The 110,805-nt window shown below is 42.1% G+C and overlaps 2 protein-coding genes and 2 pseudogenes across 5 annotated transcripts; 2 read left to right on the forward strand and 2 right to left on the reverse strand.

Moving 5' to 3' along the window:
* The first annotated feature begins 1,594 nt into the window (after nucleotides 1-1,594).
* Nucleotides 1,595-28,972, forward strand: PPM1K (protein phosphatase, Mg2+/Mn2+ dependent 1K). Of its 2 annotated transcripts, none has more exons than XM_081109538.1 (7): nucleotides 1,595-1,675; nucleotides 9,969-10,486; nucleotides 11,945-12,045; nucleotides 19,560-19,725; nucleotides 19,855-19,999; nucleotides 20,974-21,108; nucleotides 24,339-28,972. In XM_081109538.1, the coding sequence occupies exons 2-7, from the start codon at nucleotides 10,047-10,049 to the stop codon at nucleotides 24,468-24,470; spliced, it is 1,119 nt and encodes a 372-aa protein (XP_080965664.1). In that variant the 5' UTR covers nucleotides 1,595-1,675; nucleotides 9,969-10,046; the 3' UTR covers nucleotides 24,471-28,972. The 2 variants fall into 2 exon arrangements, with proteins under 2 accessions (XP_080965664.1, XP_080965663.1); XM_081109537.1 differs by lacking the exon at nucleotides 1,595-1,675 and adding an exon at nucleotides 7,604-8,123.
* A 1,231-nt stretch (nucleotides 28,973-30,203) lies between these two features.
* Nucleotides 30,204-33,736, reverse strand: LOC308532204 (large ribosomal subunit protein uL4-like; annotated as a pseudogene). The gene is made up of 3 exons: nucleotides 31,751-33,736; nucleotides 30,892-31,324; nucleotides 30,204-30,480 (listed from the first exon to the last, which is right to left on the reverse strand). The product of its transcript is annotated as a large ribosomal subunit protein uL4-like (transcript).
* A 4,358-nt stretch (nucleotides 33,737-38,094) lies between these two features.
* Nucleotides 38,095-110,087, forward strand: LOC308532280 (broad substrate specificity ATP-binding cassette transporter ABCG2-like; the record flags this gene model as incomplete). Its single annotated transcript, XM_081109642.1, is given in 18 exon segments — nucleotides 38,095-38,162; nucleotides 43,846-44,017; nucleotides 44,020-44,033; nucleotides 61,609-61,830; nucleotides 72,322-72,381; nucleotides 72,973-73,087; nucleotides 73,675-73,827; nucleotides 78,715-78,872; nucleotides 86,768-86,919; nucleotides 88,619-88,723; nucleotides 89,677-89,927; nucleotides 95,865-95,947; nucleotides 101,270-101,359; nucleotides 102,182-102,306; nucleotides 104,161-104,315; nucleotides 106,137-106,226; nucleotides 107,087-107,169; nucleotides 109,704-110,087. Coding segments are annotated over 18 exon segments (2,244 nt in total). The 3' UTR covers nucleotides 109,852-110,087.
* LOC308532222 (transmembrane protein 185B-like) lies at nucleotides 90,946-91,854 on the reverse strand (annotated as a pseudogene). The gene has a single exon. The product of its transcript is annotated as a transmembrane protein 185B-like (transcript).
* Nucleotides 110,088-110,805: the final 718 nt, after the last annotated feature.

The raw sequence follows: 110,805 nt of genomic DNA on the forward strand, positions 1-110,805 counted from the left end.
AGTAATGGTTACATGGTCTGACTTCTGCCTACCGCCTCCATCTCATGTCATACTGCTCTCCCCTAAGTCTGTACTGGAGACACACTGGCCTTTCTGCTCTTCCAAAATGTCAAGCTGTCCCACCTCAGGACCTTTGCTCTGCTGTTCTCTCTGCCCAGAACCATCATCACGTTCCGGGCGTCAGGACTGATTCTTTCTTATTCGTCCAGTCTCCATTTAAATGTTATCTTATAAAATTATCTTAGAACAACCCTCCCTATCTGATGTCAACCTCCTCTTATTCTCTCTATCCACACCTTGTCCATTTCCTTCCTTGACATTTGTTATTTTATTTGCTTGTTTCCCTGTTTGTTTATAAGGCAGCTATCACGTTTAGTTGAGCCACGATTGTATCTCCAGTGCTTAGCGCAGTCCCTGGCATACAAAAACAAAATCCTAGGTAAACAAATACTTGTCGAATGAATGAGACATTCCCAAGGGATCACATGATGACTTCTCACGGAGAACGCTGCACTGTGAATTTTTCAAATAATAACAATGAACCAGATGCCTTTCAAGCGCCCTTGCTCAGGCAAAGAATTAGCATTCCGTTTTCGGTTTCCTAGTTGTCACAACCACCGCCCCTTTGCCCCTAGCGACACCCTCACTGCTCTTGGTGGTAGACCCTCACTTGGTACTGTACCCCGACCCCACCCACCATCGAGGCGCCTCCTCATTGGCCGGTGCGCCAAGGCCTTGCTGCGTGGGATGTCACCGCGAGCTGCTATTGGCCCCAGTCGACGTCGCTCTACCCTGCGCCGCTTCCCGGGGCAGCCAAGTGAAATTGCAGTGGTGGGGAGGCTCGTTCCCATCGGAATCTGTGATTGGTGCTCCGGGTGTCAGGCGCACCGCCTCTCCAAGCGCGGATTGGCCGGAGCTGCGTCCGTCAATGCGAACAGACTCCCCCGCCTCTCCAGCTGGCCCCCAGCGGGCAACACATTCTCGAGAATTTCCCGCAGAAGAGCCAGTGGCTGTTCTGCTTGTTCCAAAGATCGGAAACATCGGAGAAGGCAATTTATTTACCAACCAAGGAAGCCCCTCCCCCGACCTCGTTAGCTAATTAAACATTTTCCAGGCACATAACCATCACGAGGTAAGAGCTTAGAGAGTGCACTGCATGCATTTGTTAGCCTTGTATATTTTCTATAGGCTGGGTCCCCTCCCACCGCTCCCGGACCGCGGAATGGAGAGTTAACGGGGCAGGGTTCCCCGGGAGGTGAGGAGGAACACAGGCTTCGGTTCCCCATCCCCTCGGTCCGAGCCCCACGGCCAGTGTCTGCGTTTTCTGCGCCGCTTTCTTTCCTTTCGAGGTCGGGAGCCGCAGGGCCCACCCGGCTGCACCGCGGGCAGCGGCCGCTTCCTGTCGAGACCCCGGGCTCTGCCTTGACTTTGACCGCGGTTGGAGGAGCCGGGAGAGCAAGTGCGTGGGCCGAGTCGCAGGGAGGACGGCGCCGCCCAAGGGCCGGTCGGAGGGAGGCTGGGGCAGCGCGCACGCATCTCCCTAGATTAGAACGAGGCCCCGCGTCGCTCCACCCGAAGCCGGGACGCGAGAGGCTGCAGGGACCAGCGCCGCGTTCGTTGTTCTTGCAGCCGCGGCCGCGGAGAGTGAGGCGCGGGCGACACCAGGGCTCTGCAGGTGCGGAGGGTGGTTGGGAGGCGGCGGGAGGTGCAGGGGGAACCCAGCCACCTGCCGCGCGGCGCGGGCGGGAGGGTGTGCTTCCTGCAGAGGATCACACCGGACTCTCCTCTGCCGCGGCCAGCGGGCCGCGCGCCTGACCCTGAGCCGTGCGAGGGCGAGCCTTTCAGGGGCTCGGCATGGAGAAGGGTGCGGAGCCTTTGTTGGTGACGACGTGAAGACGTGGGTTTTGCTTTGCCGGGAGAGCCCTGTAATCTCACGGCCTTGTGGTTGGTGATGCCTGTTTCAGCTGCCGTTCTGTAGATGAGAGATTGCATAGGCGGTGACGGGGGAATTAGCCAGGGAATTCGGAGTGTCTGGGGCTCCACTGGCCTCTCTGTGGACAGCTTTAGGCCGGAAAGATGCAGCACGGCCTTGTAGTCCTATTTACCCCCCGCCAGTGCGGTGGAGTGAGGTTAGCCTGTGGTTCAGAATAAGCGACTACTAAAACGACAGGTCACAATGGTCCGGAAAAACAGCAATGGTTTCGTTGTATTCTGGGAAAAGAACAGATGCACCTCTGTGATAAAGTATTTAAGAATGATTTTTGGGTAGTGAGATCTTACTACTACTACTACTACTAATTATTATTATTATTATTATTATTATTATTATTATTATTATTTTGCAACGTTAAATCACTCATTGTTGACCACGAACACAGGCACTTCCCTTGACGGGGCTCTTAGAGAAGAGGAAAGGAGAGGGGAGAGGTGCTAGTGATGTAGGGTAGGATGTAAAGGAAAAATTCTCCAATGGAGTATAAAGGTACAGGTTTGAAATAGTCTGTGAGTTCTATCCACATTAACTAAAATGTTTTAAGTGATATCTGTGGAATTAGAATAATGAGTACTTTTCACTGCTCCCATGTTCTTTTCTTTATTCTTGCATCTAAACACAGGCTCCCATCGAACCTAAGGGGAATCATATGAGTTTCTGTTGTTTTTTCCCTTGTTTAAACTGGTCAATTTTCTTTTCCTTCCTCCTAGCCGGGGTACTGATGAAGAGGTATTAGACTCCAAATTTTCTGAAATACTTTTTGGAGCGGTCCATACCATTTGAATTTATTGGGATGCATTGTTTGTTTTTTAAAAGTTGATAAAAAAATATTTGACTTAAGAATATTAAAATTACCTGGTGTTTCCATTATGGAAGTTACTGATGTAAATATGCCTGAGTACCACCACTTTCTAATGAGCAGCTATGAATACTTAGACATATTTTTGCTGGAAGGATACATCTAAGCAGGTCTGGGTAGTACTAATTCTTAGATCTCCTGACTAACTTTGGCATGGATTTAAAAGGACAAATAAACTGCCCTTTTGACCTGCTTCCAGCAGTCAAGAGCAGTTTAATGCCGGGGTCCAACCCCAGCGGGTCCAGGGGTCCCCAAAGGTGTGGACGGAGTCGGCGAAGAAGGAGTGACAAGGAGGCAGCGTTCAGTTGATCATCATAGCCGGGTTCTCTTGTCAGGGTCTCCTGCCAAGTTCTGGTCTGGATCTCCAGCGAAGTTCTGGCTCAGATCTCCAGCCAGGTTCTGTGTCCATGTTCTCTTGCTAGGTTCTCCAGCCAGGTTCTGTCCAGGTTCTCCAGCCAGGTTCAGTCACCAGGTTCTAGTCAGGTTCTCTTGCCAATTTCTGTAGTCAGGTTCAGTCCAGGATCTTTTGCCATGTTCTCTCCAGCGAAGTTCTTCTGTCTGTAGGTTCTGTGTAGGTGCTGTCTTCTTTCTGTCTCCTAAGTTCTGTGTCTTGCTGTCTTATTACATCTGTATTTATACCAGTTGATTCAATCCTATCAATCTCTATTACAAAGGTTAGGGTGTTTCTTATCTCCATTCCAGGGAGTAAAGATTCTGTAGCTTAAGCATGATTGTTCATAGTTAAAGTGATTAATTACCCGCCTGGCACTTAGTTGAGGGGTTTTATTCCCTCCCTAACTTCAGGGAAAAATTCCTACCTGGGGAAACAACCTTTCTAGGAGAGGCATCCCCTCCCTGACTTCAGGGAAAAATTCCTACCTGGGGAAACAACCTTTCTCGGAGAGGTGACCTTGGTTAAAACACACAGCGCTAAGGGGAGCAAACATTAAGAACAGTATGCTATATATGCCAGGTCCCTTGAAACAGCAAGGATGGACCGGCTCCCGGCAAATTCCCCCTTTTTTATTTTTTAAAAGCAGGCATTAAAAAGAAAAAAAAAAAAACCCAAATGCTCTCTTGTATCTATTTTAAGAGTAGGATTGGCGCTTTCCGCTATTACCTGAGGCCTGATCTATCACCCCAGGGAGAGTTTGCCAATCCTGCACTTTCCCGGGGTGGAAAGGCTGCAGTGGGGTTAAGGATAAGGCTCCTTGGGCCTACCTTCTCCCATGCCATTACATTTACCTTTCCTTCCTCAGAAAAGCATGGACATATTTCTTGTATAAAACGTTCTGTCTGACTAGGAGTAACCTTAATTCCTCTGCTAGCAAGCATATGTGTTAAAAGATCAATACAGAGTCTTATTTCTTTAGACTCAGTATGGCACATCTTCTTAATGTAAAGATCAATACGGAGTCTTCTTTCTTTGGACTCAGTATGGCACATCTTCTCAATCTAAGTTCTGTACTATCCACCTTCTTACCCTATTTATCCTCTATAGGGGGGTCTGTAGCACCCTGGTGGAGTCCTATCCGTCCCGAGTGTGGGGGTTTTCAAGGGGGGGCTTACCTAGGGGAATCCTGCTCCAGGGGTTCCCAAAGGTGTGGACGGAGTCGGCGAAGACTATCCACCCTCTTCCTACGGTGGAGTCCTATCCATCCTGAGTGCGGGGGGACTTACCTAAGGGAACCCTGTTCGGGCGCCATATGCCGGGGTCCAACCCCAGCGGGTCCAGGGGTCCCCAAAGGTGTGGACGGAGTCGGCGAAGAAGGAGTGACAAGGAGGCAGCGTTCAGTTGATCATCATAGCCGGGTTCTCTTGTCAGGGTCTCCTGCCAAGTTCTGGTCTGGATCTCCAGCGAAGTTCTGGCTCAGATCTCCAGCCAGGTTCTGTGTCCATGTTCTCTTGCTAGGTTCTCCAGCCAGGTTCTGTCCAGGTTCTCCAGCCAGGTTCAGTCACCAGGTTCTAGTCAGGTTCTCTTGCCAATTTCTGTAGTCAGGTTCAGTCCAGGATCTTTTGCCATGTTCTCTCCAGCGAAGTTCTTCTGTCTGTAGGTTCTGTGTAGGTGCTGTCTTCTTTCTGTCTCCTAAGTTCTGTGTCTTGCTGTCTTATTACATCTGTATTTATACCAGTTGATTCAATCCTATCAATCTCTATTACAAAGGTTAGGGTGTTTCTTATCTCCATTCCAGGGAGTAAAGATTCTGTAGCTTAAGCATGATTGTTCATAGTTAAAGTGATTAATTACCCGCCTGGCACTTAGTTGAGGGGTTTTATTCCCTCCCTAACTTCAGGGAAAAATTCCTACCTGGGGAAACAACCTTTCTAGGAGAGGCATCCCCTCCCTGACTTCAGGGAAAAATTCCTACCTGGGGAAACAACCTTTCTCGGAGAGGTGACCTTGGTTAAAACACACAGCGCTAAGGGGAGCAAACATTAAGAACAGTATGCTATATATGCCAGGTCCCTTGAAACAGCAAGGATGGACCGGCTCCCGGCAGTTTAACACAAAGCCCAAGAGCACTCTCCTGCCAGAGAAAGTGCCTTCCTTCTCCAGAAAGGAAGTTCTGAGGAGGTGTTTAAACCACTGAGGGTTTGTAAAATGCAGCGTAAAATTGGCATAGAGATCTGGTAGCAGTATGCGTGGCTTTTCTTCACACGCCCCTTTTGTTTTTCAATCAAGTACAGTATGTACTTCAGAAGTTTGCTACAAGCTAAATGTGTTTTTTGTCCAGCCTGATGCTTTTCACATGAGATTTCCTACTTTCACGATGTGGGCTTTCACCAGCGATTTTAGGTAGAATTTCTATGCCTCTCACCTACTTTCTATGCCTTTGCTGAGAATCCCCTCCATCCACCTCCTCCCAGCCCCCAGTCAGGATTGTTAAACTAGGGGCCAACGTTTTCACTAGTCAGAGTTCTGTGACAGATGATCAGATTAGCTAGTAAAAGCATTGAGGAAGAAGAAGATGGAGTAGGCCTGGTCACACAAGTCACTTTGAAAATGATAAAAAAGGAAAGTACTTTCAGTTTATTTAATGACAGTATGTAGAATATATAGGTGTGTGTGTGTGTGTGTGTGTGTGTGTGAATTTTTAAAAAAATTCATGTGATTAAAGTAAATTTGTGAGCTATACATTTTCCTTTTGATTGGGAAATAAAAGGGAATTTGGAGCCCTAACCGGTTTGGCTCAGTGGATAGAGTGTCGGCCTGTGGACTGAAGGGTCCCAGGTTCTATTCCGGTCAAGGGCATGTACCTTGGTTGTGGGCACATCCCCAGTAGGGGGTGTGCAGGAGGCAGCTGATTGATGTTTCTCTCTCATTGATGTTTCTAACTCTCTATCCCTTTCCTTTCCTCTCTGTAAAAAATCAATAAAATATATATTTTTTTAAAAAAAGGAATTTGGAAAACAGTTTGGTCTAAGTGGAAGATTGATTTTTTCTCCTTTTGGTATATAACGATCAATAAAGTTTGTGTTGCTAATATAAATAACATCTGTTATGTAGCTGGGTCCAATCAAGTTATTTACCTTTATTTTCTTGCCTCGCATAGTTTTTACATTTTACTTTTGCTAGTAGAGTATGATGTGTATAATTATGTTTTCTGGTGCTCTTAGTCCATTTAATGCTATGACATTTTTGTGTCTTCAAATGGCTTTCAAGCAGAATTACTTCTGCCCTTTGACCCTTTTGGATGACTTTTACTTTCAAAGATTGAATATAAATGTTAAAATGGTTTATAGAAATAAGCTAGCCTTGATTTTCAATTGAAAGATTGACATAAATGACTCCTGAATAACTTTTTTAGTTAGCAGAATCATAAATACATGCTGATTTATAATTGCTGAACTGACAAAAAAAATATTTAAGTGTTTGTCAGTTTGCTCTCCACTCTTTTCATTATAAAGAACACTGATTTTTTAAAAAAAAGAAAGAAACACTACTTTTTTTTTTAGGCTCTTTTGTGTTTTTTATATCATATGTTCTACTCTCTTGCCTGATAATTGGTACATATTCATTTCTTTGGGCAGCTGGAGAGCTGTTGGCTGATTCCTCGTGTGAAGCAATGGAGGAAACCTTTTGATGTTCAGTGTTAGTTCAAACTTGTTACTTAGCTTGGGGACACAGGTCCCCTTTGGATTGTTTCCTTGGGAATATGGGGAAGATTAGTATGACTGAGTTATTGCTTATGGGAAAGAGGATGGAACCACTTCCTATACAACGTTTCCTGCTTGCGTAATTGATGCTGACCTAGTTATGTAAACTAGCTATATGTTTGCCTGACATTTCATCTATGCCAATAGTAGGCCTTAAAGAAAATGCTTCTCTATGACTATTCTGCTTACTCTCTGAGATGCTTGTGCAGATAATAAATGAGGAAGGAGGCCAATTTGATGATTGCTTTAAATACATGTGGGCATAAAGAAAAACCAAACTTTTTTTTTTTTTTGGCTAATCCTCACCCAAGTATATTTTTTCCATTGATTTTTAGAGAGAAGGAGAGAGAGAGAGAGATAGGTTGCCTCCCACAGGTGCCTCTGGGGTGAAGATCAAACCTGGTACGTAATCCAGGTACTTTCTCTTGATGGGGAACTGAACCCAAGACCCTTCCTTGCACGGGTTAACACTCTAACCACTGAGCCCCAGCCAAGGCCCAACTTGCATTTTATTTCATTCTTTAAAACATTTAATAATGTTTTCAGTGGATATTTGTTCCCTGCTGAGAATGCAGCTGTTTAAGTTTTTTTATATTTGGAAGATAGAGCAAGGGGTGGGGGGGACAAAAGTGTCCCATAAAAACTGCAGAAGAACTTTATTCAATATTGTTTGTAATTTCAGAATTCTTGTTTAAAGGAGGTGCATAAGACTGCAAAATGGCCTAAGGCTGAAGATAGCATACATGCTTTCAGACTGAAACCAAAAGAGTACTTTGCTAATATTTGGTGCACTCTTCAAAATGAATGAGTTTGCTTATCAACACACTTAAAGGTTTTACTTTTTTCTAGATGTAATAAAGCTGCTTTGTGAATTATCTGCACCAATAAGTAGTACTTAGTTCTCTTACCTGCTAGATTGTGTTATAGTTTGACATTTCTCCACAAGTCATCACCTTTATTTGACAGTTATTGTAGCTGAATAAAATATAACCTTCAATGAGAAGCAAAGGAATAAATAAATGCCTCTTCTTGTGTAGTGGAATGTGTTACTTCTCTTAGATACTTGATAACCGGAGATGCTGTCTTCACCTCCTCAACGTTGTCATAAAAGAAGTGAGTTTCAGTCTTTTATGCATGATATCAGCTAAAAGGCCAAGAGGGAATGGCCTTCTAAGTCTTTTATGATAACACTAGAGGCCCGGTGCATGACATTTGTATACTGGCAGGGAGGGGGGGTTCCCTCAGCCTGACCTGTGTCCTTTAGCAGTCTCGGAGCCCTCGGGGGGACATTCTTATCGCTGCCGGGAGGAAGGAGAGGCTCCTGCCACTGCTGCTGTGCTTGCCAACCATCAGTCTGGCTTGTGGCTGAGCAGTGCTCCCACTGGGGGAGGGTACTGACCACTAGGGGGCAGCTCCTGTGCTGAGTGTCTGCCCCCTGGTGATCAGTGTGTGTCATAGCAACCGGTCATTCAGCAGTTTGGTCCATTTGCATATTACTCTTTTATTATATAGGATTCATTATTGGGGGGGGGGTGTCTTTATTCTAAATACTATGAAGTCAGAGCTCATGCCTTTCATTGCTTAAATATCTAGGGGTGTTCTTTGGAACCGCATTCTTTCCTTTTACTTCTTTACTCAGTGAAAGGAGTAATGGCCCTTCCTATACATAGCTACACTGATTTCCAAAAATTTATTTGAAAATGACTTTTTGAAATCTATAACACATTTTCTTATAGATTCACTCACCTGGGCTTGTTTGTATTGTGTATGTTTGTGCCTTTTAGGGAAATCTATTTTTTCAAACTCATTTTTTATTACGAAATTATTCAAACATACAATTGAGAATAATATAACATCTGCATACCCTCCACTGGCATTATTAAATCTTAACTTCATGCTATGTTTTCAATTAATAAAATTACAGAACAAAGTACTATGGAGATGGATTTCTGCTTAGAACTTGTTTTGTATGGAAAACTGCCAGAAACAGCTTTTCCTGCTAGGGTGTAGGAATTCCCCCCTGACCATACCCGGGGGAAGTTTTAGGATTAGCTTTGGGACAGAGTCCAGAAGTGGGGGTGCAGAATAATCATTTCAAAGAAATGTAGTTCAGTCTCTGGTGCTGTCTCCTGCTGTAGTTGCAGGCATGAGTGTAGGTGGGCTCCTGGGCTGTGTGAGGGGAGAGCCGCAACTGTTAATGTAAATGCACAGATCAGATGCTCATCAATCAGGGTTGCTGGTCACAAATGCATGCGCCTCGATCCCGAGATCACACACCTTCCCCGGGAGTGTCTACCACAAAGGGAAACTTCAGAACTGGCTTATCCTGTGCCTCTAGGAGTGTTTGCATGAACCAATGTACATATGTGAAGTTTAGTAAATGGAGAGATCTTGGAACATAACAAAGCTTAGATCCTAAGTGTGTCTTTGCTGAGACTGGGACACTCTTTGCGTACAGAACTATTATAAACATTCGATTAACCAGTTATTTTTTCTTCTCTTATTTCTCTCTTGTAAGAAACTTTGTTAGTAATATTTATCCCTTTTCTTCAGAGCAATGGAGTTAATAAAGGGAAGAATATTTATTTATACCCATATCCTATATTCCTGCTACTTAAAGTGTCGGCCTGCTGGACCAGGCAGGCATCACCAGGGAGCCGGTTAGAAACGCAGAATCTTGGGCCCCCACGCACACAGACTGAGTCAGTGCATTTTAACTAGATCCCAAGGTGATTGTAGGTTAAAGCTTGATTCTATATGCTATGTGCACGTTGTCAAAATTTTATAGAAGTTAAACTCCGAATGGGGTAAATAGTGGGTCATATTTGGTCCGCTATCCTTAGAAGTTGGCTGTTAGGTGCCACATTCTTTAATGCCTTCATTTTTGGTAATCTCTAATAATATATCAGTTATATCCAGAATTGCTGATGGAGTCTCTCTCTCTTTCTTTTCATTTAGTTGCATCATTTTTCTTGAAGACATTCCATTATTGTTCATTGACCTTTCCCTGACTACTGAGTCCTTTGGAGTTGAGTTATGTCAACAGCTGCCTTAATTACTTTGGTTCGAAGTGGTGGGAACCAGGTGAGAAGGAGAGTGCTGCTAAGCTCCCGCCTGCTGCAGGATGACCGGCGGGTGACACCCACATGCCACAGCTCCACTTCAGAGCCCAGGTGTTCTCGGTTTGACCCAGATGGTAGTGGGCGTCCAGCCACCTGGGATAATTTTGGGATCTGGGATAACCGCATTGATGAGCCAATTCTGCTACCACCCAGCATTAAGTATGGCAAGCCAATACCCAAAATCAGCTTGGAGAAGGTGGGCTGTGCCTCACAGATTGGCAAACGGAAAGAGAATGAAGATAGATTTGACTTTGCTCAGCTGACCGATGAGGTCCTGTATTTTGCGGTTTACGATGGACATGGTGGGCCTGCAGCTGCTGATTTCTGTCAAACCCACATGGAAAAATGCATCATGTAAGTACGGTGATTTTCACTCTTGAACTTGCAGTTTGCCTTTATGTTTAAACTTTAACCTTTTGGCTAAGATGTTCAGGGTTAATATAGTTATTTGAGTGGTTTTATAATTGTTTCATGAACAAGAACTAGCTTAAGCATTCCATTTATGACTGACGACTATTACCATTTCAGAAACATATGTTTTAAAAACTCCCCTGGCAATAGCATTGACCATGTTAAATATCAAAAATTCAACAGAGCAAATTTTAAATATCTAATTGGCTTTATTGAACGATTCCTGAATCTAGCATCCCATCTAGCAAATAGAAAGGGCCTTCCAGGAGCTCAACCAAATGGAAGGCTTTTGTAGGCAGAGGGGAAAAGGGATAAGGAAAGAGCAGATTACTTCTTCCTTTGATTAATGGAAAGAGCCTATGTGGCAGGTTACCTCATTTGTGCTAACCAGAAAATTCCAGACTGACCAGTTGAGATTACTATTCCTGGGAAAGGTTGGAACTGCAATTGATTTAGGTATTATTAAGCCTTGTTTTGGTGATGTGGCTTAGCACATGTGACTCCATTTTGGGCCTATTGTTTCTTTTAACAACCAGAATCCATGGTACTTGTTTGTGATTATTTCAAGTGAATTAACATAAAGTACACGATCTCATGTGTTATAAGAATCTATTGGAAACATTTTACTAGTCCATGGCACCTGGTGCTTCCATAAATAGTAATTATACTCTCAAGTGGCATGAATAGCTTTGAACACTTGTTGAAAATAGCTTTAGATAATTGGCATTAGTATGGGGAAATGCATTTAATGTGGGTATTTTGGAGCCCTTGACATAGTTTATTTAATGCAATTAGTATAATGTATTTTTGAGGATCACACTACTGCTAGCATCAAAAGAGGGGGAAACGTGACAGAGTTGTGGCTATGACTATTTCTTGTCTTCCTGTGTATAGTTGTTCATACTGTTCATTAGTTGATTTAAGCGTATTTTGCCTTGTTCTGCAGAAGAACTCAGTGACTTAATTTAATAAGGAAGAACTTGACCTTTCAGGGTAGTATGAGATGTATGAGGCTGCTGCTGGTGTAACATGGTTACTGTTTTACAGCAAACTTATTTCTGATACATAGAGAGTACACTCTAAAATAATAAGAAGCACAGAATAGTAAATCCATTAACAGTTGTTTATTATCATTATCAAGTATTATGTATTGTACATGCTAGTAATTGTAGGTGCAGTAATGATTAATCTTCTAATATGGGAATTTAGACTTTTATTTTAGTGCCCTTAGAGGCTTTATCACTTAGGAGACACTTAAGGAGCACCTGAGAGGCAAGCCATGGGGGTCCACTGGAGGGAGTGACTGCTAGCTAGAATGGCCTGAAGGAGAGGAGATGAGAGGAAAGGAGACAACTATTGTAAAATGATATTTGGGGGCTCTTTTTTTCCCTCTCCACAAAGGGATTTGCTTCCCAAGGAGAAGAACTTGGAAGCTGTGTTGACCTTGGCTTTTCTAGAAATAGATAAAGCCTTTGCGAGTCATGCCCATCTGTCTGCTGATGGTAAGTAAAAACAATCACATTCCTTAGGGTCCTGGGGAATATCTGGATAAAATGGAAACAATTTAAGCTCTTTAGGGGTGGGAATTTTAATGGAACTTGATTTGTAAAAATGTTTATGTGGAAAATGATTTTATATAAAGAGCCACTGTAAATGCTGTTTGGAATCCAAACTAATGATAGTACCTCCCTTTTAAATGAAATATGTATATTGGAGAACTTTTCAGAAATTGAAGCTTCAAAATGGTTCTGATATTGAAATCAATTTTAAAATATTTTTAAAAACTTTTTAATCTGTTTGAACATTTTATGGACAAGATATCCATACTATGAGAGGGTTTATTATTTTTGTTTAGATGAATCTGATGAACAAATAATTGAAATACACTACACAGTAATCTCATCTAGTCAGGACAGTTTTTGGTCAGGCAAGGAGAAAATTGCTAATTGGTCCTAGACAGGAAAGGACAATGACTAGCACATACTACTTTGTATAATTAGAATGAAAATATTTTTTTTCTCTTTCTTCTTAAAAAAAACTTGATCTTGGACATTCCTGTTGTAACTAGTGATATTTTGTTTTGTGTTAAACACAAGGTGAATTTAAAATTTTGTGTGCTGCTTGTTCTTAAATATTGAAAGTACGTAAGTGTTTCTGATTTTGACTAAACTTATCAAAACCATTTCAGAAAATGTAGTTAATGTTTTCTAGTTAGCCGGCTCCCATAGTTTTTGCTTATAAAGTTAATCTCGAAAACTTCTGCAACAACCATATAAATGTATGCAGATAGAATGAAAATGAATCATGCAATAATATTAATGTATGTTTGGTTCATCCTTTTGTTTAAAGTGCACCACAGAAATGTCATTTTCACAGTTTTCTGTTGGAGTGCCTGCAAATGGCAACCCCCCCCCCCCCCCGCCCTGTTCCAAGATAAGAAACTGAAACTCAGAGAGAGACAAAGGGCAGTTGCTGGGGTTTTCCTGGTACCCACTGTGGTCTCTCTCCTGAGCATATTTAATGATGAGGATTAGAGAAAATATCTCTAGGATGACTCATTAAGAGGATTTCCTGCTTTTTAAAAAATTTATATGAGCCAGGGGGAGAGAGAAACATTGATTTGTTGTTCCACTTATTTATGCATTCCTTGGTTGCTTCTTTGGGGATCAAACCCTCAACCTTGGTGTATCCGGATGGATGATGCTCTAACCAACTGACCTACCTGGCCAGGCCTTCCCCCTCATTATTGAGGAACTTTTCATTGTCATAAGCCTCAGAAAAGCATTAGAGTTCATCTTTGTTCAGGGATTCACTCAGGCTAATTTTCCCTTTTATTCTTTTGGACTTTTCTTCCTTCTAATTGGTCCCTCATCTTATGAAAAATAGGGGTCAAGAGAGGGTAAATTTTAGGCATAAGACTATTCTTAATGGATAAAATATATAAAGGAAAAAGGAGATTTAGACACTTTCTGGTCACTTAATTTTTATAACTGAAAATTGGTATCCATATTGGTATGCTTATTTCTTTCATAACCAGATTGGCTGTATCTCATACCACGATGTTTACCAGCTATGGTGCAGGTGCTGTGCCCTAGTTGTTCTATAAACAGGCAGAACTTACTGGGCAAAGTTTTCAGAAGAGAATGTTCAAGTTCAACATGGGAATGTGGACAGCAATCCAAAGCATAAATCCTTCATGGGTGCAGCCAACCCTTTTGTAAATGATCTAATCAAAAAGATGCTTAAAACAATAATAGATTCAGTGTTAAGTAGAAGATCCCAGTCATTTATTTTTTAAAATATATTTTTATTGATTTCAGAGAGGAAAAGAGAGGGAGAGAGAGAGAAAAATATTAATGATGAGAATCATCGATATGCTGCCTCCTGTTGAGGATTGAGCCTGCAGCTGGAGCATGTGCCCTGACCTGGTATCCAACCCAGACTCCCTGGTTCATAGGTCAGTGCTCAACCATTGAGCCATGCTGGTCAGGCCCCAGTCATTTATGAAATAATAAATTATAACTAAAGGAAATTCAGAATTTAGGGAGAGAATTTACTTAACTTGCTGACCTTAAAAGAAACTTAGTAACGATGCCTTTCTCCTATAAATAGAGGCTGTTCAAAGAAATTAATTATAAAAAATGTAATCCATTTCTAATAATGAAATTAAAATGTAATTATTTAATTTAGTTCCTCTGTCACATGCTTTGAGTTAATGATCAGAACTTTCAGCGCTAGCTGGGTAGTTCAGTTGGTTAGAGCATCTCCTGATATACCAAGGTTGCAGGTTCAATCCCTGGGCAAGACACATATAAGAATCAACTGATGAATGCATAAATAAGTGGAACACCAAATCCATGTTTTTCTCCCTTCATCTCTCTAAAATCAATTTAAAAAAACTTTAATAATATTCTAAAATTTATTTTTCATTTAATGGCCATTTGTTTGCAAGTATAATGGAGCAAGTCAGAACAATGCTTAGTCTATTATTAAAAGAAATAAGGCCTATTATGGCATTGTTGTTTTTAAATCTTATTTTGCATTTTTATAGATCAATTAGTCTGTATTTTTTAATAAGTATTTTGAGAACAACTTTAAAATTCTTAATAAGTTGCCAAGGCTTTAAAAAATGGCAAAAATTGCCAGTAGACATTTGGGGCCTATTTTATCAAATGTATTAAAGCCACTAAAAATATAATGTTTTATATTGTTTAACTTTTCAATTTTTGGATTAAGAAAACCCTTAGGCCATTTCAGATTTCAAAGCTATTATTTAAATTATTTTTTTTTAAGAACTAAAGCAGTGTCAGTATTATAAGAATGGACAATATTATTTTTTTAAATATACATATTTTTGATTTCAGAAAGGAAGGGAGAGGGAGAAAGATGGAAACATCAACAATGAGAGAGAATCATTAACAATGAGAGAGAGTCATTGATCAGCTGCCTCCTGCATACCCCCTACTGGGGATCAAGTCAGCAACCCAGGCATGTGTATTGATGGGAATGGAACCATGCCTTCCTGGTTCATAGGTCAATGCTCAACCACGCTGGCCGGGTGACAGTATTCTTTTCAACATAAACATGGGTAGGACCAATATTAGTTACATAAAATTGTGAAGTAATTGCAGTTTGCCCTCTCCAGTTTCCTTCACCTTTCTTTTAGCATTAGCCCTATTTACTCCTTTAATGCTTCCTGTGAGTAGCTTGCAGGTGGGGAATTTTAAGTAGGGGAAACCTGAAAAAAGATTGGTTTAATCATAGGAATGAATTACTAATATTGGAATTTCAGGTATAAATGAGAGGAGTACCCCTCAATCATACTATATTAGCTTTCTTAAGAGAAAGTGAAAATAAAGTAAAAATAAAACATTCTCATCAAGACTTTAATCCAGCCCTGGCTCAGTTGGTTGGAACATTGTCCTGTGGACCAAAAGGTCTCGGGTTTGATTCCCAGTCAGGCACGTACTTAAGTTGCACATATGGGAGGCAACCAGTTGATTAAAAAAAAAAAAGACTCTAGTCCAAAACTGTCACATCTGCATAAAGTACTTAAAATGATCCCATTAGCACTTAAAATATTTACTATTTCAGTTTAAACTGGGAGTATTTGAGAAAAAAATAAGAATGCCACTTATGACGAAATGGCAAGACTCTAGCCCCTAAGAAATTGTTTGCTATTTTTATTGATTTGTTGACGAATTTTTAATTTACCCTTATTTACAAATAATTAATTTCATCATCATGTTTGAAAATTTTATATTCCACTTACACCAGTCATATATATTTTAATAGTTAACCAGCAAGTAAATTCAAATGATCCCATTAGTCTATTGCTTATGAACAAACTGCCACTTAAACCAGACGGTAGAAAACTTAGGTTGTAATTCTGTATGTCCTATGAACTCCTCGGAGTGTTTCTAGATTGCTTAAGGTTTGAAAGCAACAAAACTTCTCAAGAGACAAATGGATAAAAACAGGAAGACTTGCTCTGACGTTCAGAGTTGGAGATGGTGACAGCATTGTGAGTCTCATCGGAAACTTCCATGCTCTTCCTACTATGTGATCTCTTTATGGACGAATTTAACGACAACCCAACCGGTGTTAGAAAGGCAATGTTTTTGAGTGCCCTTCTTATACTAGGGGAGCCAAAAGAGAAAAAAAAAATAGAGATGGCACTGAAGAGATACTCTTACTGTGCTGTTACTGATCTCAGCCCTGACCTTGATTTTGGTGTTCATGTGTCACACATGTCCGGAACACCCATTTTAAATAAATATTGAAACTGTATTGGTCTATACATAGTGCTCTTTGCACAGTTGCATAATTACCAGGGGGGATGGGGGTTATGCCTTGAACAGTACAGCTTTTACTCTTTCTGTTGCCATTCAAAATCTTGATCATTTTTGTTGTGATATGTTGACCTGCAACACTGGGAGAAAGAGAGAGCTGCAGAAACACCCACTTTATGAATTATATAAAGCTCAAGAGCTCTACTAGCCTTTATTTAAACAATCATTCTACTGAAGAAAAGAAAAGGGCTTCTAGATACTAAATTCCTGCATTGAGCTCCATTAACAAATGTGTTTCTCTTTGTATCTGGTATAGGAGGTGCTTTGATCCCTCCTAGGTTTATATTTCAATCTCAGTAACTTGGTGGTATATTGTGGTTCACATCTTCCTTAACTACGTACTGCTTGTCAGATACAACAAATACTGTACTCAGTGCTAGACTTTGAATTTTCATTCCTGATTTTGAGACAGTTCTGATATTGCTACCAAACGAATATACAGTGCATTTTTTTTTTCAACTCAATAAAGCTACTGCTTTCCTCTTATAGGCAGAGTGAGTGTGTGTTGTGTGAGAGTGTATATAAGTATTCAGATATGTGTCTGCGTCACCACTTGTGTGTTTTGGTACACATGCATTTGTATTGTATATGGCTTTTCCTACCTTGGGAAGCCACCAAACGAAACAGTAAAACTCTGTGATGAGAAAATAGACTTGACTACAAAATACCATCAACATGTGCAAACTGAGTCTTGGAATCTTTGATTTGGCATATCCTGGAATAGTATGTAATTTGCAAGTGAAGTTTTCACCAAAATAAAAACCCTTCCCCTTATTTTGCAGCTCTTTCCCTGCCCTCCCCTGTGTTGCAGGTTTGTAATGTTTGAGCACAATTCCTGGGTGAATTTCCTATTTGCCTCTGTGCGTGTTATTTGTGGCAGAGAACTGTGCCTGGTCAGCAGCTCTAGACCTGGAGCCCGTGGACACTATATGCTGGGCTTCAGTGGAAAGAGAGGCCAGCTTAATTTTGTCCCAGGTGAAGGAGTCCAGCGGTTCCTAGCCTGGACTACTGGAAGGTTCTCACATCCTCTTTGCCCCATTAGTTGAGATGACTTGCAGTAGGAAATGTCCAGTGAGTGTTAAGAACTTATTGAAAGATGTCTTAGTTTTATAGTTTTGTTGTTAGCACAAAAAGTGAGAATTTTTACTTCTATATTAAATGTTAAATAAAGTAAATGTTGATTTGATATTTATATTCTTAGATGCTTCGCAAACCAGAATCAGCAGTTAGTTTTGAAAACTTTCCCTTAAATCCTTGGATTTTGGAACTGTGAAGTTGGGTTGGTGGAAACATAAGCTCTTTGAAATTCCTAGGTGGTAGAGCCATGAATTATAATCCTGAACAGCTAAACTTGAAATTGTCATTTATGAAATTTTAATTCTTTTGATGCAGCCAATTAAAAGGCACTTTTTAAAAAGCTGCTGCTGAGAGTTTAAACAAAGGAGAGGTAGCTAATCTCCCTGGACAGGTAGTATTTGAGTAAATAAAACCCCTCTCTGCTCTTCCAATAATTTGAAAATGTTACAGTGATTAAGCTCTCATGATTCTATTTTATAGTGTTTTGGAAACTCTAGTTAACATTTGTAATACAGACATCACTGATACGCTAAAACTTATATGTTATCCAGTGGCGAATACAATTTAGCATTGCCCAGATATTGTTGATTTGACACAACAGTTCCAAAATCAACAGAAAATGGGAAGATAGAACTATAAATGCTATTTCTCAGTTAACTCAGCATGGATATAAAAGGTTAAAGTAGGCTTTATTCATCTTTTCCCATTTTACTTTTCTGATTAAAGCAGGCATTTTATATATCTTTAATAAAAATAATATATATCTTTCCAAAGTGCATTGCTGGTGAAGTTTTAAAAATTGTCTCTTTTAAAAAAAATTGCCAAGATTGAGCTTCAATTAGTGAAATCAGTAGCACTTCATTTTTCCTAAATCTACCTTTGAAGGAAAAATCATCTTTGGATTACCACCTAAATATTTTATGTAGGTGCTCTAAAGAATTAACCACATTACAAAAGACAATACCTGCTTTAAATGTCTTTATTTTATTTCATTTCTTCCAGTTTGATTTACTTTTTAGCCCATAATGTCACAGTATTCTCTCTTTGGCAAGGCTCAATGCACCTTAAATTTTTTTTAACAAGTGGTAATAAACAGAGGGCAGACACTGTAAGAAAAAGTCAAAGGAAGATGAAAAAAATGCAGTTAGGATGGGATGGGGGAAATAGTGGTGACCTCAAGCTGTGTAATGTTTGATTTCGTTATTGGTCACAGAAAATTAATATTCATGGAATGCTCTGGGCTCAGGGCATAACCACGGGAGGAGCACTTGGCAGTGCCGTCCTGCATTTGGACAAAGACAGATTGTGTTAGATCCTTGTGTAGTGTTAACTACACCAAGCTTATGGGAAACCAGAATGAATTACATCCTTCCCCTCAATTTTCTCCTAATAAAATGATAGCCATAACTTTGTTTCATGGCTGGTACCACAAAGATAAACAGAAAAGGATATAAGTCTCTAACCATTTTAGGATTTTTTTTTTTTTGGTAAACATTTGTAAAATTGAAATAGTTGTAGAAGGTAAGAACATAAAATATAGCTCTTGGAGAGCAAATGATATGCCCTTGGCATATTTTGCTTAGCCTGTTAACTGATATTACTCCCACAGGATAAGAGTAAGAAATGAAAGAGAAAACCTCTGAGTCCATAGATTATAGAAAAGCTGGCTTGCCTGAATGGGCTCAATAGACCTAAGCCATCCTAACTTATTAGCCAATCTAATTAAAATGTAATGCTTTTAGTTCTGACACCTGATGTACACACAGGTGTCATAATAATTATTATCAGTTCGTCTCAGCTCTACTTGTTATAAAGAGAGGCCATTTGGGGACAGTGGTGCATTATTTCCCAATTAGGACAGCAACTTTTTCTGTTTGCATGGAGCCTTGTTACTGAATCAAATACTTCTTTCTCTGCATGCTCTTACTTACATAGTTCATTTGCGTTTCACTGGCATAGCCCTAGTTACATTAAAGTGATACATTTCAGCATTAGTTTAACATGCCTGTGTTTTATTTTGTAATGAAAATTTCATGTCAGATCATTGGACTGTCAATAACTTGCACTCTTTTTCACAATGTTTACAGCAACCGTTATGACCTCTGGGACTACTGCAACAGTAGCCCTGTTGAGAGACGGTATTGAGCTGGTTGTCGCCAGTGTTGGGGATAGCCGGGCTATTTTGTGTAGAAAAGGAAAATCCATCAAGCTGACCATTGACCATACTCCGGAGAGAAAAGATGAAAAAGAAAGGTACCACCTCCAACTGATGAGGATGTTTTTTATGTCTACTTCATGGAAACGCAACCTTGCATTTTAAACTGACCTCATGCTTAAATTTAACCGTGCCTTGTTTTTTGGTCTTAACTTCTTCTTGATCAGGATCAAGAAGTGTGGCGGTTTTGTAGCGTGGAATAGTTTGGGACAGCCTCATGTGAATGGCAGGCTTGCGATGACAAGGAGTCTTGGAGACTTGGATCTTAAAAGCAGCGGTGTGATAGCAGAACCAGAAACGAAGAGGATTAAGGTAAGAAAGGACGTGTAAACACTTGCTACACAGGCAAGGAATGAAAGCAGGTGTCTCCAGCTACAAGCGTTCTTGGAAACCTTAAGCGAAGCCAGTAACTTTTGAAAGGGAGTAATTAAGGGAAGGAGAGAGAAACTTTCCAGCGAACATAAGATACCACCTTCCAGGCCCACTGTATGCGGATGTGTTTGGTTTTGGTGTCACCCACTGTGGGATTCTCGTAGAATGGCGCCCCTGCTCGTCCTCACCGGCACCTGATGGATCATGTAGCATCACCGCCACTTGGAAGCTGACCTGACTTTCCTTTCCATCACACTAAAGCATCGCGTTACCTCGGTTTCTGTGACATCCTTCGCCTGCTACTCACTAATGTCCACATGACCCGACACGTCCCAACATTTCCCTCTCTGCAGCCCCTGTCCCACGCTAGTACCTGGCACAGTGTAGTGGAGGCTTCCACTGATGGTAGCAAACGTTTGTTAATTAACAGAACGATTTCATGCATGATAGATAGCCCACTTATACTTGTTCTCTCTAACAAATACTTATCCAGTGTTTACTATATGCCAGGCTCTGTTCAAAATAACTACAACTGCCCCGTTTTATAGAGAAAACAAATCTAGAGCATATGGAGCCCACCTTACTTCTGTTTGCTCAGCAGAAAAATAGAGGCAGGTTTCTAACTCGGAAGCCTGGCTCCAGAGATGGAGCCTTCCACCATTACAGCTTGCACTCCTGGCACCCCGCCATCTGGCTGCTTCCTTTGTGGTGTTACTAAGTAAATGTTAGGTTTGTCCTTGGTGGTTGATGCTAAATGTTGCTACTTTTGCCCTAAATACAAGCCTTCGATTTTCACTCTGTTTGCCTACAAGCTGTAAACACAGATGACCGCTCAGCAAACAAATCTTCGAATTATGAAGATTATTCCAAGGCCGAGTGTAGTTTATAATCCTATGAATTTGGTTTTATTGCAGCTACATCATGCCCATGACAGCTTCTTGGTCCTCACTACGGATGGAATTAACTTCATGGTGAATAGTCAAGAGATTTGTGACTTCGTCAGTCAGTGCCATGATCCCACTGAAGCGGCCCATGCAGTGACTGAACAGGTGATACAGCTGAGCTTCTGCTAGAAAAGTCCCCCTGGGGGAAGGTGGGGGGAGGCGGGGGGCGAGGACAAACCCAGGTGCAGGTTTTGGTACAGCCTGGAGGGGCCCTCACAGACTTGATTTCTTTGAATCTTGTGTTTCAGCTCCAGTGTACAATGAATTTTACACTTGACTCTGTGATATTTCCAATTTAAAACATTTTTACACCCTAGCCGTTTGGCTCAGTGGTAGTGTTGACCTGTGGACTGAAGTGTCCTGGGTTCGATTCCGGTCAAGGGCTCGTGCCCGGGTTGCAGGCTCAATCCCCAGTAGGAGGTGTGCAAGAGGCAGCTGATCAATGATTCTCTCTCATCATTGATGTTTCTATCTCTCTCTCCCTCTCCCTTCCTCTCTGAAATCAATAAAAATATATTTTAAAAAAACACAAACACAAGAAAACATTTTTTACATTTCTCCCAAATAGTTAATTAAAATTAATATGCCAAGAAAATATGCTATGTTTATTTTTTGGCTTTGTACACATCTTGAAATAATAGTAACAGCACATAGTAAATTATAATGGTAAATACTAATATTGCTTACTATGTGTCAGATACTCTTCTGTTGATATGTACCTAGTATTTGACTCACTATCACAATGACTCTGTAAGGTTGGAACTAGTTTTATCTCTTTCTAATGAATGAGGGAAACTGGGGCACGGAGGTGAAATTGATTTAGTCAAAGTCACAAAACTATTAAGTTGCAGAATATTTGTTGTCTGTTGGGCTTCAAACTATAGATTAAGCAATTTGTATAGACAGCAATTTGGACAGCCAGTTTCCCAAGTCTAATCCCTTGACTATTAAATTAGACTCTCCAAGTCATTACCCAATATAGGAACACTATAGCATATCAACTTCTGGTTTCTGAGGATGGGTGTGAAAAAAACAAATACCAAAAGGTGTGTGGATGTGTTGTATGTCACTCTGTTGGTCAGAGCTAAAATTTGGAAGCTGGATAATATCGGTAGAGAAAACATAAAATTTCCATGTGTTGTGTAATATCTTTTTGGATAGCTTTTTAAGTTAGAGCCATCACCGATTATTAGAGGCACAGTTTAATTCAACAGCTATTTTGGCATTTCCTGATTTTTTTACATTTTCAATCCTGGAGTCAAATTTGGTCCCAATTTTTTTTTTTTTAGAGTTTAAAGTGAAAGCGAGTTTACTAGTGAAGCTATGGGACAGAGACATGGCTACTTCACAGGGAGAGCAGCATGGCTCACATTTTAAGTATTAATATTTGTAGTTGAGGCAATAAGACATTACTTAAAAAGCATTATTTGCTCAAAAATAACTGGGTAAGCATGAATGATTCACTTGGTTACTATGTGTGCTCATGAGATTAAGAAAACAGTCCCAGTTTCATTGATGGTCACTTCCTTCCTATTTTTCAACTTCCTGTCTTGATATAATGTGTTCTAATTCATGAGGACAATGCAATTTACAATGACTGCACAGCATTCGACTATATATTTGAGTACCACAAGTCCTTTAACCGTTCCCCTAATCAGCAAATTTAGTTCATATTCACCTTGCCCTTTTGTAGGGGGAACACTATAATAAACTTCTTATATCTATTTGTGCATATCTATTTTCTTCAGGTATTGTTTTCTTAGGTTAAAGTCTTATAAGTAAAATTGCTAGGTGAAGAATACACAGTATTCTAAAGCTTTTAATCTTTACCAATTGCCCTTCAGAGATATTCCAATTTACACTTTTCTAGTATGTTTTATAGCTTATATTTCTCATCAGTGTACAGCTTGCTTTTTCCATTATCTTATACTGGAGCAGTGGTTCTCAACCTTCTGGCCCTTTAAATACAGTTCCTCATGTTGTGACCCAACCATAAAATTATTTTCGTTGCTACTTCATAACTGTAATGTTGCTACTATTATGAATCGTAATGTAAATATCTGATATGCAGGATGGTCTTAGGTGACCCCTGTGAAAGGGTCATTCGACTGCCAAAGGGGTCGCGACCCACAGGTTCAGAACCACTGTACTAGAGGCTCAATGCACGAAATTTGTGCAAGACTAGGCTTTCCTTCCACCGGCTGCCAGCAGGCACCCGGGACCCGGGCTTCCCTTGCAGCCCCAGCTTCGTCCGGAAAGATGTCCGGTCTAATTAGCATATTATGCTTTTATTATTATAAATGTATGCTTGTCTTTTTCATGATTATTGTAAGAACTTGCTATATACTAATTATAGTAGTACTTTGTCTGATAGTGCAATTTTTTTTCTGTCTTTCAATTTGTTTGTAAAACTTTTTTACTTTCTGAAGCTTTTTCATCAGATATTTTGATCAACCCTTTCCTTCACAGTTCCAGCCTGAGACTATGAGGTCTTTTGAAATACATTTGCTATTAAATATAATCCCAAGTACTTCTTACCATGCTGATTATCTCATTTGCTATTTGAATTAATTCCTGAAATTGATTTATAGTTCTCCTACTGTATGAAATTTAGTTTATGCCACCTTTTCATTTTGTAGGGAGCATAAACTTTCTTGTAGTTATAACTTTATACATGTCCACTTCCTTAGGTTATTATTTCTTTAGGCTAAATTCCTGGAAACAGAATTGCTAGGTAAGGACTAACACCTTGTGAATCTATACCTTGTATTAGTTCCTATGCTAAATACTTGATAGATATTTTCTTCTTCGGGAGCTGCATATCTTATACCTTAGTCCACTGGTGTTTCTGTTGCCAAAATGGCTGCAGTGGAATATAGTCAGTGTGGTTGTTTTGGGTCATCTGTTATTCTACGTGCAATCTAATAAACTGGGCATTGACACCCGGTTACTGATACTGCTATATGTATATATATGTGTGTGTGTATATGTGTGCGTATAGCTTTTTGCTTATTTCTAAGACTCATAAGAAAGGATAGATCTAAAACATTAGAACATTCTATATTTCAACTTGCTATGTAATATTCTATCTATTAAAGAGGGAATATGCAAATTGACCCTCACGCCATCACAAAGATGGTGGCATACACAGCCAATAAGGAGGGAATATGCTAACTGACTGCCCCGCCCTCAAAGATGGTGGTGCCCAAACACTGTGACGTAATTGGGTTAGTAACTGTGTGAAATCAGTTTGACTTGCCAAAGGAAGGATGATATCTCTTTGTACAGACTCTGATTTCCAGTGTTTTTCTCTTCCTTCCTGCCAAACCCTGCAGGCAATGCTGTATGGTGCTGAAGACAACAGTACGGTCATCGTGGTGCCGTTTGGTGCTTGGGGGAAATACAAGAACTCCGAAATCAACTTCTCCTTCAGCCGAAGCTTCGCCTCCAGTGGACGATGGGCCTGAGTGCTGGCTGGGACTTCAAGTTTCTGTGCAACAGTTTTTCACTAAGTATATAAAGAAACTGACTAGATAAAAATGTCAACTGTACCAGAGTAACCCTGTGACTCCCTAGATCAGTACACAAGCTAGTGTAAGCTTAGTGACCATTTCCATAACCATTAACCAAGTCAGAAACAGCCGTCATATTTATGTTCAGCTGTACATACTTGGTATAAATATATGTGTAATTCAGTTACTGCGAGTCTCTAAGCTGAGTGAGCACATGAAAAGTGGTTTGATATACTTGCTGAGTACTAAATTTCTAATTTTAAAAACTCTTAGGCAGCTATGAGTTTCTTTTGGTCACTTTTGTTTATCCATTTGAACAGGTTCTTGTCTTCAAATTCTTTAATAGTAGTCAGTATTTTTCACAATTCCTCAATGTATTGTCAGCAAATGTTTTAATTTTTAATAACTGTACCAAGGGATTAGTGTGAAAACTGAGTTCTCTGTGACTATATTTTGTATTCTGGACCACTTAACTGATCAGTGTAACAATGTGAAAGAAATTAATTCAGATAATATGACATGCTAAATTGTATACACATTTCTAAACAGTGCACTTGTATTTTTCAACTGTGTCACAAGGTCCCCCTTCTTCCCCAATTCATTCCTATTCTGTAGCTAAGAATACTATAGAGATATGACTATTCCTTCATATCAGAACAGAATGCACAGGCTGAGTCCTCTGGTCAAAGCTATTCAAAGTTAAATACCAATGGTTTCAAGTATCTTGTATAAAGTTTCATTTGTTGTCTCTAATTGTTTTTGTATATAGTATGTTTATGTCATTTTTGGATAGACTAAGCAATTTGGATAATTTGTCAGTAATAATACCATACTGACTGATACTACTATATGTATATGTGTGTGTGTGTGTGTGTGTGTGTATAGCTTTTTGCTTATTTCTAAGACTCATAAGAAAGGATAAATCTAAAACATTAAAGCATTCTATATTTCAACTTGCTATGTAATATCCTATCTATTAAAGAGGGAATATGCAAATTGACCCTCACACCATCACAAAGATGATGGCATACACAGCCAATAAGGAGGGAATATGCTAATTGACTGCCTTGCCCTCAAAGATGGCGGTGCCCAGAGCCAATAAGGAGGGAATATGCTAATTGATTGCCACACCCTCAAAGATGGTGGTGCCCAAAGCCACAAGATCGTGGCACCCAGTCCCCTTAGCCCTGCCGGGACGGCAGGCGCATGGCAAGGCTGGGCCCACCCCCAGGCAGGTCCGGCCATTCCACTAGCCTGCCTCCAGAGTCCCCCAGTCCCCTCAGCCCACCAGCCACCCAGGGCCAGCCCAAGGTGCAGTTAAGCCTCAGCTGCCCAGGGCCGGCCCGAGGCACAGGCAAGCCTCAGATGGTGGCTGCCCATCTGCCCAGGACCTCCCAAGGCTCAGGTAACCAGGGCCGGCCAAGGCTTGCACTGCCAGCAGTGGCAGCAGCAGAGGTGTGATGGGGCATTGCTTTCCCCTGATCGCTGGGTCGCCTCCCATCCCTGAGGGCTCCTGGACTGTGAGAGGGGGCAGGCCGGGCTGAGGGACCTGCCTCCTCCAGTGCATGAATTTTCATGCACCAGGCCTCTAGTCTATATATATAAAAGCCTAAGCGACTGTTACAACCAAACGACTGGAACAACTGGAATGACCGGTCAACCAGTTTCTATGATGTGCACTGACCAACAGGGGGCAGACACACAACTCAAGAGCTGCCCCCTGGTGGTGATTGTGCTCCCACAGCCAACCTCCCATGGCCTATTACCCCATCCAGCTGGTCAACCTCTCATGGCCCCTCCCCCCTGCCATCTGGCCCCCTGATAGGCTCTGATCTTGGGGCTGGCTTGCCACCCTCCCAGGTTCCTTCTCCCTGGCCAGCCAGTCCCCTGATAGGCCTCAATTGCTGGCCAGGCTGAGGGACCCCACCCATGCACAAATTTATGCACCAGGCCTCTAGTAGGAGTATAAAACTATACTTCCTTACATTTGCATGTAAGTTTGCTGTTAAAATGTGAATCTCTAAATGTGTGTTGAATTATATCTGCAGTTTATTTCTGCAGACAGTGTAAATTTGTTATATGTGTGAGTGTACATCCATATGTATATTTTGCAGTAACATAAAATTTAAAGGGAACAATCCTGTGTAGCTCTTTCAACAGTTAGCTTTAAATTATTGATGTTTATATCTAGGGACTCTTGACAAACTGAGGGCGGTTTTAATAGTGGAGAATCAATGGTTATTAGCAGGTGAGGTAACATTAAAAATGGCAGTAGGAGATATCTCATAGTGGGTAATTAGGTGGAAAACCCAGGGACAGAACCAGCATGTTGAAGCTATGTTGTTACATGGTAACTTGCCTATAAAATTGGATGTAGGAAAATACTGGGTGTTAAGAATGCATGGTGTTTTGCTGTAGAAACAAAAGAAAAACCAAAAAGATAAATTTGGTATAGTATATATCTTCAATACTCAGTTTTGGGGGTTGACCTTTTTTCTTTAAGTTTTATCTGAAGGCTTAGTAGAAGGAAGAAGGCCCAACATATATTGTTCACATTCTCTCACCTTTTTTGGAATGGGAGAAAATAAATCTTGAGTTTCCCAGCTTATATTAATTAGGAGTTGTTCTTTGGGGGGAAAAAAACAAACAATAAAGAAGTATCTCAATTTTTTTTGCCAAAGGAAGTTTGGTGAACGAAAGAAAAATATCACAGGAAAGGATATAGTCTACTTGTTGTCTGAGAAGTGAGGACTCCAAGGCAGACGAGGAAAGCTGGAAAACTTCCTTGTTCTTTTTGAGTCAGATCTGTGGAACATAAAAATGGGACCTACATTTCCGAGTATGGAGCATTTCCAAACTAACAAGGGAGTAAAAACTCTAAAGCACAAAATGATATTTAGAGATGTCAGTTTCATTTTTGTTTTGAATTCTTCACCATTTTTCTTTTACTTTAAAAACTGAAGGTGGGAGTGATGTTAGCAAGTTCAAAGGTCTGAGTCACCAATGTATTGAGGTGGATTCCAGGTTTGACAAAGAAAAATTTATAGGGTTGGTCAGGCTGTGCTCTGCTTCACCTCAAAAGCTTTTAAAACCCCAAACTGGTTACCTTGGACTAAGGCATGAAATATACTTGTGTTTGTTTTTCAAGCTACTGTGTTGAAGGACAATTTGCAGATTATTATAATTCACAACAGATAAGCATACATGGATTAGTCTACTATTTGGGAATTGTGCAAATGGAAGTAAATAAAAGGACTTCTATAGTTTTTTTTACGTTAAAGCTAAATTTGCCATGTGGCTATTACCACATGGTTTAGGTATGGTGTAAATTATATTAATGTACTTAAGCTTAAGTCATTTGTATTTAAGTTTGCCTTTCATTTATATGTAGTATATAAATCATCTTTCTAAAATGTGTTGCCAAACTTTATTTGCCAACATTTATTTGGCAAAATTATCTTGAAATTGTGATTTTTCACAAGTTAAGTACCTTACACAAATGCTATCCTGCTTTCCATCAGCTGTTTGTTTGCTGCATTTCTTTCTGTATAAGTGCTTCAAAGTCTGATGCATTTTTTTTCTGGAAAAAAATAGAGTTTTGGAGGGATCAGTTTTGAATCTCTGTACTCTATGATCTTGAGTTCCAACCTTTAAAACAATTACTTACTTTGAAAAATCATTAGCACATAATTTAAATAGAAATTATTTTTTCAAAGAGGAATTCGATTTATCTTTTTGTTTTTTAGAAACTCGGCAGGGAATGAGTAGACCTATGCTAAGTCTTAAATATCAGGACATTCAGTTTCCTTTCTAAGAATGGACAAAGATTTTATTTCATGGTCATATGACAGTAAGAAAATGCTTCAAGGCAGGGTGGGGGAAGGGATGGCTAAAGTTTAGCAACAAACAATTCAACATGTATTTTCCTTTGGTACTTCAATTGTTCACATACTCACGTCTGAAAAGTGACATACATTTTTGGTTGGGTTACAGTTTATTGTTAGATTCACTTATCTGGATGATTTAACGGAAATAAAAGGCTGGATTGTGATGACCTGCCTGTTGATTTGGCATCTGGAAGAACAGTTGACTCTCTGCCAGCTCCCATTGGTTATTAGATGGTTGAAACGGTTCATTGATGGTCATATCGAGTGTTCTGGGCTGTGAAGTCATGGAGTTCCTCCACCTCCAAGAATGACTCATCTACCACTAGCTTCCAGTACATCACATAGCAGCTTGGTATGTCCAAAATTAATTTCTGCCGAATTTCTCTGGTACACATTTGTTTCATAATTTACCAAAGTGCTACTTGGGTGTATAGCCTTTCTTATAGTGAGCTTATGTAATTGTTGCTTTGAGCATTGTTTTAAATGTATCTATTGAGTAACTGAACAGACTGAAATGACATATGTCAGTGTACAAGACACCAGTTTAATAAAATACATGCATCAAACACTTTAAAATTCAACTGTGTTTATTTGGCATCCAGACTTACCAACATTTATTATGTGACCCTGTGAACACTAATAGAGTCAATGAATGTTTGCAAATTTCTTTTAGTAGCCAAATTCTGGCTGTTTGCAAAATTAATGTGAAGAATCTTTGAAAAAAAGTATATTATTTATTCAAATCTCTTTTATTTAATCTACAACAAAATTTGTCTCTTTCGTTTTCTTCTTCCAAAATATTTGTTGGTATATCAGAGGAAAATGGTCATGATGATTTCTACCTTATTTTGCCTGTGGTATATTTCACTGCAGCATCTCCATATATTAAAAATTTGAAACATCCCTGGCTGGTGTGGCTCAGTTAGTTGGGCATCATCCCGTGCACCAGGAGGTTGCTGGTTCGATTCTTGGTCAAGGCTTGATCCCTGGTCGGGGTAAGCAGGAGGCAGCTGATGGATCAATGTTGTACTCTCACACCAATCTCTCTCTAAAAATCAATAAACTGTTCTTTTTTTCAAAAAAGGTTAAAAATTGGAAACAGGTGTTTGGCAGTGATACTGCAGAACTTGGCATTATGCTTTTACCATAAGCCATTTTTTAATGTCCTGTCTGACTGAATAAGATATAGTGATTGCAGTGCATCGGTACAGGGTCTCTTCTAGAATGTGTTCCTGGAAGATAACTGGGCAAATTTCATGGCAGCAGCGGCTGTCCTGTTTTGTTCAGACTCTGAACTTATTACTTTATCTGTTTAGCAATGAGGAGAAAATGCTTGTTGAGTCATTAATCATTAATGCTTGTTGAATGAGCAGGTTAATGCATTGAGTTACACTTTCATTAATTTTCTTAGTGGAGAAATGGATATTAGATCTTAAATATGAAGCTAAGTGTAGTGTTTAATGGTGAAGGTATGATCTCACCTCTTCTTGTGCCTCCTTAGACAATCACAGCTTTGCAAAGTGTAAGTTTATATAAATGCGGTTCAGAATCTCTTTCTGAACAAAACCTAAGAGAGCAGGGCTGCACGAGTGACTTGAATCTTGCTTCTTTAGAAGATGTGGAAGGGAAAATGAGTTTCAAGGGTCTCAGGCTATGCTCTTTTGCATATATTAGCTCACGCTTCACAACAGGGAAGGTTTTTGTTTGCTTGTTTTGTGTTCCTCACTGCCTTTGATCAGATTTTTATTCAGAATTAGCTGTCCTAAGTGATTTGACCTGTATGGAATAAGCACATTTAAGTTTATGCCACAGGCTTCTTTTCTCTGGTGGGTTTCTGTTCTGTGGGCTTCTCAGCTCCTGGTTTCTTGGTAGCTGCAGCCTCTTTTCCCACCAAAGGCTTCTGCTTTGTAAGGCCAACAGCCTTCTTTCCTTCGTCCCTACCACAGGCTTCTTGCCTGGAACCCCCTTCTCATCTGCTTTGGCTTCTAGCGCTGCTGCTGCTTTATCCAGCCTGAGCTGTGGTTCTTGGCCTGGAGAAGAATGGGGTCCCAGTGCATGGTCATTGCATAGAGGTTTAGCTTCAACATGATTTGTGGGGAAGCATGGGACTTGGTTGGAAAACCTGTAAGGAGGAATCTCCAAAAGGTCAGAGGCCTCTAGGGGATTCTTGCCAAAGGCAGCAGACCCTGCCTTGACTTTTCCAAACAAGTCTGAGCTCTTGGGTGTTTTATGGGAATCTTTATGTTTAGACTTCAAAATGTCCTTGTTTTAAAGACACTACAGATACATGTGTTTCTCAAGGATACTTATCCTTCTGGTAGTATCTAGAGGTTAATTCTGGTTCATGCTGTTGCTACAATAAAAGCCTAAGGAGGCAGGCGAACAGGGTTGTCTGGTTCCTTTAGCCAGGCAGTCCCTTAGCCCTCTCTTTCACAGAAACGTGTGTCAGAGTAATCCATTCATTCGTCGCCCAGGGTCTGCTGGTCAGCCCCAGCAATGATTCCTGGGTTATCCAGTGGATTCTTCTTCAGGACTCTGTGATGAACCTACTTGTGTGGTGTTTGGTGGGCTCTTTGGGTCTCTGGACTTTTCAATATTCTGCTCATGTCTGTATTGGGCATCTTGTGCATGGGAAGGTGGTAGTTACTCTTGAGGGAGGCAGTTTTACTCCAGGTGTCATAAGGAAAGCACCTTCAATCCAAATGCAGACTCAGCCCACATATCCACCAGGAGCAAGTTTCAAAATGTTCAGTTTGCTTACATTAAGCAGAGTAATTCCAGGGATGTTTCTGAAAGCTTTGATGATACCATTGTCCTCATAGATGATGCAAAGTCCCTGCACTGGATACAATGGTTTCTCATTTTGCCCTTGCCAGCTCTCATTCACTGAGGGGTAGAGACCTTCTTTATATAATTCCAGGCCATAAGCTTCTTTTTAAAAAAAAATATATTTTATTGATTTTTTACAGAGAGGAAGGGAGAGAGATAGAGAGTTAGAAACATCGATGAGAGAGAAACATCAATCAGCTGCCTCCCACACACCTCCCACTGGGGATGTGCCCGCAACCAAGGTACATGCCCTTGACCAGAACCGAACCTGGGACCCCTCAGTCTGCAGACCGACGCTCCATCCACCGAGCCAAACCGGTTATGGCAGGCCTTAAACTTTTTTTAAAAAAAATTTACATATTGATTTGAGAAAGAGAGAGAAAGAGAGAGAGAGAAAAATAAAGATCAATTTGTTGTTTATACATTCATTGATTGATTCTTATATGTGCCCTGACCAAAGTTCAAACCCACAACCTTGGTGTATCTAGGATGATACTCTAACCAACTGAGCTCTCAGGCCTTAAGTTTCTTAAGAAGCAAAACTACATCCTTCGTTTTCTTGTAGCCTTCAACTTTATCTTCAATCACCAAAGGAATTTCAGCAATTTCCTCAATATGATGACCTTTAGACATGACCAGCGCTAGGAAGGCTGAGGCAGCCAGAGTAGAGCAGATGGCATATTGCTTCTGTGTTGTGTTCACTCTGCGGTGCCAATGGTGCCAGGTTTTGGCTGGTGCAAATGTGTGGCCCCCACAACACGTATTTCCAAAGCACCTTGGCCAGAATGATGAGTCCCACCACCTTGAACTCTGGGAATTCGAGCCACAGCTCTGCCAGTACCCCAAGACTGAGTACTGGTTTGATGACCTGCCAATTCACTGCCAGACTAGAGTTGTCTACTGCTTTTGTGCAAGTTGGTGTGAACAAAGTTCCCAATATCTGGTTGAATGGGAGCCTTAAACACAGCAGGCAAAGTGACATTTTTGCCAGATGATTCCCCCTTTTTGGAGTACACTGATGTCAGTGGATGAGCACATGCCATCGTGTGGAGAGAAGGACACAGTCCTCTCAGCCCGGTGGCTTCCACAGGAAAAGCCAGGGAAACCTTTTTATCATTTTTATCCTTGAGGAAATGGGGTCTTGGAGCAGCTAATAAATAGCAAGAGCCAATCCAGACCCCTTTGACTTCAGTCTGTGTTCCTTCTATTCTACCATACCTCCTTTATATATTAGCAAAAGCAAAACCAACTCACTACTGTCAACATCTACAGCATCCATCTGCAAAAGGATCTCTGGAGGACATGAAAAAGTTATACAGTCATGATTCAGAAACTCTACCTTGCTGGATCGATGAACATTAGAGGTAGCAACTGAGTGTACATCACCTAAATAAACTAGGATAGAGAACTAAATTATGTCCAAGCCAAATGAATACAACTCGGGAGCAAGTGTGAATGAATGGATGCAGAATGACTGCTTTAAACAACACAGAACTTAGATGGTCACTTATGGAAGCCCAGTAAGTCAGTCTATCAATGATAAGCATTTATTAAGAACCTACTCTATATGTCTGTGATGACACTGGGGTGAGTCTTGCAGGGCTTGGGAAAGGGAGTGGTAGATTATCTCCCTAGAAGAACTTTGTCCAGGGGCAGGAAAGTGAGTTACACCAGAAGGTAGCAATGTTCACCTGGATAGGTGAAGCAAAGATGTTTGCAGGCAACCAATGTAACCAGTGAAGTCACACCCTTTGGTCACATGTCAAGCATAGGTTCTTTCAGGGACCAGGAGACTTAAGTCATGTCTTAGGAGGCAGGTGGCCAAAGGCAGGACTAGTCGCATATTTTTATGCAAAACAAAAAAGCCAAACTCTTATTCAAAAATGATGGGGACCTATCAGGTGGCAAGGCTGAGATTTTGGCAAGGGCCCCAGGCAGCTTAGAAGTGCAATAGAGCTCCCGAAGCTTACCACCTAACTGGAACTTGGGGGGAATCTCCCCACTGTGTATATTCAGATGTGAATTTCAACTGCAGGAAGATGTCTCCTTCACCAAGGCTCTCCTCCAGTTTCATACTAAACAAGAAAATAGCACATTCCCTGCATGTCTGTGGTATTGCTCCATGTGACCTTTCTATGAGGTGAGACCTTGGGCTGAAGGCTTCCCCACGTTCACTCCACTCACAAGGTTATTATCCAGTGTGAACTCTCTGATGTTTAATGGGGCCTGAGCTTTCCACATTCACTACAGCCATAGACTTTTCTCTAGTATGAACACTGTACAATAGGCTGGAGCTTTGGCCAAAGAATTGCCCATGTTTGTCCGGATAGCGTGGGTCAATGGTTGAGCATCAACCTATGAACCAGGAGGTCACGGTTCCATTCCCAGTCAGGGCACACGCTCCGGTTGCAGGCTCAATCCCCAGTGTGGGTCATGGAGGAGGTGGCCGATCAATGATTCTCTCTCATCATTGATGTTTCTATCTCTCCCTCTCCCTTCCTCTCTGAAATCAATAATGAAAATAAAATGAAATGAAATAAAAAGCAGCAACCTGAGGATACTGGCTATGGATTCAAACACAGGCCTCTTTCATCCTAAAGTCAGTTATTTTCCACTTCAGAAGTCAGATAAAGTTAGTAGGTTCTTATATATTAACTAGTGGCTGGGTGAATGAATTCATGCATATTGAAAGGAAATTAACTAGAAGAAATATTTTAATATCTCCATTGGCCCTTTTTTATAACAGAAGTGTCAACCAAATTCACGATCAACAATGACAGATCAAAACACATGCATGCGATTGGCGCCAGTGAGAGCTTTATATATATCACACACTTAGCCTTTTATATATATAGAATAAACTTGCTTAATTAGACCTGCTTTCTGATTTAGCTAAACTTTTTCCAGCCCAGAGAAGCACTCCAACTTCTCTTTCAGGTAATTGTCAGCAACACAGCAGTAAATATCAACACAGACAGTTCGTATGCCATGTATCAATATGGACCATAAACTTGTAGGTTTTTGTGATTATGGTAACACATACTGCAGTTTATGTCACAGTCCTCTCTTGTGGGGCACATTAATGGTTTCTAATATTTTACAATTTTTAAATCTCACCTCCTTCATGCCACTCTCTCTTGCCTTCTCTGCCACAGAAGATATATACACATACACAAATGCATGACTATCTACATATATAAAATTTGCCATTTGTTGTCTATATCTTCAAAAGAAAAACCAGGCAGTGCGCTCGTCTGAGAGTCTCACTTCTCTTTGGAGCAAACTAATTTAGGCACCAGTCATAAACTTTATGATACCTAGACTTCTCAGACTCTAAACATGAATAAACATTAATAACTAGCCACACAAACCTGCTGGGCAATAAAGAGAGCTGAGGTTAGTCTGCCCAATAGAAATGCTTGCTTTGACTTGAGCTTCCCTCTCCCAGAGCTTCTGTGTCACCAGTTCAGTACATAACAAGTATGAAGAGTTAACAAGGAAAATTTGTCATAGTGACTCATTTTCTGTTGTGGTGCTTGGCTTTTAAAATTCAGAAGCAGCCACTGAAGCAGATTTGGCACTTCAAAGTTCTGCCATAAAGTGCATAAGCTCAGTTTATATGATAATTTGGTTTATAATGATGATTACATAATTACTATGTGAACAGCACCATACTCTTGGACTACAAAAGCCTAACATGTGACCCTTAGCTCTGAGAAATGTATAATATATTGGCAAAAGGAGAAACCCAAACAAGGCCCGAGGAGCTTATAAATAATCATTGTGAATCTTTTTTTTTACAAAATATATATTTTATTGATTTTTTACAGAGAAGAGGGGAGAGGGATAGAGAGTTAGAAACATGGATGAGAGAGAAACATCGATCAGCTGCCTCTTGCACGCCCCCTACTGTGGATGTGCCCGCAACCGAGGTACCTGTGGGTGTCAATAAATGCCAGTTCCTCTCCTCTATTCAAAATGAAATAATTACCCTTATGAATTTAACCTGTTTAAAAGGTAGAACACATTTAAAAGACCATATACAGGCTGGGGCAAAAGTAGGTTTACAGTTGTTCAGATGGGAAATAATACAATAATTAATCTATATATATAAAAAGCCAGGTGTCAAGACCAGAACGACGGATCAACCAGTCACTATGATGTGCTTTGACCACATCTCAGTCCCTCCCCACAGCCTGCAGGCTCCCATTGCTGGATGGCCACTGGGGAACCATGGGGAACCGGGCTGGGTGGTGGTGGAGAGGGACTGGGGACTGGTGAGTGGGCAGAAGGCAGACCTTTTGGTCCCTCCCCCTGGTTGGCAGGCTCTGATCGATCTTTAGTTTCTTCCGAAAGGAACGTGGCACGTCCACTGCGCAGCCTCCTGGGATGCGGACTCACCTCTGTGAGAGGCTCTGGAACAGAGACTTCAACAAGGACTTCAGCACCTGCAGCGACCCTCAGCCTTCGCTGCTGGGAGGTGGATGGAGAACAACAGCTTTAAAGACAAACACCCTCCTCAGGAAGAACCCACCACCTCCCTACTCCACAGCTCCTTCCATGTTTGCAAGAAACTGCACATGCTCCTCCCAGCGGGATGGGCAGGGCCAGAGCCTGAGCTGAGTGGTTCTGCCATGGGGGAGGGACCGAGCCAGGCGGCTGGGCCAGTGCAGGGACAGAGGGAGGGAGGATGGGGCAGGAGCAAGGGGGCAGTCCTGGTTCCCTGCACCTCCTCCCACAGGCATAGCCCTTCTTGGTTGAGTTTCTCACGTCATTGTTAGGGTTTTGGCTGGTGATGCCAGCTGTGAAAGGATTCACAAGGGAGAGGAGAGACCGGTGTAGAGAGAGGGCATTTATTTTACTTCCTTAAAGGGAGCAAAGGGCCAGGTGCCCTTTGATGGCACAAGGCACCTAAGGCAGAGTGGGCTGTTCTTTGATGGCGAACAAGGAACTGGGGTGGGTGGCAGCGGCGGGGCTGGACTGGGGACTGGCAAGCGGGTGGAAGATGGCCCTGATTGCAGGCTAGGCCTAGGGACCCTACCTCCGCATGATTTTGTGCGCTGGGCCTCTAGTAAATAATAATACAAGAGTAAATTGTCTCATGTACTCACAGCTGTAATCCTACTTTTGCCCCACTCTGTATATTCTCAGAGATGGCAGCAGTTTTATTCCAAGGTTTGTGCTAATCTTGTTTCTAGCTGGAAAAAAGAATAATCTCACACATATTTCAAAGATTTGTTGTGTTCCGTGATTAAAATGCAAATTTAGTTTAAGAAGTTATCTGTTATTTTCTCTTCTTAGTACTTAAAGTGCAATTACTACCCTGAGAGAGGAGGGAATCCCCTAAATTAAAAAGTAATCCTCACATTAAAACAAAACACAACAACCTCAGAGGAGTTATTTCTTAATGATTACAGAGTTTCTGTTTGAAGTGATGAAAAAGCTTTGGAAATAGATAGTGATGATGGTTACATAACATTGTGAATGTAATGAATGCCACTGAGTCAGACACTTAAAATGGTGAAATGGCCAATTTGCTGTTACAGTTTGCTCCAATTAAAAGTGAATAAAAATAAATAGATGGAATTTCTTAGCCATGTCAAGATTTTTAAACTTTCACTTCATTTCAAGAAATACGTATTGAATGCCTCATTGGTGCTTCCGCATGCACAGCAGAGGGATGATTCGAGGCAGTGACTTAAACATAAAGAGAACTTCCAGCGTGGCCCATCCAGTAGTCAGTATTTCACGGCCCTCATATTGCCAGGTCAACGTTACAAGGCCGGCACTGCTGCCATTGCCATTTTACATTTATCTTATAGTTGAGAAGGCTCGGATGAAAAAACTTGTCAAGGCTGGTGAAGGCGGGAGCAAACCACCGTCATGCTTTCAGAGTATGAAATGCCTGTGTACTTCACCCTTAGCCTCCTAGTTCAGAAAAGGAGAACATTGAGAAGGATAGCATGTTCTAAATATAACTTCTCTCCCCTCTTCAAACCTGCCGGGGACCTCTGCACTGAAACCTAACGCTGGCTTGGCTTTGCTTTCTTTCACTTCCTTTCCAAGTCTGTGTTGTCTTCTCGCCTGTACGTTTTTGCTAGAAGGCAGGGCCTATGGAAGGAGACCCCCCCCCCCACCCCGTTACGTCAGAGCTAGCCTAAGACAGGAAGTTTACACAGAGTGAAACTATTTGCTAGAATTGGTTTTGACCCCTCTTCAAGTAGTTAGCATTGGAGATGTTGTCGTCAGGATTCCATTGCACAAAGAGAAAGATATAAAAATATCTCCCTGACACGTGGATTTCCTTCTGTTTCCCATCCCCCTGCCAAGGACGCTGGAAAAGGATCCCAGGCAGACTTTTGGTCAATGTGAATCCCAGAGGTTGAGAAGGAAATGCGGACAATAAGCAGCTAATGGAGAGAAAGGGGACTCAGGGAGATCTGAGAGAGGTCCTTTTCGCCCTGGCATTTCCTCAAGGCCAGGGCAGCTGTGGACCGCCCCAGCCGTCTAGTTGTGGGACCTGCCCTGGGCGGACAGGTTTCCCCTCTGACTTTCTCTTGCCTCTGAGAGCCGGCAAAGGGCAGTCCTGGACTTCAGGGACATGGATCTTGACTGAGGTCTCCGTAGGGAGCCTTTCACGTGTGTCCCCACTGCCTTGCCGGCTATGGTGTGGGCTGCTTTCCTACCAATATCACGCAACATAATTGAGGTGAGTCGTTTGCCTGTTTTTGTTTTTCCAAATGTTCATCCTGTGTAGAGAATCTTGACCTCTTTTTGGTATGCGCTTTAACACATGTGCCACTTGAATCAGTACTTCTCGTACTTTTAACACACGAATCACCTGGAGATCGTGTTAAAGTTCAATGGGTGTGGGGTGGGCCTGGGGTTCTGCATTTCTGACGAGGTCCCAGGTGGCTCCAGGAACCAGGTTGTGAGTAAACAAGGGCTTAAACCCTCTGGATGTTTTGCTTTTGGGGTGACATGGGTTGGAGAAATGCTGTTCGAAGGAAGGAGTTGGCTGACCGCATGATTTATGTAGAGTTCCTGAGAAAAAAAACCACAGCATCCCGCCCTGGTTATACCCTATGCAGCCTTCTCTGATGGAGTATCTCTAAGTGTGGGGGTTCCTGTTGAACAGTTGTTGGTGTGGTAAACCAAGTCACCCCAAGTGAGAGGAGATGCCGGGCTGCTCCTTAGATTGCACAGGCCACTTGGAGCAGAGCCAGACTTTTTTTTTGTAATTTTTAAAATTTGGGATTAAGTGTCCACAGCATGCCTCACACTGGTGTGGTTAGTGATCACTTAGAACATTTTCGCTTCAATTAAAAATTGGGGCCCTGGCTGGTGTGGCTCAATTGGTTGAGTGTTGTCCTGTGCACTGAAAGGTTGCCAGTTCGATTCCTTGTCAGGGCACACGCCCAGGTTGAGGGTTCGGTCCCTGGTCAGGGTGCAACCAATTGATGTTTCTCTCATATCAATGTTCCTCTCTCTCTTTCTCTCTCCCCCCACCTCCCTTCCTCTCTAAAATCAATTTAAAAAACTAATTGGTGTCTTCCTTGTACTATTTGGAAGTAAAGATTGTAAAGCATATGAACCTATTACATTGTCTAAAATCAATTTGAGTAAAGAATATAATGTTTTATCTTCTTGTGAGAGGCCTATGTTCCTCTTTAAGCTGAGTAGCTCCCTGTCCTAAATAATATATGTTCATCTGAAAGTAGCTTTTTCTGTTATTAATCCTCACCGTGGGTATTTTTTCCATTGAGTTTTAGAGAGTGGAAGGAAGAAGAGAGAGAGAGAAACATCGATGTGAGAGAGACACATTGATTGATTGCCTCCCGCAACTGCCCTGACTAGAGCTGGGGATGTGCCTTTGACTGAAATCGAACCCAGGACCCTTCAGTCTGAGGACCCTTCAGTCTATTATTGAGCCAAACCGGCTAGGGCTGAAAGTAGCTTTTAATTCAAAGACAAACCAAGAGGGCCGGGGAGGAGGGGGGTGGGGGTGGGGGAATGAATAGATGGGAAAAAGGTACTTATTCTGTCCCTAGTTGAAGGGAGAACATAGCAATGGGAGTAAAATTGGGGAAAGGAGAGTGTTCGCTGGGGAAGTCACAACTTAGCAAAATGAATGAAAGAAACCCCGAACCCAGAAATAGAATTCTTTCCCACCCATGCATGGCAGTTCTTCTAGCATAGTAGCTTGTGTTTTCCTCAGCTGAAGAAATGTGCTTGAGACACAATAAGTAAATCATAAATTGTGTCATTTTATTTTTTAAAATATATTTTATTGATTTTTTACAGAGAGGAAGGGAGAGAGATAGTCAGAAACATCGATGAGAGAGAAACATCGATCAGCTGCCTCCTGCACATCTACTGGGGATATGCCCGCAACCCAGGTACATGCCCTTGACCGGAATCGAACCTGGGACCCTTCAGTTCGCAGGCCGATGCTCTATCCACTGAGCCAAACCGGTTTCGGCAAATTGTGTCATTTAAATAAATATGCTGAAAACACTCGTCATTAAAGTTGAGGATTATGCAACGGAATAAAAGGTCAGAGGTGTAAGAAGGCCTCATGAGGCCCAGAATGAACCTGTGAAACCATCCCAGATAGAGGGGAATTGCTTTTGTTTGAAAAAAAGCTTTACCCTGGCTGGCTTGGCTGAGAGGTTGAGCATCGGTTCGATTCCTGGTCAGGGCACGTGTGTGGGTTGCAGGCTCAATCCCCAGTGGCGGGTATGCAGGAAGCAGTCAATCAATGATTCTCTCCCATCCTTAATGTTTCATTCTCTCTTTCCCTCTCCCTCTCGGAGATAAATAAAAATATTTTTTTTTAAAAAAAGAAAAGAAAATAGCTTCAAATGACATTCCTTTATGTCATGGCATATGACCAGGGGTGTTTAAAAGTTTAACAACCTGTGTGGCAGGAACATCGACCAATCAGAACAGAAGCTACTGTAAATAACGCACACCACAGCAGACCTCTGGTAGGCAGTAAGAACATACGGGGCTGAATATTAGCCTAAGCTATCCCAGGTTTTAATTAACCATTTTTTTTTTTTTTGTGGGGAGAAAATGCAAAGCTTCAAATGAGCTCAGAGATGTATAGTATAGTAAATCCTCACTTAACATCATTGGTAAGTTCTGCAACTGTAAGCAAAACGACATATAATGAAACAATTTTACCATAAGCTGATTGATATAAAGAAGAGTTAAGTTCCTATAGCATCTCATCAACGTTATAATGGAACAACTTAGAACAAAATGACAATATTTGTTATTTGAGGACCTGGCCTCATACTCTTAGGTGAGGCCACTCCCTCTCTTTTCAAGCCCAGAGCAAACCCTCATTCCAGCTGTGTATCCTGCTACCTACACTATAGAAAGTAGAGTTCTCTTACGTCACTGCAAGATTCAAAATCCTGTTTCTTGAGTAGGACTGGAGAAAATGCATATATTCTTCTATAAAGAGTTAGAGCAGAAATGAAATTTGATCGCCATGCTGTCCTTTCATACAAAGCATTACCTCCTACATTGTCCCACTTGATTTTTCACACCTGTCTTGGAGTATAAACCCAGGGAGTAATTATTTTAACCTTTCAATGAAGAAACTGAGGCTCTGGTTAAATATTTTACTGAAAGGCACACAGCTGGATAGTGGGCGGGGTTTAACCTTAGGCTATAAATCAGCGGTTCTCAACCTGTGGGTCGCGACCCCTTTGGCGGTCGAATGACCCTTTCACAGGGGTCGCCTAAGACCATCCTGTATATCAGATATTTACATTACAATTCATAACAGTAGCAACATTACAGTTATGAAGTAGCAACAAAAATAATTTTATGGTTGGGTCACAACATGAGGAACTGTATTTAAAGGGCCAGAAGGTTGAGAACCACTGCTCTAAATTCAGGTTAATCCTGTACTTTTCCTTAGCATTCTCATAAGACCTCTAACAGTCTATACTGTTCTGTACTAGGGTTTGTCTCCTTTTTATATCATAATTTGAAACTTTTGTGCATTAAAAAGAATCCCTTTTCTATTTCTTTTATTGAAAAATATTTTTTATTGATTTCAATAAATCAGAGAGAGAAAGAGAGAGGGAGAGATAGAAACATCAATGACGAGAGAGAATCATTGATCAGCTCCCTCCTGGATGTCCCCCACTGGAGATCGAGCCTGCAACCCAAGCATGTGGATGCTCAACCACTGAGCCACACCAGCCAGGCCTTCTATTTCTTTTGTCAAAATTATTCATGTGTTGTCTTAGCTTTACCTCCATTAAGGCCTTTAATCCCCAGGAACAAGTGTTTAAAGGCAGGGCTTCTCAAAACTGTATCATACTTAAACACCACCCGGCCGCTTGCTGACATGCAGATCCTGGGCCCCAGCTCCATAGATTCTGATTCAGTGGGTCAAGGCTCAGGTCTGAGAATTTGCGGCTCTAGTAAGCATCCAGGTGATCTTAGTACTACCATTCAGAGACCACACTTTACACAGCTTCAGTCAATAATTTAAAATAGCATCTGTATAGTTTAGTGTGCTTAGTGTGCTTAACAACAGATTATGGAGCTAGACTTCCTGGGTTTGAATACTGACGCTATCACTCATGCAAGCTGTGCCATCTGGGTAAGTTAACACCTCTGTGCCTGTTTCTTAATTTGTAAAATGGTTCAGTGATACTGCCTACTTTACAAGCTAGTTGTGGGGATTAAATGACTCAACAGGGCTGGGCACAGACTATCTCCATGTGTTTGCTCTTGTTATTATAAGTCTTGCTCAATTCATAATTATACTCTATGCTAGAAACACCAACAATACTAGTAAGAATTCACCCAGATACCAAATGCTCTCCTTTGATATAGATGTTACCCCAGGGGTTTAATCATGAGTTAAACAGGTTCTCGTGTGTGTGTGTGAGTAGATGTTCTGGGCTGTCAGCTAGCACTTCCCACCTGATCAGATAGGGCCTTTCCTACTGTTCTAAAAGTTTGGAGTTGACTCTGACAGTGATGAAAGCCATTCATATAGTTTGAAGCTGAGATGAGCATTCAGAATTGCATTTTAGAAATGTCTCACTCTGCCGGTGTGGCTCAGGGCCTAAGTAGCAGAGCAGCTTCTTTTTGAAGCCTGGAAGCCTTTTTTTGTACCTGGCCCCACCCAATAATGGCAGCTTTACATATCATCAGATAAATGGCTCAGAGCACATGTTCAACGATTGCATAGGCTGCCTTCAAATTTCAAAGAGGCCCACCGAGTATGGTGTGTGTGTGTGTTTTCCCTTTGTGGTGGGAAGTGCAAAGGTACAGCAACTTGGGTCTCATTTTAGAAAGGCTGTCCTAACATGCGCCTGATGGAATAGACCTACTAAGTTTTGGAGGGTTTAACTCTCACCCTTTGGAATCTATATGTGTACATAAGGTATTTTTGATGCTTATTTTTTTCTGTATACCAGATCTAATTGGCATAATAACATTCGTATATAGGATCGGGATGGTGTCCTCTGGAATATCAAGACCATCAAGGTTCTTTTTAACTATATTATGGATGGCAGGAGAGAGGACAGAAGCATAAATGTATACTGTTGTTCCTGTTATGTAAATGCAAATTTTGACTTCCCTTATTGGTTAGAAAGGAAAGGAAAGCATTTGATAGGTCAATAGTTGAATATCAGGTACAAGGTGCTGTGTTGACTGTCTCCACTAAAGATACCATTTCTTGAACTGCTGCTGAGATTGGCATCACCACCTGATTAAGATCATACTAATCTAATGTCATTCTGACTTAATGATCCATCTGACTTTTGTACCAGCTAAAAGGGTGAGTCTGGAGGAATCTCTGCCCCTATATCATAATCTCTGTTGTCAGCATTAATCCCTGCAGCCCCCTCAGGGACGTGGTATTACTTTTGGGTTCCAGTCTTGGTAGAGGAGAGGCAGGAGTGAGAGGGCAGTTCCGGGGGATTCCATTTGACGCTTCCTACCATAATAGCTGTCACTCCATGTGGCGATCCATGGTTAGGCTAACTTAGGCCAAGACTTCATCTATCTGCGGATTTCCATAAGCCCCTATTCTGAGTTTTCTTGATATTTGCTCTCCTTTATCTGTTAGTTATAAAATCTCATTTTTGACTGGACTCAGACTTAGAGGTAGAAGCTCTCAGAGAGGACAGTCTACGTCTCTTGGCAGTCTGCTCCTGGCATTTTTCTTCGGCCTCCTTTCATTCTCTTAGCCCAAAGTTTAGCATATTCTGCCGCCTCTTCCATGTTTTTCTTAGTACGTTGTTTCTTCAGAGCAATACGCCTGCGTTTGTGTTGCAGGACACGGGGAGTAACAAGACGCTGAATCTTGGGTGCTTTAGTCCTCGGTTTCGGACCTTCTTTGTTTAGAGGCTTTCTCACAACATATTTGCGAACATCATCTTCCTTAGAGAGATTACAAAGTTTTTGGATTCTGCTGGCTCTTTTGGGCCCCAGGAGTCGAGGCATCGTGGTATCAGTGAGACCAGGAATATCTTCCTCTCCCCCCCTTTTGTTTATAGTGACCAAGTTGAGAACACTGAGATTGACATCCACAATGCAGCCCCAAATAGATTTTCATTTCCTCTTTCCAGTTCTCCTTGGTCTATCATTGGAGAGCCTCCTGCTCAGCAGCAGGCGGACACAGCCACGGGTCAAGGCACCCTGCTTCTTGGGGAAACCTTGTTTGTCGTTCCCACCACTGATGTGAACCACACAATCCTTCCATTCTTCACCCAGAGCGCCAGCAGCAACTTCTGTGGCCATACACTTCTCATAAAAGGTACGAAGTTTGCGTTCATCGTCCACTTCAATGACTTTCTGGCAGCCGGTGGCTGGGAAAGGGATGTTGGACTTTATCCTGAAGAAGCAGACAGCCCCCGAGGTGCCACGAAAAAGAGCTATTCTGAATTTTTTAACCTTGTGGCATTTTGTGCCACTACTGAGGTTCAATGTAATTTCACAGGAAGTATTGAATAATCCCCAGAAGTGTTGGATATTTCCTTTGCTCAAGTGTAAGGTATAGTCACCCAGAAAATCTCTCTGGGGCTGTACTTTTTAAGAGAAATCCCTGGACCAGAGTGATTAGCAACATCTGGGAACTCATTACAAATACGAATTCATAGGTATTGCTCCAGTTCTACTAAATCAGAATCCTGGGGCATGGTTCCAAGAATGAGTGTTTTAATGAGAGTCCCAGCACATTAAAAGAGTGGGAAGCACTGTCTTCGATCAGTGGTTCTCAAACAGGAGTGATTTCACCCCTCAGGTAGGGCTGCCAAATAGCCAACAGGGTACCCAGTTAAATTTTAATTTAATATAAACAACAAATAATGCTTTAGCATAGGTATGCCCTCATGCAATGATTTGAATCTGAAACCCAGATTTAATCTGTATTTTTACTTCCTTCATCTGGGAACCCAGGGAATATTTGGCAATGGTTTGCCAATCATTTTGCCTGTTACAGCTGGCGGATGGGATGTGTGTGTGTGCTACTGACATCTAGTGGGCAGAGACCAGATATGCTGCTAAACATCCTGCAATGTACACCAAATAATCCAGCCCAAAATATAAGTAATGCCAAGGAGCTCTTTAAGGATGCTGGAACCTGCCCCACTAATGCACTTCCTAATGTCTTGGTGAAAGGAGCATCTTTCAGATCTTCCCAAAGGGATCTAGTTTGGATGTGATTGAGCAAGTTGCACATTATGAGTCTATTTCTCTTTTTCCAAAGCTTGCTGGCATTTCAACCTCATTAACTCCAGGCTTTCATTAAGTCCAGGCTTTCATTAGCTGACCTTTTCAAACTGTTAGCACTATCCCCAGCATTCCAACCAACATGTTATACTCCAAAACCTGGGGGAATTTACCCAAGTCTGTGTATTTATTTGAGATTTTGTCTTGTCTTTTGAGGTCCACCTTTGTATTTCTGTAGAGTCTGTTGTCACACCAACTCTTTCATTTCTGATTTTATTTGGGTTTTCTTTCTTTTTTTCTTGAATCTGGTTAAAGTTTTATCAGTTTTATTTATCTTCTCAATGAACCAGCTCTTCGTTTCATTGATCTTTTGTATTTTTTTTTTAGACTCTATTTCATTTATTTCCACTCGGAGCTTCTTTATTTTCTTTCTTCTACTCACTTTGGGCTTTGTTTGTTGCTCTTTTTCTAGTTCCCTTAGGTGTAAGGTTATATTGTTTGAAAAATTTTCATGTCAATTAATTGGGCTTGATTATTATATTTTATCCCTGTTGTCTTAACACCCTTAGAATCTACACCCTCAGTTCCTCCCCAGGCTTCTGCAGATGCAGGTTGGCAAAGCCATGTAATCCTGTCAGGGGATAAGCTCTCTTCCAGAGCAGGCCTGGTGCTGCCCTCTATGGGCTATTGTTCCAGTTCTCTGTCGCTGCATACAAACTACTCTATAACTAAGAGGCTTAAAACAACAACTTAGTGTTATGTCTTCTGGTTCTGGTTGGGTGAGAGAGAATGGGAGATCGACTGGGGATGCAAGTATAGAGAATTCTTTTGAAGAGTTTTGTTGTAAAAGAGGGCAGAGCAATAGAGCAGTGGTCAGAAGATGTGAGAAGAAGAGAGATGTTAGAGAAGAAATCAATAAACAACAGCATGTTTGTATGCTGTTGGGAATGATTCAGTAAAGAGGGACAGATATAGATGTAGATAAACTTCTATAGATATATAAGTATACGATATATAAAATATAGCATATATAGAATGCTATCTATATCTATATCTGATGATGTAGAGAGAAAGGGGGAAACTGATCTCATTGAGTTGGAAAGGGGGTGGGATCTACTGCAAATGGAGATGTTGCCTTAGGCCTTAGACAGGAGCATGGACAGTTCATCTAGGCCAGAGTCATAGGAGGGAAGGCAGAGTATGCCCGTAGGTGGGCAGATATGGTGCAGGGAACCTACAAGTCTCTTCCTCTTGCTTCACTTTTCTTAATAAAGTAGGGAAGTAGGTTATATATAAGCTGAGAATGACTACGGGAGAGAATACTGAGGAGGAAGAAATCATGAAATATTGAAATAGGATAATAGAAAAGTGAACGGGATAGGGAAACAAGGTAGGAGTTGCTGGGCACCACTGAGAAGCCCCAGCATCAAGATTTACCCAAAGGAGCTGAAAACTTGTCCTTACAAAAGCCTCAACATGAGTGTTCATAGCAGCTTTATTTATAATTACCAAAATGGAAGCAACCAAGATATCCTTCGGTAGGTGAATGGATAAACTGTGGTACATCTAGACAATGGCATATTATTCAGCGCTAAAAAGAAATGAGCTATCAAGTGATGAAAAGACGTGGAGAAAACTTAAATGCATATTATTTAGGCGAAGAAGTCAGTCTGGAAAGACTACATACTGTATGATTCTAGCTATATGACATTGAAAACAAACAAACAAAACTATGCAGACAGTAAAACAATTGGTGGTTGCCAGTGGATTTTTAAGGCAGGAAAACTATTTTGTACAATATAACAATAATGGATATCATATCATTATACACATGTCAAAATCCATAGAATGTACACTAAGAGTGAATCCTAATTTAAACTCTGAGCTTTGGGTGATTATGATGTGTAAGTTCATCAGTTGATCAACAAGTGCACCACTCTGGTGGTATGTTGATTGCAGAGGTTATATGAGAAATCTCTATATCTTCCACTCAATTTTGCTGAAAAGCAGGGGTAGAATAACTTTGAGAGTTGTGACCACATAGATTAAATCATAAGCAATGAATATCCAATATTCAATCTGATAAGTATCTAAAAAAAAATGTGTGGTCCTAAAAGATAGCAGGAATATGAAAGAATAAAGAATTTCATTATGTTCAAAAAGCTTTAAATTTAGACCAAAATTTAAAAAATAAAGCAGTATCCTACTAATGCTTAATTTAGGGTAAATTACAGATGCCAGTTGGCATTCAGAATTAGCTAATATGGAACACAAATGCAGGGATATCACAACAACTCATCTTGAAGTTACTTATCAACCACAGGTCAGGAGCAGGGCAAGAAATCATTCTCGGTAAAAATCTCCAGTTTCCAAATCACGCTAACTCCAACTGCTGGCCTATCTGCCAACAATGCTAGTGAAACAATTAGTTTCTTTAGTATTAAAGCAACTTTCATTTTAAGAAGATTTAGGATTAATCATAGAAGTGTTTAAGATAACCAAATCCATGTTAATATTTTTATATTAAAGAATTTCCCCTTTTGGTTATTTTATACTATAAGCCCAGTGCACAAACTTCATGCACTGGGGGTGGGGAGGTACCTCAGCCCAGCTTGTGCCCTCGCACAGTCTGGGAGCCCCTGGGGGATGTTCAACTGCCATAGAGGCAGGAGAGGCTCCCACCACCGCCGCTGCACTTGCCAGCCGTGAGCCTGGCTTCTGGCTGAGCTGCACTCCCTCTGTGGGAGCACACTGACCAACAGGGGGAAGCTCCTGCATTGACCATCTGCCCCCTGGTGGTCAGTGCATGTCATAGTGACCGGTCACTCTGCCGTTCGGTCGATTTGCATATTAGCCTTTTATTATATAGGATATTTATATGACTGAATAGAATTTGGCATCTGAGAACAATTTTGCCTGTCCAATTGCAATTGTGTAATTAAATAAGTGATTTAGGCTTTTGATTTAAAGTTGAAATCTTACTACATTTATAGAAAATGATGGGACATTTAAAAGAACTAAGATTGACCATATTTATGGTTCTAATTATTTGCTTTAAATGGGTTATTTGAGCAATTGGTAAGATTTAGTTTGTTAAGTTAGAAAACAGGAGTACCTTACTTTGCAGAAAACAGTTAACACCGCACGTCGGTGACTGCTATCCTCAGAAAGGCCTGCTCCCAAGGTTGGTCCTTAGCTGGTATCTGGGGAGCTGGGTCACAGAGTGTCCCCAGTCAACAGTTGGCTGATAACAGTGGTTCAGTTTGCTAAGATTGTGCAGACAATATGGTTTATGCTGAATGTCTTGGAGTCTGAAATTTTGATACATTCTAGGCAGAATGTGTCCACATACTCAGCCCCCAATATAAAGCTTGGGGTCTAAGTCTCTAGTGGGCTCCCCTGGGACAAAACATTGCACACATGTTGTTGAATTTTCATTGCTGGGAAGAGTGTGCTCCATATGACCCCATGTGGGAGAGAGAGGTCAAAAGGAAGCCTGCACAGGGAGTACTGCAGACGCTGCCTGTGTCTTCCAGCTGGTATCCTTACCATGTTGCTAGGAGTAGAGTTATATACTGACTTCTGTATATCCTCCCATTTTGTCTTATCCAAAGGTGAGGCCTATCTCTGACTTCTGTAAACCTCCCATTAATGATTCTATCTCTCCATCCCTCTCTCTTCCTTCTCTCTAAAAAGCACTAAAAACATATTTTTTAAAAAATCTCTTAGATTTGAAGATGTGAGTGTGGGGAAAGGCCTGAGAAGCAAGAGTGTGAGCAAAGGGACAGAAAATCAGGTATGACTGTGAGAGGCATGTTGGCCCTCTAGCAGTGCAGCATGGCTGTCTCACAAAAGAAGAGTGGGGACAGGCTGTGGTGGCTGTGCTGGTCAGGCTCAGCAGTTTGGAGTTGATTCTTTCTATGGGGAGAAGGACAAATGGTGTTTCGGCAATTTGTTCTCATAGCAGTATTTTGTTAATTCATAACAAGTCAGATATGAAGAAAGACTTTGGTTGTTCTAGAATAAAAATTGTACTGGGAACAAAGTGTAGGATAGTTTAGGTTGGATTAGAGGAGAGAGTGTTGTTAGCAGAGAACCGTTATAAAACATTCCAGATATAAAGTAATAAAGGGCTAAGCCAATAGAAGGTCAGAGGGAATGGAAAGAGATTCTTCAAACACTGTAAATGAAGAAGTGATGAGACTGGTGATCACATACAAAGGAAGGAGTAGAGTATATTTATGAAAGTGAAAGAGGAGGGTAACACTTCAGAATGAAGTATGTACCTGTGGGCTGTTTGTATTATATTTACACTAGAGGCCCAGTGCACAGATTTGTGCACTGGTGGGGACCCTGCGGGGATCAGGCCAAAACAGGTCTCTGATATCCCTTGAGGGGTCCCGGATTGGGAGAGGGTGCAGGCCAGGCTGAGGTACCCCACCGGTGCATGATTGGGGCTGGGGAGGGACCACAGGAGGGCAACAGGGCGTGTCCAGCCCTTCTTGCCCAGTCATGATCTGCCGAACCCCAGCAGCAAGCTAACCTACTGGTCAGAGTGTCTGCCCCCTAGTGGTCAGTGCGCATCATAGAGACTGGTCAAACGGTTGAACAGTCTACGGTTGGACGCTTAGCATATTATTAGGCTTTTATTATATAGGATGATTTTTCTTTTTTACCCTCAAGGGAGTTGGAATCAGTGTGTATATTGGAAGGTAGTCTGAACAGAAAAGTTTAGCCCAGCTGGTATGACTTAGTGGTTGAGTGTCAACCTATGAACCAGGAGGTCACAGGTTCAATTCCTGGTCAGGGCCCATGCCCAGGTTGTGGGCTCAATCCCCAGTGTGGGGCATACAGGAGGCAGCCAATCAATGATTCTCTCTCATCATTAATGTTTCTATCTCTCTCTACCTCTCCCTTTCTCTCTGAAATAATTAAAATATATATTTTAAAAACAAGAAAAGGTTAGACCCCGAATGTTCCAAGAGAGAAAAGAACTTTTGCAACTCTAAATATAACTGGAACACATACCCTAGGGGTTTGATGCTTACATAACTTTTAAAATCTTGGCTTTATCATAGAAGCCTCAGAGAGCCAAGCACCCCATACCTAGAGGGATAATGTGCGTAGTGCTGAATGGAGGTGTTGAAATCTTCTGGGGTCTTTGAAAGATTTTTCAAGCATTTTGTTAGAGAAGAGCCCAAGACACACACAGCTTTGGTGGTTGTGCTTCAGAAAAGAGTTTTCTGTCAGTGGAAGTTGAAGGAAACAGAACTACAGGAATTTGTTGGACATTTCCTAATGTGTCCCTGCTGTTAGCCAGGCTTCAGGAAAAGGTGAACAGCTCCTGGCCAAGGAGGAAGCAGCTTTAAAAAGTAAAGCCAAATGGAAGAACTGGCAGTACCCGTAAGAGACTTTGTAGCATTGTTCAGGCCAACCTTACCTTCCTGTTCTGTGGGATTCACAAACATATTTTGTATTTAACTGATAAAAATCGTTGCTGCTTACTTAAGTCCTGATTTCAAGTCTATTTTTTAATATATATTTTTTATGATTTCAGAGGGAGAGGGAGAGAGAGATGGAAACATCAATAATGAGAATCATTGATCAGTTGCCTCCTGCACACCCCACACTGGGGATTGAGTCTGCAACCCAAGCATGTGCCCTGACTAGGAATCAAACTGTGACCTCCTGGTGCTTAGGTCAACCCTCAACCACTGAGCAACACCAGCCAGGCTCAAGTCTACTTTTATGCAGAACCCACTCCTCTACTTATGAATCCAATACTTCATCAATATCCTTATCCCCACTGCCAAACCCTCCCAAACAATGCAATTATTCCTTCTCTAAGGGAAAGAATAGCCAGCGCTGTTTCACCAAAAGCAGCCAAAGTCCTCTATCCCTGCAAAGCAATCAACTCTCCCCCTTTGTTGTCAGCAACAGGACAAATAAAATAAAATGGAGCTTTCTTGATTCAGAACCTAAAATGTACTGATGATATGCAAAACTTGTACATACACATGGACACATGTGACAATCGAGGATGAGCAACTTTATTCCCATGCTGTTGGTTATTGAACATGTATAAGAAAGTCAATTTCTGTGTCCAAATAGTACACTAAGAAAAAATAGTCAATATCCCATACCTGTTATTTTTGTAGTAGGGCATTGCCTTGCTTGAATTCTTTCTAGGTGGGGCGTGTTGGCTCTTTTAGAAGATGCAAAATCCTTTCCTACTTGAAGAGAAGAAAACCAGAGAAACAGAGAAGCGGAAAGAGATTTGCCAAGTAGTTAAAAGGGAATAATTACATGTAGATGGTTACCTCTTTCTTTTCAGATTTTTGAACTGAAACACCTTTGGTTCAGTTGCTGCTTTAAGACTTTAAGATTATAAAAGGCCAGCGGCTGTAATGACGCAACGAACAAAGGACCGGTCATCCGGGGTGCATGGAGCACCTCTCCGCCCCTCCCTCGGCCTGCCAGCAGGGGCTTGTGGCTCGGGGGCGCGGAGAGGCTCCCGGTGGCCGGTGGCGGCAAGCTATTCCCACAGGGTGGTTCTGGGGTCCCGCTGGTGTGGCATGTCTGGGTCTCTCGCGATTTTGCGCGCTGGACTCTAGTAGAGAATAAGTTCTCAGGCTAGTTCGTAAAAATTAATCTTGTGACATTGGGATCAAACTTTTGTTTTGGTACCAGCAGTAACTATCAGTTGTCCTTTACCTTCTTCCAGTTTAAAGAAAACCTAGTTTCTTAGGCATAGCGCTGGAGTTATTTTGGAGCTCCAATATTGGAACACTCTAATTAAGCCACTTTGGAAAAACAGTCCTAAAATATTTTAACAGCTTTCTTTGGAAACGAGCCATGGTTGTCAGTTGCAGCCCTGGATCATCAAATCCATTTGTTAGAATACAATTGTCATTAACAGTTTACAAAACCAGAAAGAATAGGGGAGTACTTCCTTTCTCTTGTCTTTCCTTCAGTTCTTTTGAGGCAGTGTAGTAAGAAGCTGGGAGAATTCCTTGGCAAGTGGAATGGGGAAACTGAGACAGATAGCTGAACAAACTGGCCGAGCAATTTACAGCCAGATACAGTGAGTCACCAGGGCATTTATGGGATGCTGCGTCTGTGCCAGGAACTATGCTAAGCACTTAATCGTCACAGAATCTTTGGAAATAAAGATAATTACACTTTGGTAGGTTAGGAAAGTTAAATGATTTAGTCAAGATTGCCCACCCAGTTAGTAAAACCAGGATACAGGATTCAAACCCAGAGCTCCCTCTCTCTCTCTTTTGTTAAGATACATTTTTATTGATTTCAGAGAGGGAAGGAAGGGAGAGACAGAAACATCAATGATGAGAGAGAATCATTGATCAGCTGCCTCCTGCACGCCCCCTACTGGGGATCGAGCCCACAACCTGGGCATGTGCCCTGACTGGGAATCGAACTGTGACCTCCTGGTTCATAGGTCCACACTCAACCAGTGAGCCACACCAGCCAGGCAAAATTAAAACTTTTTAAACTAAAAAGTAGTTTATAGTGGGTAGTCATGTCCTAGGCTGGTATCTTCCCTGACACAGGTCAATCTTTTTTTATTTTTATTTTTTTATTGATCTCAGAGAGGAAGGGAGAGGGAGAGAGAGGTAGAAATATCAATGATGAGAGAGAATCATTGATGGGCTGCCTCCTGCATGCCCTACACTGGGGATAAAGCCTGCAACCTGGGCATGTGCCCTGACCAGGAATCAAACTGTGACCTCCTAGTTCATAGGTCAACACTCAACCACTGAGCCACGCCAGCTGGGAACAAAGGTCAATCTTTACCTTAACTGAGACTATTGTCTTTTTGCATCTTTGATAACATATCGTTGGAATGTCAAAGTAATTTTCCTTTTTCCTGACCTCTCAAAGCACAGGCACTGGTCTGCAGAGTTCACAAATCCCCTCATTGTTGTTGAGTTCATTGCTGACTGCTAACTATCCTGCGTCCATCTAAGCAAAAGAAGTGTGTGTCTATCATTTCATTTTTTATCCAGTCCCGGAGGTTTCTCTATGACCAATGGGTTTCATGTAACCCACTTATGTCTCCTCTTTGGATTGTAATGTATAAAAGAAGGTGCAGAACTGCCACTCTCTGGAGCATTATCTCGATCTGTTCGGATTCTGCTTCCTGGCAATTGTAAACTCACGAAAATGCTTCACAGGTTTGAATGTTTCTTATGTTAACATTCACGTACAGAATCCCATGTGTAGGCAAAGAACAACTGCTGTCTCTCACAAACTCTGGTATCCTTTGTTTCTGAGAGAGCACTTGTGACTGCTATAAAACTGCTGCAAAAGTTGGCCTGCCTCTTTCAGTAAAAGAGGCAATGCTACATAGAATTTTCCCCACCTGCTTTTGGCAGATTGACTCCGTGGATTTAAAACTTCATTTTCTGGAGCTGATAAGGTGACAATGCTCCTCTGAAAAAAATGCAGGGGAGACCTGTCTTGTAGGTTGTCTAAGCAAGTATAGACCAAACAGGCCCTGTGTGAGAGTAGCAGACTCATTGATCAAGTGTTTGGTGACAACAAACAATGGTTATATTACATTGTACTCTTGATGAGTGGATGAAAGAACTGTGGTGCATCTACACAATGGAATACTACGCTGCTGTAAAAAAGAAAGACCTCTTACCATTTGCAACAGCATGGATGGACCTGGAGACCATTATGCTAAGTGAAATAAGCCAGTCGGCGAAAGATAAATCTCACTCATTTGTGGAATGTAATGAACAGCATAAAATGATGAACAAAGATAGATACAGAGACATAGAAGCATTGAACAGACCGTCAAACCTCAGAGGGAAAGCAGGGGATGGTGGGAGGGGGCGGGTGAGAGATCAACCACAGGACTTGTATGCATGCATATAAGCATAACCCATGGACACAGACCGTAGTGGGGTGAGGGCCTGTGCTGGGGGGTGGGAGTGGCCAGGGAGAGGTCAGTGGGGGAAAGGAGACATATGTGATACTTTCAACAATAAAGAATTTAAATTAAAAATAAATAAATAAATAGTACTTTTATAGTAGGTTGAAAAGAAGTGATATACAGTGGGGCCTTGACTTACGAGTGTCCCGACTAACGAGTTTTTTGAGATACGAGCCGTCTCTCAGCCGATTTTTTGCTTTGAGTTGCGAGCTAAAATTTGGGTTACGAGTCAGCTTCAGATACCCCACCACTAGTTGGCGCAGCGAACGTCACAGTGAACGCCACAACATCAGCCCAGCATCACGTGTCTCACTCTCACTTTTTGATTTGACATGCGAGTAATTTGAGTTACGAGCTCCGTCACCGAACGAATTAAACTCGTAAGTCAAGGCCCCACTGGACCAGTAAAGGATGGGTTTGGTTAAAAGCCCAGAGAGACTATAGAGACTTCTTCCTTGACTACCAAACGAGGGAGCACAGCCAGCCCAATGAGATCTGCCTTGGACGGTTCCAGCCGGTAGCGGCTAGATGGGTTGGATGACCCTGACTTCCCTTTCTGGTGGTTTGAACATCCATTTTTCCAGTGTCCATATTCCTTACAATAGGCACACTGATCCCGCTTAAGGTTTGTCCTTCTTTCCCTTGGCCTGGGTCCTTGTTTCCCTTTCTTATCTGTCTGGGAGCTTCATTCCTTAATAGCTGCCGCTATCAAGGTTGCTTTCTTTTTCAGTCTCCCCTCCGCTTCCTCCTTAGTCGCCCTGTCTTGGTTGATGAAACCTTGTTTGCTATTTCTAGCAGCTTGGTTGGTTGCGTTTTCCCCCCACAAATCCTCGAGCTTCTGCAGCTTTCTCCTTATGTTGGGCTGAGCCTGACCTACAAAGGCTACATTGACCATAGTTTGATTTTCTGAGGTTTCAGGATAAAAAGAAGTGTAGATGCGATATGCCTCACAAAGTCATAGAAGGCTGCTGGACTTTCATCAGGTTTTTGGAAGACCTCGGAGGTCTTGGCCATATTGGTGGGCTTCTTGGCCCCAGCTATTCCCATGTGCTCCTCAGTGTTAAAGAGTGTGAGAAGGAGTTGCTTGCAGTCAACCCAGGTGGGCTTATGGGTCTGGAAAATTGACTCTAGAGGTCTACCATGGCTTGAGGTCCTTCAGAATAAGCGGGAGTGTGATGTTTCAATTCAGGAGATTGGTCATGGTAAAAGGCTGGTAGTAAAGGACTGACCACCCCCTCTTGTAGGGTCCCATCTTCTCCAAGCACTTAGGGACACCGAGTCTCCCAGAGAGGCATCTGAAAAGCTGGGGGTGGCCTGGGTCCCTGATTAGCTGAGTGCAAGTGCCATCCAACTGGCTCTGGAGAGTCCGGTTGGGGAGAGACAGAAGGAGGTGGTGTATCTTAGCTTCCCTGACCAGGCAAAGGAGTACTGGGTGCCACTTGAGGCATGTATGGAGGTAGTAAAACTGGCGGGGCTTCCTTGGGGGGTTCCTGCAGAATAGGAGGCTTATTCTCCTTCTGAGGTGCCTGCTTCTCTTCTCCTGCCTGTCTCTTTTCTCCTGCCATTAAAACCTTACTCTGTCCCTTAGGGACAGAGTAAGTTAGGGAGGGAATAAGTAAGGGAGGGAATAAACCTTAACCCTAACCCTTAACCCTAACCCTAACCCTAACCCTAACCCTAACCCTAACCCTAACTTACTCTGTCCCTAAGTTAGGGAGGGAATAAAACCCCTTAACTAAATGCCAGGTGGGTAGTTAATCACTTTAACTATGAACAATCACCCTTAAGCTACATAATCTTTACTCACTGGAATAGAGATAAGCAACGCCCTAACCTTTGGAATAGAAATTGATAGGATTAAAATCAACTGGTATAAATACAGATGTAACAAGACAATAAAAGACAGAACCTAATGACAGAACTTGGCTGGAGATCCTGGCTAGAGAACCCAACCATGCTGATCAACTGAACACTGCCTCCGTGTCATTCCTTCATCACCGACTCCGTCCACACCTTTGGGAATCCCTGGGCCTGCTGGGGCTGGACCCCAACAGTCCACACCTCTAAAAATATTTTGTAAGAGTTTATTTGAGCCAAAATTGACCACAGTTGCCAGGAAGCTAGATCTCAAATGCTCCGGAGAAGGATAGTGTTGAAATTTCTTTTCTTCATTCAAAAGTAAGGAAGGAATTTAAGGAAGATTACATGAAGCTGAGAGAGACCAAGGCAGCAATTGAATAACAGGATAGTTAACAAGATCATGTGCTCTCTTGAGGGTGGTTATACCTTCAAGGGGGTATTCAGGAATTGCAAAGGTATGTTAACCTATATGCACAAGAACAGTGGGCAGGGATTGCTTAAAAACCTTTCACTAGCCCTGGTCAGTTAGTTCAGTTGGTTAGAGCATCTTTCTGATGTGTCAAGGTTTTGGGTTGGAGCCCTGGCCAGGGCAGAGACAAGAATTAACCCATTTAATGAATGCATAAATAAGTGGAACAACTGATGAATTTCTTTCCCTTCCCCCCTTCTCAAATCAATTAAAAAACAAACAAACAAAAAAACATTTGACCAAAACATAGTAAGTCCTATCGAAAAAAAAAAAAAGTTATGACTATATTCTATGACCTGCCCAGTTCCCAGTTAGGAATTTATGACTTATGGGAGCATCTTTCTTTTTTTTTGGTTCACATTGTCAAGCAAAATGGAAATGATCAGCTTGAAAAAGTATTAGGGTGAGATTAGGTTGTAGTATAATGTTGGCTAGAAAATAAACTGACATTAATATGAAGAAATCACAAACTAAAATATTTTTTAAATTAGACTAAAAACAAGGCAGAAAGTTTTTTGTTGTTTGTTTTAGTGGTTTTAGCCCAATGTCGGATGAAGATATGACTCTAAGTATTGTCATCTATCTATCTTACATCTGTACACTTACTGACTAAAAGTAAACACTGACATTTTATCTATTTTTGCCTTTAAATAGCATTTATTTTCCCAATATAAAAGTTATATATCTGTATTATATCAAATTTAGAAAATTTCACTAAAGTAGAAGGAAAAAATAGTCATGTTATTACCCAGAAAACAAACATTTTTTTGTATTGCCAACTATTTTCTACGTATGGGTTTTTGGTTTGGTTTTATTTTACATCATTGCCCAATGCTATATTCAATGTACTATCCTGTTGTTTTTTATGTGTTTTTTAGTCAATTTCATGTGTGTTTTCTCCATTTTTAGCAGTCCCCTCTTGGTTGACTTTAGAGGTTGCTGGAAATTTATTTCATTTTTACTGATATCAATAAAGTTTTATCTGTAGAAGGTGTTTTTCAATTTTGCAAATAGTTATTAAGAGCCAGTTGTTGGGGTCCAACCCCAGCAGGTCCAGGGGTCCCCAAAGGTGTGGACGGAGTCGGCAAAGAAGGAATGACACGGCGACAGCGTTCAGGTGATCAGCAGCCTAACCAGGATCTCCAGCCAAGTTCTGTCTTTTTTTTTAAAATATATTTTATTGATTTTTTACAGAGAGGAAGGGAGAGAGATAGAGAGAAACATCGATGAGAGAGAGAAACATCGATCAGCTGCCTTCTGCACATCTCCCACTGGGAACGTGCCCGCAACCCAGGTACATGCCATTGACCAGAATCGAACCTGGGACCCCTCAGTCCACAGTCCAACGCTCTATCCACTGAGCCAAACCGGTTTCGGCAAGTTCTGTCTTTTATTGTCTTGTTACATCTGTATTTATACCAGTTGATTTTAATCATGTCAATTTCTATTCCAAAGGTTAGGGCGTTTCTTATCTCCATTCCAGGGAGTAAAGATTATGTAGCTTAAGGGTGATTGTTCGTAGTTAAAGTGATTAACTACCCGCCTGGCACTTAATTAAGGGGTTTTATTCCCTCCTTAACTTCAGGGAAAAATCCCTACCTGGGTAAACAACCTTTCTCGGAGAGGTGACCTTGGTTAAAACACATAGCGCCAAGAAGGGGAGCAAACATATTAAGAACAGTGTGCCATATACGCCAGGTCCCTTGAAACATACGCTGTGCAGATGTTTCTTCCCTGCAGCCACTGTGTCAAGCAGCAAGGATGGACCGGTTTCTGGCAGCCAGCTCTGGAGAATTTTTCCCAATCTTGACTTAAAATGACAAATGTATTTGTATGTGGTTTTTAAAGGGTCTTTCAAGTGATTCAGAAATTTAATAACAACAACAAAAACCACCACCACCAACCCCAGTTTCACCTGAGTGTTTGGGTGCTTAATAGATACATAATTTTAAGTCCTTTAAAAGTATATAGTATTGTATTTTTAATATTATTTTTAAAACTGTATAATCAATATTCCTACCTAAGACTCCTGGCTAAAACTTCCTTGTATGGGGTAAAGAATTAACAGTAATGTTTCATGAGTAATAAACAATTTAATGGGTACTATAATTTTTGTTTGTAAATACAAACCAGAAACTACCTAGATGCAAGTACTAATTTCCGGGAGTTGATGCAACAGGTGAATTTTGGCATGGCCATTCACACTCAGAAAGCCTGACAACCAATCCTTTTCCTGAATCTGCAAATCACTTTCCAACTTTTCCAGACTTACAGGACTGTGAAGAATGCATTGAAACTGATTCCACTAATATTTTCATTCAAAAAGTTTTCTTTCCACCCATCCACTCCCCCTCCCCCCATTGCCCCATAGATTTAGCTCCTGATCCCATTGGCCCTGGGGCACAGGAACCTAACTTCTCAGAAGCTCATTTATAAAGACCACCAGTTGCTCTGGATGCGCAGCGCGTGACACTGAAAAGGGCCTTGGCGTCCGTGTCCCCTGGTGCGTAGGCGGGGCCCCGGCGGTGACCAGATCCACCCGGGGAGACGAGGTATTGATGAGCTGGTGGCGTCCTGGGATTACTGGGCTCGTGGCCAACTGTCCATTTCCTACGCGCCCTGGACACAGAGTATCCAGGATAGGAGCTCCTGTGGCGCAATCGGTTAGCGCGCGGTACTTATACAGAGTATCCAGGATATGTACTTGTGTTCCTTTGTCCCGGGGTGTTCCTTGACCCGGACCCGCGGGCGGGTGGCAGCAGGGTCCAGTGCAGAACTCGGTACCCGCGCTACCCGCGACAGGGGGCGGCCGGGGCGCTCATCCCAGCGGGGCAGGCGGCGCCGCGCCTTCCGCCCTCCCGCGGGCGCGGACGCCGAGAGCCTGGGGCGCGAGGGAGGGGCTGCCGCTCCGCGCTCCCAGTCCGCAGCCCGAGGTGGAGGTGTGCCAGGTGAAACCCTCCTTCGCTCGGACTGTGCTCTTCTGCCCAAAGCTCCTGACCGTGACCGCGACCGCGGGCCAGCGCCTTCCCAGGTGTTAGCCGTGCGCGTGAGTGCGGGGCCCGCGGGGAGCGCGCGGGCGCGGTGGGGGGGCTGCGGGGGGCGCTGTGAGCCCTGGTCCCGGGAGGTCGCCTCCTGCCCGGCTTTCCCGCCAGGGGCGGTGTCCCGAGTCTGTGGTTACAGACCGAGTCCCGAGCGCGCAGGAGGGGAGAGGGAGCCCAGGAGCGCCCACCAGAGAAGGGGAGGGGGGTCCCTGGAAGGAGGCAGCCTGGAAAGGAGCCGGGAGAGTGTGGAACAACTTCACGCGGGGGAGCAGGACAGATGCTTGGCGTCCTGGTGCAGTGGGACCTGCTTCCCCAGCGTGTGTAGGGACGGTCTGGCGGGCTCAGCTCCGCGGTTACATGAGTGGCTTAGTGCTCTGCCTCTGAGCACAGGGACCCTGAGATCCGAGCCCTGGAACTGCCGAGTGAGAGGAGACAGGCCTTTGGGATGCCAGTGGCTTGAAAGGTCCATGGGTGTTGGAGGTACATTTGGTAGAAAATAGAAAACTGTTCAATAGAGATGACTAGGTTTTAATTGTCCCTCCCAGTTTCGTTTGATATTGAGTATGAAAGCCTTAGCATAATACCCTCCAGATCAGTGGTTCTCGACCTTGGCTGCACATTAGAATCACTTGGGAATCTTTTTAAAATCCTGATTTCTGGGCCTCATCCTCCGGAAATTCTGTTTCTTTGTTACTAATGTTGTGGCCCCACCCCATAACAAAGAAACAGAATTTCCGGAGGATGAGGCCCAGAAATCAGGATTTTAAAAAGATTCCTAGGTGATTCTAATGTGCAGCCAAGGTTGAGAACCACTGCTCTAGATCCATCCATGCTGTAACAGATGGCAAGATTTCATTCCTTTTTATTGCTGAGTAATATTCCATTGTATATATGTACCTCTTTTTAAAAACTGATTTTAGAAAAAGAGGGAGAGGGATAAAGAGAGGGAAATAGAGAGAGATTTGTTGTTCCACTTATTTATTCATTCACTGGTTGATTCTAGTATGTGCCCTGACCGGGGATGAACCCATGACCTCAGTGTATCAGGACCAGACTCTAACAAACTGAGCTACCCGACCAGGGCTGGTTTGATTTTGTAATCACTTTTATACTTAATTCTAAATCTTTCTGGAATTTAAGTATGTTTACCCATTAATTAAATATGTCATCTCAAACAATTTTGAAGTTTATTTTCTTACTGATTGAAGAAGCATTATAAGCAGTGATATAAAGCCTGGGGCTATAAATTCAGAAAACTTTCTCTTGTCTTTAACTAAGCCTTTTTTTGTAATGCCTGTGTCATAAACTCCAAAATTACCCCCAAAATATCAAAAACAGTAATAGGGGGTGAAGGTGATCATGTAGTCTCTGATCTTGAATCATACCATGAAATTCTTGTCAAGCTAGATAGGTTTAACTCCCACTCATTTTTTTCCCTGTTTTATGAGTTTTGAGTAATTTTCATACTCTTCCTATTGGACTTATTAGATATTTAATTGATATCCAGTTGGAGTTTATGTATTCAGAGTTGTGTCTACCTCATGATAGGAGTTCCAATGTTTTTCTTGTTACAGTATTATGAGCTGTTCATTGAAAATAGAGCTCTTTCTTGCAAGGCAGTTTAAAATGGAGTTGTGTATTATTTTTTAATGTTAATATATCCTTTTGAACTCAATAAATCCAAAATATTGTTAGCAAACATGTAATCGATATAAAAATGATTAATGAGGTATTTTACATTCTTTTTAAAGATTTAGATCTCTATTCTTTTTACTCTTTTTAAATATACATTTTCATTGATTTCAGAGAGGAAGGTAAAGGGAGAGAGCTAAAAACATCAGTGATGAGAGAGAATCATTGATCAGCTTCCTCTTGCACGCCCCCTACCGGGGATGGAGTCCGAAACCCGGGCATGCAACCTGACCAGAATCAAACCCTGACCTCCTGTTTCATATGTCAATGCTCAACTGCTGAGACACATTGGCTGGGATACTCTTTTTTAATTGAGATATAAATGACATATAACAGTTTCAGGTACAGAACATAATGGTTCAATAATTTATATATTGTGAAATGATCACCACAATAAGTCGTTAACATTCTTCACCAGTTACAAGTTTTTCTTGCGCTGAGAAGGTTAAAGATCTCTTAGCCACTATCAAACATATAACACAGTATTGTTAACTACACTTACTATGCTGCACATTACATCCCCAGGACTTAGTACTTTTATAACTGGAAGTTTGTCACAAAACAGACTTGTTTTAAGTGTGTTGTTACCTAGTACATTTATTTGACTGTCAATTTACTGTTGCTTTTCTCTCTACAGAAAGGCAGATGCTCTCCAGATGTCTTCCGATAAGGACCAAGTTTTTATCCCAATGTCACAAAGAAACGCCGATGGCCTCCCGGGGACCATCCCCAATGACCAGAAGACATTTTCCGAAGGAGCCGTGTTAAGTTTCCATAACATCTGCTATCGAGTAAAAGTGCAGAGTGGATTTCTACTTAGTCGAAAAACAGTTGAGAAAGAAATACTGATAAAAGTCAAGTATGTGCATGAACTTTTGTTTAAACAGCTTTATTGACAGCAGTGGACTTAACTGGTTAACCCAATGCAAGTACAGGTGCTATGGACATTTTATTTGTATACATGTCTGTACAGATACATAGACACACTTTCATTTTGTTGGGCTCAACAGGGAGTAAAATGGTTGGATCACATGTTGGGTATAAGCTTAAGTTTTTAAAGAATGGCCAAACTGTTTTTAAAGTGGTTGTATCATGTGCATCAACTTTTGTTTGAGAAACTGAATAATTAATGTGCCATTTAGCTTTTCCTGGGTAAGCCTTGTGGTTTAGTGGGAAGAGGCCTGGCTGTGTGACTTGCAACTTCCTAACTGTGGGGATAGAATTGTAATCTCTATCTTTAATATTTTAACCTGTGAAATAAAAGATCTGTCACTGTAGTTTACAAGACAGACACTTGAGGTGACTTACACCCTTTATGTTCTAGAAGCAAGAGTCAGGAGGTTGAAAAGACAATATACAGTGAAAGCTTAGCTTAAGTTATGCAGTAGAGGTCCAGCATGATAGAATTTAGGGTCTAAATCAATACTAAACTATGATTTTCATTCTCTTCTTCCATGAATGAATTTATCATGTGGTGGCAGAGTGGGCAGGAGAGTGAGGAGGGAACGGAGAAAGGAACCTTCTTGGGACCGCATGTCTCTATTCTTTCACAGGTGCCAGCCATGAAGATTGTTTGTGTTTTTCTGATTTCTAGAGAATTGAGCCCGATTCTTCCTCTCTGTGGAGTGGGAACTTCATCTAGGTTTCTCGGACACCATGTTTTGTTTAGTTAGTGTGTTTGTTTGATAGGGGAAATGATTATTCCTGGATAAAACAAGCATTTTTTTTTTTCCAGTTGATCAGCAGCCTAGCCAGGATCTCCAGCCAAGTTCTGTGTTTTATTGTCTTGTTACATCTGTATTTATACCAGTTTATTTTAATCCTGTCAATTTCTATTCCAAAGGTTAGGGCTTTTCTTTGTTTTATCTTTTGTTTTTAATAATTTTTATTTCTTGAAGTATTATAAAGAGTATTACATATGTCTCCTTTTTTCCCCCCCTTGACATTCCCCCAGCCCCTACCCCCTAGTGTCTTGTGTCCATTGGTTATTCTTATATGCATGCATACAAGTCCTTTGGTTGATCTCTTAAACCCCCCACCCCCCAAACCCTCCCCAGGCTTCCCACTGTAGTTTGACAGTCTGTTCAATGCTGCTCTGCCACTGCATCTACCCCTGTTCATCAGTCTATACTGGTCCCCATTACCTGTCCCAACCTCACTGGAGCCGTCCCAACCTCACTGGAACCGTCCCAACCTCACCGGGGCCGTTTCATCCTCACCAGGGCCGTCCTGGCCTCACTGGGGCCGTCTTGGCCTCACCAGGGCCGTCTTGGCCTCACCAGGGCCATCCCGGCCTCATTGGGGCCGTTTCGGCTTCATCGGGGCTGTATCGGCCTCACTGGGGCCGTCCCAGCCTCACTGGGGAAACGTGAAGTTTGGCACTCTGTCCTCTGCCGGGCGGCTCCCCACCAGACAAAATCTCCAGGCCTTCCTGGTGGCTGAACATCCAGCACGCCTGCTCGGACTTCGCCCTCCACCAAGTGCACAGACTGCCCGTCTGCTGTCCCCCAGCATCCCACGTGAGACTGGAACCGGTGGGCGTGCTTGTGCGCCTGCTGGTATAGTGGTTCCACATCGCTGGCCCAGCAGGCCTGCCCCGAACCCGATTCCGCCTCCCCCCGCCCCCCCCCCCCCCCAGTGCGTCCCTTCCGGATGCGAGGAGCCGAAATCTGAAGCCTGCTGGGTTGGGCTCTGTACTTGGTGCCTCTGCACATCCTACTCAGTCTCAATACTCTTCTTTCTTTCCTTCCAGTTGTAGAGCTTCCACTAGGCCAGCTTTCCCATGGTTCCATATGATAGCTGTTTGTCCTATAGTTGGTAGTTTCGATGTTGTTGTGGGAGGCAGCACTCACAGTTCACTTCCTTACGCCACCATCTTGGTTCTCCTGGGCCTGCTTCTTGAGTGTGTCTCCCATGGGTGTGAGGAGTTGAAGTCTGCAATTTGTTGGGTTAGGCTGCAAAAGCGCAGGTGGGTCTTTTTGTGCACCTGGCACAGCTTGGATGGGGATGTAAATTGAGTAGGGCTGGGTCTCAGGGAGTCGCCAGGGCAGAGCAAATAGCAATGGCGGTGTCTCCATGGCTCTTCTCCTCTCCGGGTCACTGGGACTTCGCGTCCCCCAGTGCCGGCGAGCAACTGCGCGCCAGAGCCTCCCTCGCTTTCCGACCGCTGCAAGGCTGTGCTGCCTCTCCCTGTGGGGTCTGGGGCCTCAGGGACCCGTCCCGAGCAAGCCCAGAGGATTCGAGAGTTCGTAACCAACAAGCACCTTTTCTAGATGTCTGAGACTGGAGGAGTGGTATAAGAGCCCTTGGGCCAGGTATGGCCTCCAACCTGTATAGAATCAGATGCTTCTCATGCTTTCCTGATGCGTTCTATGGGATTGTGGTCTTTTCTGTTAGTGGCAGCCAACTGTTCCCAGGAGGCTAGGATGTGACAGGAAGGGGCGAAAAGTTTTGCATGTGGGTGGGGAAGAAAGAGCAGGGACCTGGGATTGGTTGGGTGGTGGTGAGGTAGGGGCTGTGTGCAGTTGATAGAACTTTCTTCACGCAGCAGCACATACTGTCATGCCTGCTTCCTTGCTGCTTTGTTGTATTGGTTAAGAAACCCTGACCAGGAAAATAAGGAGAGGTAGGTAGCCACAAAATATTATCTTTTGCTACATGCCTAGATAGAAGTGACTGACCTTGTGTAAAGCTGACAAAGTTTTTGTGAAACATAACAGTCAAGAAAATGTTGGTCACTTCAGATTTTGTGCTAAGTGGAAGGTAACAAATAATTTGTAATTCACATAGGTTGAATGGATTTCAAATGCATACTGGATGAGTGTACATTTATCTTGCCTATGTTTTGGTAGGTTAGTAACTCAGTGCACTAAAAGTGTCATCTGCTCAAAGCTTCAGAGTGGTTTTTTTTTTAATGGTTCAGGGTATGCAGTCCAGCAAAAGATGAGTTCTGTACTTGCATTCCTGGGTTCATAAAATGGTGTCAATTTTTTTTCATAATTTTTAAAATTTATTAATTACAGTTGACAAACACTATTATATTAGTTTTAAGTGTACAACATAGTGATTAGACATGTATATCTGTTACTAAGTGATCACCCCAGGATGTCTCATAGGACACCAGAGTTTGACTTGCATGTGGTAGCACCACTGCCATTGAAAGCAGTAATTATATTCCAAAAAAGCTGATGAGCATATATATTTATTTTTTTTCTTGTATGAGAATCTTTTCTTATTTTAAACATGTTTTTAGTGCTCTTTTTGGAGAAAGGAAGGGAAGGGGAGAGACAGAAACATGGATGGGCAGCCTCTTGCATGCTTCCTACTTGGGATGGGGCCTGAAACCCGGGCATGTGGTCCTGATTGGGAATTGAACTGTGAACTCTTGATACATGGAACAACGCTCAACCAACTGAGCCATACTGGCCAGGGCTGCTGATGAGAATCTTGATTTTTGTTTTTCCTCTGGACATTTTGTAGTATCATTTGTAGAACTAAGGAACCAGAACCTAATGTCCTCTGTGGGGAAGGAAGATAAAACAAAATCTGACTATGAGAATCAGGAAGGTGAGATTTTACCACCTCATGAAAAATCATTCTGTTATGTTTAATTTGTGTCCATACCCAGCCTTTGAGCTTTTCCTCTCCAATGGTAATGATCTATGGAAAAAATGGTCTGACCCAGTAGTTGTGTGCATATCCTATAATTTCAGGGTAATTCATTATCTATGTGGAGATTTCTTAAGTTAATAATTTATTTAGAAATAATTTCAAACTTGTGGGAACATAGCACTTTTACCAGATTCCCGACCTATTAATATTTCACTGCATTTGCTACTCATTTTATCTCTTGAGATAACCCATTGTCCTTAGCATTTTTTTTTTTTTGAACCATCTGAGAGCTGTCCATGTGGCACTCTGTAATTCCTAACTCCTCCAGTTCTGTTTTTCAGAAATAAGGGCCTTCTCCTATATAACCTCTCAGGCATTGTCTGAGTGGTTGCTAAGCCTTATACTAGCTGCAGTGATGGGTCCTTAGGGGCTGTTGGCCACCATGCTCTTCACATAGTTGACTGATCATCACATCATGTCTCCTCAGTCTCACGCAAGCTGGTAGGTATTTTCCTGTCTCTCTCATCTTGATCACCTGGTCATGTTGGTATCTGACAGCCTTCATCACAATGTCACTATTCTCCCCCATGTAATTAATATTATTAGGGGAGTTACCTTGACATTATTCCAAAATTTTATTTCACAAGCTTAAGTCCCCATTTATGTCTCTTGCTTGAATCATCAGTAATTATCACTCTGATAGTTACCAAAGAGTGATTTTCTGTTTTCATCCATCTCTTTCATATGGATTAGTTTGCATTCTACTAAAAGGAAAAAAACTTCATTCATCATCTTTTTATTCGTTTATGTATATTAATATAGAATCATGGATTCACATTTTATTCAGTAGCATTCAATACTAATGCATTATCATAATTTATTTTGATACTCGTATTGTTCCTGATTTGGTCAAAGTAGGTCTGTTTTGTTTTTTAAACTCATTCTCTCTGTCTCTCTCACTCTCTTTTTTCTTTTCTTTTTGAATATTTTGTTGGCACAACAGAAATTCCATACTCACTACTTTCCCTGCCTCAGACCTGGTATGAGCTGATGTTCCTTTTTGTGGAGTTTTGCATTTACTAACTTATTGAGATCTAGGTGTTTGGAATGTTCATTGGTATTGGGATGGCATAGCTTCTGGGACATATTGGTGGACAGAACTAGGGAATATATTTATATAAACACATATAAAAGCATCTAAGCCTTTTTTTATATCTGTCTGGGTATATAGATAAAAACCCATGACTTCCAATTCTTATGTAATACTCCAGGGTTATTTCCACATTTCCATGTTTGTAAAACATCTTCTCAAAAAGTGAAAACCTGACTCTCATTATTCTAATATCCTTACTGATTTGCTCAGTTTTCTTATTTTTTTCTTTTAAAAGAAATATTTTTATTGATTTTAGAGAGGAAGGGAGAGGGAGAGAGAGATAGAAATATCAATGATGGAAGAGTATCATCAATCAGCTGCCTTCTGGATGCTCCCTGCTGGGAATTGAGCCCACAACCTCAGGCAAGTGCCCTGACCAGGAATTGAACTATGACCTCCTGGTTCATAGGTTGATACTCAATCCCCGAGCCACACCAGCAGGTTCTTATTTCTTAATATGAGTAATCACTCTTCTCTTCAGCTGTCTCCTCTCTTCCTCCCACCTGCCTTTGCAGCCTGTGATCTTGGGTGCTGGCCATTACTGCTCCTCCACCCAGCACTTCCATCACCTTCACACAAAGAAGGGAGGTAAAGTTTAATAGAAATGACTGATGCATTATTTGAACATGCTATATTGTAATAAGTAGGAAATATAACTAAATTCTCTTTCCAGTCAGGCTCTTCCTATTTTTCATAACATTTTTGTACTTACTTTTTTAAAATTGATTCTAGAGAAGAGACAGAAACATTGATTTATTGTTCCACTTATTCATGCATTCATTGATTGCTTCTTTGTGTTCTGACCAGGAATTGAATCCACAACCTTGGTTTATTGGGTTGATGCTCTCTCTAACCAATTGAGCTACCCAACCGGGGCCTTGTACTTCTTGATATTTGTTTTTGTGAAAAACAATTGGTTTTCCCATAAGTAATTATCATTTATAAAAATGTTGAGAATCATTTATTCAACTAATTTTCAGTGTCTATTAGGAGCCTGACATTATGCAAAATCCTAGTGACAGAGGTATGTCCTCTGTTCTCAGCAACCTTCTAGTCTAATGGGGATTCAGACAACTAGAGAACTTCACTGTGTTCTACTGTGATACATGGGTTAGAAGACATGGAAGCCACTACCCTCAATTGGAGGGCCAGGGGCATGGGATAGGAGAGAGAAATTGAAGTGTGTGTGTGTGGCAGGATAGGAAAGGATGATGCTCTAAGCCAGCCGTGGGCAAACTACGGCCCGCGGGCCGGATCCGGCCCGTTTGAAATGAATAAAACTAAGAAAAAAAAAGACCGTACCCTTTTATGTAATGATGTTTACTTTGAATTTATATTAGTTCACACAAACACTCCATCCATGCTTTTGTTCCGGCCCTCCGGTCCAGTTTAAGAACCCATTGTGGCCCTCGAGTCAAAAAGTTTGCCCACCCCTGCTCTAAGCAGTGGGAATGGCATTGACTTATTATTCACTGTAAGCCCGGTGCACAAAAATTTGTGCACTCAGGGGGGAGAGGGGGGTCCCTCAGCCCGGCCTGTGCCCTCTCGCAGTATGGGACCCCTCGGGAGATAACGACCTGCTGGCTTAGGCCTGCTCCCGAGTGGCAGAGGGCAGGCACAATCCCTAGGTGCAGCCCCTGGTTGGGCTCAGAGCAGGGCCGATTGGGGAGTTGAGGCGCTGCCCCCTGTCATACACAGAGCAGGGTGGATCGGGAGGTTGCGATGCCACCCTCAGTCACACTCAGGGTAGGGCCGATTGGGGGGTAGGGGCACCGCCCCCTGTCACACTCAAGGCAGGATCGATGGAGAGGTTGCGGCGCCACCCCCTGTCACGCACAGAGCAGGGCCAATCAGGGGGTTGGGGTGCTGCCCCCTGTCACTCACAGAGCAGGGCCCATCAGGGGGGTTGGGGCTCCGTACCCTGTCACACACAGAGCAGGGCCCATCAGGGGATTGGGAGCTCCCCCCTGTCACGCACAGAGCAGGGTGGATCAGGGGGTTGGGTGCCACCCTCTATCACCCACAGAGCAGGACTGATCAGGGGGTTGGGGCGCTGCCACTGTCACACTCAGGGCATGGCCAATGGGGAGGTTATGGCTCTAACCCGTCACACACAGAGCAGGGCCTGTGGGGGAGGGTTGGGGCACCGCACCCTGTCACACACAGAGCAGGGCCGATCAGGGGGTTGGGGCGCCACACCCTGTCACACACAGAGCAGGGTGGATAGGGAGGTTGTGGCCCCACCCCCTGTCACACACAGAGCTGCAGGGCGATCAGGGGGTTTGGGTGCTGCCCCCTGTCACACTGATCCCGGTGTTGGGAGGCCTCTCAGCTCTGCTGATCCCGGTGCCGGGAGGCCTCACGGCTCCGCTGATCCTGGTGCTGGGAGGCATATTACCCTTTTACTATATAGGATAGAGGCCTGGTGTATGGGTGGGGGCCAGCTGGTTTGCCCTGAAGGGTGTCCTGGATCAGGGTGGGGGTCCCCACTGGGGTGCCTGGCCAGCCTGGGTGAGGGGATGATGGCTGTTTGCAGCTGGTCACACACCCTTCAGTGTGGGAGTCCCCACTGGGGTGCCTGGCCAGTCTGGGTGAAGGGCTGAAGGCTGTTTTCAGGCTGGTGGGTAACTGAACCTCCCAACTGCTCCTTTTTTTCTTTTTTTTTTTTTATTCTGGGTCAGCTTTAGCTCTGACTTCAGCGCTGAGGCCTCTGCTGCTGAAAGCAGGTATCTGGTTTGTTTGTGTTCTATAATCAAAACACTGTATCAACTCCAGCTCTGAGATCCCGGCTCGCTGAAAGCAGGTTTCTGGGGTTTTGTTTAGCTTCTATATTTGTAACAATGTTTCAAACTGCAAGCTCAGAGGCCGGCAAGGCAGGCGGGGAACGTTGGAGTCCTCCGTCACTGAAGCAAGTAAGCCTCATGTTAGTTTCAAGCTGCCTGGCTGCCGGCCGCCATCTTGGCTGGCAGTTAATTTGCATATCGCCCTGATTAGTCAATGGGAAGGGTAGCGGATGTACACTAATTACCATGTTTCTCTTTTATTAGATAGGATAAAGTGAGACCAAAGGATTTCCATGATTCACTAAAACAGCAGTCACCAACCAGTGGTCTGTGGACCACCCGTGGTCAGTGAGGTCTGAAAGGTTGGTGACTGCTGCACTAAAATGTAATAGATGTAATAGAAATCCTGTAGCTAGGTTTTATTTCATTTATTTAGTACTCAGTGGTCTACAATGAGTAGACCTGCATGCTATGGGGTGGTGGTGAAAGAAGATGACACAGTTCCTCCCTCCCTGCCTTCCTCCCTCCCTCCCTCCCTCTCTCCCTCCCTCCCTTTCTCTCTCTCTCTCTCTCTCTCTCTCTCTCTCTCTCTTTGAAAGGAAGGGAGCAATCCTAAATGATTAACTCAAAAGATAATTAACTCAAATTCTTTGTCTTAGAACGCTCACATTGTCTTTTGAGTTAATCATTTAGGATTGCTTGGTCTTTGAGTAGAGATTTTTAAAACCTGGAAAGGTTTTCTGGTGATGAAATCTCAGTGAGTAACAAGCTTATCTCTGGTCACTTTAGAAACAGTTTGTAGGTAGCTATCAATGCAGAAGGTACATGAAGAGCTATAGATAAATGCATCTTGAAAGTTCACCCAACCATTAGCATGTCTTATTACATCAGGGGGGAAAGGCCACTGAAATAATAGATATTTTTCTGTTTTAGAGCTTGTGTTGCTTTACCTAACTCATTGCATTTGTCCAATGTTTCAGTGAGAGGCTCCTCAGTTAATGAGCAAAGTAGAAGGTAAATTGCACCCTAGCACCCACCAGGCATTTTACACTCGTGACAGTTCGGGCACAGCAGGCAGGCAGTGCTGAGGTCCTCCTGGATTGGCGCACTGAGCACAGCTGCACTGTGACGTCTATCACTCACGACAGCTGTACATCATAGTGTTTGCCCCGTGAAAGTCACTGTCTGTGCATGAAATAGCCTTCTGCTTTGCACCTTCCACTGGAATAGATACTGGATTCTCTGGGGAGTAAAGTCTTTTTTAATTTATCCATTTGAGAGGAAGGGGGAGGGATAGAGAGAGAGAAACATCAGTGAAAGAGGACATCTTTGATCAGCTACCTCCTGCACATACTCCTACTGGGAACTGAGCCCACAACCTGGGCATGTGTCCTGACCAGGAATTGAACTGGTGAGCTCTTGGTTCCTGGGTTGAAGCTCGACTGCTGAGCCACACTGGCTGGGCTGTGGAGTAAATTTTGATTTACCTACCAATTCTGCAGAGATTGGGCTTGGACACCAGGGTTTTGAAAGGCCTTCCTCAGACCTCCATTTCATCATGCCTGTGTAACTATGGTGGACCTACCCTTCCTTCTCCGTACTCCAGTGCATTCTCCTTACCATTCTACTGGTGACCTTCAGGGTTAAATTCAAATTACATATTTGCATTCTTGAATCTCAGCACAGTCAACTCTGCCTTAATGTTTTTTTCTACCTACCTGCTTTCTATCTAAATATTCTCTACCCACAAACATCTATGTAATCTGTTTGGAACATGCAGTGTCTGTACCACCTGTGTATACCCTTAAAGGTCATCCTCAATAAAAAGTGGAATTTTCCATTTATAAACTGAGAATTTTCCAGGTTGTTTGTTTAAAACTTTACAAGAAAGAAAATTATGTAATTAGAAGACATGTTTTATTTTAACAATTGGATTAAGAATTTTGTCTGCATTTAGAACTGGTGAGGTTTTCTTTTCAACATCTGAGGTGCTCTTTTCTAGCCATTAAATTTGTACATCAGATATATTGTTTTTTCGCCTGATTAGATTTGAATAGTGAAAGCACTGATACTGATAATTGTAGAAAGCCATTGACTACTTAGTTATGTAGAACCTGACTAGGTAGCAAATGAGGTGACTTGAAATAATTACCCTGAAACACTACTCAAGACCTGTGATGTACTTAACATTGTGTTAAGAGAAGTAAATGTTAACAGATGTTCTACCAGAATCTTTTACTTCAAGGAACCTTGAAAGTTTGTGTGTCCCTTCCCCAAAAATATAAGTGGTTTAGAAAATAACTGAAGTGAATTTAGAGGGACATGAGCCATTTTTTCTATAGATGCTGACTAGTGATGACATTCTTTGTATACTAGACTTCTATTTGACATTTCCTTTTTTCCCCCCATGAAAGGTTGTTTTGTGCTTATTTTCTGTCTAATTTCATCAGTGTTCATTGAGTGTATTAAATGCAGACCCTAAATTAGAAGAAATAGTTTTGTTTTTTTTAATCCTCACCTGAGGATGTTTTTCCATTGATTTTTAGAGAGAGTGGAAAGGAGTGGGAGAGACACACAGAGAGAAACATTGATGTGAGAGAAACACATCCATTGGTTGCTTCCCACACCTGCCCCAATCAGGGCCAGGGATCGAGCCTGCAGCCAAGGTAAGTGCCCTTGATCAGAATCGAACCCAGGACCCTCAGTCCACAGGCTGATGCTCTATCCACTGAGCCAAACCTGCTAGGGCAGTAGAACTAGTTTTAAAGTGAACCAGTAAATCAGTCTGTTTCTGCATTTGCAGTGGGATCATGAGACCTGGCCTCAACGCCATTCTGGGACCCACAGGTGGAGGCAAATCTTCGTGAGTATAACAGAGTATCAGTAAGCGTTCCCTTTGCATTTTTAATGTGCTTTTACAGATCACTTTTACGAGGGCAGGCATTAGTTGAATATTTGCTGCATGTCTAGTCTGGGTGTAGGCACTGTGGCTCACATGCACTTATGCCAGCTGTGTCTTATTAGGTCAGGTTTACTGAGAGGACATGAGAGGTGATTGGCATTAGGTGTCAGGTATGATGGGAGCTAATGGGAGGAAAAGGAAGCGGGTGGAATTGAAAGTGGGGAGGTGGAGCAGAATCGTAAGTGGAGTGAGTCTTGGCTAAAGGAGCACATCGCCTGTGTTGGGACCCAAAGGTCAGGCAGCTTGGAGGGCTGTTTGGGAGGTCTGTGCTGGATCAGCCAGCAGTGTTTTGTTTTCACATTTTTTGGACCTTATTGTAGCATAGAGTAAAAAAGGAACTTGAGAATTTAAAAAATAGATGTGTAATTAGAGTTGAACCATAGATTTTCTTGATCAGTTAATTTTTTAATTTGAACAGAATTTGCATTCAAGAGTAGCTGAGAGATATAACTTGCGTTGGAGAAAAAACATACCATATATATCCTTTTATAGGTTGTTAGATATCTTAGCTGCAAGGAAAGACCCACTGGGATTATCTGGAGATGTTTTGATAAATGGAGCACCTCGACCTGCCAATTTCAAATGTATCTCAGGTTATGTGATACAAGTAAGTATGCATTGATTTGCATTTTAGATATCTCTGGTTTGATGTGGTCAAGTTCTTTGGCTGATAGTGCAGCGTGCTTCCCGTTGATCACATAACCTGGGCATAAAACCAACTTTCCTTAAACCATCTTCTCATAATCTCCCTTAAGATGTACAGTAATGTTAAATGAAAAGGCAGGGAGAATCTAGAATATGACCCTGCTAACAAAATGATAACAGTTCTAGTTATCATGTTCCCAAAAGATGCTACTGTTTTACTTTTTTCCCTACCTTCCCCTCTCTCCCTGCCCTAGCTTAGAGAGATGTTTTGTCAAAGCCTTGTATGAAGCAGTCTGGAAATGTCTGACAGTAGTAATCATAATTGCCTGTGTTCTCTTCGGGTGTACAGATAGAAATGAGAATTCTTCCATCAGGGTTTGCAGCTATCTGAATATGGAGTTATTGGTATAATTTGTATAATTAAAGTTCATCACTAGCTAGAACTTTCCCTTGGCTATGTTATTTTTGTGGATTAAGTTGTATATACTGAAGACTGAATTTACTAGAAAAGACCTGATTTGTCTTTTTAAAATGCCATTTTGCCTTCAGGATGATGTTGTGATGGGAACTCTGACAGTGAGAGAAAATTTACAGTTCTCAGCAGCTCTTCGCCTTCCATCAACTATGAAGAGTCATGAAAAGAATGAACGGATAAACATGGTCATTCAAGAGTTAGGTCTGGCTAAAGTGGCAGATTCCAAGGTAATGAGGACACAACTGATGAGGTCATTGCCAGCAAATAGGACCCTTACCCAGAAGTTTCCTATAATGTGTGTGGTCAAAGCGGCTCCTTTCTAAAAACAATGATAAAAATGAATAGTTACATAATATGAAGGTGAAACTTAACCAGGAAAAAAATTAAAAAATGATTGAATCCTGGGGGTGAAGTATGGCCCTGTGGGCTGGTATGTAAAAGTATTCTTGCAAAGACTACATGTCCCTTCCCTGTGATGACAGTGCTTGCTCCTCCCCCTCACTAACTGTGTAAGTCCTGTCTCATTCAGTGTCTCTTTACTAACTTTTATTTTTTTTGTTTTCTCTTCCCTTTTTTAGCTATTCTTCCTCTAGGGACTTTGTTGTATTGCTTTGGAGCTATGTTTCTGGAATTCATGAATGACAAAAATTCATAAATGACTAAAAATTCATACATGACTACAATCCTAGCTATATTTCTGGAATACATAGATAACTATTTTTTTCTGGAATTCATAAATGACATATATGTTTCACTTTGTTATAATTGGGCCTCCAACATTATTTTCAGTCACATTAGTATTTATTTCTAATTTGTGTAGCAGCCAACTTGTTTTCCAAAGCCTTTCTAAGGGCACTTTGTCTCCCATCCCTCCCCGCTCTCTTCCACTGTCCCTCCCTTCTGCCAGGGTTACTTGCACACTGACGTGTGCTGGGCTCTCTTGGATTTTATAGATAACAGCTGTGGGCGAGAGAGACAAAAGTAGCTCCCTGTGTGGGTTGTGCAGGATCAGGAAGGAGGAATGAGATGAGTGAGGGAATGATTTACAGTTGATGAGTAGACATGGAAGATTTGCTGGAAGACATCAAAGCTTTGGGTGAAGATGAGCTTTTCAGCTGTTATGGTTCTAGTTTAATCCCTCTGCACTATCCCTTCCTTCGAGGACATGAAGGTGGGGTATTCTGCTGGCTGCTGCTTCATCTGATGCTTTCAATCTTCTATGTCAAGTGCATTTTGGAAGAATAAGTCTGAGCTGCTCCCATGTACCACTTATTTTCATGTTATGAGTGGTTGGGCTCCCTTTGTTGGGGCTCTGTTCATGTGATTCTCTCTTTCCACTAAGGTGCTTTCCTGTCTTTACCTCTAGTGATCATCACCTGACTTCTTTGCATGTATTTCTAGGGAAAATAAGCTGAAGGCAGTTGTTGACTTCATAGAACATGTTTATGTAATTGACTGAAACAATCATTGAAAATGTTATCCTATATAATAAAAGGGTAATATGCAAATTGACCCTAACAGTGGAATGACTGCTGGACCAGTCACAATGAGGCGCACTGACCACCTCTCGGTCCCTTTCCCTGACTGGCAGAATCCGATCGCCTGATGTCAAACGGGGAACCGGGGGTGGATGGCAGGGGACGTGGGGAGTGCCAGGCCAAGGCCCCCACCCCGCTGGTAGCCCCTCACACAGAGCGAAAACCTGAGGCAGGGACGGGGCCAGCGAGCAGTGGGAACAACCGATGTCTCAGTCCCTTCCCCCAGCTGTCAGGTACCGGTCACCGATGGAGAACGAGGATGGGTGGCAGTGGAGGGCAGGGCCAGCTGTGGGCAGCCAGGGAAGATGGCCCTGATCCCAGGCCAGCCCTAGGGACCATACCCATGCACGAATTCCATGCGCCAGGCCTCTTGTACCTGTTATAACATTTTAATCATAAGAGAAATGTAGAGAGAATGGTCTGATTCCTATAGTAATGACATGATTGTAGCATAATTAATACAATGGTATGATTACTGGTAACATTCACCTAGATTTCCTAGTTAACATGTTATTCAATGACTAGTGGCCCAGTGCACAGGGGTGGGGGTGGTATCCCTCAGCCCAGCCTGCACCCTATCCAATCTGGGACATCCCTCTCATAATCCGGGACCACTGGCTCCTAACCACTTACCTGCCTACCTGCCTGATTGCCCCTAACCACTCTGCCTACTGGCCTGCTCACCCCCAACTGCTCCCCCTGCTGGCCTGATTGCCCCCAACTGGCCCCCCCTGCCGGCCTGCTCACCCTCAACTGCCCCCCCCCCCGCCGGCCTGATCACCCCCAACTGCCCCCCACTGCCAGCCTGCTTTCCCCCAACTGGCCCCCCCTGCTGGCCTGCTCACCCCCTATTGCACCCCCTCTGCTGGCCTGATTGCCTCCAACTGCCCTCCCCTCCTGGGCTGATTGTCCCTAACTGCCTCTGCCTTGGCCCCACCACCATGGCTTTGTCCAGAAGGATGTCCAGAAGGTCTCCCTGTCTAATTAGCATATTACCCTTTTATTAGTATATAGATAGCTTCAGGTTTTTATTTCTTTTTTTTTTTTTTAGGTTTTCTTTTTTTTTTATTAAATAAATCTTTATTGTTCAGATTATTATAGTTGTTCCCGTTTTTTCCCCCATAGCTCCCCTCCACCCCACCCTCTGCCCTTACCGCCCCCCCCCCCCATAGGTCCTCATCCATAGGTGTACGCTTTTTGTTGCCATGTCAAAGGTCATACACATGGAAAATGTAGCTATTTCCATCCGCGACGTGCCCCTGTGTTTGGAAAGGTCTCTCATGACTTGTTCACGCTCTACTCAGAAAGGGTACGGAGACACGTAACGGCTTTTTAAAATAATGTGTCCTCTTATGTTTAAAATGAGGATTTTGCTACCAAAAGTGAGGAGAAAGCAACACTACAGCTGCTCTCACCCTTTGGGTGATAGCTGTGCTTGGGGCAGTGTGCTGGTTCGCGGGCTGTCGACGATGGGTGGCTTGCGCGGTTCCGCCAGCTTCCCAGGGGCCGTCACAGCCTCGCAGGGGCCGTCGCAGCCTCACAGGGGCCGTCGCAGCCTCACAGGGGCCGTCTCAGCCTCACAGGGGCCGTTGCAGCCTTGCAGGGGGTGCCACATCCCACGTTGGGGGTGAAGGTGCGAGTCAGAAGCTCCTCTTGCTGTCTCTCCTGCTGCTCCCTTGCATATCGCCAATGCTGGAAGTTTCTGAGAGCAGTCTGCAGGTACTGGACATCATACTTTAACTGGTCAACATGAAGTTTGGCATTCTGTCTTTTGTTGGGTGGCTCCTTAATGGACAAAATCTCCAGGCATTCTTGCTGGCTGTGTATCTGGTATGCTTGCTTGAATTTCATTTTCTACTAAGTGCACAGACTGCTTGTCTGCTGTCTCCTGTTGTCCCATATGAGACTGGATCTGGTGGACCTGCTTGTGCATTTGCTGAAACAGCGGTTCCATGCCGCCGGCCCAGACTGGTCCGGCTCCGGCTTCGTCCAAACCTGATTCTGCTTCTTGAGTGTGTCCCTTATGGATGCAAGGAGTTGAAATCTGCAGTTTGTTGGGCTAGGCTGCAAAAGCGCAGGTGGTTCCTTTTGTTCCAATGGCACAGCTTGGGCGGGGATGTAAATTGAATAGGGCGGGGTCTCCCGGAATCACCAGGGTGGAGCAAACAGCAATGGTGTCTCCGAGACTCCTCGTCTCTCCGTGACTCTGCATCCCTGAGTGCCGGCGAGCAGCTCCACGAGAAAGCCACGCTCGCTCTCCGACCTGCTGCAAGGCAGTCCCGCCTCTCCCCATAGGGGTCTGGGACTTCAGAATCCCACCCCAAACAAGCTCAGTGGATTCGAGAGTTTGTAACCCTTTCCAATTGAAAAAAACCATGTGTCCAGTTGCAGCCCGCCTGGCGTGTGACTCTGTACCTCTGTTCTTGGTGCCTCTGCACATCCTACTCAGTCTCAATGCTCTTCTTTCTTTCCTTCCAGTTGTAGAACTTCCACTGGGCCAGCTTTCCCATGGTTCTGATTAATAGTTGTTTGTCTTATAGTTGGTAGTTTCAATGTTGTTGTGGGAGGCAGCACGCACAGGTCTATACCTTACACTGCCATCTTGGTTCTCCTCCAGGTTTTTATTTCTAAAGTGTTTTAAAGAAAGTTATAAATATCATTTTCACCTCTAAAATATTTTTTATTTAAAAAAAGGAATTTGTCTACATTACTACAATGTCATTACCGACTAACAACATTAATAATATTTTAATATTAGCTATATAGAGTCTACATATATTCACAGTTTTTCAATTGTTTCCAAAATGTTTTTTATGGCTCAATCATTATAGGATCTAATCAAGAGCATGAGTAGCATGTGATTATTATCTCTTTGGAGACTTTTACTATAAGAATTATTTCCTACCTCCTGCCTCCCCCAAACCTTTCTGCTCCCCCACCACACACAGTGACACTGACTGGTTGAAAGACTGAGCCAGTCACCTGTAGAATGTTCTGCCTTCTGACTTTGCCTAAAAGGATGTCAGGAATTATGTGTTGTGTTAGGGTATAGACTGGGCCAATTTGGGAGGCTTTATGGTGATTTTATAAGTGGTAATGTGGATGGTAGAAAGTGAGCTTTCTTAGCTGCCAAGGCCTAGTTTTTGAGTCCACTTGAGGATTTTTTCGGTGGGGGAAAAAGAAAGGGGCATAAGAAGACTAATAAATTATAGATGCTTTCAACTGTTCCTTTCCTATTTTTATCTTCTTTTTGGATTGTGATTTCACTATGTCAGGGCCATGTCTTTAAGTTCTAACTTCTGATCTTAAAACTAAATATTTTAATTGATAAGGAACATATAGAACTGTTGAAAGCATGGGTTTCATATCTGGCTTAGCCATGTACCAGCTCTGACCTGAGCCTCAGTTTACTTGTTTAATTAAAGAGAAACCTACCTCTTCTCTCAGATTCTGCAGTTCAGAATATATGAGGACATGAGACAAAGTGCCTTTTATAGGGTTGGCACTTGTTAGCAGCTCAACGAACTATAGTGCCTGTGGTTGTTTTTGTTAATAATGATTACATTTGTGTGTTAGGTTGGAACTCAGTTTACTCGTGGTGTGTCTGGAGGAGAAAGAAAAAGGACTAGTATTGGAATGGAGCTTATTACCAATCCATCCATCTTGTTCCTGGATGAGCCCACAACTGGCCTAGACTCAAGCACAGCTAATGCTGTCCTTTTGCTCCTGAAGAGGTAAGCGCTATGGGAACATTGTTCTCACATTCATCCAACATCTGATGCCCTGCTATGTACCAGGTATGAATCTTGGTGCAGGGGATTCAGCAATGAGCACAACACACAAACATTTCTCCCTTCTTTGTTGGAGGGGAACAATCAATTAGCAAATATAAATGTTTCAAGAAAAATAAAAGAGTGTAAGACTATAGGGAAGGCTGATGTGGTGGAGGAGGGGGGTGCCATATTACATAGCAGGATGGTCAGGGAAGACCTCAGGATGAGCCATGTGGGCTGTGAGCGAGATCTGGAGATCTGGGGAAGAGAGTTCTCATTGGAGGGAACAGCCAGTGGCCCGGGGGAGAGCATGCCTAATGTGTTTGGAACTCAAGAGGCCAGAGGGAATGGAACCCAGTGACCTAAGTGGAGTCGGGGGTTGGTTGGTGTAGTAGTTTGCTCAGGCTGCCAGAAAATAGTATCACAGACTGAGTGGCTTAAGCAATAGAAATTAGTTTTTTTCACAGTTTTGGAGGCCAGAAGTCCAAGATCAATGTCTTGTGAGGATTGTTTCTTCGGAGGCCTCTCTCCTCGGCTTGTAGGTAGCTGTGTTCTCACTGTGTCTTCACTTCATATTCCCTAGGTGTGTCTCATCTCCTCTTCTTGTAAGAACATTAGTATTTATCAATTAAGGTTCACCCATCTGATCTTCTTTAACCTATGTTACCTCTTTAAAGATTTTATCCGCAGCCCTGGCCCTTCGGCTCAGTGGATAGAGCGCTGCCTGCTGGCTGAAGGGTCCTGGTTTGATTCTGGTCAGGGGCACGTCCCTTGGCCGCAGGCTTGTGTGGGAAGCAGCCACACAATGTCTCTCACATTGGTGTTTCCCTGTCTGTGTTTCTCAGCCTCCCTACCACTTTCTCCAAAAATCAATGGAAAAATATCCTCGGGTGAGGATTAACAACAACAACAAAAGATTCTATCTGCAAATATAGTCACATTTTGAGGTACTGGGGCTTACAAATTCAACATATGAATTTTGGGGAGATGTAATTCTTTCCCTAACAGTTAGAATAGGACATGAGATGGAATGGAGTAGGTGGCAGATTAAAAAAATAAGAACTCTGGCTTTTACTGTCCTTAAGTGACATGGGAAGCTTTAGAGTTTTATTTTTCATTTTTTTAATATAGTAAGATTTATTTTAATTTTTCAATCTGAAAAAACAAACAAACCCCCAAACAAAAAAACCAAACTATACTCATATATACAGTGTCGACATTTTCAGAGCACTGACATTAGAAAACCCTGTGTTTCTCTTTAGTCCTATGACAATACTGTATATACCACAACAAGATTTACAAAAACAGCCCTAGCTGGTTTGGCTCAGTGGATAGAGCATCCCCCTGCAGACTGAAGGGTCCCAGGTTCGATTCCAGTCAAGGGCACATGCCCAGGTTACAGGCTCCATCCCCAGTAGAGGGCATACAGGAGGCAGCTGCTCAATGATTCTCTCTCATCATTGATGTTTCCGTTTCTCTCTTCCTCTCCCTTCCTCTCTGAAATCAATTAAAAAAAAATATATATCTTTAAAAAAAAGATTTACAGAAACAATTGCATCAGCAGTCATACAGACACCATGGTTTTATATTTCAATTCACAAGAAGAACCAGGCGTCTCCCATTTCCCGGCCCTTTGTTTCCTCGTACCCACTGCCTGTTTGCAGCCAGCAGCGCAGGTTTCCGCACAGGCTTTTAGAACATCAGCTTTTAATCCACACCGGTGGCTGTTTGAGACGTCACCTCCTTTTCAGACCCAAACGTAAATAATGAGGAATTTGCCCTTTAAAAATAATAACCTTTGGTTCAGCAATGGGAATGGTGACGTTCACCCTCCAAAAGGTGTAGAAAAGTTGCATGAAAGGAAAAACAAACCTGTTGCAAAGCAGTCTTATTTATGCTATCGTTCAGAACATGACACTGCCTTAAAAGTTTTAAGAGATTACAACTGTGTGACAAATCTAATGAAAACAAACTGATTTGGTAAAGGTTCAAAGATCACAGGCCAGCACAGCATCACTTCACACACGTGCCCGCACTCCTGCTGCCATGAGCAGTGGTGATGACCCATTGCTGTGTTCTGACATAAGGCACCAAGTCTGAACATGCCATACACTCCCTTATGTCACGTTACCTGTTCCATACCAGTGAATTCTTTGAAATGAAAAATAATAAACACTTCAGGACACAGTGTACTGTGCCCACCATCCCCCCAAACCTCCCCTCTCCCAGGCCTACTAAAAAAAATGTTTTTTTTTAAATTAAATCTTTATTGTTCAGATTATTACATTTGTTCCTCTTTTTCCCCCCATAACTCCCCTCCTCCCAGTTCCTGCCCCACCCTCCGCCCTCACTCCCCACCCGCTGTCCTCATCCATAGGTGCACAATTTTTGTCCAGTCTCTTCCCGCATCTCCCACACCCCTTTCCCCCCCAAGAATAGTCAGTCCATTGCCTTTCTATGTCCCTGATTCTATTATGATCACCAATTATTTGTTCACTTGATTCTTAGATTCACTTGTTGATAGATGCATGTTTGTTGTTCATAATTTGTATCTTTACCTTTTTCTTCTTCTTCCTCTTCTTAAAGGATACCTTTCAGCATTTCATATAATATTGGTTTGGTGGTGATGAACTCCTTTAGCTTTTCCTTATCTGTGAAGCTCTTTATCTGACCTTCAGTTCTGAATGATAGCTTTGCTGGGTAAAGTAATCTTGGTTGTAGGTTCTTGGTATTCATCACTTTGAATATTTCTTGCCATTCCCTCTGGCCTGCAAAGTTTCTGTTGAGAAATCAGCTGACAGTCGTATGGGTATTCCTTTGTAGGTAACTGAGTTTCTTTCTCTTGCTGCTTTTAGGATTTTCTCTTTGTCTTTTGCTCTTGGCATTTTAATTATGATGTGTCTTGGTGTGGTCCTCTTTGGATTCCTTTTGTTTGGGGTTCTCTGCGCTTCCTGGACCTGTAAGTCTATTTCTTTCACCAGGTGGGGGAAGTTTTCTGTCATTATTTCTTCAAATAGGTTTTCAATATCTTGCTCTCTCTCTTCTTCTGGCACCCCTATAATTCTGATGTTGGTACGCTTGAAGCTGTCCCAGAGGCTCCTTACACTATCCTCGCATTTTTGGATCCTTTTTTCATTTTGCTTTTCCAGTTGAGTGTTTTTTGCTTCTTTGCATTTCAAATCTTTGACTTGATTCTTGCGCTCCTCTGGTCTGCTGTTGGGAGTCTGTATAGTATTCTTTATTTCAGTCAGTGTATGCTTAATTTCTAGTTGGTTCTTTATCATAACATCGAGGGTCTCATTAGATTTCTTGTAGATCTCATTAAGTTTATTGGCAGCTTCTAGACAGTTCTTGAGAGACCTTAAAAGTGTGGTTCTGAACTCTATATCTTCCATTGACAATTTTGTCCTGTTTCTTTGTCTCCGCATTTTTTTTTTATGCTTTCTTGGTGCACCCCCTAGTGGTCTTTGTGTGCAGTCTTGTTGTAGTTAAACCTTGATTGTTGTAGTTAATACTGGGGGGATTTGACCTCCAGGCCAAGTGGCTGTGAGAGTCAGCTGTGTCTGCAGTGGGAAAACTTCTGTCCTCTGGGGAGGTGCTAATCTAGCCTTTGCCTGAGGCTATCTGGCAAATGGCTCTGTGCAGGGCTTGGGCGGGGCGGGGCGGGTCGCACGGGATCAACAGGGTGGGCCGGAGCGAGCAGTTATGGCTGCTCTCAATTCCATCCCTAGGGGCTCTGCCTCACAGAGTCCCAGCAACCGCTGCAAACCTCAGAGAGAAAGCTGCCTTCGAGTTCCGACTGAAGCCAGACAGTCCCACTTCTCCCATTTGAGTCTGGGTCCCTAGAGACTCGCCCGGATCCAGAGCTCAGAGTCTGAAACTCCCTCCTGATTGAAAACAACAACCGTGCCCTCCGCCGCCAGCCCACTCCGCGCGCACTCCCCACCTGAGTATTTCACTTCAGCACTGCGCCTCCTCTGAGTCTGGGTATGATATTCTCTTTCCTCCTAGTTGTAGAATTTCTACTCAGCCAGCCTTCCTGTGGTTTTGGATGATATCCGTTCCGTGTTTTAGGTGTAACCTTGAATTGGTTGTTCGAGGCAGCAATCTCCGGCGTTAACCTATCAAAAAATGTTTTTAAGAGAGAGGGAAAAGGAGTGGGACAGAGAGATAGAAACATTGATGAGAGAGGAACATCATTGATTGGCTGCCTCCTGCACGCCCCCACAATGGGGATTGAGCCCAGAACCCAGGCATATGCCCTGACCTGGAACTGAACCAGCAACCTCTTGGTTCCTGGGTCAACTGCTGAGCCACACCGGTTGCTATTCCCTCCCTATTTTTTTTTTTACTTTATTATTATTTGTTTTTATTGCTTAAAGTATTACAAAGGGTATTATATATGTGCCCTTTTTTCCCCCCCGCCCTTGACAATCCCCTGGCCTCCCCTATCCCCCAGTGTCTTATGTCCATTGGTTATGTTTATATGCATGCATACAAGTCCTTCGGTTGATCCCTTACCCCCCTCCCTCCTGCCCCCCAACCCTCCCCGGCCTTCCTGCTGCAGTTTGACAATCTGTTTGAGGCAGCTCTGCCTCTGTATCTATTATTGTTCATAAGTTTATAATGGTCTTTATTATCCATGAATGAGTGAGATCATGTGGTATTTTTCCTTCATTGACTGGCTTATTTCACTTAGCCTAATGCTCTCCAGTTCCATCCATGCCCTTGCAAATGGTAAGAGTTCCTTCTTTTTTATAGCAGCATAGTATTCAATCGTGTAGGTGTACCACAGTTTTCTAATCCATTCATCTACTGATGGGCACTTAGGCTGTTTCCAGATCTTAGCTATGGTGAATTGTGCTGCTATGAACATAGGGGTGCATATATCCTTTCTGATTGGTGTTTCTGGTTTCTTGGGATGTATTACTAGAAGTGGGATCACAGGGTCAAATGGGAGTTCCATTTTTAGTTTTTTGAGGAAACTCCATACTGTCTTCCTTAGTGGTTGCACCAGTCTGAATTCCCACCAGCAGTGCATGAGTGTTCCTTTTTCTCCACATCCTCTCCAGCACTTGTCGTTTGTTGATTTGTTGATGATAGCCAGTCTGACAGGTGTGAGATGGTACCTCATTGTTGTTTTGATTTGCATCTCTCGGATGATTAGTGACTTTGAGCATGTTTTCATATGTCTCTTGGCTTTCTGAATTCCCTCTTTTGAATGGTGTCTATTTAGATCCTTTGCCCATTTTTTGATTGGATTGTTTATCTTCCTTTTGTTAAGTTGTATGAGTTCCCTATAAATTTTGGAGATTAGGCCCTTATCAAATATGACATTGGCAAATATGTTTTCCCATGCAGTGGGTTTTCTTGTTGTTTTGTTGATGGTTTCTTTTGCTGTGCAGAAGCTTTTTATTTTGATGTAGTCCCATTTGTTCATTTTCTCTTTAGTTTCAAGTGCCGTAGGAGCTGTATCAGTGAAGAAATTGCTTCGGCATTTGTCTGAGATTTTGTTGCCTTTGGATTCTTCTAGAATTTTTTTGTTTTCCCGTCATACATTCAAGTCCTTTATCCATTTTGAGTTTATTTTTGTGTATGGTGTAAGTTGGTGGCCTAGTTTCATTTTCTTGCATATATCTGTCCAATTTTCCCGACACCATTTATTGAAGAGACTATCTTGACTCCGCTATTCCCTCCCTATTATTACTTTGCTTCCGCTGATGCCCATGTAATCAAGGCTCTATGTCGGCATGAGAAGAAAACATGAAGATGGAAAGATGTCTGAGATTTTAGACATCTTCAGTTTGAGATGTCAATTGCACATATAAGTAATGATGCCAAGTAATGGATCTGGGGTTCAAGTTTAGTTAGAGAATAAATCCATGGTGTTTTTATCATTCATAACTATGTTAACAGTGTTCATTAGAGGAATGATGAATTGATAATACCGTAAATATTTTCACTATGTTTTGGACTAGTGAGCACACAAGCATCGTTCCCCATGCTGGGGCTCGAACCAAACGTTTTCAAGCTCCATTGTGCACACTGATCACCTGGGGTCTTGTTAAAATGCATATTCTTCTTCTGCAGCTCTGAGGCGGAGCCCAAGAGTCTCCATTTCTAATTAGAGGTACTGAGCCCGATGCCACTGGTGCTCAGACCACACTTAGAGGAGCTCCCAGTCCTTTACTGGCTCCTTATTGCCTACTGATTGAAGTTCCAGCTTCTGAGTAAAGGGGTTCATCACGTGCTTACTTTCTGATGCAGTCTCTTTTGTTAGTTTCTCTTCTCTTCACCCCTCAACTCAACTCTGCAATGACACTGAACTACTTGCAGGTTCCCAAATAGACCTTTCATCACACACTTTGTTCTCCATGTTCCTTCACCTTGACTGTACTTCCTCTCTTCAGGTCTTATTCCTGTTGGCCCCCTTGACACTATCTTATACCATCCTCAGACTGGGTTATAGCCTCCTATTTTGCTTACAAGTGATCCTCAGCTACTTCTATTCCACATTGTATTCAAATGATCGATTTCCTGGCCTGATCCTCTTGAGGCAGAATTTGTACAACACTGCTAGCATAGCGTAGGTGCTTATAAAGTGCTTCAGTTGAAGTGATTCTTCTCATAAGATATATTTACTAATAACAGTTTTAGAACAGTGATTTTAGCCGTTGTTTCTAGTAAATCCTGTGTAAAGGTAGTTTAGCAATGTTTTGGCCATGGGCCAACAAAACCTAGCCCTGCCCCATACCAACTGTGACACCGGGGGCCAGTTGCTTAACCTTCTAGACCTTATCTGTAAAATGAAGGTAACAATACCGTCGGTACTATCAGTACTGCCTTGTATAAATATTGTGAAAATTCTGACACAAGTATTTATATTTAACAAGGATATAGTAAGTATGCAGTAATGTTAATGGTATTATTGGGAGAGAAAATGAACACCAATTCCTAAAGGCTTGAAGACTACAGTGGTCAATGAGAATGGGACTATAACCATTATTTTAATATTTAGTCCATAGTAAGTTTTCAAAGTTGAGTGTACTTACAAGTTACCTGGGTGCCTTTAAAATATATTTTTTTAAAATATATTTTTATTGCTTTCAGAGAGGAAGGAAAAGGGGGAGATAGAAACATCAATGATGAGAAAGAATCATGGGTCTGCTGCCTTCCGCATGCCCCCTACTGGGTATCGAGCCCACAACCTGGGCATGTGCCCTGATGGGGAATCGAATTATGACCTCCTGGTTCATGGGTTGACGATCAACCATTGAAATACACTGGCCAGGCAGTTGGTGCCTTTTTATAATATGGATACCATAGAACCAATAGGTCTAGAAAGACTGTCCAGGAATCTGCATTTTTTTTATTAATTTTGGAATTCATTGTGGATTGTTCATGGGATACAATTTCAAAAACCTTAATCTTTCATAAAAGTATTGAACCTAGGTCCCCTTACTCTCTGAGAGATAAGATGGGATGAAAAGTTAGTAAGAAAAAATCAAGTTGAACCAGGAACAAATGAACTAAAGGCAGCAATAAAGTTTTTTGGTTTTGTTTGGGTTTTTTTGCTAAGAAGTACAAGATTCAGATGTTTTTTAGTTTTTTAAAAATAATTCTTTATTGTTGAAAGTATATATGTCCTCCTTTTTACCTCATTGACCCCCCTAGCCGGTCCTCCCCACCCCCCTACCCCACCCCAGGCCCTCACTGCCCCATTGTCTGTGGCCATGAGCCAAACATATATGCATACAAGGTCCTCAGTTGATTATCTCCCACCCACTCACCCTCCCCTGCCTTCCCTCCGAGATTCAGATGTTGAATGACTCATTATTTTCTCACTTTTACTTTAGGATGTCTAAACAGGGACGAACCATCATCTTCTCCATTCATCAGCCTCGTTACTCCATCTTCAAGTTGTTTGATAGCCTCACCTTATTGGCCTCAGGAAAACTGATGTTCCATGGGCCTGCTCAGGAGGCCTTGGAATACTTTGCATCAGCTGGTATGGTCACCTTTTCATGCAGTGAGATCCTTCCTTAATAGAATCCTGGAAGAGAGCAGAGAGGTGGTCAGAGTGCTGCTTGATCTTTGAGTAGAGATAACATGGATTCCACCACTCCAGACCATCTTTGGTCAGTTTGGTGCTAGAATTTGTCTTCATTTTGCATCCCTGGCTCGCTATTTAGGTTGCTTTCATGACCTGGTTGAGTGTGAATGCATACCCTGTGTATGTGTAGGACTGTTTCTACTGGGCCTATACTGTTCTGCTTCCCAGTTCTACTGCCCTTTTCATAACAGTTCAAGAAATATATTGATCTCATAATCAGTTATTAGTCTAACTGAACATTTTTTGAAAAGCCTAATACTTTCCTTCCCCCAAAATCATTTGTCTTCTTGACCATATAACAGATCAAGCTGTATCATTTTTCTACCTTGGTTGGGATGTTGATGAGGGTTCATGGAGATGCTGCTTAATTTTCTAGTAACCTTAGACTGAAGATTTAGTCCTTGAGTGGATATGAGTGACTTAACAGTTAATGGAATGGCTACTCCTGAGTCTGACTTCAATGGGCCAACATTTCTGACAGTTCTGGGCTGCCTAGTTCTATTTCAGATGAAAAGGTGTAAGTTTTTATGACTCATGCATCTGCTTCATTTTAGAGATACTTGGATATTATTATAGACTAGAGGCCCAATGCACAAAATTCGTGCAAGAGTAGGCCTTCCTTCCCTCAGCGGCTGGCACTGGCTTCCCTCTAGCACCCGGGACCCGGTTTTCCCTCTGGCACCCTGGACCCAGGCTTCCCTCCAGCCACCGGCAGGCGCCCAGGACCTGGGCTTCCCTTGAAGCCACGGCTTCTCCCGGAAGGTTGTCCTGAAGGATGTCCGGTCTAATTAGTATATTATGCTTTTATTATTCTAGATGATGCTCCTTGACTCCAAATAAAGTTTTAAATATTTTATAGCTATCTTTGAAATTTTATTTTTTGTTTAATCTCTATCATGTAACATACCTGGATCTGGGGAGTGTAGGGCAGATGAATCTGAGAGAAGACTACAAGCCAAGTTGAGTTCAGATGATCAGGTAAAGAAGTGAAGGTAAAGCATTCAGGTGTGCCATGCTGGTCACATCCTCTTGAGAACGATTTGTTCTCTATGCTGGAATTATAGCAGCATAAGAGATGATAATTTGGACCTGAATTTAGTAGGTGGAGAAGCAACCATTGCTAAAGTGGGTACTGGCATTTTGGCAGTCCCTAGGTGAACCCAGAGAACAGAACCCTGGGCTGGCTTTGCTTGTTACTTTGCTTTGAGGAGCATTAGTCCTACCTATAACTTTATTTCTTTTTCAACTTTTATTTTTCTTGGACTGATATTTATTTTTTTCAGCTTGTACTGATAAGCACCAGAGCATATTAATAGCTGTTTCAGATATAATGAATTATGTCAGTAAGGCTTTCTGAGAGTTCTTTAAGGTTGGTTTGGAGTATGATTTTTGCCAGGAGACAGAATTGTTGACATATTGTGTGACTGAATATGTAAAAAGAAAGAGTAAATTAGTGAGGGCAGAAGAGAGAAAGAAGAGAGGGAGAAGTCATTATATTCTGTCTCTCTCAGCCTCATCTCTCTCACTCCCTGAAAGTGAGTCTTTATTTCCTAAGACCATCATGCTTGTGTACCTGGGTTCCCTTCTTCTGTAGGCTACCACTGTGAGCCCTATAATAACCCTGCCGACTTCTTCCTGGATGTCATTAATGGAGACTCCGCTGCTGTGGTATTAAACAGAGTGGTTGAAGATGATGAAGGTATGTGCATCTGTCTAGAGTCACAGATGACCTAATTGAATTGCCTGAAGTTCAGCAATGTGGTAGCTCATTAAAATGTAGCTTTGTGAATTTATATAACGAATGTTGCCCTCTGATACCAGTTGTATCTGGTGGACCATCATCTTCTCGTTGCCCCCTCACGTGGTGGAAGTGAGCTCTTGGGGCCTTTTATAAGCGTACTAACCTCATTCACAAGGGCTCTACCCTCATGACCTAATCACTCCTCAAAGGCCCCACCTTCATATATCATCACATTGGGAATGGATTTCAGCATATGAATTTTTTTGGGGAAATAAACATCCAGTCTGTAATACCAGTTGGCACAGATTTTGTTGTACATGAGGATTAAAAAAATAATAAAAATAAATAAATTAATTAATTTTTAAAAAAATTACAACTTCCTATGGTATGTTTATTTATAAATTTTCACCTGAGGATATGTTTATTGATTTTTAGAGAGAGAGGAAAAGAGAGAGAAAGACAGAGAGAGAGAGAGAGAGAGAGAGAGAGAGAGAGAGAGAAAGAGAGAGAGAAAGAGAGGGAGAGAGAAAGAAATATCAATCTTTTGCCTCCCACTAGGGATCAAACCTGAAACCTAGGTATGTGCCCTGACCCTTTTGGTGCATGGGGTGATGCTCCAACCAGCTGAGCAACCCGGCTGGAGTCCTATGGTAAGTTTATTTTAAAAGAATCAGGCTACAAATATCATAGTTAGGGAAAGGTCAGTGGGTTTACTGTATCCATAAGTATATGGAAGTAGTCAGACCATTAACTTATTTTTCTAATATGTAAAGCAATGACAGGTCTAATCATGTTCATGCTAAAGCTTTAGAATTAAGATGTTAGGGAAGAATCTAAGAAAGGGGTTCCATAAAAATGGGCTAACTAAGTTGTTTTGTTAATGTTTCCCTCTGTCCATTTTTATTCCAAAGCCCAAGAGACTGAAGAGCCTTCCAAGAGAGATAAGCCACTCATAGAAAAATTAGCTGAGTTTTATGTCAACTCTGCCTTCTTCAGAGAAATGGAAGTTGAGTTAGGTCAACTCTTTTGGGATCAGAAAAAGAAGAAGAGCACAGCCTTCACAAAGATCATCTATGCCACCTCCTTCTGCCATCAAGTCAAATGGGTTTCCAAGCGCTCCTTCAAAAACTTACTGGGTAATCCCCAGGCCTCCATAGCTCAGGTAACCTCACAGATATTCTAATTATGCTGTAAAATGCTCATCTGGGGACATTAGATTCTGCTATAGTCTTTTTTAGGATTATGGTTATCTTCTACTCATCCTTCTATTTATTTATACCCTCTCTATTTGTGATATAGAAACAGTCACTAGAACAAATAAAACACAATTAAGTTTTTACATATAGGGAAATTTTTTAAGTGCTTTTTTTTCTGGACTACCTAATTCAGAATTTTTATTGAGTTAGACAAGCTGTAAGAGGTCATCTTTGTAGAGAAAATTTTTTATCAAAAAGGGAAACAAGTCTGGCGTAATGGAGTTCATTTTTTTTTTAAACAACTATGAGGTTTATAAACAAGTAATGGGAGAGAAAATTCTTTACGTTTGCTTTCAATATGTCACAACAGGCCCAATCTGAAATACAATTTTAGGCTAGCAGTGTATAAAAAGACTAGAGGCCCAGTGCATGAAATTCATGCACTGGTAGGGTCCCTAAAGGCTGCCAGCTGCCAGCCGGGTACTCCTTCCCTTCCCCCAGCCAGCCCGCCCCCTGGTCAAACACCCAGAAGAACTCCCATTGAGGGGACAATTTGCATACTATGCTTTTATTGTATAGGATTTTTTATAATAATACTTTTGATAGATATAGTACCACTTAAAAACAAACAAACAAGCAAACAAACAAACAAAAAACAACCCAACTCTGGCTATATTATTATTCCATTTGAGGACCTACTGAAACAATTTAGGTTACTGCTCCCAGCTAGCTCCTTAAGCACCAATCTGGAAAGCAAGTCTTCTCACATGTCATACACCACACATTCCATATATTCAAATAACCCCTAATCTATGGCACATACTGATGAATCACTGAGAGGCATCAATCTCCAAGGCATGAGGTGACCATGTTTGGAGCCTGTTTTCAGGTCTAGGATTGAGATGAATGAAAAAGAGGCAAAAGTAAGGTGGATTTTGGACATGTCTGTATGATTTTTACTTATGGACACTCCCAAAGATGAGTTTAATCTGGCATATGAATATTTAACTTGGGAGATGGGGGAACGTATTTTCTAGGACTTTGAGTTATAACTACCTGGCCTTCTTCCTAAACATTGGAGCAATTTTAGGAGCATCTGGAACTGATGTTTCTTCAGCATCTTCCCTATCTTCATGATGTAGATCATTTTCTCTTAAAAATGGGAAAATTTCAAGCAGAAACCAACAAATCTCTGTGAATACCAAACCACCAATGGTTGCCCCCTTTTTGCCTAAATGGAATGGCCATGAAAGCTATTAAAGCCAAAGGGGACGGATATGGAGATGTAAGAGAATGTATTGTGGCCATCACAGCTACGAACCAGCAGAACCTCAAAAGTGAGCAGGGGAACCACAATGGTGATCCACATGATAGCCATGGTCACGTGGTTTTTTGCTCCAGGACAACCACATCCAGGGACGAAGGAACAGGAGGGACCAGACGATGTAATAGAGGATGACCAGGCAGAGGAACCACACGAGGACCCAGAGGGGCATGAATGCTACCAGTCACTGTCCAGCCGTAGGGTGGTGGAGATGAACTGCAGGGTGTTGGCGGAGCACAGGATCTCCAGCTCCAGCGGCCTGTCCATGGAAAGCCCCAAGCGCTGGCAGCCAGGGCCCGGGGGAGAGGAAGAAGAGTGGCATGAAGACCAGAACGTTGAACATGAGCAGCAGCAGGCGGATGCCCACTGCGATCAGCATGGCTTTGGGCCCTAATGCCTGCCCGCACCCACGGAGGTGCCTGCCTTGGCAGGGAGGTTCCATAGCCATAGAGGGGCGAGGACCGCCCAGTAGCTCCACTGGATCATACCCTCCAGGCGGAGGAGCAGCAGCAGGCGAAGATGAGGAAGTTTCTGGGGTTGGAGTCCTGGAACAGGCCCCAGGGGTTCATGGCAAAGCCCCTGCCAGCCCACCTGGGCCTGCTGCTCAGCCCTGCTCTGCAGGGGTGGAGTCTACAATGCGCCCGGCCGCCTTCCCCACCAGCCTGTGTGGCCTCTGGGTGGGCAGGGGCTGCGGGGAGGAAGCCAGGCCCAGGTTGTGACCAGACCAGTGGCACCGAGCATGTGGCTGGCCTGCACTCCATGCCTATTTCAAAGGCAGTTACTGCTTGTGGTACCCTCAGGGCTGGGTGTGGACGGTTCCTGAAGGTGCCAGGAGCCTGGAGTTCATTCTTTACTGTGATTTATGCATCACTTTTTTTTTTTTTAACTTGGAAAATAACTTCAATTTCTCTTGCCTCTAAAAGTGTTTTTAAGGTGTCTTGTCCAAGTCATATATATGGCAGCTCTGGGCAGGGCGTGATTGGAGTGTGGAGCTATTTCTGCTGCACCACGATTCCGCATCTTCTGGTGCTGGGCTCCCTTCAGCGGCAAACCCCAGGCCTAGTACCTCCAGGTCACACGCTCAGCCTGTTTCCCTCCTCAGTGAACTCAGTTCCACAAAAGAAATTCTAACCATGTTCAGAGCCCTGGCAATCGCATAGAATAAGCATAGAACCTTGCATCTCTGAGCATCTGACTGGAGGGGAGGTACAGCTCTTGTTCAGATTTGTGAATACTGGAATATTAGTTTAGGGCAGGAGTAGTCAAACCTTTTTTTTAAGGACCATATAGTGCAGCCGTGGGCAAACTACGGCCCGCGGGCCGGATCCGGCCCGTTTGAAATGAATAAAACTAAAAAAAAAAAAAAGACCGTACCCTTTTATGTAATGATGTTTACTTTGAATTTATATTAGTTCACACAAACACTCCATCCATGCTTTTGTTCCGGCCCTCCGGTCCAGTTTAAGAACCCATTGTAGTCCTCGAGTCAAAAAGTTTGCCCACCCCTGATATAGTGAATGTTTTAGGCTTTGCAGGCCATGTGGTCTTTGAGTCATGCAGTCAATTACCATTTTAGGGAGAAAGCAGCCATAATCACACATAAAAATATGAGCATGGCCCGGCTGGTGTGGCTCAATGGTTGAGCATTGACCTATGAACCAGGAGTCACGGTTTGATTCCTGGTCAGGGTACATGTCTGGGTTTTGGGTTTGTTCCCCAGTGTGGGGTGTGTAGGAGGCAGCTGATCAATGATTCTCATCATTGATGTTTCTATCCCTCTATTCCTTTCCCTCCCTTTCTCTAAAATCCATTTTTAAATACCTATTTGACTTAAAGTTTAAAAGAATATGAGCATGGCTGTGCTCCAATTGAACTATTCATGGACACTGAAATAAGAATTTCATATAAATTTCAAATAATCTATTAGTATTTGAATATCACAAGTTTCTCTCTCCCCCCCCCCCCCCCCATTAAAAGTAAAAGGTAAAAATCATTGTTACCTCGTGGATTGAAGAAATAGGTGAAGGGCCCTGTTTGGCCTGTGGGCCCTTGCTTTCTGACCACTGGTTTTGAGTTTTTAAACTTGTCCGTATGTCATTTGCTTCTTTAAATGTTTTAATGTGTAGCTATGAAAATGTTTTATGGCCTCCTGCTGATAAATCTTGTATCTACAGTCTTAGAGCTGTACTTAGGTTTGAACTAGTCATTTACATGAGTCAGACTTTGCCTCTGATAATGCAGTTAACCAGAGGCTGTATGGAATAGATTCTCTGTATAAGATTTCATGTTCATTGAATGTGCTACTGGTTTTCCGATCAAATCAACTTAGAAAACATTATCATATCTCTTGGAGACCCATTGTTCTGTTAGCATATTAATCATTTGAATATGCATCAATTTTTGTAGTGATGGCCATAAACATCCCTCAGAACTCACCTTGAGAAATGGTAACATTTGAACAACGCTGCAATCACATATTTAGGGAATTTTTTTCTTTCTTTCTTTTTCTGTTCAGACTAGAGGCCAGATACACAAATACACGGACAGGGTCTCCTTGTCTACTCTGTTGTACAGTGTTTGTCTATTTTTGTTTGTTTTAAATACAAGAAAGAATAACATAGATGTACCTTGTAACAACATAACAACAGTACAGGATTAATCATTTTGTCAACATGTTTGAAAGCTGACTTTGAAAATACTTTTAGAACTTTTAAATCTTTCGAAAATATCCTGATGAAAATACTGATAATTTGTTAGTATAACATACCAAGTTTGAATGTAAAAGAAACAAACCATGTGGAGTGTCCAGTTTAAAAGTCAGAGTATTCTTAAAGTTGTACTATGTGAAACTATAGACTTGTATACATGCTCATGCATATATGTTGATAGAGTCGTCATCACTCATTTGGGAGTTTGATCTGTTGATAGGAAGCACAGGGTTTTCTGAAGGTAATTAAAATATGCCAGGTTAATGTATATACTTTTACAAATTTCTTATTGCCTATTAACAATGGATTTTTTTACATGTTTTTATTGATTTCAGAGAGGAAGGGAGAGGGAGAGGGAGATAGAAATATCAATGATGAGAGAGAATCATTGATTGGCTGCCTTCTGCACACATCCTACCAGGGATTGAGCCCACAACCCAGGCATGTGCCCTGACTGGGAATGGAGCCATGACCTCCTAGTTCAGTGATGGCAAACCTTTTGAGCTCGGCGTGTCAGCATTTTGAAAAACCCTAACTTAACTCTGGTGCCGTGTCACATATAGAAATTTTTTGATATTTGCAACCATAGTAAAACAAAGATTTATATTTTTGATATTTATTTTATATATTTAAATGCCATTTAATAAAGAAAAATCAACCAAAAAATGAGTTCGCGTGTCACCTCTGACACGCGTGTCATAGGTTCGCCATCACTGTCCTAATTCATAGGTTGACCCTCAACCACTGAGCCACACCAGGTGGGCAACAGTGGAATTTTTAAAGGCCATCTTAAATCATATTCTTTCTAGACTGTGGTCTTCACAAACCAGCCTTCACAGATCCTGGTCCTGTTCTCCAACTTGGTTTGCTCCATGTTTAGAGTGTGCTTGGCAAGTTACTTCAAGTCTGATAGCATTGCAAGGTTGTCGGACTGAGATTTTTTTTTTTAACTTTGACGGTTCTAAGGTACATGGTGGGATCTTTTATTTTTCTTCTATTAGCATTTCTTATACTTTTATATTTAATACAATTTAAAAGTACAATAAGTAGAATTTTTTTTAACTTTAAATAAATCATATCATAATACAATTCTTAACCCTTCACATATAGATGTGTCTTTAAGAAACATTTTAGTATTCTTAAAAACAAAGTGAGGTCCCCCTATATCCTTACCACGCAAAATTCCAGTGTTATAAATTTTATGTGTGCTTTAAAATTTGTTTTTAATGCTAAGAGTAACATTAAAATTTTAATATTCTGTTTTCACTTAAACCTCTTGAAACAATGTGTGTTCATTAGCACAAAGGTTAAGTGTTCAGGCCAGAACTCTGAGCCACTTGAATTTCCGTTTTCTTCCCGAACCATTTGCTAGATGCTTGCACTGTTCTCTGCTCTCTGTGGCGCTCCCAGGCCCCGCAGCCTGAACTGGCCCCTGAGCTGGCAGTGCCTGGCAGTCCCCGGAGGAACCCAGCTTCTCCAGCAGTCTCCTTCCTTCTCCTTCAGTCTCCCCAACAACAGATATGTTATTTTTAATTTTAATTTAGAAGGCAGTCTAATAGCATACACTGTTTTATATTTTCCCAAGGACTTTGGGCAAACCATTTAAATGATGTTTTTGAATACTGACATGGAGAGAATACTTAAATGGAGAGATTTGATTATAGCCATATCCAGGCTATCCCAAAGAAATATATACACACTTTAACAGTTGGTAGCTCAATTTTGAAATTGAAATGTATTTTAATAAATATTGCCTTTATAATTATTCAGAGCGTGCATATACATTTTTGGGGACATCCTATATATTATAATAATAAATAGTATGCTAAGTTTTTACCTTTAATTGAAACCCTTTTTTTCTTTTTGAAAAGATAATTGTAACACTCTTCCTGGGGCTGGTCATAGGTGCCATTTTCTATGATCTGAAACATAACCCTGCTGGAATCCAGAACAGGTAAGTAATTTTGGATCTTGACTTTGAGAAAGCACTGTTATTTTATTCAAGGTTATGAAAACTTATTAAAAATTTGAATTTCAGACAAGAACAGGACAAACTGAGGAGTAGGATAAGTCAGCAAAGTGCAGGCAGAATGGAAGAGTTAATTTTCATATATATATGGAAATTTCATGTGAAAAATACAGAACATAAAATTTAGCCTCCTATTCAGTTTTAGCTGTGCGGTTCAGGGGCATTAATTACAATCACATTGTTGTGCAGTCACCACCAACATAAAGTCCAGAACATTTTTCATATTTCCAAACTGAATCTCTGCACTTATTGAACAATAACTCCATACTCCCCATTTTCCCAGCCCCTGGGAACCACCATTATACTTTCTGTCTCAGACTGTGACTACTGTAGGTACCTCATATAAGTGGATCATACAATATTTGTCCTTCGTGACTGGTTTATTTGTCTGAGCATAATATCTTCAAGCCTATCCATGTTGTAGCCTTTCTTCCTTTTAAAGGCTGAATAACATTCCATTGTATGGAAGCCCCATGTTTTGTTTACCCATTTATTTGTTCATGGACACTTGGGTTGCTTCCATGTTTGGGCTCTTCTGAGTAATGTTGCTGTGCGCATGGGGGTACACATAAATGTGTTCGAGTCTCACTGAAAGTTCTTTTGAATATAAACTCAGAAATGGAGTTACTGGGTCAGTTGGTAATTCTGTTAATTTTTTTGAGAAACTTCCATCCTGTTTTCCTACAGCAGCTGCACCATTTTGCATTTCTACCAGTACTGCACAACGGTTCAGTTTCTCCCCAAGATGGGCAGCACTTACTGTGTTTCTTTATATTGGCCACCCTAACTGGTGTGAATTGGTATCTCTTTGTGGTTTTGATTTGTATTTCCCTAGTGGTTAATGATGCTGAGCATCTCTTCATGTAGTTATTGGCCTTTTGTATGTTTTCTTTGGAGAAATGTCTACTCAAGTTCTTTGCCCATTTTTTAAATTATATTTTTTAAATTGTGGATCTGTAAGAGTTCTTTTTAAAAAAAAATATTTTTATTGATTTCAGAGAGGGAGGGAGAGGGTGAGAGAGAGAGAAACATCAATGATGAGAGAGAATAGTTGATCGGCTGCCTTCTGCAGGCCCCCTATTGGGGATCGAGCCTGAAAACCAAGCATGTGTCCTTGACCGGAATTGAACCCAGAGTCCTTCAGTCCACAGGTTGACACTCAAGTCAAGCCACTAAGCCAGTGGTTCTCAACCTTCTGGCCCTTTAAATACAGTTCCTCATGTTGTGACCCAACCATAAAATTACTTTTGTTGCTACTTCATAACTGTAATGTTGCTACTGTTATGAATCGTAATGTAAATATCTGATATGCAGGATGGTCTTAGGCGACGCCTGTGAAAGGGTCGTTCGACCGCCAAAGGGGTTGCAACCCACAGGTTGAGAACCACTGCCCTAAGCCAAACTGGCTAGGGCAGTAAGAGTTCTTGATATATTCTGGATATTAACCCCTTATTTTTTACAGATATTTTTTGACATTCTGTGGGTTGTCTTTTCACCCTGTTTAAAGTGTTCTTTGATACACATAATCCAGTTTATTTTTTCTTTTGTTGCCTGTGAGTTAATTACCTTTCTGTTTTTTTTATTTATTTGGTGGAGGTAGGTTTTTTTTTTTTAAACTATAACGTGGAGTATTAACTTGTAAAGAATTAGAACACACTAAATTCTTTTTTAAAAATAAAATCTTTATTGTTCAGATTATTACATTTGTTCCTCTTTTTTCCCCCCACAAACTCCCCTCCACCCAGTTCCCACCCCACCCTCCGCCCTCACTCCCCACCCACTGTCCTCATCCATAGGTGCACGATTTTTGTCCAGTCTCTTCCCACATCCCCCACACCCCTTCCCTCCCCCACCCCCAAGAATAGTCAGTCCATTCCCTTTCTATGCCCCTGATTCTATTATAATCACCAGTTCATTCTGTTCATGAGATTATTTATTCCCTTGATTTTTACATTCACTTGTTGATACATGTGTATTTGTAGTTCATAATTTGTATCTTTACCTTTTTCTTCTTCCTCTTCTTAAAGGATACCTTTCAGCATTTCATATAATACTGGTTTGGTGGTGATGAACTCCTTTAGCTTTTCCTTATCTGTGAAGCTCTTTATCTGACCTTCAATTCTGAATGATAGCTTTGCTGGTTGTAGGTTCTTGGCATTCATCACTTTGAATATTTCTTGCCACTCCCTTCTGGCCTGCAAAGTTTCTGTTGAGAAATCAGCTGACAGTCGTATGGGTACTCCCTTGTAGGTAACTGAGTTTCTTTCTCTTGCTGCTTTTAGGATTCTCTCTTTGTCTTTTGCTCTTGGCATTTTAATTATGATGTGTCCTGGTGTGGTCCTCTTTGGATTCCTTTTGTTTGGGGTTCTCTGTGCTTCCTGGACTTGTAAATCTATTTCTTTCACCAGGTAGGGAAAGTTTCCTGTCATTATTTCTTCAAATAGGTTTTCAATATCTTGCTCTCTCTCTTCTTCTGGCACCCCTATAATTCTGATGTTGGTACGCTTGAAGCTGTCCCAGAGGCTCCTTACACTATCTTCGTATTTTTGGATTCTTTTTTCATTTTGCTGTTCCGGTTGGGTGGTTTTTGCTTCTTCGTATTTCAAATCATTGACTTGATTCTTGCGATCCTCTGGTCTGCTGTTGGGAGTCTGTATAATATTCTTTATTTCAGTCCGTGTATGCTTAATTTCTAGTTGGTCCTTTATCACAACATCGAGGGTCTCACTAGATTTCTTGAGGATCTCACTACATTTATCGGCGGTCTCACCAGTCTTTTCGAGGGTCTTACTAAATTTATCGGCGGCTTCTAGATAGTTCTTGAAACACCTTAAAAGTGTGGTTTTGAACTCTATATCCAGCAGTTTGCTTTCCTCCATTTCTGTCATTTGTGTCCTGTTTCTTTGTCTCCGCATTTTTTATGCTTTCTTGGTGCATCCCCTTGTGGTCTTTGTGCACAGTCTTGTTGTAGTTAAGCCTTGATTGTTGTAGGTAACACTGGAGGGGATTTGACCTCCAGGCCAATTGGCTGTGAGAACCAGCTGTGTCTGCAGTGGGAGAACTTCTGTCCTGGATCTCTAGGGAGGTGCTAATCTAGCCTCTGCCTGAGGCTACCCAGCAAATGCCTCCGAGCAAGGCTTGGGCAGGGCGGGTCCCAGGGAGTCAACAGGGTGGGCGGAGCGAGCAGTTATGGCTGCTCTCAGTCCTGCCTTCAGAGGCTCTGCTTCTCAGTGTCCCAGCTATTGCTGGGAGTACCTCGGAGAGAAAGCTGCCCTCGAGTTCCGACTGATGCCAGACAGTCCCGCTTCTCCCTTATGAGTCTGGGTCCCCAGAGACTTGCCGGGAACTGGAGCTCAGAGCCTGAGACTCCCTCCCGATTGAAAAAGACAACCGCGCCCTCAGCCGCCAGCCCGCTCTGCATGCACCTCCGCACCTTAGTATTTTACTTCTGCACCGCACCTCCTCTGAGTCTCGGTATGCTTTTCTCTTTCCTTCTAGTTGTAGAATTTCCACTCAGCCAGCCTTCCTGTGGTCCTGGGTGATGTTCGTTTTGTCTTTTAGTTGTATTTTTGAAGTGGTTGTGCGAGGCAGCAATCTGCGGTGTTTCTGTCGCCATCTTGGTTTCTGCCGCCACCTATGCCGCCATCTTGGTTTCTCCTCCCACACTAAATTCTTTAACAAGAAGTATTTGATATTATAAAATAAATCCTTATAATTTAAAAGGAATTTCAATATCTATGAGTTTTAATTCCTGAACATGACTGGACTGTTAGATGTGAGACAATAAATTGAGCTGAATGTTGCCTTGTCCCGTGTTTCTAAAATTAGCTAATACTTTGATATTAGGTCTGTTTATGTCTAGAAAGTTGCATATCTGCTTGTGTACTGGCCATTTTTCATTTCTTATCAATGTATAAATATTTATTTTTCTTTAAAAACTTTTTTCTTTCTTTTTTACACATTTACTTTTAATACAGCCTGTTGTCTACATTGTTTATTATTATTTTTATTCTTATTCTTATTGGTATTAAAAAAAATCCTTTAATAAAGAAACAATTCCTTTGTCTATGGACTCTTTGTGTTTAGGGTTGCACACTTGGGTTCACATTTTTTTAAAATGCTCTCTTAATTTTGTGTCATTTAAATAATGCACCACTTCATCTCTTTTAGTATCCACTCACATTCTCAATGTTAATTAAATTATTTGGTTGTGCTAGGAAGTGCAACACTGTTTTGGAGATGTTGGCATGCTTTTATAAAATGTATAGTTCTATCAAAGTACAGATGAAATGAATACTTTCCTTTTTGAAACTTAATTACTTTACGGAGAGAGCATTAATAGTCTTCCTTTTTCATACATGTACAAATTAATTTTCCCTTTAGAAACATGATTTGCTTTCGTTTTGAGCACATTGGAAACCATGCTGACAGTCGGTTATCCAGGATAATATGAAAGTTTTCCTGATGATTGTGTGGTGAATGTATATAATGAAGTATTGCTAGAGGTTTCCCTACACTCTTTCATTTTGACTCCTCATTCTTAGTTTCTTCTTTACTCAACTTTAACAAAGTGGCTAATGGAGGTTTTAACCTTTGCAGACTTTCTTTATTTGGCTATTTCTACATTAGGATGTACTTGTGTTTTTGTTAGTTCAAATGAATGGTGGTAGTATGTTTATGACCTAGGTAATCATCACCTTGGCTGCCGTAACAAAGAACCACAGATGGGATGGGTTAAACAACAGAAATGTATTTCTTACAATTCTAGAGAGTCGGATGCCAATATGTTTGGGTTCTGATGAAGATGCTCTTCTGGCTTGCTCCTTCCTGCTGTGTCCTCACATGGCACAGAGAGAGCTCTGAAAAATCTCCCTTTTTTTCTATGGGCACTAATGTTTTCATGAGGGACTTACCCTCATGACCTCATCTAAACTTACTTACCTTCCAAAGATGCCACCTCTAAATATCACATTGAGGGGTAGGGTTTCAACATAGGGAGGTCACAATTCAATCCATGCCAACTCAGGACTATGAAATTCAATCTGTGCTCTATGGAGTCCCAGGGGCACCACTGTGGAGACACTGGGATGGGGAGAGACCAGAGGGTACTCACTCTTCCCCTCCCTCACCATTTTAACCTGAGCAATTAATGTCGTAGATATCATGTGAGGAAACAGTTCAGCAGGTAGGAATGATCTAAGAACGTGTAATTGACGCAGTGCTTTTCTTCCCCTTCTCTCACCGCAGAGCTGGGGTGCTCTTCTTCCTGACCACCAACCAGTGTTTCAGCAGCATAACAGCCGTGGAGCTCTTCGTGGTGGAGAAGAAGCTCTTCGTGTGAGTGTGGCTCTGTTCCGGGAAGGGTGCTGTCCAGTGTCAGGGCTGTTGGTCAAACTCAGTGATGGCGAACCTATGACACGCGTGTCAGCGGTGACATGCGAACTCATTTTTTTGGTTGATTTTTCTTTGTTAAATGGCATTTAAATATATAAAATAAATATCAAAAATATAAGTCTTTGTTTTACTATGGTTGCAAATATCAAAACATTTCTATATGTGACACAGCATCAGAGTTAAGTTAGGGTTTTTCAAAATGCTGACACGCCGAGCTCAAAAGGTTCTCCATCACTGGTCAAACTGGTCACATCCAGAAGCTGGCCACGGATTGGTCCCTGGGATTACCAGTGTTCATTGAGAAAAAGCAGCCTGGGGCTGGGAGGGACATCATGAGCATGTGGGGCCTGAGACCAAGGGGAAAGGGAGTTTAAAGATTAGGGCACAGCCAAAAGGACAGCGGTACAGAGAATGCAAGCAATGGAGGTTGAAAAGGATCTATTTGTTTTAGCAAATAAGAAGTCATGAGGACCTTGACACAAAAAGTTTGAGGGGCTTGGTAGAGAGAAAGTAGTGGGATTAATTGTAAATTGAAGAGGGGTCCTTGCACAGAGCTCTTGGGAACCAGGTCTCAGGGGACGCGTGCACCTGAGATGGTGCCTGATGCCGACTGGGTGAAGGTGGTGGGTTAACCTGGAGGATGTGAGAAGCTGTAGTTGTTAGACCCCTGCTGGCAGCAGAAATCAGGACAGCAAATGGTTTAATCATCCAGCCTGTGCCTTCTTAAACTAAAGTGGGATGCATCATGTGTATTTTTGTTTTTAGACATGAATATACCAGTGGATACTACAGATTGTCATCTTATTTCTTTGGGAAACTCCTATCTGATTTACTGCCGATGAGGATGATACCAAGTATCATATTTACTTGTACAATATACTTCTTGTTAGGTAAGCAATAAGACAGAAAGTATGAGTCTATAGTCTTGGATGTGAGAGGAAGTTAAATTTTTTTTTTTTGCAAGCATGTTTTTGGTCCCCAAAACTATAAACCATGCCATGATATAAGGAAGCATCTATCTATTTTGTACCCTCTGAAGTAACTTTTCTCTGAGGGTATTTATGTCAAGACTTTTCCTAAACTAACTTGTACACCTATTTATGAAACTACTAGAGGCCCAGTGCACGAAATTCATACACGGTGTGTGTGTGTGTGTGTGTGTGTGTGTGTGTGTGTGTGTGTGTCCCTCAGCCCAACCCTCACCCTCTTTAATCTGGGACCCCTTGAGGGATGTCCGACTGCCCGTTTAGGCCCAGTGCCACCTTAACAGGCAGTCAGACGTCCCTCTCACAATCCAGGACTGCTGGCTTCCAACTGCTCGCCTGCCTGCCTGCCTGCCTGATTGCCCCTAACCACTTCTGCCTGCCAGCCTGATCACCCTCTAACCACTCCCCTGCCAGCCTTGTTGCCCCCCAACTGCCCTCCCCTGCAGATCTGGTCCCCCCTAACTGCTCTCCCCTGCAGGCCTGGTCTCCTCCAACTGCCCTCCCCTGCAGACCTTGTTCCTCCCAACTGCCCTCCCCTGCAGGCCTGGGGTCCCCCTAACTGCCCTCCCGTGCAAGCCTTGTCCCTCCCAACTGCCTTCCCCTGCAGGCCTGGGTTCCCCCCAACTGTCCTCCCCTGCAGGCCTGGTTACCCCCAACTGCCTTCCCTTGCAGGCCTGGTCCCCCCCAACTACCCTCCCCTGCTGGCCATCTTGTGTGTTAGAGTGATGGTCAATTTGCATATTACCTTTTTATTCGATAGGATATTTTACTCAGTGATGGTATGTGTCATATACAGACATGGAAAGAATTCATAAACTATTTGAGATTCTGCTGGAGGAGCTGGGGCTGGTGAATTTATATATATATATATCTGTATAGTGAAAGAATGAGACTTTGGGGTGTATTGCCTTAATAAAAATACTTTTTTAATAGATGTAGACGGATTCATTTGTGCATTGTGTTTGGGCTTCTCCCAGGCTTGGACTTCCATATATTTCACTGTATATATACACACACACAGCAGAAATGTATATATTTTTTACAAAACACTATAGGGAAAGATCCACTGAGAGAGTTTAAACGTTCATTTTACAAATAGGGGTGTGTCTTAAACAATTAGGCACAGAGCCTGGATCCTCAGCTCCTGACCAGTGTTCTTGTGGCTGCTCCAATAATGCTTCAATACAGTGTATGACCCGCAATAGTGCCCATTATAGCTATACAGTAGTTTTGTGAAACTTCATTTAACCCCACCCTCAATCCCAAGCTCTGTGGTATTTGTCTCAGAGACCTGGCAGCACTCCCTCAGAGAGTGAAACGCCTGGAGGTCATGGGATCCTGATCTCCCAGTTTCTTCACTGTCACTGCTACAGCAGACTGCGAGGAAGGTGATATCTGGGGGGAAAGCATGTGCTCTTGACAAGTTACCTTCTTAGCGAGAAGGCAGTAGAATTCTGGCCACGTGTGTAGCCTCCAGCCCCCCCACCTCAGCACTCAGAAATTGGTAATAATTGTGCAACAGGGAGATTAGGAGTTACATGAAAATGTGCTTATGCAGTAGTATTAAAAAGAAAACTGTATGATATTTTTATACAGTTATATTTGAGGCAGGCAATGAAATTGGTGACTCATGGTAGTTTGATAGAGGATGAATTTTTTTAAATCTGATATTCATTTCTCTAAATATTTACACAATAAACAATTCCCTAACACACAGGGACCTAGGTGGTTGGATTAACCCCCTCTTTCCTTCCTAAGGATTGAAACCGAAGGTGGAGGCCTTCTTCATCATGATATTTACGCTTATGACTATGGCTTACGCGGCCAGTTCTATGGCACTGGCCATAGCAGCAGGTCAGAGTGTGGTATCGATAGCACACCTTCTCATGACCATCTCCTTTGTGTTTATGATGGTGAGTAGGAACTGTGCTTCTCTGAGAAGCAATTATTTCCCCCATTTCTTCTGCAAATTTACCTGTCTTAGAAAACTTGTTTTGGGGATTTTGTCAATTGGCCACTTAGCTTTAAGGAAACCATATATTTAAATATAACATATTAGAGAATGTGCCAGCTTTTCCACAACCTTTTTTTTTTGTGTGTGTGCTACTGTTCTAATATAATTATTATAACTTTAGTTAGCATGTTGTTACAAATGAGATTTTTAAAAAAATGCTTCTTGGTGACATACAGTGAAAACTTGATGACTGGAAACTTCAAAACAGAAAAATTTTGAGTGGAAGTTTCCCACATAGAAATGGTAGGTTCAATGCCTGACTTCTATGCTGGTGTTAGAGAACTGATGGCTTATTTCCCAGCAACTGAGAGGGTTTATTTGGATCAAATACTTTCCAAGGGAAAAGCTAAGCTCCATGAGAAATTGAATAGTGTGTGGCATGGATAGTCTATCTTGATTTCTTCTATATTTTGAAAAGGAACATTTTAAATATAGCAAAATATCCCGAGTAAGCATGTCTTAATAAAAATACAATTTTATGAATTAAAAAAAAGAAGAAATATTCCAAAGTCCACACAGCCCTATATTCCTGCCTTTCCGGGTTCCTAACATTCTTTTGTATCAATATATTTCTGGTTAACTTTTTTTTAAATGGTTACTTAATCCTATCTTATCTGCCCCTTAATTTTGCATGCACATGGATGAATGAACAGGTGAAGGGGACCAGTTAGCACATTAACCCATAACATATTAAGTGAGTGGGAATGCTTAGCCTATTTACTTACTACACATCTTTTCTGCTAGAGTAGGAGTAGATGTCTTTAAAAGTTTATAAACAGCACACTCTTGCCATTGAAAACTACCTATCTAAACATTATTGAGAAAGTGATAAACCTTGGGTCAATTTTCTATAATGCCATCCAATAAAATATCTTTCAATATATAAAAATGTTTTATTTTAGGTATTAGATGCTATGGTTTATTAGTATTTAATGGTTTATAAATAGAATTTTAAAGCCACATATAAAACTGTATTTTACTGAGAGATGTTACATATCAAAGCACTTTGTTGGGTCAAGTTGAAGAATATGTATTTCCAACAGCATAAGTTCTTGTTATGCCCATCTTCTTATGGGAAGTGCCAGTTAGAAGTTTTGTATGAACCTCTTCTTATGTAGCCATCTCCTGCTGGAGCAGTCCTTCCTGGGGTCTCCATGGCAATACCACTTTTTGTAGCTTGAAATGAAGGTACTGGTTCTGTTGTATGCTGCACTTCACATTACACAGTACTAGTCCTAGGCTTTGGGTTATTTTAAACATCCATTCTGAACTCCAAATTATTCCTAAAGTCATTTGGAAATGGAATGCAAACCCTGTGGGTCAGAAAGCTTACTGTGTTAAGGAAGTATAGAGGCCCACCAGGTGTTCAGGATACGTTCTGGTGTGTCCACTGGTGGGAACACAGTGGTTGCATCATTACAACAGTCAGGACCGTGAGCCCTCCATTGTGTGCTGTTACAGAGAGTAAAAGCCTTGACAATTAAGGATCTTCCCATTCAATGAAACATAGATACGTTGTCATTCCTTCACAGCCACAAACAGCCTCGGCTAAGAGAGGATGCAAAGAGGACATGGTAAGCCTTTAGAGCAGTGGAAGAAATTTTAAGAAAGCGTTGGCCTTAGCAGAAATGTCTACAGGGTTGTAGGGGGTTAAAGAGGGTAAGCTTTAGAATTCATGAATCACTCCTCCAGTTCTGATTGCTGGGATTCTCTCTTGTAGCTTTTCTCAGGGCTGTTGGTCAATCTCACAACCGTTGTGCCTTGGCTCTCATGGCTTCAGTACTTGAGCATTCCTCGGTATGGCTATGTGGTAAGTTCTCTTCTGTCCCTCTGACTAGTCCATCGTTCCCAAGCTGGTACAAGCAGAAGAAGCCTGACCATCGCATGTCCCCAGACATGAGCTGTGGAGGTCTCCCAGGAATTTTCTTTTAGGAGCAGTGATGGAGCCTTTCCTGTTAAGCCTTGGGCCACCTTGATGATCACCTGGCTTTCCCCAGTCACCCTGAGGTGTGAGGGAGGTGAAGGGTAGGGTCTAACTCATAGTGAAGCAGGAAGATTGACTAACTGATGTAAAGACTGTTGTTGGTTTTCAGTTCAATAAGGAAATACATGAGAGGATGGGAGTCTAGAATACATGTTTTATATTGTGAGGGAAATTAGAAGAAAAACCAAAACTACGTAATATTCACAGCCACTATTGGCTTTAAAACCTAATTAACTCTGAAGAAAACTTAATATATTATAATTGAATTTCTTATTACCAAGAATTATACCTGATTTTGATTAAAAAAACAAACACAAGAATCATATAAAATATGTTACCATAAATTAACAACAGTCATTGAGTATCAAGGCATCATTTTTGTTACCGTGTTTATGGGCTTACAACATTGGGGGGAGAAGGAGGAAGGTGCTATGCACAAATATAGCCAGAGGCCTCTGGCAGAATACTTTCTTTTCTTTGTTAGAAGCCAAAAATCCCACGCCCATTCCTCCTGACTACCAGGAACAATCATTTTAGCGGCTCTGGTGTGACAGACTGTGAATGTGAGGCTTGGTTTGTTTTCAGAAATAACAATAAAGATTAAACTAAAAGATGACCTTGTGATAATTCTTTGGAACCTTTGACATTAAAACTATTTACCTTGCCCACTCCCTCTTGTGTTATAGGCTTTGCAGCATAATGAATTTTTGGGACTACACTTCTGCCCGGGACTCAATGTTACAACAAACAATACCTGTGACTTTGCAATGTAAGTGATGCGTTTGGTTACTGTTTGGTGTGATGGAGAAAGGCCACTGGGCTGAGCTGGAATGAGTGCTTTCAGGGACCCTGGCTTCTCTGAGACTGAGTTTTCTTATCTGTAAAGTGGGTTGTTGTCCACTAATGCATTAGAAAGTATGGTACAACTCCTAGTATCGACTATGGTCAAAATTGTGTTTAAGTTGGAGAAATGTTTCTTATGGGCTTTTAAAAAGATCCTCTTGCTGTTTTCTCTGTGGGTGTGAGATTTGATTTTCAGAACAATTGCTTTTGGAATGAGCTATGTTGGTATTTTAGCAAGGCCTTGCAGGGTCGGCACTGTCTGGATTATGTAACCTCTATGGGTCCATAACGTTAAGGCTTCTTGTGAGCCCAGCCCATGGCTAGGACTAAGAGCCGAAAGGGCAGCAGACCTGGAAAAGGAGTGGACATTTTCCTGCCACGGTCCTGGTACTTGTCTTTTCCTCCTGCATTTAGGAAACATCATAAAACCAGTCTGCACAGTTTTTGTGTTTGTTTTTTAAACTGACTTGGCATACTGCTAATGGAAGGACTGTACATCTTTCATTAACACATTGTTTGCAGGTAGTTTTTATTGCGCACTAACAGGTGGCGCAGGCCATTTTTGCTAATTTTTTGCGCAAATGGCAATGTTCAGTAAAATTACGATAACTTTAGTTTATGTATTTATATGTTACCCGCATTCTACTTCTAGTCTATAAAAAACGTATTGATACGTGTGCCGTGCTCTACTACCTCCAGTCAACGTAAAATGTATAAATACGTTTCCCGCATACAATGTGTTAAGCTGAGAAGGAAATCCCATTTTTTTTAAATAATGTCAATAAAATAGAAATGCAGATTTTAATAAAATTAGGGAATGTTTTTGAGAGTGACGCTTTCCTCTTCAACGATTATTGCTAAGGGTTTGATTTCAAAACATTAATTAATGGGATGCTGGTATCCTAAGTCTCATGATCATTCAAGTAGATCAGAAATAATTCTGAATAACAGCACAAATTGCTATTTTGAAGAACAGTTGGCTTTTGAATAACACAGGTTAGAACTCTGTGGGTACACTTATAAGGGGACTTTATTTTTAAGTAAATACTGTGAATGTATTTTCCTCTTACTATTTTCTTATTGACATTTTCATTTCTTTAGCTTATGGTATTGTAAGAATATAGTATCTAATACGTATAGCATACAAAACATGTATTAATTGACTGTTATATCATCAGTAAGGCTTTCTCTGGTCAACAGTAGGCTATTGGTAGTTAAATTTGAAGGGAGTCAAAAGTTATCTACACTAATAAAAGAGAAACATGCAAATTGGTGTCACTCCGCTATGCCCACCAGCCCATCCGAGCGACTATGCAAATTAACCCAACAAAGATGGCGGTTACTTTGCATACACAGGCACGGAACAAAGACTGAGTCAAGCCTCGCTGCGGCCGCAGCGGAGAAGCCTAGCCTTGAGGCTTGGCTTCTCTGCTGCGGCCGGACCAAAGGCCTGGGTCCCGGGTGCTGGAGGAAAACTGGTGACAGCAGCCAGGGGAAGGAAGGCCTATTGCGCGAATCTTCGTGCAATGGGCTTCTAGTATGTAAATATTTGACTGTGTATGGGGGTCAGCGTCCCTAACCCCACATTGTTCAGGGGTCAACTGTATTGCCAGGAAACCTCTAGGGAGGAAGAGAAAGTTTCTTTATCTTGACTAAGCCCCTCTTTTGATCTGGGTGTGACATTTTTCAGCACTGCTAAATTCCAGGAGTCACACAGCAATGGTACCAGACAAGAATGGTGGCTGTGCCCATTATTTTTAGTACCGGGTGCTGATCTGACCCGTGGCAGGGCTCCTCCTTCCTGCTCTACTCCAGCTTCCCCGAGGCCTCACCTGATACCTGGGCCTGAGGTGATGTCCTGTAGCTGAGCGTCTGCCAGGCTCATCCCGGTCTTTGTCCCAGAGCTGAGGGAGTGCAACAGTCAGGAAGCCCTTCCCCACCTCTTGTCCTAGTTTTGTGTTCCTTTGTGTGGCTGATTTGTGGGTAATGCGCTCTATAAAGAGCCTTGACCATGTTTGCAAGGGCCTACGTGTCATCTGTGAAAGCGGAGGGTTTCCCTTTCAGGAGAAGTGAAAATTTACTTGATAAACATTTCTGCCTTTGAAGAGAGCAGTTCATAGATTGGGAGCCAAATGAATCTGGAGAGGATAGCAACTTGGTTCAAAGTGTGAGCCTGTGGACTTGGCCAAGTTCCTTAAACCTCAGTCTCTTCATCTTTTAAATGTGTATAATATTCACCCCACTGAGTTGTTTTAGGGGTTAACTAAACTGTGATATGCAGGCTGCTTATCCTGGTAGCTAGCAGAATTGTAAGTACTCATTGACTTTACCTGTTATATATGAAGGGATAGTTATTTCAGACTTGGTAATCTATAGGCTTCTTTAAGGAACAGCAACTATATTGAGTAAAATTGGACAGAAGCTAAGAATGCAGTCATATTCTTTTCTGTTGAATTTCAGATGTACCGGAGAAGAATTCTTGGTAAACCAGGGCATTGATCTCTCACCGTGGGGCCTGTGGAAGAATCATGTAGTCTTGGCATGCATGATCGTTATCTTCCTTATAATTGCCTACCTAAAATTGCTGTTTCTTAAAAAATATACTTAAATTCCTCTTTAATTTACATGATTTATGTACATATTACAAAGGGAGCACCTAGCGCTGGCTGGGTGTCTCGGTTGTTTAGAATGTGGTCCGATATACCAAGGCTGTGGGTTCAGTTTAAGGTCAGGGCACACACAAGAAGCAGTCAATGCATGCACAAATAAGTGGAACCACAAACTGATGCTTTCTCAAATCAATCAATAAAAAAATAAAATAAAAAGGGAGCATCTTGATTTAAGTATTCAGTGGTGTTTTTTGTTGTCTTCATTTCATTTGCCATCATATTATTGTTCAGCCAGAATTTTTTTTTTCAATAAAAACCTTCATAAAAATCATAATAAACTGAATTATGAAAGAACCCAAGTCATAAACTAGTGATATTATATATTGTTTATTAGTTCATCTGGTGATACAGTAACCACATGAGAGAAATCTGGCTTACTGAATTGTCTTAAAATAATTGGACTGTAGAGAGAGACTCGTGACAAGTCACTAATACCTGTTAGCAGCTTCCTCATCTTTAAACTGAGTAGGTGTGCCGATTGCCCTCCAGCTTCCATATGATATGAGTTTATGATCTGCCATTATTTAACAAATAAGAAATAACAACTGTATTGATGCTGTATTGGAAGTATGAAATCTAAACTATGTTGGAAAAACCAGAGTTATTTATAGGATAAAAAAGCCATTATAAAGAAAAAAAGCTTTGATAAACCTTGAAAGGTTAGTAGAACTTACTGAGGTTTCTCTGAGGTGGAATTAGATGATCTCAGGGATCGTGGCTGGGCCTTAGGCTGTAGGTGCAGAGAGCCAGGCCCCGGTGACTGAGCCTTCCTGGGGCAGCTCAGTGCTTCCGTGCATGAGATCACCGGGAACTTTGCTCACATACAGGTGTCTGGGCCCTGTGAGCCCTGACATGTCAGTCTCTCCAGGGCACCTTCATAAAGAACTGTTCAT

This window comes from Myotis nattereri (assembly GCF_964212035.1).
Source record: "Myotis nattereri genome assembly, chromosome: 1".
In the NCBI taxonomy this organism is placed as follows: Eukaryota; Metazoa; Chordata; class Mammalia; order Chiroptera; family Vespertilionidae; genus Myotis; species Myotis nattereri.

Coding starts and splice junctions, on each gene's coding strand:
- PPM1K (XM_081109538.1), top strand. CDS start 10,047: ATGTCAACAGCTGCCTTAATTACTTTGGTTCGAAGTGGTGGGAACCAG. Junction 12,046..19,559: donor TGCCCATCTGTCTGCTGATG/GTAAGTAAAAAC, acceptor CAATGTTTACAG/CAACCGTTATGACCTCTGGG. Junction 19,726..19,854: donor AGAAAAGATGAAAAAGAAAG/GTACCACCTCCA, acceptor CTTCTTGATCAG/GATCAAGAAGTGTGGCGGTT.